At 48.8% G+C, this 139,657-nt stretch overlaps 10 protein-coding genes, 1 long non-coding RNA gene and 1 pseudogene across 23 annotated transcripts; 8 read left to right on the forward strand and 4 right to left on the reverse strand.

Moving 5' to 3' along the window:
- The first annotated feature begins 29,190 nt into the window (after positions 1-29,190).
- Positions 29,191-35,863, forward strand: LOC120671835 (disease resistance protein PIK6-NP-like). Of its 5 annotated transcripts, none has more exons than XM_039952084.1 (8): positions 29,191-29,307; positions 29,669-29,829; positions 30,519-30,664; positions 30,795-31,318; positions 31,420-31,836; positions 32,988-35,120; positions 35,214-35,259; positions 35,391-35,863. In XM_039952084.1, the coding sequence occupies exons 4-8, from the start codon at positions 30,903-30,905 to the stop codon at positions 35,415-35,417; spliced, it is 3,039 nt and encodes a 1,012-aa protein (XP_039808018.1). In that variant the 5' UTR covers positions 29,191-29,307; positions 29,669-29,829; positions 30,519-30,664; positions 30,795-30,902; the 3' UTR covers positions 35,418-35,863. The 5 variants fall into 5 exon arrangements, with proteins under 5 accessions (XP_039808018.1, XP_039808022.1, XP_039808021.1 ...); XM_039952088.1 differs by having other exon boundaries at positions 35,394-35,863; XM_039952087.1 differs by having other exon boundaries at positions 35,217-35,259.
- A 1,479-nt stretch (positions 35,864-37,342) lies between these two features.
- On the reverse strand, positions 37,343-39,747 carry LOC120675939 (annotated as a pseudogene).
- A 719-nt stretch (positions 39,748-40,466) lies between these two features.
- LOC120674842 lies at positions 40,467-42,310 on the reverse strand. The gene is made up of 3 exons (XM_039955950.1): positions 42,243-42,310; positions 41,540-42,196; positions 40,467-41,082 (listed from the first exon to the last, which is right to left on the reverse strand). Exons 1-3 carry the CDS (start codon positions 42,308-42,310, stop codon positions 40,758-40,760), a joined length of 1,050 nt encoding a protein of 349 aa, XP_039811884.1. The 3' UTR covers positions 40,467-40,757.
- Positions 42,311-44,014: 1,704 nt separating this feature from the next.
- Positions 44,015-45,889, forward strand: LOC120674157 (chaperone protein dnaJ 6-like). The gene is made up of 5 exons (XM_039955290.1): positions 44,015-44,436; positions 44,594-44,696; positions 44,846-44,925; positions 45,063-45,119; positions 45,236-45,889. Exons 1-5 carry the CDS (start codon positions 44,314-44,316, stop codon positions 45,434-45,436), a joined length of 564 nt encoding a protein of 187 aa, XP_039811224.1. The 5' UTR covers positions 44,015-44,313; the 3' UTR covers positions 45,437-45,889.
- Positions 45,890-54,202: 8,313 nt separating this feature from the next.
- Positions 54,203-55,098, forward strand: LOC120676032 (leucine-rich repeat extensin-like protein 6). Its single transcript, XM_039957248.1, has one exon. It carries the CDS (start codon positions 54,279-54,281, stop codon positions 54,861-54,863), a length of 585 nt encoding a protein of 194 aa, XP_039813182.1. The 5' UTR covers positions 54,203-54,278; the 3' UTR covers positions 54,864-55,098.
- A 2,057-nt stretch (positions 55,099-57,155) lies between these two features.
- LOC120676094 lies at positions 57,156-58,890 on the reverse strand. Of its 8 annotated transcripts, none has more exons than XR_005675665.1 (3): positions 58,484-58,883; positions 58,164-58,398; positions 57,156-57,536 (listed from the first exon to the last, which is right to left on the reverse strand). XR_005675665.1 is itself a non-coding variant. In XM_039957318.1 (3 exons), the coding sequence occupies exons 1-3, from the start codon at positions 58,584-58,586 to the stop codon at positions 57,380-57,382; spliced, it is 393 nt and encodes a 130-aa protein (XP_039813252.1). In that variant the 5' UTR covers positions 58,587-58,875; the 3' UTR covers positions 57,156-57,379. The 8 variants fall into 8 exon arrangements, 4 of the variants coding, with proteins under 4 accessions (XP_039813252.1, XP_039813253.1, XP_039813254.1 ...); XR_005675662.1 differs by having other exon boundaries at positions 58,268-58,398; positions 58,484-58,864; XM_039957318.1 differs by having other exon boundaries at positions 58,261-58,393; positions 58,484-58,875.
- A 193-nt stretch (positions 58,891-59,083) lies between these two features.
- On the forward strand, positions 59,084-63,480 carry LOC120675649. Its single transcript, XM_039956852.1, has 7 exons — positions 59,084-59,390; positions 60,458-60,550; positions 61,141-61,260; positions 61,366-61,444; positions 62,076-62,162; positions 62,844-62,906; positions 62,985-63,480. The coding sequence occupies exons 2-7, from the start codon at positions 60,498-60,500 to the stop codon at positions 63,060-63,062; spliced, it is 480 nt and encodes a 159-aa protein (XP_039812786.1). The 5' UTR covers positions 59,084-59,390; positions 60,458-60,497; the 3' UTR covers positions 63,063-63,480.
- A 9,357-nt stretch (positions 63,481-72,837) lies between these two features.
- Positions 72,838-97,732, forward strand: LOC120675178 (amino-acid permease BAT1 homolog). 2 transcript variants are annotated; one of them, XM_039956283.1, is made up of 7 exons: positions 72,838-73,132; positions 74,417-74,680; positions 95,695-95,713; positions 95,810-96,211; positions 96,319-96,608; positions 96,717-96,846; positions 96,976-97,732. In XM_039956283.1, the coding sequence occupies exons 1-7, from the start codon at positions 72,999-73,001 to the stop codon at positions 97,321-97,323; spliced, it is 1,587 nt and encodes a 528-aa protein (XP_039812217.1). In that variant the 5' UTR covers positions 72,838-72,998; the 3' UTR covers positions 97,324-97,732. The 2 variants fall into 2 exon arrangements, with proteins under 2 accessions (XP_039812217.1, XP_039812218.1); XM_039956284.1 differs by lacking the exons at positions 72,838-73,132; positions 74,417-74,680 and adding exons at positions 93,557-94,308; positions 94,432-94,692.
- Positions 97,733-101,143: 3,411 nt separating this feature from the next.
- On the forward strand, positions 101,144-103,344 carry LOC120674843 (protein FAR1-RELATED SEQUENCE 3-like). The gene is made up of 5 exons (XM_039955952.1): positions 101,144-101,285; positions 101,794-102,033; positions 102,164-102,243; positions 102,382-103,086; positions 103,312-103,344. Exons 1-5 carry the CDS (start codon positions 101,144-101,146, stop codon positions 103,342-103,344), a joined length of 1,200 nt encoding a protein of 399 aa, XP_039811886.1.
- Positions 103,345-105,052: 1,708 nt separating this feature from the next.
- On the forward strand, positions 105,053-105,691 carry LOC120674844. The gene has a single exon (XM_039955953.1). The coding sequence runs from the start codon at positions 105,053-105,055 to the stop codon at positions 105,689-105,691; it is 639 nt and encodes a 212-aa protein (XP_039811887.1).
- A 21,971-nt stretch (positions 105,692-127,662) lies between these two features.
- Positions 127,663-129,091, reverse strand: LOC120675781. Its single transcript, XR_005675480.1, has 3 exons — positions 128,817-129,091; positions 128,621-128,682; positions 127,663-127,924 (listed from the first exon to the last, which is right to left on the reverse strand). It is a non-coding gene; the product is annotated as an uncharacterized LOC120675781 (long non-coding RNA).
- Positions 129,092-130,347: 1,256 nt separating this feature from the next.
- On the forward strand, positions 130,348-133,057 carry LOC120676702. Its single transcript, XM_039958031.1, has 6 exons — positions 130,348-130,598; positions 130,733-130,823; positions 130,906-130,970; positions 131,049-131,185; positions 132,047-132,260; positions 132,699-133,057. The coding sequence occupies exons 1-6, from the start codon at positions 130,590-130,592 to the stop codon at positions 132,972-132,974; spliced, it is 792 nt and encodes a 263-aa protein (XP_039813965.1). The 5' UTR covers positions 130,348-130,589; the 3' UTR covers positions 132,975-133,057.
- Positions 133,058-139,657: the final 6,600 nt, after the last annotated feature.

The following is a 139,657-nucleotide window of genomic DNA, read 5'->3' on the forward strand; positions in this document are numbered from 1 at the left end:
AACTAGGGCTCATGTAGCTCTCCCAATCGCTATCCCCCGCATAATTCTTCGGCTCTGGGGTGTGCTCGACGTAGTTTTTCCTTTTAACTCTGAGAAGGCGCAAGGAACGCCTAGGTGCGGGTGGCTTTTTGTCTTGTCGCTTCTCGCCTACGTCTTCATTGCTGCTGATGATGATGACCACCCTTTGGGCTTGAGCTAACTTCTCATTGCACCATGGAAGGCCCTTCCCTCCGACGCTCATCCGTGTTTTGGTATTGAATTTCTTCGGAGGGGCCTTCGCTTCACATCGCTTTGCTTCGACAAGGAGAGGTGTCGCACCAGTTGCCAAGATGGGGCTAGGCGTCTTTGGCGTGGGGGTGTCGGGCGCCATGCCCCTCTCCTTGATCTCCATCACTGCAATCATGGCTCTTGCGCTCGCTGGAACGGCCATTGTCGACATCTCTCACGAGGTGGTGGTGTAGATTGAAAAGTATGAGAATAGATCTAACCCGCTCCTCTATTTAAGTCCCGAAAAGACTTGGACGAGAAGTCCAATATCTCTTCAGTTTGGCATGCGAAATCTATAAGGCACAGGTTTGAAATTTCCTTATCTCGTACCTACCAAAAATCGAGACCGAGACACGCACGAGGAGGCTCAGTGTAACACCCGGTTTATAAAAGAACATAAACCGAGCAATCATATACGTGCCAGGATCAAGTCACACGTATATACAACAGAATGAACAGTATATCATAGCACATATCACGTAAAAAGACATAATAAAGCAAATACGAATGTTATTTATTACAATAATGACAAAAATGTCTGATACAGCGGAAGCGAAGTACAAAATACGAATAAAGCTCTCTGAAGCTGAAGCGGGGGGCCACAGGGACGTCGACTGGGAGACGAACGCCTAGAAGTCCTCGTAGTCCTGGTAGCACTGAGCGAACTCCCTCGCGTCGGCAGGAACTGAGCAGCAGTAGTGTAGCCAAGAGGGAAAAGTAGAGAAGAGGCAAGAGTGAGTACACAACTTGTACTCAACAAGTATAACACAAACTATGAGGCTCTAGGCTGGCTGACTCAACTGCATTAGCTTTTAAGTGTTGGCAAAATTTTATTAAAGCTATTTACTATGAGTTGATGAATTACCATTGACCCAGTTACATAGTAATTAATCAGAATTAATTATACTAGTACTGAGAACCATACCAAAACCAAGCCACCAAGGTAAACCCCGAGAAGCACCTCCCTCGTCGGAAGGAGATAACTTCACTAATCAAAAGGAGGATCTGGGCCGCTCATAACCGTGAGCACGGCTAGTATACCAGTTTTACACTCTGCAGAGGTTGCACATCTTTACCCACAAGTCGTGAGCTACGCCAGTTGTTCATCACACTTCCTTAGGTGAGATGGCCAGCGACTCACTACGAGGCCTTTAAAAAGAATCTCGTTGGTAAGGCGTAACCGCGAGAGTTAGGTCAGCGACGATGGGGCCCACCTCCGGGGGTACCAGTACCAGAGCGCAATCCTAGCACGGACCAAGCCGGAGGAGCAGGGACCATTGAAGCTTACTACTCTTGCCCCACAGGTAAGTTACTCCAAACCAAAAAGATCTAGTTATTACGCCAAGTCTATCCCATTCTAGCCTTGTGGTAGCGCTGTTGTCCCAGGTTGTCGCTCTATGAACCGGTCCTTATGGAGAGTGGCCAACCAGGCAGTAAGCACCGTGCTGGCCCCCTAAACCATGTTTCTACAAAAACCATCTTTTAACGAGACGTGAGCCACTCATCCACACAGAGGGCCACTCTCAGAATTAAGTTCAAGTAAACCATTAATCAATTTAATTAAAAAGGACCATTAAGTGTTATAGCGCGGCACCTAGCACAACTAACCAAAATGCAACCCAAAGATATATATAAAGGATATAAAGTGGCTAGGAATGTCCTTATAGGCACACAGTATTAAAATGCAGTATGAAATTGTAATTAAAGGTGATAGGTTGTTCATGTTATACTTGCCTTCCTCGTACTGCTCTGGCTGCTGCTCAAACTGCTCGGAAAACGGATCTTGGCACTGGTACTGATGCTCCTCCGGTAGCTCAACGTCTACTCACGAACACATGGCCAAAACAATGCACAAAAATAAGCATACAAGCAAACTCTAACAAAAAGCTAAAGAACAGTACAACAATACATAAAAACAGCGCACAAAACTACTCTAGAACTATTCTACGCGTTACAACGATCGCGTGGATATAAAGAACGCTAAAAACGGAGCTAAAACGCATTTTCTAGGCTAAAAACAAGGTTCAGGGGCTTATCTGCGAGAAAAACTAAGTTCCAGGGGCTTTTCTACAAAAACCAGGGACTGAAACGTAAATAAAGCGTAGCTATAGGGGCTAACATGCAAAAACACAAGGACAGGGACGGCGGGTTCAATTTCTGGGAAGGTCAGGGGCCTAAACATTAAAAACAGGACCTATACGTAAATATTTTTGAAAAAGACTGGACCGCGGGTTGATTACAAGGAAGGTGGAGGTCTCTTTAACAAAATCGCCAGGGCGAACCGTTACGCGTGGTTTTCGGCCGCTGGATCGCGATCCGGTGGTCCAGATCCGATCGGATCGGATTCTAATCGTGGGCGTTGATTCAGGATCTAGCGGTCCAGGGCAAAGGGGGCGACGGCGGCGGCGCTGGTCGCCGGGGAAACCAAATCCCGCGGCGGCGCTTCACCGGAGATGCCCAATCCGGCACTCCGGGGGCTATTTGGGATGGGGTTTGGCCGTGGAGCTCCCTTGCGGCATGGGTAATCCACCTAGGGGGTGAGTTGGGTTTGGGGAGGTCCCGAGCATGAAGTTCGGCGACCATGGCGGCTCGGGGCGGCGAAGTTCGCCGGCGGGTGAGGTGCTGACCTCAGGAGCGGGTTAAAGGCCAAGACAACTAGCGCAAATGAAAGGGCAGGATGTTGTGAGGCTCACCGAGCTTGGAATTGGACGGGGGAGTGGTGCAGCGGCGTCGGCGTCGTGCTCCGGCAGCGGTCGCGGGCGGCGCTTCGCGGTCCGGGTTGCTGCGGTGGTCCTCCGGGCTCGCTGAGTAGCTGAAGAGGTCCGCGCAGTCCCTGAGTAGGCAGTCCAGGGGTCAGAGGGGTGCGGAGGTCGCCGGCGGCGGCAATTGCTTGGGAACCCGCTTACCTGCGGTGGCGCGGAGCTATGGCACGGCGGAGCGAAGGGAGGCGGCGGCTAGGGTTTGTGCTGCGGAATGGGAGGGCGCAGGGGCTCCGAGGGGTCAATTTAAGGGCCGGGCGGGGATCTTGGGGAGGCGTGCCCCCGATGGAAACTCGCCGGGGATCTCGGCGTGACGGTTGCGGGCGCTGCGGAGGAGGAAGGAGGAGCTGACTAGCGGGCCCGGGCTGGCAGCGAGAGGAGAGGGACGCGGGCGACGCGGGGCTAGCGGCTGTAGGCGCTGACGTGCGGGCCCGGGAGCGCAGCGGCTGAGGCACGTGATGCGTTCTGTGGCGCGAGGCGAGCGGGCGGGGCAGGCCGCAGCGTGGGCCCTTGCGAGTGGGCCGCGCGCAGGGTGACTGGGCCGCCAGAAAAGGAAAGGAGATGGGGCCACGGGGAAGAAAAGGGAAACGGGTTGGGCTGGGCTGGGTTCGGGCTGGTTTCGGGTTTCTATTTTCTGGTTTTCTTTTCTATTCTTCTCTTTTCTAAATCTAATTCAACCAAAGTTTGAATTCAAAAATGAATTTGAATTCAAACCACACTCAAATAAAATTGTGCACCAGCATGAATGCAACAAAAATTTAAACCTATGATAAATTTTAATTATTTAGGAACAAAAAAATTAGATTAAATGCCATCTAAACACAATAAACCTTAGAAAATTTAACTAAAGCCAATTTAATTTATAATAAATACTGAAATTTAAATTAGGGTGTTACAAATCCTACCCCCTTACAGGAATCTCGTCCCGAGATTCTGGGCTGGGTAGCAAAGAGATCAGGATAGGTCTTCATCAACTCCTCTTCCTTCTTTTGACAAGTGAACTGTCCGCTGAGCATAATCAATTCTGACTCCCCACTTGGCAAGAGTATCCATTCCCAGAATTACATCGATACCCTTGGTGTCTAGCACCCTCAGAGCAGCACTGAACGTTGCCCCCCTTATGGCTACTCTGACTCGGGGGCAAACAATATGGGATCTCAACTCCCCTCCCGGTGAAGAGACTAGCAGACACTTCCTTAATGCAGTGGTAAAGAAACTATGCTCCTCAACATATAACTTGGTGATGAAAGAATGAGTAGCACTAGTATCGAAAAGCACTGTAGCTGGATGGGAGTTGACCATGAAGGTACCCATAACCACGTTAGGAGCCTTGGCCGCTGACTCGGCCGTCACATGGTTCACTCTGCCCTGTGCTGGCGTCCTGGGCTGAGCTAGGCAACCCTGTTGTCCTGCCTGCCGTGGAGCCGGCGAAAGGCGCTTCTGTGGACAACCTTTGGCATAATGACCTTTTTGTCCACATTTGTAGCACTTGCGGTTGAGTTGAATGGCGCTACTTGGTTGACCTCCCTGTGAACTTAACATTCCCTCTTGCATTATTTCTACTGCTTGCTTTTTGGACTCCTTGCGGCCACGGGGCTGAATCACATTCATAGTGATAGTCAACCCATCCACATAATCATGGAGAGCTTGATTCTTGACCTGTGTATCTCTAGAGCATTCAGGATCCTTTCTCTTCTGGATGGTTTGTAGCTCTTTGACCGATGGACTGTCGAGGAAAAGGGAATCCTCTGTCAGCTGCTCTTGATGAGACCTCTTTCTCTTTGTACCGGAGAACAACCTCTGGTTCCTCCTAGTTGTGGCTTCATCTTCAGTCGCACGAGCTTGACGACAAGGAACGCCATAGAATTGGCAACACGGGCAAGTTTTCTCACCATCACCCATTGCACTGTCTCCAAGATCTTTTTGTTCTGCTGACATCTGAGCTGGGGTAAAAGAAAACACAGATTGGTAAGGTCAAGGAAGAGAGAAAAACTCTAGATAGGTGTTACATAAATCCGGGAAAAAGGAACTATAGCATAACTATTCTGTTTCATCTGAGAGATTTTCAAATTCTTCTGTACTATCTGCAGGCCGGGGTGTCACATCCCTACCCCCTTACAGAAACCGACGTCCTCGTCGGTGAATCTTTGGATATCACCTCCTCTTCACGCTATCCTTCTTCTCGACGAGCAAGACATGAGAAACCCCAAGGCTCTGATACCACTCTGTAACACCCGGTTTATAAAAGAACATAAACCGAGCAATCATATACGTGCCAGGATCAAGTCACACGTATATACAACAGAATGAACAGTATATCATAGCACATATCACGTAAAAAGACATAATAAAGCAAATACGAATGTTATTTATTACAATAATGACAAAAATGTCTGATACAGCGGAAGCGAAGTACAAAATACGAATAAAGCTCTCTGAAGCTGAAGCGGGGCGCCACAGGGACGTCGACTGGGAGACGAACGCCTAGAAGTCCTCGTAGTCCTGGTAGCACTGAGCGAACTCCCTCGCGTCGGCAGGAACTGAGCAGCAGTAGTGTAGCCAAGAGGGAAAAGTAGAGAAGAGGCAAGAGTGAGTACACAACTTGTACTCAACAAGTATAACACAAACTATGAGGCTCTAGGTTGGCTGACTGACTGCATTAGCTTTTAAGTCTTGGCAAAATTTTATTAAAGCTGTTTACTACGAGTTGATGAATTACCATTGACCCAGTTACATAGTAATTAATCAAGATTAATCATACTACTACTGAGAACCATACCAAAACCAAGCCACCAAGGTAAACCCCGAGAAGCACCTCCCTCGTCGGAAGGAGATAACTTCACTAATCAAAAGGAGGATCTGGGCCGCTCATAACCGTGAGCACGGCTAGTATACCAGTTTTACACTCTGCAGAGGTTGCACATCTTTACCCACAAGTCGTGAGCTACGCCAGTTGTTCATCACACTTCCTTAGGTGAGATGGCCAGCGACTCACTACGAGGCCTTTAAAAAGAATCTCGTTGGTAAGGCGTAACCGCGAGAGTTAGGTCAGCGACGATGGGGCCCACCTCCGGGGGTACCAGTACCAGAGCGCAATCCTAGCACGGACCAAGCCGGAGGAGCAGGGACCATTGAAGCTTACTACTCTTGCCCCGCAGGTAAGTTACTCCAAACCAAAAAGATCTAGTTATTACGCCAAGTCTATCCCATTCTAGCCTTGTGGTAGCGCTGTTGTCCCAGGTTGTCGCTCTATGAACCGGTCCTTATGGAGAGTGGCCAACCAGGCAGTAAGCACCGTGCTGGCCCCCTAAACCATGTTTCTACAAAAACCATCTTTTAACGAGACGTGAGCCACTCATCCACACAGAGGGCCACTCTCAGAATTAAGTTCAAGTAAACCATTAATCAATTTAATTAAAAAGGACCATTAAGTGTTATAGCGCGGCACCTAGCACAACTAACCAAAATGCAACCCAAAGATATATATAAAGGATATAAAGTGGCTAGGAATGTCCTTATAGGCACACAGTATTAAAATGCAGTATGAAATTGTAATTAAAGGTGATAGGTTGTTCATGTTATACTTGCCTTCCTCGTACTGCTCTGGCTGCTGCTCAAACTGCTCGGAAAACGGATCTTGGCACTGGTACTGATGCTCCTCCGGTAGCTCAACGTCTACTCACGAACACATGGCCAAAACAATGCACAAAAATAAGCATACAAGCAAACTCTAACAAAAAGCTAAAGAACAGTACAACAATACATAAAAACAGCGCACAAAACTACTCTAGAACTATTCTACGCGTTACAACGATCGCGTGGATATAAAGAACGCTAAAAACGGAGCTAAAACGCATTTTCTAGGCTAAAAACAAGGTTCAGGGGCTTATCTGCGAGAAAAACTAAGTTCCAGGGGCTTTTCTACAAAAACCAGGGACTGAAACGTAAATAAAGCGTAGCTATAGGGGCTAACATGCAAAAACACAAGGACAGGGACGGCGGGTTCAATTTCTGGGAAGGTCAGGGGCCTAAACATTAAAAACAGGACCTATACGTAAATATTTTTGAAAAAGACTGGACCGCGGGTTGATTACAAGGAAGGTGGAGGTCTCTTTAACAAAATCGCCAGGGCGAACCGTTACGCGTGGTTTTCGGCCGCTGGATCGCGATCCGGTGGTCCAGATCCGATCGGATCGGATTCTAATCGTGGGCGTTGATTCAGGATCTAGCGGTCCAGGGCAAAGGGGGCGACGGCGGCGGCGCTGGTCGCCGGGGAAACCAAATCCCGCGGCGGCGCTTCACCGGAGATGCCCAATCCGGCACTCCGGGGGCTATTTGGGATGGGGTTTGGCCGTGGAGCTCCCTTGCGGCATGGGTAATCCACCTAGGGGGTGAGTTGGGTTTGGGGAGGTCCCGAGCATGAAGTTCGGCGACCATGGCGGCTCGGGGCGGCGAAGTTCGCCGGCGGGTGAGGTGCTGACCTCAGGAGCGGGTTAAAGGCCAAGACAACTAGCGCAAATGAAAGGGCAGGATGTTGTGAGGCTCACCGAGCTTGGAATTGGACGGGGGAGTGGTGCAGCGGCGTCGGCGTCGTGCTCCGGCAGCGGTCGCGGGCGGCGCTTCGCGGTCCGGGTTGCTGCGGTGGTCCTCCGGGCTCGCTGAGTAGCTGAAGAGGTCCGCGCAGTCCCTGAGTAGGCAGTCCAGGGGTCAGAGGGGTGCGGAGGTCGCCGGCGGCGGCAATTGCTTGGGAACCCGCTTACCTGCGGTGGCGCGGAGCTATGGCACGGCGGAGCGAAGGGAGGCGGCGGCTAGGGTTTGTGCTGCGGAATGGGAGGGCGCAGGGGCTCCGAGGGGTCAATTTAAGGGCCGGGCGGGGATCTTGGGGAGGCGTGCCCCCGATGGAAACTCGCCGGGGATCTCGGCGTGACGGTTGCGGGCGCTGCGGAGGAGGAAGGAGGAGCTGACGTGCGGGCCCGGGAGCGCAGCGGCTGAGGCGCGTGATGCGTTCTGTGGCGCGAGGCGAGCGGGCGGGGCAGGCCGCAGCGTGGGCCCTTGCGAGTGGGCCGCGCGCAGGGTGACTGGGCCGCCAGAAAAGGAAAGGAGATGGGGCCACGGGGAAGAAAAGGGAAACGGGTTGGGCTGGGCTGGGTTCGGGCTGGTTTCGGGTTTCTATTTTCTGGTTTTCTTTTCTATTCTTCTCTTTTCTAAATCTAATTCAACCAAAGTTTGAATTCAAAAATGAATTTGAATTCAAACCACACTCAAATAAAATTGTGCACCAGCATGAATGCAACAAAAATTTAAACCTATGATAAATTTTAATTATTTAGGAACAAAAAAATTAGATTAAATGCCATCTAAACACAATAAACCTTAGAAAATTTAACTAAAGCCAATTTAATTTATAATAAATACTGAAATTTAAATTAGGGTGTTACACTCAGGCCGGCCGGCCTAGGGGCGTTGGGCCGGCCGGCCCGGGGGGTTTTTCGGCCCCCTGGACTCCAACTTTTTCCGAGGTGCCCACCAACAAATTATGAGCCTATGTTTTACTCGAAGTTCGTCCAGAATAAAAATAAAACTGCGAAAATAAAATCTAAAAGAGAATATTTACAAACTTACCTTGCTTAACGTCGTTAGGCTTGACGTTCTGGTTCCTCATCCATGGTATATATATGTCGATGTAATGAAGTGGCATGACGTCGGGCTCCAAGAATACCTTTAGTCGCTGTCCGTTCACCACATATTGGTCGCCTTTCACATCCATGATTGTCACCGCTCCCGTGGGTGAAACCGAGTGTACGACGTATGGTCCATCCCATTTGCTTTGTAATTTTCCTTTGCCAAAAAGTTTGAATCTTGAATTGTAAAGTAGGACCTTGTCTCCTTCTTTGAATTCCTTGTTTTGTAATAGCTTGTCGTACCATCTCTTCATCCTTTCTTTGTAAATTGCTGCACTATTGTACGCTTTCAATCTTAACTCCTCCAATTCGCTTATTTGGATTCTCCTTTTAATTCCAGCGGCTTCCGCATCAAAGTTCATTTCCTTCATCGCCTAATACGCCTTATGTTTTAGCTCAACCGGCAAGTGGCATGTTTTTCCATAAACAAATTGATAAGGAGTCATACCAATCAGGGTTTTGTGTGCCGTACGATATGCCCATAGTGCATCATCTAGTCTCTTCGACCAATCTTTTCCTCCTTTTACCACGGTCTTCTTTAAAATGTCCTTCAATTGCTTGTTCGAAGTTTCCGCTTGTCTGTTTGTTTGGGGGTGATAAGCCGTGGACACTCTATGTTCAATTCCCAATTTCTTCAAGCATTTACCAAAGTCTTTGCCCGTGAAGTGTGTTCCTCCGTCGCTTATCAAGATTATCGGGACGCCATATCGAGGGAAGATAACCGATTTAATCATGTGTATGGATTCCTCCGTTGATGCCTTCCGACATGGCATAGCTTCAACCCACTTTGAAATATAGTCCACCATCACCAATATATGCTCAAACCCATGTGAGTTCACGAATGGTCCCATGAAATCGATTCCCCAGACATCAAATATATCTATTTGCAAGTTGTAGTTCAACGGCATGGCATTTCTTTGCGAGATATTCCCCACCCTTTGGCATTCCGGACAAGTCGAAACAAATCTTTTCGCGTCTTCATGCATCTCGGGTCAATAGAATCCACTAGCCCATACCTTAGCTTGAGTTCTAAAGTGCCCATAATGTCCTCCATATCCCGACGAGTGACACTTTCTTAGAACTTCTTCACGTTCCTCCCTCGGTATGCATCTTCTTAGGACTCCATCTTCTCCATATCTATATAAGTATGGTGGATCCCAATAGTATTTTCTTCTTTCCGCGATCACTCTTTTCTTTGCATTCTTGTCCAAGTGATCCAAGGGCATCCCTTTTATTGCCCTTATTATTTCATTCATCCAACTATCTTTGTCGAGAATTCTATATAGGTGATCATCTCTCATTCGATCCTCGATAGGTTCTTTTCCATCATCACCATGGTTCATCCTTGATAGGTGGTCGGCCACAACATTTTCTGCCCCTTTCTTGTCCCTTATCTCCACACCGAATTCTTGTAGCAATAGGATCCATCGAATCAAGCGTGGTTTAGCATCTTTCTTGGACAAGAGATACTTGATTGCCGCATGGTCGGTATAAACTATCACCTTTGAATTTACTATGTATGATCTGAATTTTTCGAAGGCGAATACCACGGCAAGCAATTCTTTCTCCGTTGTTGCATAATTAAATTGGGCTTCATTGAGAGTCTTGCTTGCGTAGTAGATAGCATTTACCTTCCCCTCTTTTCTTTGTCCAAAAACGGCTCCTACGGCGTAGTCGCTTGCATCACACATGATTTCAAAAGGTATATTCCAATCCGGAGGTTGCATGATAGGAGCACTTATGAGGGATTGCTTGAGTGTTCGAAATGCGTGAAGACAATCACTATCGAAGATGTATTCCACATCTTTTTGGAGAAGTTGTGTCAATGGCTTGGCGATTTTTGAAAAATCCTTTATGAACCTCCTATAGAATCCGGCATGACCGAGGAAGCTCTTCAAAGATTTGATATCCGTATGTGGTGGCAATTTTTCCACGGTTTCTATCTTTGCTTTGTCCACCTCTATCCCTCTCTCGGAGATAACATGACCGAGAAGAATTCCTTCTTTCACCATGAAATGACACTTCTCCCAGTTGAGCACAAGATCAACCTCTCCACATCTTTTAAGAACTTTCTCCAAATTTGCCAAGCAATTATCAAAGCTAGTACCATGCACCGAGAAATCATCCATGAATACCTCCATAATCTCTTCTATGAAATCTAAAAATATAGCCATCATGCACCTTTGAAAAGAAGCGGGCGCATTGCACAATCCAAAAGGCATCCTCCGATATGCAAAAGTTCTATACGGGCAAGTAAATGTGGTCTTATGTTGATCATCCGGATGAATAGGTATTTGGAAGAATCCCGAGTATCCATCAAGGTAACAAAAGTGTGAATGCTTTGCCAACCTTTCTAGCATCTCGTCAACGAATGGTAGTGGAAAATGATCCTTCCTCGTTGCCTTATTCCATTTTCTATAATCGATGCACATCCTCCATCCCGTGATGGTTCTTTGCGGTATCAATTGCTCCTTCTCATTTTTCACAACCGTGAGTCCTCCTTTCTTCGGAACGCAATGCACGGGGCTTACCCATTCACTATGTGGCACGGGGTATATTATTCCGGAATTCAACAATTTGATAACCTCCTTCTTCATCACATCACGCATAGCATGGCTCAACCTTCTTTGATGCTCTACGACCGGCTTGTATTGCTCCTCGAGTTGTATACGATGTGTGCAAAAAGCGGGGCTAATACCTTTCAATTCGTTAATCGAGTAGCCGATCACCTTTTTGTGCATCTTCAATAAATTCAGCAACTTCTCCGTCTCTTCCCGGCTCAATTCATCGCTAATAATCACCGGAAAAGTCTTGCCATCTCCCAAAAATTCATATTTCAATCCCTTGGGGAGTGGCTTCATCTCAACATCGGGCGCACCATCCTCTTCTTGATCTAACTCTCCAATGTCTTCAAATTTTTCTTCCTCCAAATTCCCGTGTTGCGGCTTCAACTCTTCCATTGTTTCCACTAGTTCTCCGTCTTGATCATCTTGAGCGTCTCCATTCTCCAAAGCGCATTGGAGAGGATCCCTGAAAGAATCAATGGAACGAATGCTCTCTACCTCTTCGTTATCAAGAGGTAGAGGTGAAGCAAAAGAAGGTTTCGAATGAAATTCGAATGTGCGCTTTTCTCCATCTAGATCAAAAGTGACAATCCCTTTTCCAACATCTAGAACAACATTTACTAATTTGAGAAAGGGTTTTCCAAGGATTATGCCTTCATGCTCATCATCACTAGCATTAATCACAAAAAAGTCGGTAGGAATTTTTTTACCCGCTATAGCAACATTTAGATTTCTAAACACTCCTAGCGGTTTGATTAATCTACCATCTCCCATGATCAATTTAATGATTGTAGCATCTAGGTTTGGTGTTTCGTTAAAAAGCTCAACATAAACCTTGGAACTCATCACACTAACATGGGTGCCAACGTCACATAGAACATTGCAACATTTTGTTCCGTCTATCATGCAATCAACACGAGGTGTGGGTGATGGATTACCTTCGCCTTGATCACTTCCAATCGCATATACTTGGGCTATGTGCGCGTAGGGTGATGATTCCGATTTTACTCCCATGATCCTTTTGACCTCCAGCACTTCGTCCAAGTCAATCTCTTCCTCTTTTTCTTCAAAAAGTTTCCGAATAATAACACCGGCCGATTCCTTGCCAAATGTATATCCCGTGTGATTATCCGGTGGGAAGTCTTCCGCTATCACCTTCGCCATTCCTCGCTGATTTGGATGCGGTCTTGCTTTGTCGAACAATCTTCCGAAGTCAATCGGTATCCAATCCATTTGCTCGAATTCCCATAGCGATTTGGCGGTGCCCAAGGTTCTTCCTTTCTTTTCCAGGTCGTCTTTCGTTGCACTCTGGATCGATGCTCCTTCATCGTGGTTTGCCTCTATGACTTTCCCATGCTTCGATTGTTCTTCCCGCACTTCCGATGTCTCTTTTCTGAAAATTCCAGTAAGCACCCGCACTTGAGATTCTTCCTCGAAGCTTGCCGAACATCGTTTTTCCCAATCTCTTCGCATGGCCGCACCCTTGCTGATTTTTTGTAGGAGTTGGGCGGCTTCCGTGAGTGTTTTCTCCATGAGATCTCCTCCTGCACACATTTGAACAAACTGCATGCACTCGGGGGTTAGGGAAAAGTAAAAGGTATGCAAGAGTACTTCACCGGAAAATCCGAGCTTCGGTCCTTGTTCAATCAATCCATTGAATCGATCCCATGCTTGATCTATCCCTTCTTCTTCTCCTTGCGTGAAGTTGATCACTTGCTTCCGAATATGTTGAACCTTTCTTAACGGAAAGAACCGCTCGCAAAATTTCTTCATCAAGTCATCCCAATTTCCTTTTACCTCAAAGGGTGCAAGTGCAAACCATCTTCTCGCTTCTTCCGCAAGTGAGTATGGGAAAAGATTCCATCTAAACCAAGCTAGCGGAACTCCGTCTTGTTGTACCGTGTTGCATAGCATTGTGAACCACTTGATATGTCTATATGGGTTGTCCGTCTCATCTCCTCTAAAGGGGTTTGCTGCCTCCATCTTGATAATTTGAGGCTTGATCTCGTACTCGGTGGCTCGCAACACCGAATCTGATTTTTGCATGTCGAAGTCCTCCGATCGCGGGCTTGCATAATCCCCTAGTGATTTTTCTCCTTCCTCCACGTGTTGAATGAGATGGACCATCTAGACAATCAAAACAAAAACAAGAAAACAAAAATTTCTAGGGAAAAGGTTAGGTGTTAGTAACCAACAAAATTAATACAAAGTTAAACGTAGCAAAATCGCTTGTTCCCCGGCAACGGCGCCAGAAAAGCATGTTGACGCTCCTTAGAGCGCCAATTTACGTACCGCAAGCGCACGGATCGTGTAGCTTTTCCCTTAGAGTATTCCCCCAAGGTTTATCAATCCACGGAACAAGTGTATTACTATGCTTAACTAAGCACTAATGATGTTGGTAAAATATCTATATTGAGTGATTGAGTGTGAAATAGATCTAATCTAACCAATCTAATCCAATCTAGACTAGTGAGCAATGATAGGTGTGTGCACAAGATATGAAGAGCATTTGTCTGTGGGTGTGCCACGGCTGACCAATCCACGCGTATGTGGTAGTTGTCGCAGAACGCCAAGAACTTCTTGCCCGTGAACTGGGTGCCGTTGTCGGTGATAATCGAATTCGGGACCCCGAACCTGAAGACAATGTCAGTGAAAAACAGAACGGCTTGCTCGGATTTGATCTTGCTGATGGGTCGAGCCTCGATCCACTTGGAGAACTTGTCGACTGCTACCAACAAGTGGGTGAAGCCCCCGGGCACCTTCTGCAGCGGACCGACAAGGTCCAGTCCCCACACGGCAAATGGCCACGTGATGGGGAAGGTCTGCAGAGCGTGAGCCGGGAGATGTGTCTTCCAGGCGTAGAAATGGCAACCCTCGCAGGTCCACATGACGTCAGTGGCATCGGCGATTGCGGTGGGCCAGTAAAAGCCTTGTCGGAATGCGTTGCCCACGAGGGTACGCGGTGCGGCATGGTGACTGTAGATGCCAGCGTGAATGTCGCGGATTAGCTCCTTGCCCTCGGGTATGGGGAAGCATCGCTGCAGAACGCCCGAGGGACTGCGCTTGTACAGTTCATCATCGATCAAGACAAAGGACTTGGCCCGCCTAGTGATGCGCCGTGCCTGAGCACGGTCCGAGGGTAGGACCCCTCGAATCATCCAGTCAAGGTACTGGGTGCGCCAATCGCGTGGAGGTGGGGCCTCGTCGATCTCCATTGCTTCAGCCTCGTCCACCGAGGAGGTCTCGATGTCAGTGTCCATGGCCTCGGGCTCCTCTGTGGAGGGGGTCTTTGGCCTTTGGCTCGACGGCCGCAGCCTCCGAGGGTCCGAGTGCTGCTCCGATGGCTTCCGCAAGATTCCTGAAGTCTACGAATGGCTTGGAGAGGTCGCGAGCGAAGACATTCGGGGGAACAGCGGTCCGCCCGGACATGATCTTGGCTAGCTCGTCTGCTGCCTCGTTGTACTTGCGCGTGATGTGGTTAAGCTTGAGCCCATCGAACTTGTCCTTAAGGTGACACACTGCATTACAGTACGCCTCCATGTTCTCGTTGTGGCAGCTTGCCTCCTTCATCACTTGGTCGATGATGAGCTGGGAGTCTCCCCGGATCTCAAGGCACTTGATGCCGTGCTCGATGGTGATGTGGAGACCGCTGAGGAGGGCCTCGTATTCTGCCATGTTGTTGGACGCCAGGAAGTGCAAACGTAAAACATAACGCATGTGCTCTCCGAGGGGTGAGACGAAAAGTAGGCCCACGCCCGCACCGGTCTTCATCACCGACCCATCAAAGTACATGAGCCAGCATTCCGCTTGAATCTGGGGTGAGGGTAGTTGAGTGTCGGTCCACTCGGCTATGAAATCTGCCAAGATCTGGGATTTGACCGCCTTGCGAGGTGCATAGGTGAGAGTCTCTCCCATCAGCTCCACCGACCATTTGGCTATCCTACCCGTGACCTCCCGGTTGTGGACTATCTCCCCGAGAGGGAAGAACGAGACCACGGTGACGGGATGGGCCTCGAAGTAGTGGCGCAGCTTGCGCCGAGCCAAGATCACTGCGTAGAGCAGCTTCTGGATCTGTGGATACCGCATCTTGGTTTCTGACAACACTTCACTGATGAAGTACACCGGCCTCTGGACGGGCAGAGCGTGTCCCTCCTCTTGTCATTCCACAACGATGGCGGTGCTGACGACCTGAGTCATGGCTGCCATGTGTAGGTAGAGGGGTTCGCCATCCATCGGCGGTGTCAGGATTGGAGCGCTCGTGAGTGATGCCTTCAGTTTGTCGAGGGCCTCCTGGGCCTCGGGGGTCCACGAACAGCGTTCGGACTTTCTCAGGAGCCGATACAGAGGCAAGCCTTTCTCACCGAGGCATGAGATGAATCGACTGAGGGCCGCTAGGTAGCCCATAACCTTCTGCACCCCCTTTAGGTCTCGAATTGGTCCCATCCAACTGATGGCCGAGACTTTCTCAGAGTTGGGTTCGATGCCCTGCTGGGAGACGATGAAACCCAAGAGCATGACTCGAGGGACTCCGAACACGCACTTCTCGGGGTTAAGTTTCACCCCCATAGCCCTAAGGCAATCGAAAGCGATCCTGAGATCGGCTACCAGATCGTCTGCCTTCCTAAATTTCACAACGATATCGTCGACATATGCCTCTACGGTGCACCCTATATGATCCCTAAACACGTGGAGCAAACATCGCTGGTACGTAGCTCCAGCATTTCTAAGGCCAAAGGGTATCGTGACGTAGCAGTACATGCCGAAGGGGTGATAAAAGAAGTCGCGAGTTGGTCGGACTCTTTCATCTTGATTTGGTGGTAACCAGAGTATGCAAGTTGAAAGGATAAAAGTTCACACCCCGCAAGTTGAATCAACGATTTGATCGATTCATGGCAAAGGAAAGGGAACCTTAGGACATGTCTTATTTAAACTAGTATAGTCTACACACATCCTCCATTTCCCACTCTTCTTCTTAACTAGTATAGGATTAGCAAGCCACTCGGGATGGAATACCTCCTTGATGAATCCGGCCTCCAAAAGCTTGTGCACTGCCTCGCCGATCGCGCGCCGCTTGAGCTCGTCGAAGCACCGCAGGCGTTGCTTGACTGGCTTAGAGTTTGGCAGGATATCAAGGGAGTGCTCGGCGACCTCCCTCGGGATGCCAAGCATGTCCGATGGGCTCCACGCGAAGATGTCGGCGTTGGCACGGAGAAAGTCGACGAGCACCACTTCCTATTTGCTGTAGAGGGTGGCACTGATCTTCAGCATCTTGCCGTCGGGGGTCTTTGGGTCGCGGGGGGACGTCCTTGGTACCCTCGGTAGGCTCGAAGGTGCCCGCGTGCCGTTGCTTGGAGTCCATGGCCTCCTCGGCCATTCCTTGCAGCTGCGCAGCGAGGGCCTCATCGAGCGCTAGAGCTTCGGCGTGTTCGACGCACTCGACGTCGCACTCGTAGGCATGCTCGAACGAGGAGCCGATGGTGATGACACCCTTCGGGCCTGGCAACTTCAGCTTGAGGTAGGTGTAGTTGGGGATGACCATGAACTTGGCATAGCAGGGACGCCCAAGGATGGTGTGGTAGGCTCCCCGGAACCCCACCACCTCGAAGGTGAGCACCTACTTGCGGAAGATGGCCGCCGTGCCGAAGCAGACGGGTAGGTCGATCTGGCCGAGGGGTTGGACTCGCTTCCCCGGTGCAACGCCATGGAATAGCGACTTGCTGGGGCAGAGCTTGTCCAAGCCGATCCCCATGAGCTCCAAGGTGTGGGCGTACATGATGTTGAGGCTGTTGCCTCCGTCCATGAGCACCTTGGAGAAGCGGGTGTTGCCGATGATGGGATTCACAATGAGTGGGTATTGTCCTGGGTTCAGAACATAGTCGGGGTGGTCCTCGCGGCCGAAGGAGATGGTGTCCTCCGACCAGTCGAGGTAGGATGGCGTGGCCTTGGTGACGGAGAAAACTTCCCGGCGCTCGCGCTTGCGCTGGTGGGAGGTCATGTTCGCCGTCGGCCCTCCAAAGATGAAGAAGGCATTCTCCACCGAGGGGAACTCGTTGTCTTCGCCCTTGTCACGGTTGTAGTACTTGCGAAGCATCTCACACTGCTCGAGGGTGTGGTTGATCGAGCCCTTGTGGTAAGGGCACGGCTTCTTGAGCATGTCGTCGAACAGGCCGTCACCGTCTCGAGGGGGGCCTCGAGGACCTTTGCGGTCCGGGGCCGCGACGAAGGCCTTGTCGGAGTCCTCCGCCTGCCCTTGTCCACGCTGGTTTGGTGTGGCTGGCTTCTTTCCTTTCTTTCCCCGCTTTTGTCTCTTGGCGGGGGTCTTGGTCTTGCTGCTGCTGCCCTGCGGGCGCATCTTCCTTGCGCTTTCTTGCCTTGTTGTCGAAGATAGCACCAACTGCCTCCTCGCTGGCAGCATAGTTGGTGGCGGCATCGAACAACTCGTTGGTGCTGACGGGACGGCTTCGCGCAAGCTCATGCACCAGGTTCCTACACATCTTACCTTCGAGGAAGGCATTGATGACCTCGACGTGGGTGACGCTGGGGAGCTCGGTGCATTGCTTAGAGAAGCATCGCACGTAGTTGCGTAGGGACTCGTTGGGCTTCTGTCGACATCCCTTGAGATCCGACGAATTCCCGGGGCGCACGTAAGTGCCCTGGAAGTTGCCCACGAAGATCTTGACCAGGTCGGCCCAGTCATGGATCTGATCCGCGGGCAGGTGCTCGAGCCACGTTCGTGTGGCGTTGGCGAGGTGAAGAGGGAGGTTGTGGATGATCATGACATCATCCGTCGCGCCGCCCAACTGGCACGCTAGGCGGTAGTCGTTGAGCCAGATCGCGGGGTCCGTCTCTCCTGAGTACTTGACGAGGGTGGTGGGCTGTCGAAAGCATGCAGGGAAGGGAGCGGTGCGAAAATGTGACGAGGGTGGTGGGCTGTCGAAAGCGTGCAGGGAAGGGAGCGGTGCGAAAATGGCCTCTCATGCCATATTTCAATATAATGTTTTGGCGATTGATGACACACACAACACTTGGACTAATATGATTGTTAAGATGAACATTCCCAGGCTTTTAGGTTCAACTGATGACAAAGAGAAGATAGGCGTAGCTAGGCCCGAAGGGCCGCCCCTACGGGGGTTCCGCTACTCGGTTAGCGCACGGGGGTCGAGGGGGAGCCGCCCCTCGCGGGTCTCAGGGCAGCGCCCTGAAAGCTCTTCGGTTCAGGAGCACCGGAACAACCGACGCCAGGGCATCGGAGCATCCGGTGGTAGTCGGAAGAACCGACGCCATGACACTTTGGTGCAGAAGGGAATCGAAGCCAAGTCAGCCTATAGGCACCGGTAGAACCGACGGTCCAAAATAGGGCATCGGTGCATTGGGTGTCCTTTGTACCAGAGACGATGTCAAGTGCCCAGGAGAAGTTTCTTCAGCACCGGTTCAACCAACGGTGCATCGGAGCATACCATCGGTGCAATGACGTCAGCGCCCAAGAGAAGATTCTTAAGCACCGGATGAACCGGTGATGCATCGGTACAAAGCATCGGTTCAACCGGTGGTCACTGTAGCAGCAGTCAAAAGTTCAACGGCTACTTCGTGGCTTAGAGTGACCGGATGAACCGACGCTGCCCCGCCAAGAGGCATCGGTTCTTCCGGTGGTACGCAGATTTTTAGCTGACCGTTGGAGCAACGGCTACAAGACTTGGTGGCCTATATATACGCCTCACCCCGGCCATTTGAAGATTGCTGGAGTTGCTGGACATCCCACACACACCCAAGAACATCTCCAACCACCATAGAGCTTCATTGTACATCATATAGGCTTAAGCACACTTGTGAGAGTGCTTAGTGCTTGTAATAGGGATTAGTTCTTGCGAGAGCTCCCTTGAGAGAAGTCTTGCTGCGGCAAGCAACTTGTGATCCGTCGTGTGACCCTCCGTCTTGGTGTGGAGTGGCAACGACACTTTGTGCGGGGGAAGAGGAGGCCCCCTCCTTGGTGGAGAAGCTCCGTAGTGGATTACGGCCGGGTGACCGAGAGAGACGGTGGCGGTGCACGAGACTCGGTGTCTTAGGGGCACTTGCCTTTGCTTGCCGGCATCGCCTTGGTGGCGAAGTGCAAGACGGTGATCGGAAGAGCCTCGGTGTCCCGTGGACGTAGGCGTTTGTGCCGAACCACGTTACATGACCGTGTCTACTCGGGAGTTTGCATCCCTCTTGCACTTACCTCTTTACTTACCGCTTTACGTTTCCGCATTTACTCTATCTTGCGTACCTTTACTTTCCTAGTTAGTTTGATTAGGATTGGCTAGGTTGCAAGTCTTTCAAGGGTAAGTAGAGAGTAGCATAGATAAACCTTAGTCATAACTAGCATGTATAGGACGTGTTAGGTTTATCTTATGCAAGTAGTTTGAGCCCTAGGTTAAAAAGCGATTAGCGACCCTATTCACCCCCTCCCCCTCTAGGGTCGGACACCCCGGTGATCCTTACAATTGGTATCAGAGCCTGGTCTCACACCTCTTACGAGGATTAGCCAATTCTATTGGTAAAATTGTGAGAAAGCTCGTAGGAGAACCGTCGACTTAACCGTCGAGTGAGTATATGTCCGGGGAAGGGATGAGTACCGATAGGACTCCGTTTTTCGATGGCACGGGTTTTCCACGTTGGAAAGTGCTTATGCAAGCACATCTTCAAGCCCGGGGGCCTGATGTTTGGCGTGTCACCGAAGAGGGCAAGAAAAATGAGAATAAGGCCGAGAGACAATATGATGCCATTGCAAAATCAATTCTATTGTCTTCTCTATGTGATAGTGTATTTAATCGTGTATTTGCTAATGAAAATGCTCATAAGCTATGGAAGCAAATTGTCGAGAATCATGAGGGCACAAAGGATGTTGCAAATCAAAAATATCATATTCTCGGCGAGGAGCTTAGTAGCATTAAGTAACTTCCTAATGAAAATGCTCATGACATGTACTCACGATTAAACACTCTTGTCAATGAAATTAATGCCTTAGGTCTCAATCAAGTTAAAGATGAGGACATTAACCGCAAGATCCTCCGAAGCCTTCGCAAGCCCGATTATGACATTATCAACACACTCTTGCAAAAGGAAGACTTGATCAAGCTTACACCCAACCAAGTCATCAATCAAATCATTGCCCATGAATATAGTATGGGGATGACAAAGAAGAAAGAGCAAGAGTCCACCTCTTCTTCAAGCAAAAAGAGTCTCGCCGCCAAGCACTCATGCAAGCATCAACCAAGGCGACAAGACTCATCAAGCTCAAGTGAAAGTGAACAATAAGAAGAGGATGAGGATGAGAGTGATGATGAATCAAGCTCAAGCGATGAAGAATATCCAAGGGCCGTGCTATACCATCACCGCAAGATTGCCGAGCATGTACAAGAGCTCTATGAGCTTGGGTACAAAACACTCATTAGAGGGAGTGCGGTTGGGATGGAGAAGATGGCAAAGAAAAAGAACAAGTCAAGAGCCCAAGCTCTCTCCGCCATCCACAAGCCCAAGAAAAGTGGTGAAAGCTCAAGTCACAAGAGAAATTCCAAGAGCTCCACCACTCATCGCCCTCGGAGATTATCACCACCACCCATGTGTCTTATGGCACTAGGTAATAACGATGTAAGTGATGACTCCTCCTCCAATGATGAATCCGATGTTGAAACCGATGAAATTAGTGAGATGATGACACTTCTCCATAATCAACAAGAATATCTCACTAAACAAAATAAAGAAATTAAAACTCTCAAGGCTAAAGAAAAACTTCATGCTTCATTCGTCTCAAGATATGAGAACTTGCTAAACAAATTCAATTTGTTAGACAATGAGCATAAAGAACTTAAAATAAAATATGAGAGTCTTGAATCTAAAAGTGAATCAACATCGGATAAATCTTTTCCTTGCAATATTCCTTGTGCTATTCCCATTGACAAGGTAGATGCGTCTACCTCTTGTGATCTAACCCCTTGCAATGAGAATGTGATTGTAGAAACATGTGATGATCTCATTGCTAAGGAAAATGATGAGCTTAAACAAGAGGTAGAAAGGCTAATGGCGGACTTGAGGCGGCTCAAAGGAAAGTACACTCAAGAGCAAGTCCAACCTTCTCAAGATAACACCTCCATGGGCGTGAAGAAGCTTGAGAAGGGAGAAACCGTGACTTGCTTCAAATGTCACAAAGAAGGCCACAAGTCCTACCAATACAAGAAAAAAGAGGGCCAAACAAAGGGCAAAGAAAACGGCAAGCCCAAGAACTTGAGCAAGAAGGGCCACAAGAAGGCTAAGGAGATCAAGAAAAACACATCTACATACTTGAAGGCGTCTTACATGTACACCAAGCCCACCCACAAGAACAAGCAAAAGAGCAACCACTACATACTTGAAAAGAAGAAGAATGGCAAGGTGGTGGCTCATGTCATGGGGTGGAGAACATATGGATGGAACCGACCTATTTGGGTACCCAAGGATATTATTCATACCATGGATGACTCTCAAAAGGTTTGGGTTCCTAAGACTTAGGCACCAAACAAGTGCAACGGGGGATTTGGATGCTTAGCTTACAAGTTAAAGTGAAGGTTCAAGCCAAAACAAGCTAAGCTCATAACTTGGACATTTGTTGCCCAAGTCCCCCATAAGGTAATGGTAGCTAGATTTCAATTTAAGCATCATATAGCTCCATTACTCTTGCTAGGTTGCTTGCATTGCATCACCTAGTGTTATATATGGTGGGTTGCTTGTGTCATGACTCTAACCCATGAGCAACCTACATGGTTTGATAAGTGTGTAGAAAGCTACACATGGTTACCCTTCATGGTACATGGACTTCATGAGGTATGTATTTCATATGTGTACCATGAACACAAGCTATAGGGTAAACTTCCTAATTGTGTCAAAATTAATGTGCATATATTTGCTTGGTGATTCAAACACTAAATGCACACATTTAGGGGGAGTTCACTTTATAGCTTGTGATTTTGAGACTAACATGTTTTGTAGCTTATCTTTTGTAGTCTCACGTGGAGTTAACACTCTAAGAGAATGTTTCTCACGATCAATGTGAACAAACAACTCTATAAGAGTGATTAGATAATTTGTGCTTTCATGCATATTGAGCCATGCTCTATTGAACTTAAATGCTCATATCTAAGTTCATAGGCTATGTGCTCATACATTTGCTCAACCTTGGTGTACCAAGTGCTTTTTCTTCAAAAAAAAAAGACTTACAAGTATCATATGCAAGTCACTTCCAATTGGTACATGCAAGGTAAACAAAAACCCCCGGAGGTATGCAAGGTTCTAAACTCATTCAATTGGTAAATTGTCAATTCCTTACTTTTTTTTAGAGCTACCTCCGTGCATAATATGATCTAAGCTTTCTAGTTATAACTTCTAGTTGTGCACCTGATTTTCACATTATCTTTTGTGCACATACTTGTGGAAAGCTTAGCTCATGTCATGCTAGTTTCATGATTTTGTGATCCACCATAGTAAATTCTCAATTGGTATCTTCATTGATATCATACAATTGGATCATGAGTCATGGAACTAACTCCCTAGGATACTAATCTTGTTTTGAGCTATATTGTTTTGCAAGACCTTTTTAGGAGCAAGACCTTTTAAGAGATTTGATTCCAAAGGGAGAGAAATGTGGATCAAAGAAAGATATTTTCTCAAGGAGAAATACCCAAGTGAATCAAGTCATGAGGGAGAATCAAAGGGGGAATCATGGTTTTAGAGGGAGGTCAAGCCATCATTGGATGGTAGTAAGCTTTCAAGCCACGGGGACTTTGGAGGCTTGACAAAGTTTGGGATGCATAAGTAGGGATGCATCATGAAAATATGAAGTAAAGTCAAGTTGTGGATAAAAGATTAGTGACCCAAATTCCCCTCCCCTACATATGAGGTAATGAGCAAGGTAAAAGGATGATCTCAATTCATTTGATATCCTTCATGCATCATTGTAGCTCAATGCCTCTCTAGGATTGCATGATCTCATCCTTACAATTGGTATTTACAATTGGTATCTTTCTTTTGATATGCTTTCCTAGAAATATCATATGGTAGGTTGTTTTGGTACTAACTTCTTATCTAGTGCAACCAACATGGGCGAAAACCGTTGCTTCACCATGACACATGTTTTCGAAAGGAAATACCAAAGTCTACAATCGGTATCAATTCTTTTTTTTTTGTATTCATTTGGTGTCATGTTTTCAAGTTATAGAGTTTGATCCCCATTATGTGAATCACAAGTGCATACATTTGTTTAAGTGATTCAAACACTATTGCACACATTTAAGGGGAGCTAACTCTATAGCTTGTGTTTTTGTGACTAACATACTTTCAAAGTGATATTTGTTGTAGTCACACTCCTTTTTGTCCATATGGAAATACACTCAATCCTTCGATACCAAGATAATGCACATTGCAATTAACCCTACATTTGGTATCAATTGATCAAGAAAATTTGGACAAGGGAAGAAAAAGATCAGGCCATAACTCCCAAAGGTTAAAGAGATAAATGATATAGGGAGGCATGGCTAGGTAAAACACTCTATCGCTAGTAAATTTCTTTTGCTACTAATGCTCTTTGTTGCTAGTGGTTAGAGGAAGCTTTTAGGTGTTTGATGACAAAGGGGGAGAAATGTACCCTAAAAGCAAGCAAATGATGCCATTAGCAAGGGGGAGAAATGGAATATGCAATGCAAAAGGATGCATGGTGATAGGGGGAGGTACTTAGTCAATATGGGGGAGAAGTGCAATTTGATGATCCCATGGACTAAGGTACAAATTTTTCATTGCTCATATGGTTCAAACCACACTCAAGCCTTTGTTCTACAATTCTTTCTACAATGGGTATCAAGGGCTTTTTAAAATGAGCATTGAAATGTCATCCAAGCAAGTTAAGTAGTTTCTAACTTTTCAAATTAGTATCAATTTCATATCCTTGCAATTCATCTTGCTTGTTTTGGTTGTGTTGTCATCAATCACCAAAAAGGGGGAGATTGTAGCGAAAATGGCCTCTCATGCCATATTTCAATATAATGTTTTGGCGATTGATGACACACACAACACTTGGACTAATATGATTGTTAAGATGAACATTCCCAGGCTTTTAGGTTCAAGTGATGACAAAGAGAAGATAGGTGTAGCTAGGCCCGAAGGGCCGCCCCTACGGGGGTTCCGCTACCCGGTTAGCGCACGGGGGTCGAGGGGGAGCCGCCCCTCGCGGGTCTCAGGGCAGCGCCCTGAAAGCTCTTAGGTTCAGGAGCACCGGAAGAACCGATGCCAGGGCATCGGAGCATCCGGTGGTAGTCGGAAGAACCGACGCCATGACACTTTGGTGCAGAAGGGAATCGAAGCCAAGTCAGCCTATAGGCACCGGTTGAACCGACGGTCCAAAATAGGGCATCGGTGCATTGGGTGTCCTTTGTACCAGAGACGATGTCAAGCGCCCAGGAGAAGTTTCTTCAGCACCGGTTCAACCGACGGTGCATCGGAGCATACCATCAGTGCAATGACGTCAGCGCCCAGGAGAAGATTCTTAAGCACCGGATGAACCGGTGATGCATCGGTACAAAGCATCGGTTCAACCGGTGGTCACTGTAGCAGCAGTCAGAAGTTCAACGGCTACTTCGTGGCTTAGAGTGACCGGATGAACCGACGCTACCCCCGCCAAGAGGCATCGGTTCTTCCGGTGGTACGCAGATTTTCAGCTGACCGTTGGAGCAACGGCTACAAGACTTGGTGGCCTATATATACGCCTCACCCCGGCCATTTGAAGATTGCTGGAGTTGCTGGACATCCCACACACACCCAAGAATATCTCCAACCACCATAGAGCTTCATTGTACATCATATAGGCTTAAGCACACTTGTGAGAGTGCTTAGTGCTTGTAATAGGGATTAGTTCTTGCGAGAGCTCCCTTGAGAGAAGTCTTGCTGCGGCAAGCAACTTGTGATCCGTCGTGTGACCCTCCGTCTTGGTGTGGAGTGGCAACGACACTTTGTGCGGGGGAAGAGGAGGCCCCCTCCTTGGTGGAGAAGCTCCGTAGTGGATTACGGCCGGGTGACCGAGAGAGACGGTGGCGGTGCACGAGACTCGGTGTCTTAGGGGCACTTGCCTTTGCTTGCCGGCATCGCCTTGGTGGCGAAGTGCAAGACGGTGATCGGAAGAGCCTCGGTGTCCCGTGGACGTAGGCGTTTGTGCCGAACCACGTTACATGACCGTGTCTACTCGGGAGTTTGCATCCCTCTTGCACTTACCTCTTTACTTACCGCTTTACGTTTCCGCATTTACTCTATCTTGCGTACCTTTACTTTCCTAGTTAGTTTGATTAGGATTGGCTAGGTTGCAAGTCTTTCAGGGGTAAGTAGAGAGTAGCATAGATAAACCTTAGTCATAACTAGCATGTATAGGACGTGTTAGGTTTATCTTATGCAAGTAGTTTGAGCCCTAGGTTAAAAAGCGATTAGCGACCCTATTCACCCCCTCCCCCTCTAGGGTCGGACACCCCGGTGATCCTTACAGTAGGTCGCAGCATTGGAGCGCATCCCGAAGGGAAAGGGCGACGGCGCAGTCGCGCCCTCCTTGGGAGGCTCTGGGGCTGCACTCGATGGTGGTGATGAAGTGGCGACATTGCCGGCCGCGACGCTGAGCTGTGACATGCCAACCTCGACCCACGTGGGGGAGCTCAGGCGTGCCGCCCAGCGCCGCTCCATGCGCGCTCGTCGCGAGCGCTGGCCCGAGCGCCTCCTGCGCTGAGGCGGTGGAGCTGGAGTGTCGGGGGTGGCCTCGGCCGAGAGAAGCTCCATGTCATAACCATTGCTGGTCGCAACGAAGTCTAGGCTCCCGAACCGAAGCACCGTGCCCGCCGGGAGTGGGAGTGGCTCGTCTGCCATCCAGAAAACAAGAGAGAACGAAAGACAAAAGTCACGCAGCGGGATCCCCTACCTGGCGCGCCAACTGTCGGTGTCCTGACCCGGTGGTCCGGCACCAACTAGTGAAGTGCTGCGTGATCTCTCTTCCTCGATGGTTGATGCAAGAGGCATCACAGGAATGCACAGTTTATTCTGGTTCCGACCGCGGGGCCGTACGTCCAGCAAGGGGTGTGCGAGGGCACTATATTATCTTGCACCGGGGGTGCCTGTAGTAGGGGGTACAAGCGAGTCGAGAGAGGGAGGGAAGCTCCCAAGTCTCTGCAAGAGGAGAGGTTGATTGAGGCGAGTGCCAATATCGGGGCTCAAGAGAGCAGGTGTGTTCTACGAGTCGTGCGGAGTTGGTCTTAGCCGGCCTCCGAACGAAGGTGTTCACCTCCTCCTTTTAAAGACACAAGGAGGGGTGAGGTACATGTACGGAGGAGATTAGAAGTCGTCGTCTTCCCCGAATCGGGAGTGTGCAGTGGCGGGCTACTGTAGGAAGTACAATGTGCCGTACTGGAGAGTGAGGCGCCGGGCGTGGCGGTCGTCCTGGGTGTTGGCCTTGGTCTTACGGAGATCGTGCCGGTGTCCTGGCAGCTCCAGCGGGCGGCATGGCGGTTGCTGTGGAGGGTACGTCCACCAGGCGTGGCGTGGCAGCGTTCCGAGGGTCCTGCAGGTTGGGGTCTTGATCTGGTCAAGGCTCAGGCCGCGCCCGAGGGTCGTGCCCATGCCGTTCGAGGGGCCTGCATCGAGGAAAGTAAGAGGGAAGGACAGGGAGTTGGCAGCATAGTGGAAGGAGCAGCGCCGCGCACGTTCGCACAGTGCATCGCAGGTTCCCACAGTGGTGCCACAGCGCCTGGGGTGGCTGTGCAGTGACCGGAGTTGGTGGATAAGGCCCCGGTCACAGCCACTGTGCGGAGTGGTGGCTTGACGCCGTCCGACCCGGGTGCTGCGGCGGAGTGGTTGCCATTAAATGCCTCCGCACGGCGGGCGGGTGAACGGTTGGCCGTTTTGTCCTTTCCGTCGAGGGGTGGCCTCAAACGAGGCGGTGTCTCGAGCGAGGCGGTGTTTGCCCCGCAGGTTCGAGGGGTTCGGATGGGCCACACTGTGTACTTGGGCCGTGGATTGGGATTATTTGAATCCTTTCCTTTACTTTGGATCGGAGGGAGGCTGTAGGCCTTCGTGGGCCTGATCGCCTGATATATATTTTGCGTTCTAAAGGTGATTTAGTCCCCTGGTTATGGTGCCCCTAATCATGGTACCCGAGAGCGGTGTCTATATCCAAAATTCCAAAATTCCAAAAATTTGTAAATCGTCTGTATGGTGTATTAAATATAGTCAAAAAATAAATCTCATTACACAAATGGACTGTAAATCGCGAGACGAATCTAATGAGCCTAATTAGATCGTGATTAGATACTAAATTGCTATAATAAATCTAGCATACGCTAATGATAGATTATTGCGAGTGCTCGGAATGTTATAAGCCAAACGAAGAGAGCATTTTATTGGAATAGTTACATCCCAGCGGCCGGGTAGGACGACAAAGTAAAGGTACCAATGCATTATTGCATGCATAGATCAGAGGGCCGAATAATGCTCAAAGGACTAGAGGGCATAGTCGCGTAGTACAGGCATCGATCAGTCAGTCCATCGGACAGCCATAGTCGTCAGTGATATCGAAAAAGCTTGCATAATGCTAGCTGCTGCGTGTCGATCGACCAACCGACAACGGTACTGTGGAGCGAGGTTCATTTTTAATAATGCTGCTGTGCGTGCGTACATGGCGACGCAAGTGCTGCATGTCACATTAATTATTGGCTGCTCCAAACAAATCCTATAGACCTACGGATCGGAGATTCGTTGACACTGTTCCAAGTGTACATACATGTACAAACATGGATGGTCCATCTCTCTATCTCTCCTCAAGATTCGAACTTGAATTTGCGCTAACTTTGACCAAATTAATATTTTTCCAAACATACAAAGCATATATTAGATCAGCTTGTTGGACCACCATGAACCTTGCTCGTCGTGAAATTCTCTACAATTCATAGTTCAACTTTGTCAATAATATATATTCCAAAATTATTGCACGAATCGCAACGCGTAAATGAACTACGGTCGTGTTTGGTTTTTTACCGGCACGTTTCCCGAGAAAAGAATCTCGCATGCATGGAGTACTAAATGAAATCTATTTGCAAAACCTTTTCAGGGATGAGTGTAATTTTCCGAGACGAATCTAATAATGGTAATTAATCGATGATTTGCTACAGTGATGCTACAGTAACCATTCTCTAATCACGCGGTCAAAGGCCTCATTAGATTCGTCTCGCGATTTACAGGGGTTGTGGAGGTGGTTTTATAATTAAACTTCATTTACTACTCTAAATTAATGGTCAAATGTGCTACAGTATTTTCATGTTTTTTAACCAAACACGGCCTATATATATGAGATAGGGTGAGGTGCACCAAATGATTTTTGGGAACCAAACGGGGCCGCATAGGTTTGGCGTGGATGATTTGATGGGACGTGGCACGAGATATGATGAATTGCCAAGAACCGTACCATCATGATTGCTAGCTATCTCGGGTCGGCGCCGCAGAGACTGAATAAGGCACATGGCCGGCCAACCATGGGCCATTGTCTTCCCCTTGCTGGGATAGCTTGAGCATAACACGTGGCTCATGGACTTGATTTGACATTTCTGCCAACAGAGGAAAACGGAAAAAAAATATTAAGGACACTCCAAATGAGAGACTGTAATTCATAAGAATTTCTACCTAGTACAAAAATATTAAGGACACTCCAAATGAGAGACTGTAATTCATAAGAATTTCTACCTAGTACAATTTTGTATGCTGGTGTATATGCGTGCGATTAATATTAAATGCACTGCCGTATGTATCTTCTCCGTGGGGTCCAGACGAACCAAGTGTCGGCCTCCCATTGGTAGCAGTACCACTATAAATAAACCCCAGTCCTCTTCTCATTTCACCACAAGCTAGCTGCTGCGCTTCATCTAGAGCTCAACCAAAGCCCATCCATCATCCTTCCTTCTCTCTAGCTACATCCGAAAGCACATTCGCGGAGCTGAATCATCAGCAAGATAGGTTCGTGTCTTCAATTTGGCTCGCTAGTGTGGCTAGCTCTACCTGTCAATTATTGATTGCTTAATGTCCTCAATAATCTAGCTTTCCCTTTTATATATTAACGCAATCGATCTTCTTAATTTTTGTTAATTTCTGTGTATTGCTCTGCTTTCTACGCTCTCTCTTAGAGGTCTTAATTTGTTCCTCTTGATAGCATTTTAAAATAAATTCATGTGAATTTTCGGTATAAGTCAAGCCCCTAAAAGTTCCCATGCATTTTTTAATCACCTTGCCTACCGACTGATGACAGTTGACTAGCTGATGAACCTGCGTGCAGAATTTCGGATGCAATTAACATGTGATGAATTACTTGTATATGTAGGACGGATGACGAGGCATGGTAGCAATCCTGGAAGCCCTTGCACCCTATATATACGTCCGAAGCTGATCTGATGATATCTAACATGCCCATAATTCCTTCACATTCTCTCTAGCCGACCACACCGTACCAGAATCATAAACGAAGAGCAGAGAATCAGCAAGGTGCGTGCCTTTAATTAATTTGGCTCCCTAGAGATCTATCTACCAATCTTGATTAATGTTCTTTATCTAGTTTAGTTTTCCTTTCTTTTTTTGCTTCCAATCTCCATGCTTCTGGATTGTTCTTGAAATACTAGCCAGCAGGGCCTCAGAATTTTGCGACCCTGTGCAAATTTATCAGTGTTGCTCTATTTTCTTTGATCTCTCTTGGATCGGGGAGCATATTGTTAGTAGGTTAGGTCCTTCTCAGAAAAAAAAAACATCAAGTAATATATTGCTGGAGCTCTGTACAGTGAAGTCCATGCGGATGCAAAAGAAGATCGCTGAAAACTTGAGGAATGGCTTCTCAGTTAAGGCACACAAAAAAGTGTATGAGATTGAGAGAATTGATTGAAATCAACATCAACACAAACACAAACATTCAAAGGCCGAGTTAAAATTATTCTTCTCCAAATTTCAAAGGGATACCAGAAAAGTTTTCATGGTACTTGGGGGTAGTACCGCTCTTTGTTCCTGCGGAGGTCTTTTGTTCCATGCCATTTTCATACTGTTTTCTACATCCTCTAGAGGTTACAATTCTTTCAATTTTTATTACTGTGTACAATTCTTTCTTCCAGGGGCTTTGAATTAATGTGTGATTTTTTTTCTATTTACTTTTAGTTACTCTCTAATTTGTTCTCCGTGGGGTCCAGATGTCACAGAGACCGTGCTAGCTGATATTTTCAACACCACCGACTGCTAGCAGTAGCACTATATACACAAAACCGCAGTCCTCCGCGCCCTTGATCCATTCTTCACTCTCCTGATCGAAGCGCAATCGAGGAGCTGAACCAGCAAGGTGCGTGTATTTGATTTGTCTCCCTAGGTCTATCTATTAGTCTTGCCTATTGTCCTCTCGATCTAGCTTTCTCTCTCTTTATACTGTTTTTCCTCTAGAGGTTACAATTTCTTTACTCCTTCCCATACAGATCGAGCATACTTTACTGATAAAGACGAGGGCTGTATTCACTACTTGCCCGCCGCCGCTTGCTGCGCACAATCTCAATTATCAAGAACAACCAGTTCGACAAAGCCATATGGAGTACGCGACGGGAGCACTGGGCACTCTGCTTCCCAAGCTCGGCCAGCTGCTCCGAGATGAGTACAGGCTGCAGAAGGGCGCCAAGAAAAACATCGAGGACCTCACAAAAGAGCTCGAGTGCATTCAAGCTGCCCTCCGCGACGTCGGCGAGGTGCCGCTGGACGAGCGTAGCGAGCTGCTCAGGATCTGGGCCCGTGATGCCCGGGAGATGTCCTACGACATGGAGGATATGGTGGACACCTTCCTTGTGCGTGTCCAGGGCCCTGATGAACGCCCCAGCAAAAGGAAGGTAAAAAGGTTTTTCAAGAAGTTGTGGGATGATGTCACCAAGGCAAAAATCCGGCGCGACATCGGCCAAGAGATCAATGACATCAAGGAGCGTGTCAAGGAGGTGGCAGAGCGACGCGCAAGGTCAGGATCATATCGATTTCAGATATAAACGCATTTGATTTTTTTCCTAAACATCCTCTTACAGTATATTGGTTTGGAATATGCATTGTTTCCTTGGACAGGTACAAGTTTGATGATATTACTCCTGCCAAAACTTTTAGTGTTGACCCTCGCATAGCATTTCTGAACACTAAGGCAACTGATCTTATCGGTATCGATAAGGCAAGGGAAGAAGTAATCACGAAGTTGACAAAGGGAGATAATAATGTCCTGTCGGCACAACAAAGGATAATCTCTATTGTTGGATTTGGAGGGCTAGGCAAGACAACACTTGCCAAAGCAGTGTATGACAAGCTCAAAGGGCCATTTGATTGCACAGCGTTTGTCTCGGTTGGGAGGAATCCGGACAACATAAAGAACATTTTCAGGAACATATTAATCCAACTTGACAAGGGACGATACGAGAAATTTAATTTTTCAATATTCGACGATGAGATGCAACTCATCAATGAACTTCGAGATTTCCTTGGAAATAAGAGGTGCGTGTCATCAGCCACCAAATAATTCTTCGACATCTATGAAATTAGTACTTACCTTGCACTTGTTATACTACGCTGAGTTTTAGTACCTTTGAAATAATTATTTCTTGGTGCCTCATCTGTACACTTTAATTTACTTTTGGCTATAGATTTTGTTTTGCATGTTGATTTTCTATTTGTGAAATGAGAGATTTTATTTCCTAGTTTCTTATATGACTGAATTAAGTACGATTGATTGCATTTTGCTAAAATTTATGTTACAATTTTTAAAATCTTTAATATATTCATTATGAGATTTATTATGGAATCAAATTTAGAGATAGCTTATCTGTATCATTCTTACTATTATTTTTCAAAAAGAATAATCTTGCAATATTTTCCATCTGTCCAAAAGCTGAAGCTGCTACCTACACTATCTAATAATAATGCACTAATTAACAAATAAAATAGGAAAGAAACAGAAACTAACCAGATTTTTTTTAATTCTGTCAACACTACTTTACGGTTCCTTATACTAGTGTTAAAAAGGACCAGTATAAAATAAAGAATCCTACGGCTAATATTAACTGTATACCACTCTGCATGTGGTATAGGTAGTATACTGAGTGGTATATGATGGTATAAGGGTATTATTGAAAAATAACACAAATAATATCACTATAATATATTTTTTACACTAGAAGTTTTAGTAGTATAGTAGACCCATTTCATATGAAATGTCAAATAATAACTAGGTGATAATTACTAAATCACTCTAAACAATGAACGGTTAGATCTTGTCTATACTATATATACCACCAAGTAGTAGTATAAGCCACCGTAAAATAGCTGATGAAGAATGACATTTTAACCGGCACATGAACCAGTACTGATGTATGTATTTCAAAGCGATACATAGGGAGAGAATCTAGAGCTGTTCATGTCACTTTTTTTTTGCCTTTTGGAATCAGGAACACTCCTGGTTCCAGATTGGGACAAGCTACCCCCTTTACTTCCATATGTGTATTCCTAGTTCAATACCTGGGTATGAATGAGGGTTATGATCGTGTGAGAAGCCCACTTCTCTGGTGCTTGGCACACTTTTCTTGCTTTTACAAATCTCCTCTGGACAGTTTTGCTTGCTCATAACTTCTGCTCTATGATGGTGGTAGGTACTTCATTGTTATTGACGACATATGGGACACAAAAGCTTGGAAGATAATCCAATTAGCTCTTGTTGACAATAATAGTGGAAGTATAATAATCATAACTACTCGTAAATATGAAGTTGCACAACAAGCTGGTGGGATTTATCGGCTAGAACCGCTGTCAGATGATAACTCGAGAAAGTTATTCTTTGCAAGGATGTATGATGGTGAAAGTAAAGCATCTAATCATCAACCAGATGATGAGGTTTCAGATAAAATTCTAAAGAAGTGTGGTGACATTCCACTGGCTATCATCACAATGGCTAGTCTGTTGGAGGGTAAACATATGGAGGAATGGTCAGAGATACTAAACTCTATTGATTTTGGCAGTAAAGAGAATCAGCAAGTAGAGGACACAATGAAGATAATATCGTTTAGCTACTATGATCTACCTCCTCATCTAAGAATATGCCTATTGTATCTAAGTGTGTTCCCAGAAGATTATTTCATTGAGAAAGATGCTCTTATATGGATGTGGATAGCCGAAGATTTTATTGTTCACAAGAAACAAGGAATAATGTCCTCATTTGAGATTGGGGAGAGATGGTTTAGTGAGCTGGTAAACAGAAGTATGATTCAGCTGGTAGAGAAATGGGACGAAGGGAGTCGCATCTTAGTACATGGCTGTCAGGTTCATGATATGGTATTGGATCTTATCTGTTCCATTTCATCCGAAGAGAACTTTGTCACTATATTAGATAACAAGGAAGGGGCATCATCATCATCATCATCATCACCAGGCAAAGTTTACAGGTTAGCCCTCCATAATAATAGAATTGTGGAGTCCCATATGGTGGGCATGGGAAGAGTGAGGTCATTCATTTCATGTGACTGTGATATTGACAAGGGGATCCCACTGTCAAGCTTTACACTTATACGAGTGCTAGCCATATATAATGGTGTTTTCGGACGTAAACACCGCCATTTGAAGCATATCCAGAATTTACTTCACTTGAGGTATCTCCAGCTAAGCGGTGGAGAAGCTGAGCTCCCTGAAGAAATAGGAAATTTAAAGTTTTTGGAGACACTACATGTGTACCGACTTTTGAATGCAAAAGTGGTGAGCCTTCTAACACAGTTGCGGTGCCTGCGATTAGATCTTGGTAATAGCGTCTCGGCTACAATATTTACAGATGGTATAAAGCTGACATCTTTGGAGGAGCTCGAGGTATGTTTTGGTTATCATGCATTTAAGAGTCAAGAGCCATGGAGGCGATTTGTGAAGGAGCTGGGCAGCCTGAAGGAACTCAAGGTGCTCCGCCTTGGTTCTTGTAACGCATTTTCGATGGAAGTACAGATAGATTTGGTCGAGTCTCTGCGCAGTCTCGGAAAGATGGAGCACCTGTCTCTGCATGCGTACTGGTCTTCATCTGCGGATACCGCGACGTGGGAAGCAGCGGGCTTTCGTCTCCCACGACACATTCGGTATTTGCTACTAAATGGGATAAATTTCTCTGGGTTCCCATCCTTCTGCATCAACCGCTTGTGTCTTCCGAATCTCTCCCACCTATCCCTCAGCGTTGATGCTATCGAAGAGCAGGAGCTGCAAATCTTGGGCCAGTTGCCGGAGCTCCGTTTCCTCGATCTGAAGGTGGAGTCCACTGCGGAAATAATGGTATGCAGTGCTGCTACTACTGATCCCGCCGGCGATGGTGGCCGCTTTTTCAAGAAGTTGAGGCACTGCACGTTGAATCCTTGGGAAGTCTTGTTGCTGCCAAGCAAGGACGGTGTTTCCTTTCGTATGCGGCGTGTGCATGCCACCGTGCTCCTGGGCTCTGAATGGAACGGCGTCAGCAGCGGCAAAGGTCTTGCGGCGGCTCTGATGCCACGCGTCCATAAGCTTAGTTTTAAAGTATTCAGCGTGCGGGAATTCAAGGATGAAAACCATGGGGATGGCCTCTGCTTGGAGTACTTTGCCTCGCTTCAGAATATCAATGTAAAGATCTACATCGATGACGCCTCTGATGCGGAGGTGGAGGTGAAGGAGGTGGAGGCATCACTGCAGCGTGCAGCTCGCGTCCATCCCAACCATCCCCTAGTTGAGACGGTCAGGTACAACGCGCCCATGTTCCCGGAGTGGAAGGCATGGGCGGCGAGGTATGACGAACTATACGTTTAATTTTCTTTCGTTTCAAATTGTGCACACACACACACACGCATAATTATTTCCTTCTAATTTCCCTGTTCCAGCAGGCAGGCACATGAGGCAGAGGTTGAGCAGCAACAAGACGACGAGGTATGACGAAACGTATTTTTCTTCGTTTCTTTTTTTTTCATTTGATTGATGGAATTGTAGGTAGATAGATAGGGCGGATCCGAACGAAACGGTAAATAATATAATCTCTCCTAATTCATTTCCTGGTGCAGCAGGCAGGCTCATCAGCGAGAGATTGAACAACAACGCAACAGGACTTTGGAGATAGGATATCCCGTTTCATCAGTCTATCTATAAAATAAAAAGGAGACTAGCAGCAGCCGGCCGGGACTCCTCGTCTTCTCCCTGAGATCGATCTCTGTCCCCTGCTTGCTTTCTTCCAGAGCAGTGAAGTCGCATTAGTGCCAGCCAGCCCTGCAGGCTGCACCGCTGCTCGAGTACGCTCTGCTTTGGCTGCGTGCCGTGTAAACTGAACAAGGCCGTTTTAATTGTTGATAATTTAGTTGGGACACAAGAGATCTTGGGGCCCCTCGTAGTTTGATTTCTGAGCCGTAATGATTCTTAAATTGTACTATATAATCTCTAGGACGGAAAATTATTTCAAGAAGGATGTTTGTTGCAATAGTATTTTGATATTTGCATTTGTGTTGAGCAGAAATAAATCGTATGTATTTATCCCCTGAAATTTCCATTTATAAGTTTATCTTGTTTATTGTTACTTTGTAATTTTGCTAATTAAAAAAATTCAATGTAAATTATGGCTAAAAGCCTAAAATTGACAAAGTCTTCTTTGGTTGGTAACTTGGTACTATTTATCTATGTGAAAATATTTTTTATGTTGCTTGAGTGGTGCACATTATAGTATTATTACTTGTCTTATATCTATTATGATATATAGGCTAAAGCTATTGGAAATTTTAGCCTTACACTACTTAGAAGTTAGTCCCTCCTTTGCTTCAATCTTGGATCCACCACTGGGCACCTGCTCAGGTACATGAGCGCCGGCATCTGCCGCTCGTCGGCGTCGTGTAGCTCCTGCGCGCGTGCGCTGCTAGAACGGTATTGGTGGAAGGAAGGGTCGACCCACCCGAATATGAGGCTCTCATCCTGTCATCCATCACCCCCTTCGTGGTTTATTGGCTCAAATAAGGACCCATTAGGTTTGTTTCTCTGGTTAGGTTGGTTAGGTTCGATGACCCTATGGGTCAAACCGCTCCACGTCCATCTATATTCATTGTGTTCGTTTGGCTGTGGTTGGTAGCTGATGCTGATTTGTTATGAGAGAACAGTACTGCTGACTGGCTGGTAGCTGTTGGCTGGTGCTGGTTGGCTGACAAACCAAGCGAACATAGCGATTGTATATACTTGTGCGAATAAATATAACTTATCCATTTATTGGAATATATACTCCATATTTTCTCCGTAAATGCTGTTGGATATAGGTAAATGATTGTTTTTTTCTATTTTATTTTATTTTATTATTTTAATAAAAGATAGCTCAACCATGCCCTCTCTACTTCTGAGAGGAGGTCAGGCCTTTGTTGGGAGCATGTGCTTACACGGCAGCGATGTGGGCCGCTTGAGCGAGGCAATCCAGAGAAAGAGTATGTAAGTTAGTCATGGGCTGTTAGGCTTCGTGACCAGCCCAACAAGTCCATATTCCGAACCAAGAAACTGAATATGCATAATTTCTATATTAACAGAAATATAAGCGAAATGGTTTGCAAAAAACAAATAACATAAATGGTTCAGCATTATGTGCCTGAGGGGCAGATCATTATGGCTTTGCGTAATCAGTAGTTAGTATGTTCATAGAAATTATTAAGTCTATCATTACCACGTCATGCAACAAATTGCCTCCTTTTGTTTTTCAAATCACCTTTGTTTTGCTCAGTCTCGGACCATGTTAGTTCCAAAAAATTTTCTATAATACCTATCATATCGAATCTTCAAGCACATGTATGAAACATTAAATGCAGTTAAAAAATAACTAATTATACAATTTAACTGTAAACGACGAGACGAATTTTTTAAATTTAATTAGTTTATAATTATACATTAATTGCCAAATAACAACGAAAGTGCTATAATACCAAAATCCAAAAAGTTTCGCGAACTAAACAAGACCTCACTCTGAAATCTACAACCCAATCCTAAACACAAAAAGCCGTCACACTATCATGCCGTCTTCAGGCTTAGGCACTGGTACAACCATGGACCTTGCCCCATATGATCCATCCTCCTCCCCTCGCCTGGAAACCTCGCCACCAACGCCATCACGTCGGCCTCCCTGAACTGTGCCAGCTCCGAGTCCGTCGACGTCGATGACACTGCCATCGTCCCGGAGTCCGAGTTGGACAACGACTTGAGACGCTTGCCCTGCTGCCTGTCGCCCCTGCCGCTGCAGCTAGGTCCTGTTGCTAGAGTCAGCTCAAGGTTGCATTCCTCGTGAGTGGCAGGGGCAGCGGAAGGAGCAGGATGAGCATGGCCCTTGTAGCTCGAGAAGCTGATGAATAGCTGAGGTTTTGTAGCCTTTCCGTCGTGTCAAATCTCCGGTTGCGGTTTCAGCTTGGCGTCGATGATCGCCAGAGCCCGGTTCCACAAGGCGGTGGTTGGCATCTGCTCCATCAGCTGCTTCTGAACATGGTACAACCGGTGCAACTCATACCTGATTCAGAAGTACAAAGAGAGATGAGGAACACAAAGCTTTGATATAATTCAGATTTCAGAGAGTAACAGAGCATTTAACGGCCTAGTAGTGCTAGTATTGCCATTTGCGTTGTTACCTGTTGTCTGAAGATTTGCTCTTGCTTCAGGATGGCCATCCTCATCTGCTCCCCCTCCATGTCTTGGTGAAGGTTCATGCTCATCTCCTTTTCTTAATTCTGTGCCTGTGTCGTGTCTGTTTCATGCGAATTAGAGAAGAGTGATTCAGTTGGTGCTGCAAATGGAATTTGGATCTGGCCATTTCAATTTCAATTTTTTTATGAACCCGAACCTTTAAGAAAATCTGCAAGAACTGTGTCTCATTTATTCTTTTTAAAAATAAATCCTGTTTCCAGAAAAGGCTACTGCTTACAAAAAGAGTTCTAAGGGAATCAACTCATATCAGTCTCAAACTAGGTAAATTTAACAACACACCACAAATTCTTTCAGGTTCTGGTCTGTCATACGAAACATCTCATTGTAGGAGTACCTTTTTTTCCATGTGGGGGAACTACACAGGCAAATGTTTGCTTTAGCAAAACAATGAGGGGAGAAAATAAGAGCAAAAGGAGGGTGAAATGAAAAAAAGGCAGTATAGGCATGAGGAATGTATCGATAGGGATGGCAGAGAAAATGAACTTACCCAGCACATAGGAACTAGGAGTATAATTTGCAAAGAAATCAGACCGTGCTTTATTGGTTTGTTTGATCAAAATGGAAGTCCACAGTTTAATCTAATCTATTGTTGAAAGTGAATTTATATAAATGTTATATGCTTCATTGGATCCCTTAAATATTTTACAACTCTAAAATCACACATGAAGTGGCTAAGTAAAAGCACAACCAACACTCCAACAGATTAGTGTAACTGAATAAGAGCAGAGTGGCAGATCCCATTCATTGCAGACATTATTCTCACTACTGGGAAACATACCCTGAATCCAGATTCAATGTGTAATTGTCAACCTGCATTACCCATCTAACAAATTAGCTACCTGCATTTACTTTAGGCACAACTGACAATACAAATCGGAGCGACCAATTCTGTAAAAAATAATGAGGGAAAATGCAAGCAAGAAACATTTGGATCTCTCCTCTTGATATTAACAGAAACCTATACACCAAAGGTCCATGTCTCTGGACAAAGGAGCAAGCACAGTGAGCGATGTCTGTGAATATTAAAAAGGAAGTACTACTTGGCTTGATTTGTGGAGATGCAGTTTACCTGTAATTAAGCACCTGGTTGATGAGAACGTGTTGCTGTAGCAGGGAAACGCAGATGGTCAGATGCTGACTGAATAGACAAAGCATCACCAATCTCAGCTGCCGTCCGCGTAGATCAGCTCCACTGCACAGCGTGGCAAAAGCAGTAGATGCGAGAGGGAGAAGCAAGGGCCATGGGATTGAGGAAACACCGAAACAGAGTATTAAACTATCGGTACAGGTGGAACCGGAAAGGGCTTCAACGGCACAACAGAGGAATCTGAAGAAACATGCAAGTTTTATGATAGAATTGTAAAATAGATCACTTAACAACCGGGCAGCAACAATTTGATTCAAATATGGTAGTGTCCAATCAACTGGTATATAGAAGCAAGATTGAGCACTGGGACCTGAGACCAATAAGTTGGAAACATAAGAGTAATTTCTGAAACCTGACACTTCTAGAGACAGAGTAATTTGAAAGCACATATGACATATCTATACATATGTAGAGTAGGCTATGGAACTAAGCATAATAACCTATTTCGTGGACGACCTGAAGGATTTTTTTTTGTTTTTTTGTTTTTTTGCCATAGGGGAGCAAGTGGTAGTGCTTGCCGCCTGTGAACCAGAGGTCACAGGTTCGAGCAGTGGCCTCTACACATTGCACGGTGTGTGGGAAAGACCTCCCACTAATAACCTCCCCCAGACCCCGCACAGTGCGGGAGAACCTCCCCCAGACCCCGCACAGTGCGGGAGCCTACGGCACTAGGTACGTCCTTTTTATAGGGGAGCGGGACTGGATGGGCCACGGACATGGTAGAAGCTTTGCTGGAGGCGGCGAGCTGCAGACCATGGATGTGGAATCGAAGGGTCAGGGAAAACCGGCGACATGGCCTCCTGCAGGAAGAGATTTGGTATACAGAAATAGAGAATATGGTAGATTTTCAATGTACTAAAGTGGAAATTTCAAAAATGTGCTGCAACGCCATAGTGATCTTGTGCCAAATTGCCAGCTGGTGCATGGGAGACTGAATGCCTGAATGGCTGAATGTATGCCCTAAACCACAGCTAAACATAGCAGAATCGATTAACCAATTGTAGTTTTGATATAATCTGTAGAAGCCTGAACCCTCTATCTTTAAAGCGGACTAATTTGTATACCTATAAGACATAAATAGGTCTGGTAAAAAGCTGGAGATACATTCTGAGCTTAAAAATGCTTCAGGTATGTCAATTGTCAATAGCTGCCAGTTTTCTACAAATAACGAATTTCTAATTTCTAACCTAATGCATAGACCATAATAATTCTTCTAAGGCTGGCTATCATGCAAAATTGCAAATCTGAAAGTGCATATATATTTGAACAAACGCACAAATTATCAAACCAATATCAGTTTATTGCATTAAGTTACTTTCACCATCATAACAAAACTGTGGTGCGACCTTTTCTATTACAATGCTCAGATTTGTAAGTACAATTCGCATTTGTGCTCCTGAATTTTGTCTCAACACCAAGAACTAACCAAGAAAGATCACAGATTCACAGATAAGTGAAGTGCCTAATTCACAAGTATCTACCTACACCGATCTACCAACTACTGCATAACAAAAGCAAATGATTACAGATTCTTCAAAAACAAAGCAAGGAAGGAGGCTTTGCATTGCTACTATCTGATCTTCTTGTTCATGTTGCTGGCGAGCTGGCGCATCTGGAACCTCCAGAACATGAAGATGGCTAGGGCGACACCCACGAAGACGAGCACCACCACCATCTCCCCTTCCGACTCCGATTTCCACGCCGCCTCCTTGATCCGCCACTCCTTCCCCCTGTCCGTGGTCCCCGCCTCCACCAGCGCGTACACCCGCCGCCGCTCCCGCACGGCCACCGCGGCCACGGGGCCGTCGGGAGCGGGCACCGCCTCGTCCCGCACCCCGCACGACGCCCACCCGTCATTGCTCACGATGAGGCGCAGCCCCGCGGCCCCGCCCACCAGTGGCGAATTTAGCCTGTAGAGGGGATCAGGTCCACTTTCTTCTTCTTTCTCCTCTTTTATTCTTCTTCCCCTCTTCCTCTTCATTGTTTCATCCAAATAATAAAGGGGGGCTTAGGCTTTCTCCAACCATTCCCCCATCCAACTCCCCCCAAACATACTATTTACTATATTTTACTACCTCCCTCCAAAAAATTCCTCCCCCTATAACTCCTTCTATCCAACCATTCTCCCCATATCTATTCTCTCTATATACTATCACTCATTAACTAACTATTTATTTATCATTTTTGAATTTAAAAAAAACCATACATTATTTGTACTGTCATAATACACATTATCATCATGTTACGAGACTCAAACGAGATTAGCTCGCCTTAGGGGTATCCATGGGTATTAGGGAGGTAGGGAGCTTAATCCCCCCTAGCCCCCATGTAGATCCGCCCTTGCCGCTCACCGCTACCGCCCCGTCGGTCCGGACCGCAACGGCGACCGGCGTGGGGGGCGTGAGGAAGCCCGACATGGTCCTCATGGCGCCGTCCTCCATGTCGACGCGGAGGAGGCTGCCCGTGCTGGGCTGACACACGAGCAGGAACCCGCGGCTCACGTGCGCGGCGAGCGAGGCCAGGGGCTCGGACCCGAGCGCCGGCGCCGAGGAGAGCGGGGCGAGGTCGCCCTCGAGGGACAGCTTGTAGATTCGGGCGCCCACGGTGAGGAAGGCGCTACCCGTGTGCGGGTCCACGGCGATGCCGCCGACGGGGGCGGTGTCCGGTACCGGAGTGGAGAGGATGAGGCGGTGCGGGCGCGGGGAGCGGAGGTCGAAGGCGGAGACGGTCCCCGGGGACGCCACGAGTAGGCAGCGGCGGCGGTCGTCGACGGCGACGGCTGAGGCACCGGAGGAGATGATCGACTCGGTGACCCCGGCGTTGGAGACGGAGAGGATGGCGTCGCCGCCGCCGGCGACGACAAAGTGCTGCGCCGTGGGGTCCCAAGCGAGGGACGCGGGGCCGACGCCGCGGGCCTGTTCTGCTCCAGCACCCGCGCAACAGTGTTTTCCTCTCACGCCACTCCATCTCCGGCCACCGGCCAGCCAGCAGTATTTTTCTCTCACACCACTCCAATAGCAGTCTCCAGCACAGCATAGTGAACAGGGTGACGCGCGTTGGACGGTAATGCGCGACGGCGGCGAGGACGAGGAGGAGCAGCTTGGGTAGGTGGGAGGCGGTCATGGTGGCGAGATTCGGCGGAACCGGAGATTTGGGAGAAGAAAATTTCGGGGGCTACGTCTTTGACCGATGGGAGGGTAAAGAGGGAAATAAAAAAGATGTGTTAGAGTCAGAATTGGACATTTGCCCATTTGGATTTGGCAGTCAGGCTCAGCGTCATCGCGCCGTCCGCTACGTCTGTACCTCACCAGACGTGCTCCGCTCGCAGCAGAGAAGCGCCCAGACGATTCGCCAAAAGTGGTTAGCTGCTGGTCTTCCAGCCGGTCGGTGCGCCCCGGTCGATCCCGAATCCGATCTCGGAAACGGCAGGGGTGGCGTCGTGTCTGCCGGGGGGATCCCCGCGCGGGTGGAGACCGCGCGCGCCCGACACGCGTCGCCGCGGTTGGAACGGCCGCCGCCGCCTCCATGATTACGCACGCGCGCTCGCCACCGGCGGCCGTCCCGCGGCCAGAGCGGCCTGGAACGCGAGGATGGATGGCGCGAGAAGGAGGCGCGGCCGCCTCATCGTTTCGGTTCCGATCTTCCGAAGAAAACTGTCCCCAGCTGTCATGGAGGATTCGAGCAGCGCTGTAAGGCTACGTCCAACGGTTCCCTTATATGGCCCCCCACCCACGTAGGGGGAGCTTTGGGGAAATCCGATCCAACGGTTTCCCTCAAAGCTCCCCCTATATACGGGGGAGTTTCAACTTCCCCTATATATAGGGTGAGTTTCAACTCCCCCTATATATAGGGTGAGTTTCAACTCCCCCTATATTTCTAATCACACTGTTTCTTCATGATATTAATCTCGTTTGAGCCCCGTAACATGATGAATACTGTATGATTTTTTTAAATTCAAAAACGATAAATAAATAGTTAGTTAATGAGTGATAGTATATAGAGGGAATAGATATGGGGGAATGGTTGGAGAGAAAGGGTTATAGGGAGAGGAATCTTTTGGAGGAAGGTAGTAAAATATAGTAAATAGTACGTTTAGGGGGAGTTGAATGGGGGAATTGTTGGAGATAGGCTAACTGCGCGTGCGTAAGCCACGACGCGAACGCCAGTTCGAACTGCGCAACAGGGATCGGCTTTGCGTGCCGTGCGTGAAACGCATCCAAACTTGGGTGCTGTTTAGTTCCCAAAAAATTTGCACAATATTTGTCACATTGAATTTTTTAACACATGTATGAAGTATTAAATACAGTTTAAAAAATAATTAATTACACAGTCTAACTGATTAGTACGAGCTGAATCTATTAAGTCTAATTAGTCCATGATTGAATATTATTTGTCAAGTAACAATAAAATACGCTACAGTACCAAAATTCAAACTTTTTCATCAATTAAACACATCCTTACAGCAACAGAACTAGGGATACTCCTACTCAATGATAGAATAATAATATCCTAAATAAAAAATAGATAGAATGGATAGAATCACGTGGTGGACTGGAATGCTGGATGGACTATCCGAACGAAGAAGATCCCAACCGCAAGGCCAGGCGAGCCGACGCAAGCGCGCCCACAGGCCGGCGGCGCAGGAGCCACACAACCAACCGTGGACCGCCCCAAAATATCTCGCCCCGCCCGCGGAAAAGAGACACCTCTCGGACAACGCGGCAGGCCGGGCTTTTCCGGCCGCTCCAGAACGTTCAGGATGCAGATATTTTTCATAGCAACACAAACAGCTACCCTCCTCTTCCCGCGCTTCGCAAGGCTTCGTCTATCCTCTCGTCCTCTCTCCCTCCCCTCCCCTCCCCTCCGTCTCCCATCAATCTCACCCTCGCCCCGAGATATTTTCCCCTGCCACCGGCCCCCGTTATATATACAGCCTGGCCGCCCCCGCCGCTTTCCCTTCTTCGTCGCCATCGCCATCAGCTCCGCCACCATTCATTCCCGGTAGAACCTGCCGTGCAGCAGATGCTCTAGCACCAGCTCGCGAGGACACGAGGGGGAGGAGGAAAGAGGCCGAAGCGCCCAGAGTCGTGTGATTTGGCAAGGATAAGCTTAGGTTTGGGCGGGCGATGAGCGAGGCGCAGGGGAGCAGGATGCAGCCGCCGGCGAGGTCCTCGTACTACGCCGTGCTCGGCGTCCGCCCTGGCGCCTCCGCCGCCGAGATACGCGCCGCCTACCACCGCCTGGCCATGGTGAGTACCACCTGCTCCTCTCCCGAATCCCGGTCGATGATTTCCTTCCGCTTCCGGGTCGCTTCGGTTTTGGTTCGCCCCCCCCCCCCCCCCCCCCCCCCGGGGAGGACATGGAACAGAGCATGACGCGCTTGGTTTCTGCCTGCCGGCGATGCAGAGGTGGCACCCGGACAAGATCGCCAGCGGCCGCGCGGCGGCGGACCCGGCGCGCGCGGAGGAGGCCAAGACCAGGTTCCAGCAGATACACGAGGCCTACCAAGGTGAGCCATCCGAAATTCAGAATCCAATCTCTCCCTCTCCCCTGCCTCTGGCTCTGCCATTCCGCCGCCTCGGGTGCCTGCCGATGAGCATTTCGATTCGACGCTGTCGCTAACACGAATTCCGCTTTGCCCGTGTCGCGCGCGTGCAGTGCTGTCGGACGAGAAGAGGAGGGCGCTCTACGACTCCGGGATGTACGACCCGCTCGACGACGACCAGGAGGACGTGGAGGTGAGCTGCACCCACCACCCACCCAATCCCCATGGCTCTTCGCCGTGAATCGCTCCATTTTTCAGGCTCCCCTGCTGCTGCACCTGCGCCTGCACCGCAGGACGAGGATCTAACCATGTGCTTTTCTGTGTTTCCAGGGATTCCACGACTTTCTCCAAGAGATGATCTCGCTCATGGCCACCGTTGGCAGAGAGGTAACCACCTCGTGTTCATGCCATTGCCACCTCACATTCGCGGGCAAAGGTGCCGAATTTCCTGCAGCATCGATCGATAGCTGACGGATCGTTTCTTCTTCTTCCCGGTCGTGCAGGAGCCCGTGTACAGCCTGGGCGAGCTCCAGTCCATGCTGGACGGGATGATCCAGGACTTTGCCGCCCCCCAGCCGGAGCCCAGCGGCTTCTTCGCCGGAGGCCAGCCGGGCGGCGCGGAGCCGAGCGGCGCTTCCGCGCGCTTGCATCCCCAGGGGATCGGCGACTCGGCGTGCTTCAGCCGGACGGCGTTCTCCCGGTGACGGCCGCTCTAGAGTCAGGTTCAGAGATCCGCAGAAGAGCAGCAGCTTCTGCACCCGTGGACATCCAGATCGATCAACGGAGGAGGGAATGTACATGGCAGCTCTTGAAATGGACGGTGCAGAAGGTCAACGAGCCTGTGGCGTCGTCCGCTCGACCAACTCATTTTGGGGAAGGTGGAAATTGTTCTAGGAGAGAAAGGGGTAGAATCTCGCGCCACAAATGAGGCAGCTAATAAAAGGATTTTTGTTTTGTGTTTCTTGTTAAGCATCAACGCTGTACATATGGCGAGAGATGAAGAACTGATGTTGCCCTTGTAATAGCTTGGATTGCGTGTGCTTGGTGAGGCAATAGGTACATTTGAAAGGCGTGACGACGTGTGTGTATTGGAGCTCTGGATCAATGATTGGCATGCGACACTTGGAAGATATTCTGAGGCCCTGATTGCCCCCCAATCTGTTTCAGTCGACTCCCTGGAATCTGAGCCGTGGAACTTTTGAAGCCTAAGAACAAATTCAGTAAAATGAAAACTATATGCAATTAGATTGTCTAAAAAGTGGCTTCATCGTGATTGTTTGGCATTGAAATTGCATGGGTCTGTTGAGCATGACGGTGCTGATCAAAATGTTCTATTTGTACTGGCTAAATTTTTCATTAAATAGTTTGACTACCAACCTAGTATCTTCTAAAACATACCACCACCTCCGTCTCAAAATGAATATATATTTTTTTTAGATTGGTCAAAGGCAAATATTTTCATCTTTAGTGATTAATACCTTCAAAGATAATAAATAGATATTTTACGATAGTTTGTTTCATTGTAACTGATACTTGGTCAAAGGCAAATATTTAGGGCATGTTTAGTTCCCAAAATTTTTCCTACGCTACAGTAGGAAAATGTTTGACCACTAATTATGAGTATTAAATGTAGATAACTGACAAAACTCATTCCATAACCCCGGGTGAAATCGCGAGATGGATGTAATGAATCTAATTATGAAATGATTAGATAATGTTGTGCTACAATAAACAACCTCTAATGACAAGTTAATTAGGCTTAATAGATTTATCTCGCGATTTTCCATACATCCGTGTAATTAGTTTTATAACTAGTGTATGTTTAATACTCCTAATTAGTGTTGTAAAAGTTCCCAAAATTTTTTGCCCAAATTTTTTTAGAACTAAACGCCCTAATACTACGGCTTGGACTCACTTTCGTAGTTATCAGAATCGACCCGACAACTCCAGCCCCAGCTGACTCGATCCGGTCCTGTCTTTTTTTCTTCTTCTTTTTTGATCCGGTCCTGTGGAGACTGGAGAGGCCCCTCCTACATTGACAACCATGACAGTTAATGCAGACACGGTACTATCCTAACTGCTAGTTCATTCTTGGTTTCAACTATTATGGGTATCGTTCAAAAAAAGCACAGTCCCTTCTTTATTAATAGAAATAAGCACAGTCTGTGCTCGTTCGTTCAAAAAAAAACTATTATGGGTATCTACGGATGAGTATTTGCTTTGCAGCTCGAGGGTCTGTCACGGGGTGATCTACTGTTGCTTGAATCAAAAGCCGGAAACACTATATGTTACGCAACGAGGCAGGAGTGCGAGAACATATGTCCCGTTCCGTTTGTAACCCCAAGTGCCCACCACAGCCATTCCTCCGGTTGGCAGAAAAAAAAAGCCTGGCTTGAACGGTTGAACCCAGCCTCATGGAAATAAGAGGCCGCCCATGTTAAGCCAGTTAGTACTAATCCAAATAATTTCCTGATGCCTAACAATCTAAATTAACGATCTTTGATCCATTGTTTCTTTTTCTTGACTCGGGTCTTCACCAGGGCGTGACCAAATAGGAATGAGTTGGGACGGACCCGCATGGAGAAGAAGAGAAAGGCGCGAGGCAAAAAAAAAGATTCGTGAGGGTGGGGTGAGGGGACAAGAATGGCGTGTTTGGAAAGGTGGTCGTGGCTAGCCCAGCCCAGCATCTAGCTCTAAGGATCACCGGGGTGTCCGACCCTAGAGGGGGAGAGGGTGAATAGGGTCGCTAATCGCTTTTTAACCTAGGGCTCAAACTACTTGCATAAGATAAACCTAACACGTCCTATACATGCTAGTTATGACTAAGATTTATCTATGCTACTCTCTACTTACCCTTAAAAGACTTGCAACCTAGCCAATCCTAATCATACTAACTAGGAAAGTAAAGGTACGCAAGATAGAGTAAATGCGGAAACGTAATGCGGTAAGTAAAGAGGTAAGTGCAAGAGGGATGCAAACTCTCGAGTAGACACGGTCATGTAACGTGGTTCGGCACAAACACCTACGTCCACGGGACACCGAGGCTCTTCCGATCACCGTCTTGCACTACGCCACCAAGGCGATCCCGGCAAGCAAAGGCAAGTGCCCCTAAGACACCGAGTCTCGTGCACCGCCACCGTCTCTCTCGGTCACCAGGCCGTAATCCACTACGGAGCTTCTCCACCAAGGAGGGGGCCTCCTCTTCCCCCGCACAAAGTGTCGTTGCCACTCCACACCAAGACGGAGGGTCACACGACGGATCACAAGTTGCTTGCCGCAGCAAGACTTCTCTCAAGGGAGCTCTCGCAAGAACTAATCCATATTACAAGCACTAAGCACTCTCACAAGTGTGCTTAAACCTATTTGATGTATAATGAAGCTCTATGGTGGTTGGAGATATTCTTTGGTGTGTGTGGGATGTCCAGCAACTCCAGCAAACTTCAAATGGCCGGGGTGAGGCGTATATATAGGCCACCAAGTCTTGTAGCCGTTGCTCCAACGGTTAGCTGAAAACCTGCGTATCACCGGAAGAACCGATGCCTCTGGCAAGGGTAGCGTCGGTTCTTCCGGTCTCTCATAAACCGAAGTAGCCGTTGAAGTCCTGACAGCAGATGCAGTGACCACCGGTTGAACCGATGCTTTGTTCCGATGCATCACCGGTTCATCCGGTGCTTAAGAATCTTCTTCTGGGCGCTGACGTCATTACACCGATGGTATGCACCGATGCTTCACCGGTTCAACCGGTGCTGAAGAATCTTCTCCTGGGGTCTTGACATTGTCTCTGGAACATAGGACGCCCAATGCACCGATGCCCCCTTTTTGACCATCGGTTCAACCGGTGCCTAAAGGCTGACTTGGCTTCAATTCCTTTCTGTCGTGGCGTCGGTTCTTCCGACAACCATCAGATGCACCGATGCCTTATGCATCGGTTCTTCCGGTGCATCTGACCGAAGAGCTTTCAGGGCGCTGCCCTGAGACCCGCGAGGGGCGGCTCCCCCTCGACCCCCGTCCGCTAACCGGGTAGCGGAATCCCCGTAGGGGTGGCCCTTCGGGCCTTGCTACGCCTATCTTCTCTTTCTCTTTGTCATCACTTGAACCTAAAAGCCTGAGAATGAACATCTTAACAATTATATTAGTCCAAGTGTTGTGTTGTCATTTGATCACCAAAATCACTCGAAATGGCATAAATGGTGCCATGTTCGTTTCACTAGCTCGTGGCCAGCCAGAGCCTGGAGGAAACGGGTCACCTCTCCTTGTTTGGTGCACTGACCCAACACAGTCTGGGCTGCTTCAGATCATGTTTGGGGCGCACCTGGGAGCCCGGCCAGCAGCCCAACCGCCACCAACTGCCCAGACGGGGTGCTATTTGGTGGCCGACCAGGCTGGACAACCAGCATCATCATACACATATCACACATAGATGAACAAATGAATTATCACAATTGAATAATAATCACAAAGGAACAAATGAATTATCACAACTGAATAATTATCATACATGATCACAAATAAATTACCAGAACTGAATAATAATCCTTCATCAATTTACATCTTTTACATTGTTCTCAGCTTTCCCAAGTGACATGTGTAGCAAGTAGACATGAAAAAAGAACAAAAAAGTAGCTAATTATGTGGCCTCAGCTTAGTATATGGTGGAGATATTTGTAAAATTCATTCATTGGTGACTGCTAGCAACAAGAAAACCAAACAACAACAAAAAAAACAAAGAAGCAAAACAGAAATCATGGCTGTCCTGGAACCATTGTGAGACTCCATTCAATGCCATCATTCAGTGACATCATCCGAAGCAAAGCTTGGTGTTGACAACCAAATGAAGTCTCACAACGGCTTGATGGCAGTCATTAAAAAAACATATAACAGAATCCAAATAAGCAGCCACCTCATGTGTATTTTTGTTTTTGCATCATAGGCCACTTGAAATATCTCTTGATCCACCAAGACAATGACAGCAATCAAACATAACCAAAATCACACACATATCACACACAGATGAACAAGGCTAGATGAAGATCTCATACACGATCACAAATGAATTATCACAATTGTATAATAATCCTCTATCAATTAACATCTGTTACATGGATCTCAGGTTCCCCAACATGAAAAAAGAACAAAGAACTAACTAATCATGTGGCATCAGCTTAGAATAGAAAAACCAAACATCAACAAAGAACCAAGAAGTAGAACAAAAATCATGACTGTCATGGAACTCCTGCAAACATCATTCAGTGCCATCATCTCAAGCAATAGCTTGGTGTTGCAACTGAGTGATGCCTCACTAGGGCTTGATGGTAGTCATAAGAGAAGCTTGGTGTTATATTAAGTTTGGTGGCCTCAACTTTGTAAAGTAGGATCGACTTGTAATGTAGCATTTACTCATTAGTGGCTGCAAGCAACTCAGCAAAGAAGAACCAAAACAGAAATCATGGCTGTCATGGAACCACTGTAAGACTCCGTTCAATGCCATCATTCAGTGTCATCATCCGAAGCAAAGCTTGGTGTTGACAACTAAATGGAATCTCACAAGGGCTTGATGGCAGTTATAAAAAAACATATAACAGAACTCAAATAAGCAGCCACCTCATGTGTATTTTTTTTTGCATCATAGGCCATTTGAAATCCATCTTGGTCCACCAAGACAATGACAGCAATCAAACATAACCAAAATCACATATAATGAAGCATGATTGCAATAAAGTCTGAAGGTAGCCAACAAAGGCTACAAATAGTCTTACAATACCAAGTTGTCCTCAAATGGTTGCATCCAACTAACTAGATCAAATAGTTAGCCACCCTCTTAGCAAAATAAAACCCCAAAAGGACAGCAGCAAGGTAGCCAAACTACCTGTACAAGATCCTACCAGGCACCACAATCACTTACACCCGGTGCACATAGATAGTCCCAACCCCATAGCAAGTACCACAACTATGAGAGTGGCAATCGCATACTTCATGTGACTAACAACCACATGTGCATGGGGTTTAGCTAACTATAGGCACCGAAATGACTAACAACAAGGTCATAGTCAGTGTACTTCCTGTGAACTACCCCTTCAACCCCAACAACATACTTACTGCACTCAGCCCAACTGGTATAGATCCCAGGTTTGGTTCCATTGAAAACAACGTACCATTGACCCATGTTGCTGTTCAAAAGAATAGTAAGAAAGGAAAACTGCCTCAGATATAAATTCCACTTCAATTGATCTTTCAACAAAAATATCATAGGCATGGTAAAAAAATGGTGGTGGCCTCAGTCAGCTTAAATACATGAAACTAGCCATGGTAAGGAACTTAAAGATCTATGGTTAGTCGTCAAACAAATCGTTGATCTTCAATCCCTTACTGATGACAAGCCTCAAAAGCTACAACAATACAACAATATTGACATCACAGGCAAAAGTGCAAGACAAGTAAGGTGGCCTCAGCTTAGTTGATATAGATTTAGTTTCGAATACATAATTACTTGCTGTTCATCAAATTCTATCATTGGTGGCTGCCTTTACTTACAAAAATTAGTCACATAGGCCATGAAATCCATGGATACATCCATACTCATACAGCAATACAAGAAAAAAAAGGAATGTCGCTTGAGTATGGATGTTTCACATGGACACAATGAACTACATGAAGAAAGCAAGGACCAAGTACTGTGTAGCCAAAATAAGCAGCCACCTCAACTCAATCAATGTGTGCATCATAGGCCAAAATGTAGTAAACCATAGACCGAAACATGTCAGGGCGTGTTTGATAGGGTGGCAGCATGGTTGCACCCATGTGCACGTCTGTTTGAACAAGCCTCCCAGTGCAATGGAGGACACCATAGATCAGGGTACAAACAACATAGATTAGGGCACCAACAGCATAGATCAGGGCACCAACAGCATAAATCAGGGCATCGACAGCATAGATCAGGGCACCAACAGCATAGATCGAACAAAAACAGTGCGGGAAATCGAAAACAGTAAACCCTAGCACCATGGAAAATTGGAAAAGGAGGAGGATTTGGGAGGCGATTTCACCTTCGAGGGCTCAGAGGAAGCACACACAACCGTAGCTCAGATCCGATCGGCACGAAACCCTAACTCAACACCAGCTCGGAGGAAGAAAAAGGGCGCCCCCCCGGAGTTATAGCGATGGGGGAAGGAGGTGCGTCGCCAACAGCTTGCAGATCCGCGACGGGGGGGGGGGCGGAGAGGAAGCCCGCTGCCGACGCAGCCGGCCTCACCACACAAGACCACCTCCAAACCCTAGCTAGTATCTCACAGGAGTGGAGCAATGGAGAGGAAATGGGGAAGGTGACAACGGGAAGTGGAGGAGAAGAAGGGCGCGGGGAGGTTTCACCACTCCCGCGAGAGCCCGCGAGAGCCACCCGCCGCCGGCCGAAATCGCCCTCGTTGCACCGCGCACGGCCGAGCTCTTTGGCTACGCTGATTTCTGGCGTACGAGTAGAACCAGACAGAGGGGGCGGTTTTGGGCCCCCGCAGGTCGGACTGAGGGAGGGTGAAGTGGAGCCAAATGCGTGGATGGGCTCCCGGAAGCGCAGTCGAGCCCACGGGCCACCCTATCAAACATGCCCGAAGTGAACAAGAAGAGTATGGCTTTCTCTTGGTGATGGCTTCAGAGTTTAACCTCGATCGATCCGGCTGCTATGTACATATCCAGAGATGTGGGTCGAAAGATTTTAGGACAAAAGGGGTAGAATCTCGCGCCACTCCCCAGCACCTAATAAAAGGATTTTTATTTGTGTTTCCTGTCTATTGACTGTTGAGGTAGGCGTTGCCTCTAATAAGCATCAACATGTGCCTCTAATATAGCTTGTGCGTGTGCTTTGTGAGGCAACTTGTACATTTGAGAGGCGTGAAGATTTGCATGTATTGGAACTCTGGATCAATTAATGATTGGCGTGGTGCACTTAGAGTAGGTACAACATGAGTTTATTAGCTCGTCTATGTCAGCAACAGTCCTACGTGGATGGGAGAAAATGAGGTGAGGGAGTGTTAGGGCACCCGCATTAGTTGCAGAGAGCAAGCTCTCTATAACTCATCCAACTCAGTTATAGAAAGTGCCTATAGATTACCCACCCAACAAATTGACTACATCCCATCTTAGTGGATCCCATGAATTATGATTTTTTAATCTACATACCAGATAGGTAAGCAGTGAGGAAGGATGCAAAGGGGGAGAGAGACGTGGAGAATTGCTCATGGTGGGACCCACTGTATTTGAAAACTGTGCTATCGGCTCTCGCTTGATGTAGCGACATGATTTTCTCTCTCTTTGATTTTTTATGTGGAAATGCTGACATGTACTTGCTATAGAGAGCCCTAAACTGCCCGTTGCGGCTGCCCTCAGAGCAGGTACAATAAAGATTTATTAGCATGTCCATATCAGCAATAGTCCTACGTGGATGAGAGAGAAATGAGGTGAGAGATTGCCATGGGCTTTTACTTAAGAGACGCCTCCAACACGAGAAACAAAACACAAGAGTCAATTTTGGAGCCCAACCTGTCTCTTGCACACGCATTTCATGAGTTTTCATTTATTTTTATATGTAAAAATTTAATGTTTCTATACCTCATAAAAGACAATCTAAGAGAGAGATTTTGTAGCATATATCTCTGAGAGGTGTCTCTAGATTACATGGAAGAGGCTTAAAGCCCCTCTTATTGCCCTTGCTCTCATGAGCGAGCATAAAAGACGCCTCTAGCACAAAAAACAAAGCACACGACTCGATTTTGGAGCCCAACTCATCTCTTGTGCACGCATTTCATGAGTTTTCATTTATTTTTGTATGCAAAAATTTAATATTCCTATACTCCATATAAGACAATCTCAAAGACAGATTATTATAATATATGTCTCCAAATAGTGTCTTTAGAAGTCATGAAAGAGGCTCAAAACCCTCCTTAATGTCCTTGCTCTTAGACGACACTACTATTACCACTATTTCCCTATTGTAGTTCACTTCCACTCCATGTTTTTTTTGGCGAGGACACTCCATGTAATCTTAGCCGTCAAACAATATTAAGCTAGCTACTTTTTAACGTTTATATTTTAAAAGTATTTTCGATGACATTTGTTTTTATAAACTAGTATCGATCACGAACATGCTATTACTATTTTTGAAGTCATCTTTGCTACTAACGACATTCGCTGTGTTCGCTTGGCTTGTCAGCCAGCAGTACTATTCTCTCAGACTAAATCAGCACCAACCACCAGCCAGTCAGCAGTACTGTTCTCTTATAACAAATCAGCACCAACTACCGGCCACAGCCAAGCGAACACAGCGATTATGCTCTGCTTTAATAGAAGTAGCTCTCTCTATCTCTGTCAGTTGGTCAGTAACCCATCGAGAGGAAAAGGTGAATCAACTGAAGTGATTAAACTAAGCACCATCTCAAAGTGAACACATACTACTCGGTGTTTATTTGGTTGGGTCGCGGAAGCACAGCACGCAACCAGCAAAACCCCCAAGAAACGAGCGGTCGCTCCACCAGCAACGCGAAAAACTAGGCGGTGCAGATGCACCAGCACTCCGGCTTCCCGGCTATATACGGCCATGGATTTCACGGCGCAGCGATCGATCACGTCCATCCTCCATCTCCGCCAGCTGATCCGATACTTCGAGAAGAGAGGAACATGAGCCGGATGCTGCCGCTCCGCCGGATCATCACGCTGCTCGCCGTGGCCGCCGCATCGTCGTCCCCGGCGGCGCTGGGCATTCGGACCTACGAGGACTGCAAGTGCTTCATGTGCGTTTGCGACCTGGACCCGCACCCGCTCCCGCCGGAGGCGCCGTCCCGCCACCAGCCGCCGCCGGAGCCGGTCCCCTCGCCGCCGCCTCCTCCCCCGCCGTCGCCGCCGCCGCCGGCGCTCCCCGCGTACTACCCGCCGGCGGAGCACGAGCCGACGCCCGGGTACTACTACTACCCGCCGATGCCGTACGGGTACCCGTGGCAGGGCGGCTACGGCACGCCGGCGGGGGAGGTGTACCCGCGGGAGGACAGGCGCGCGTCCAAGTCCGGCGCGGCCCGGGGCGCCCGCCCGCTCCTCGCCGCCGCGCTCGCGTCCGCGGCGCTGTCGCTGCTGCTCGTGCGCGCTGCTTGATAGTACTTACTTCTAGTCATCGGCGTGTCGTGCGACACGGATTGTTTCTACGTGTACTCGTGTCCCTGAATCCCTCCCCGATCGGCCGTGCTTTGCCGCTGATGGAGCGTGGCAGCTGGCAAAACCTGCTGGAAAGCCTGTAGCTCCTCATCCTCTCCCGGGTGTTGTGTTGTCTCGTGTGCAGTAAATGTGCTCAAGCTTTGGTCATCAATAAGGTTTTTGAACATTTTATTTATGCGAAAGCGAGCGTGGTCACCCTGCACGGTTCTAGCGCGAGCAAGAAGCAGACAGGGCCCAACACGGGTACTCCTACAGTCCTACCTGCTGAACTCACTAGTAACCGAGTCTGCATCAGCTTTGCCACTCTGGCCACGGCGCGTGATTGAAAACCCGGTCATCTCAACGCTAGTACAGTGTCAATGTGCCGTCAGGGTTAGGGGCCCTGGCCTTGGTCTTGCCCACCTGCTCCGGCAGGCAAACGGCAACCGGGTCCGGCCAATCTAGAGTGCACTCGACAGTCGACACACAGAATTCCGTTTCTAGACGGTCAAATGCGCCACGCACGTCACACACCCACACTACAAAAATGGCCCCCAAGACAAGAACTGGCTCGGCATCCAGACAAGCCAGATGCCACCATCTTCTTGGTAAAGCAGACAAAAAAAATCGAAGTTCTTGTGCTCACCGGCTTCGTGGCCAGTGAATTTCGCTGCGAACATGGAGGGATCGATCGGTTCCCGGGTGTGCAGGGGCGTCCGGTCCTGCTGGATGGGCCGACGGAGCTACTACCAGCGGCTGCCGGCGTCGCGGCGGCCGGCCCGGCGAAGGGTCAGGCTCAGCCGCCTGGCGGCGGTCCTTGCCTCGACGCCGGCGCGGGGGTTCGGGCGGCTGCGGCGCGCCAAGACGCGGTGGCCGTCGACGCTGCGGCTGCTGCGCCGGATCGTCGACGCCTACGTCGGCTCCCTCCTCTCGCGGCCGCTGAGGATCTTGAGAGCGGGCGTGCCACCGGGAGCGGAGGAGAAGGAATCCGTGGCGACGACGCCGCCAACGTCGTCGTCGTCGTCGCCACCGACCAAGCCGCGCCTCGAGGCGTCACCGGCGGGGTCGAGGCGCCGCAGCGTCGCCGGCGGCGGGAGGGGCGTGATGCTCAACATCTGCGTGGCGGAGGCGCTCCTGCTGCGGCGGAGCACGTCGGAGGTGAGGCGGTCGCCGCTGCAGCGGCCGCGGGAGGCCGGGCGGCGCTCCGGCGTCGGCGTCCGCGCGCAGAGCTCGTTCCAGTGACGACGTCTGTGCTACACTTGACGGCATGCGCGCCGTGTGGACGGGTGGAAAAGTTTTTGCTCTGGAATTGCCAAGATCGCCTGGCCGTTGAAGTTCTCTGCGCATTTCTTTTGTTGTACTACTTGTTTTTTTTTAGGGAATGCCTTCATGGTTGATTTTATTGACTATGGAATATGATTACATCATTTGCTAAAGTAACAATGAGAAAGCTAGGCGGCTCATCGGGAAGTACAAGAAGTTCTATTGATGAAAGAGTTTTGTTGTACTACTTTTTTTTATTGCCTCAACCTTCCGTACAAGATGTAGTATATCTGAACTCACACCACACGCACACCTTTAGTGAGCAAGCTAGAACTATAACTTATACCTAGGCTATACACCACGGTTGACTACAACCTATACCTAGGCTATACACCACGGTTGAATCTAACCCACTCACATCTCTAGTGAGAGAGCTAGAACTACAACTTATATCTAGAAATATAATTTATACCTAGGCTATACACCACGGTTGACTACAATCTATACCTAGGCTATACACCACGATTGACTACAACCTATACCTAGGTTATAGGCCACGGTTGAAAGATATGACAGTTGTGGCACATTCGTGTGAGGCAACGAAATTTATTCAGGGGACACAGCCCCGGTGAGGGACACCAAGACCGATCCAGGATCGAACCCGGGCGGGTAGGAAGCCACGCACCAGCTTCTGCCACCCGCTAGGGATGCAAGCGGGGCGGGATGCGGATGGCCGCCCCGCGTCCGCACTCCGCACACGCCGCAATCTGTTTTGCGGGCCGATGCGGCAGCCCGCATGTCGCCGCATTATTTAGGTGGGACTTTGCGGCAGCCCGCATGGTGCCGCATGTAGCTGAAGAGACATGCGGGATAATTGTACTAGTGTATTACACATGCAGGCTGTAAGCTTTTGCATGACTTTTGAGCTTGTCTCAGTATTCAGTACCGATAATGAACAAGTTAAATGAAATATCTATGGAATCAAAGACAAAGAATAAAAGCATACTTTTTTGTTTAAAAACAACTTTATCCTTATTACATATCAATGGATAAATGAAACACAACTGTTTCTGAAATATGGCTAAATCGACAACACTCAGCAATGCTAATGGGAAAGTAGTTCTCATGCTTCATTTTCCTATCCGTCTGCAGAACAACCAGCAAAATGTCACCCATCTATAATTTAGTGAACTAGTACAAAAGAGCAGAAATCACTATTGCGCAGTCAAAAGTTCAGGCTTCAACAATCTGAAACACCATTGCGCAGTCATATCTTTTTTCCTGACAAAGCAAATACTAATGTGCCCCCAAATAAAACATGCCCCAATAAAGAGATGATAAGGTTCTTGAACTGTGACAACGATCGCCTTGCTGCAATCCCAAAATGAAAAAGTCATTCAGATATATTGCAACTATAATCCAAGGAATTAGCAAATGGCTCAATGACTAAAGTGCAGTAAAGTTAACTTTAGAATATGGGAGGAAACGATTCTTCGAAAAAATAATATGGAAGGAAATGCTAACATAACTTATGGACATTAACTTTTTTACTACAATAGTAAGCACTGACACTAATCGCGTTGAGCTTGGCATCTTCTCCTGTGTGCACATATAACCAAATCAATTGGAGCATCAATGGATGTGAAGTCAGAGCCACAATTTTTTCTTTTTGAAATTTCAGTTATTGCAAACTGGTGTTCATCTCACATGTAGAATTCATTAAGCTCTTACAGAAACTGCATGAGTTGTCCAACTAGTCACAAGAATCTGCTGATTGTAGTATTGAAACTGGATATATAGACTGAATGTTGATAGAGATATCATAAAACATGAACTTCTAAATTCAGATTCATATTGCATATTACCTTCACCTCACAGGAAACAAATGAACAATGTGATAACCATTGAACAAGTGGTCGAATGCAGCAATCAACAAACAGATAGCCTCTAATTTGACACATATACATTAATAAGCAAATTACACAGCAGGCAACCAACCTGTTATTTGCAAGAGCTATCTGAAAACAGAGAATTGCCAAGCATCCAGTATCCAGTGCAGGCTAATACTATCATGGCTAATTGAAGGTAGGCTAACCATTGACCTGGTTTCTTGGGGAGGAGTCCGATCTTGTTGTTCTTGCCGCCGCTGCTTTCGCTTATGCAGCTGGCGCCCTTGTTCCAGCCTTCCTTCCCTAGCTTTTCCCAACGTGCATCCAAAATCCAATAAACTCCTCTTAGGGAACAACAGAGAGAAATAAGAGGAATTGAAAATTCAGCAGGAGAATCATCTAGATAGGGAGGAGGAAGCGAGATCTTACACTTGGGGCACACCATCGCCGCAGACACTTGCACTGATTTCTCATTGTTCTCGTGGAGAGGGGAGAAGAGGCGAGAACGGATCGCGGGTAGCTGTGGATCCATCGGCAGTTGGTGGCAGCAGCACGCAAGCGGGCGGCGGCGCGCAAGACGACGACGCCATGGACGCACGCACGTGAGGCCGGCGGGGGGCGGCGCACCGGCGCCCTCGCTTCTGGATCTCAGGTCGACGCCCTCTCTCCCCTTCGCCTCCCTGTCCCGTGATGTCCTTTCTTTTTGCGGGCTCACGGCGCCGCTGGGCCTTGCGGGCACGCCGCAAAGAGCCGCTTCAGCTATGCGGGCTGAACTGCGGCGCTTAACGGGCTTGCGCCGCGGGTTTGCCCAGCGGGCTTGCGACAAAACCCGCCCCGCTTGCATCCCTACCACCCGCGCTAGACGCGGTTCTCAGTTTTGTTGTACTACTTGTTCTTGTCTGCCGTTGCAAATGTTCAGTTACTATTCTGAATTTGGCCAAAAAGAAATTAATAATATAGCCCAAACTCAAGAAATAAGCAAATAGCCCACCAGTGGCCCAAAATACATCTGCTTCCCTGACCTGACTGCGAGGCGCATCACGAGTTCGCGACCGGCCCACCCCGCGCCTCCTCTTCCCAGTTCCCAGGCGTTGAAGCGCCGCCGCCCCGCGCCCGCCCTCCGGCCTTCCGCACCTCCGCGGTCGCTTCCTGCTATCCTGCTGCACCTCCTCCACCCGCGCCGGTCGCTGCTGCCCTGCTCCCTGCTCTCCCTCCCGGCCTCGCGTTGGAGTGCCAAGCAGCCGCCGGACGGCCGGAGCTAGGGTTTCGGCCGAAAGTCGCTGCGGCCAGGGCGCCGGTCGGTTCGCCGTCTTCGTCTCTCTCATCTCATTCAGTGGTGAGCTCTAATTTCTCCTCTCTTTTCAATTTTTGTCCAATCCAATTTTTTGCATTTTTGCCTGATATGTAAATTGGATGTTGCTACTGCTAGTGTTGGGACTCATTGTAATATATGCAAGTTTCTAAAAATATGTGTGCTATGTTTTTTTTATTAAGGAAAATCCTGGCCTTCAACATTCACATGTGAATATCCACAGCCAAACAACAAGAGCTATTAGGCTCTAAACCTCAAAATGAGGGATTAAAAGACACAAGAAAGAAAGCTCTAAAACAAAGAAAGAAAGCTCTAAAACAAAGAAAGGAAGCTAGAAATATTCTTCTTCGTTCACATTTCAAGCCTGCAATAGCTTTGCGCAGCACCAATCCAACATATCTCTCGTCTACTTAGAAACTTTATGTTTGAATCTTCGGTTGCTCGTGAAATCCTTCCACGTAGAAACCACGTACATAAACTCCGCTTAGGCAATGAGTTTAGGTACACAGAACTCCAAGGCGACGCCTCCAAGGAGAACACATGTTGAAAACGCCGTCGTCGCTCATCCGACAAGCCGTGTACCCAATGTTTAGCAAAAAGTCGGTATACACGGCCGTTTAAACGGTCAAAATTGTTTTTCATGGCTTTATACGGTTAATCGGCCTACACGGCTACTCATTGAGTAGCATTTACACGGCGTGTAAACGGTTGTGTAGGCGAACAGTGTGTGCACTGTGGTTTTAGTTAATTTATGTTTGTATGCATATTTTGTACTTGTATACCGTATTGTTTATTGGATTATACCGAATTGCATGTTCAAAAATTTGGTCAGGACTACCCCAGGTTTGAATGCTGGTTCCGCCACTGCTTATGGACTTATGTTTGTGTGTGAGAAAAGGCCATTTTACCACATTAGATAAGCCTATGACCAAGTGTTTGTTTCACGTCACGGTTCTCCCCCTCCCTCTAGTATGTTAGTGATGGACTCCATTTCCTCTTATTTGTGCAATAGGCAATGAAATTGCCATTCAAGATTCTGTCATTTTGTTCTTATTTTGCTAATTATTGATGTAATTCGTTCATTACCATAGGACAAAGTTGCATCTGAACTGCATTTGATCCTCGGAGAAGATGATCGAGTCTTTTCTTGATAGGATGGTTTCCCAGCTTCGGTCAACATGCAAGTACGAGTACCATGCAGCTCACCCTGGTTTACGATTTACCATACTGCTATTATGTCAATTGATTAGGTATAATAGACCATACATGGAGTGTAGAAGAATACATGACTAATAGTCGATTTTCTAGTTAATATTCTCTGCTATATTTTTAATTATTTCAGTGAAATTTGATGCCCTTTTTTTCAGTTAGATAAGTAGATTGATTCTGAACTCATTCATAGCCTACATATGCTCTTGGCTTATCATATTTGTTAGTGATAAGAGTGGTTGGTATCTGTTCTACTAAGATATAGAAAGGATGTATTATCTTACTATTTGTAATGTGAACCTGTCATCTTGTCTCCGGATCTTATCATTTGTTGATCAGTTGTGCACTATGCAAGAACATAAAATAGATCGTCAAGTATGCAAAACAGTTCCCCAGCACTTGAAGTCATTGCTAGATATAAATCTATAGTAAAATGTCTAGACAATACTCCCAATGCATGAGCGGCTTGTATATATAGTGTTCTTGGAACTAAACATACTAAAATATACTTATTTTATCATGTAATGCTATGTCTTAATGTTATCCTAAACTTGAAAAATTACAGGTACTACACTGGATATCCCAAGGACCTAGGGCCATCAAGAATTATACCATTTACATCTGAGCGTCAGTTTGTGCAGCTATTGCATGAAGGAAGGCCTGTAGTAGTTGCCTTTACTATTAAGTATACAAACTCTGCTGTAATGTCGTTCTGAAACACTAAGTAGAATAGTAAATCCTCGCATAGGACAGTATTCACTCACTTCAATCCTAAAAATTACCTTTTTAGGTGCACTTATACACAGCATCTTGATAAAGTACTGGAAGAGGCTGCTGCCAAATTTTATCCACATATCAAGTTTGTCAGAGTAAGCTACTATTGATTTATGTTTACACGAAAATTTCCATTTGCATTCTTGGCAGATCACTTCTAGTTGCTGAACTATCTGAAAAAGGCTGTAAACTTGTGATGCTTCAATAACTACATAATGCCTGTATTAACACTGTATTTTTTTAGCTTATTATGCCTAACTTGCAATATTTTTATTGGTGAATTAAAACCATGATTTATCTGATGATAAACTCTCAGATTTTTTCCTGATTGTCTTCCATACTGTGTAACTGATTCGATGCCTCTATCATTTATTAATGATTGCACTTGTTCTTTTCAGCTTCATTTGTGGAAATTCATCATTGTCTATGTTTGCATATTTCTCTTCATATGTTCTTCTCTGCTTTACTTAGACAAGCAGCTTGATGGAAAGCTTGGGCATGCAGATAGCATAGTTCATTTTGGTACTTCTGTATTAGGATTGACAAAAACATGCTCGATTAAGGTAGAAATGAGTGATTACTTATATTTTCATAAGGCTTCATTGCTTATCAAACCAGTCTATCAACTTTTGGTTTCCTCCAAATATATGTTGGATCTTGTGGTCACAATACAAATTATGCTTGCCTCCAAAATAGGCAGTGAACATTCTTCTTCTCTGCTGTCAGGTCGAGTGCCCAAAGTATCCAGGGTTTTGCCTCACAAGGCAAAGGAATGAATATCCATTTGTTGAAGTATTTTACAATCCAGAACAGGTTATACTTGTTTACTTCATGTACATAAGTTCAAATGTTTCAGTTTCTTAGTTTTGGTTCTTCATTGCCATTTCCATTCCGACTCAGGTTACCATTTCACACCTTCTTTTATTTGATTTGTGTCCACTGGGATTTTGGATAATACCGTAGTGGATCAAGATGCAATTTGGCTCTTTTGTGAGCATTTTTGTTGTTGGTCTAGATGTTATGTTCTTTATAATTTTATTAGTTTTCATGGCTAGACAATAATAAGTTGCAAGCTATAATTAATGTATTTGTTGGATGATCCCAGAGGAAGAAGTGCATGAGATGTTCAGCAAGCTGGAGGTCTTGTGCCACTGTGCTCTTGTTTGGTAAAAAGTTCAAGAAAAAATTGTTCAATATTGTAAATATAAACCAAGTTCCTGTAGATATATGTCCTCTATGATTCAAACCCCTTCATGAATTTCAGAACTCTAGAACCAAACTCGGGCATAGGGTTTTCTCTTTGAGAAAGAACCCCTATAGTAAGCCTAAATAGTTACTTGCTCATCTGTTTTACATGAAAATGTGTTACATTCTCAGGTATTCTATATTAATTGGTTGTAGAGCTGATGATTGTTTTGTTTTGCAACCATAATTTAGGTGGCATATGGTTTCCTTTATTGCAGCTTGGTAATGACTTTTTCTGTACTTTCACAGGCTGCAAGCCAAGGAAAGAGTGTGGATCCTAACATCACCAAGTATTCTGTAAAAGTGCTACCTGTAAGTAATTCTTAACCTTGTGCCATAGTTGAATCCAAATATTTTCGGTGAGCTGACGATGGATTATGTCTCCTGCAGTTCAACTATGATCAGAGCGTGTATGGATTTCGGGAATATTTCAAGAAGCATGATTTCAAGTATTCTGAAACAAACTAATTCTGTCATAAGAAATCTGTGATGAGAGAAGTCCTAGGGAGTTGAACCGTGGGGCTTTACCGGTCTCTTTCCTAGTTCAATTAAGGAATGCCTGTCATGTACTCATGTTAGGGTATAGTCCATGCCTTTAGATAGCGCAGCAATACCAAATGCGTGTTGAGCTGTCGACCTTCAATCCGGTAAATTAAACATTTCCGCAACCACAAGGAATGAGTATATTGCACGTCTTTTTTTTCTTTTCAAATGCGAGTGGTTTGCTATGGTGTCATTAGTTGGAGGTGGCAGTTTTTAGAGCGCAAACTGTCAAAGCCCCTGGACAATTTGATCTCGCTATATTGTAAAAGAAATATCTGGGTGACTAGTTGCTGCATTTGGATCCGATTGAGATTTGTTCCTAGAAATACTCTATTTAATCATATCCTGATTACTTTATTTTAGAAAGTAAAGTCTATTGTAAGCCTGAAAGGAAGCCGGGAACTGGGGTAGCAATGTGATGGCCTGTTTGGATGGTGGCTACAGTTTGTCATGCCCCTAGATGTGCCACTGAGTTCTTTCTTGGCTAGTGTTTGGCTTCTTGCTACAAGCCTACAGCTGTGCTCGCCGCACTTTACCCTGCAGTCGCTGCCTATGTGGACGGGACCACTGAAGATCTCTACGTATTTCTTTGATTTTTGCATATGTAACGAAAGCTCGATGCCTTCGGAATAGGGTTTAACGCTTACACCCGTTTACACCCAAGTCACTCCTCGGGGCGGCTCGAGCGGACCCCCAACGCCTGGCGCCGCTCCTCACCCCTCGTTGTCGTAGTGTCCGCCGGAAGTCCGCGCAGCCGCAAGGAAGGTGACGGCGGAGCTCCGACCCTTCCTTCCTCCTTCATCCCCCTCGCGCACTACTAAGTGGTGGTCCCGTAAATAGTGACGGCAGCGCCTGCCAATAGTCCGCGCGCGGATCCACCTTGTGTGGGTCCGAATCCACCCACACGGCTGCCTGATATGCTCCCCCACGGCTTCCGCATGGCGGGGCCCGGCAGCAGTGGCGCGGCCAGCGCAGTGGGACTCGGCACGGCTTGGGCCTCCGTGCATTGGGAAACGGCGGTGACGGCGGCCCTGGCTGCGGCAGCACGGCCCCGCGGAGTGGCTCGGCTCCGAGGCACTCACGACCGGTTGGATCGGTGGCATTCGCGGCCAGTGTGCGGCATGAACGACGCGGCGCGACGATGAGTATGGTGGGTGGCGCATGTGGCCCAGCAGCAACAGCACTCGCCGCGTGCGACGCCTGTGTTGCGCACGGCGGCACCAGGTCGTTAGGGATGCCTACACCACTCTTGCCTAGCTGCGGTCAGGACTGCTGCGATTCCTCCGTGGATTGCCTGGGGTGCTGGCAAAAGCTTCCCCGGGGTGCTGGCGAAAGTTTAGACGGCGCCATCTGCAGATGCTGCTCCCTCCTTTGAGGCTTCCTTTTGCACCTCTTGGCCTCACCGTCCCGGATGTTGCGGGTGAAAACCCAACCCATCTTGGGCTGGTGTTGGCAACGCTTTCAGTGACGCGACCTTCTTAGAGGCAACGTTAGGCTAATACGGATGGTGATGACGGCCATGGACAAGGTGTGCTACCTCTTCTCTTCCTTTCTTCCTCCTATAAATAAAAATGTTGTTTGTGTTGGTGCGGCTTGCGTTGAGGATCCGACCGGGCAAGGTGTGCAAACCACAGAGGCTCTGGTCAAGCCTAATCCGACCGGACATAGAGAGTTGAGGGATTGGTCGATGTCTCAATCCAACTTGGGCAACGGGGTTGAGCCGTGCCTTTAGAGGCTTTCTGTTCGCGCAGGTGGTGCAACAGAGATTTCAGCGGCAGCACGACGAATGTGAAATTTTGGACTGGCTCGGTGGTACTAGGTCACCCTCGGCGGCGGAGCAAGCCCGGATCCTTGGAGAGTCCAGCGTCGGTAGTGGCGAGACTCCATACGCTTTAATGTGGTGTCCGAGGAGTGGTGTGCAGCGGTGGATGTGGCGAGGTCCCCACGCGTTTAGTTGAGGTCTGGGCCGATGTCCCAATCCAACCTAGGCAAGGAGGTGTCTCGGAGTTCCAGGATCGGGTGCATTTTTCAGTGTTTGGGGTGCATGGTGCCGCAGCGGTACTTCGGTGAGGGGTCCCGCACGGTGGTGGCTCTTTCGGTGTGGTGCGATGGGCTCCTCCGCTAACTTCTACCAACGTATGGTCGGAGTCGGGAAATCACCGGTCATGTCTGCGTGATGTGAAGACGCCGACGGCATGGTGGAGAAATCGTGGTGGCTACTTGGCTTGCAGTGGACTACGGTGGTCAGTTCTGCATGGCAGTGGTTGGTTGGTGTGGGACTCATCGGGGATGACGGCGCTTACGAGGTGGGCTGCTTGTCGGCTTTTCTTGGGTAGTGGTGGCACGGCGCGGTGGTTTGGTATGGAGTCGAGTTTGAGTTGCGCAATCCTGTTGACGTCCCAATTCATCCTGTTGTTGTTTGAGTCGAGTATGAGAAAAGTTGTGTGGTCATGTTGGCTGGTGGTAGTGTCATTATTAGTTGTTGCGGTGCAGTCTTAAAATATTGGAAGAATGACAAGGATAATCACCTCACAATCAAAAGAAAAGAAATGGAGAGATTTTAGGATGTCAAACAAATTTTACTAAAAAATAATTGTCGTTTTTCAAAAGAAAATGACTAGCCTCGTTTTTGAGATCCTAAAACCCTTAGAAAAACCACTCATAGAGCAATCCCAAATCTATAGGGTATGTTTTTCATTCAAAAAAAAATCTAACTCTTGTTTCTCTCTAGTTTTTTTTGAAACCACCTTAGATAGAATTTTTATACCCAACACTCTCTCTTCAAAATTTTTGTTTTAAGACCAAAATATAGGAAACCCATAAACCTACTTCTAAAACCTTGTTAGCTTGGTTGCTTGACCCTTTTTCGATAAATAACCTTTTTCATTGGCAAAAGCCTCACTTCTTATGAAGTGCCGCGAAGGCTTTTTGTCACTCTTAGCAATTATTTTTGAATAAGCTAGTTGCGGAACAACATCGACAGGTCCTTTCAACCTTGCTAACACTTATTTTTACTAACTTTGCATTTGCACTTTGCGTCCATTCCATTGTTCATGCACTCATTTTGCTAGCTTGGTCTCAACTTTATTGATGAAAGCTTTCATATCCATGTGTAATGCTTCACGTGAGCATTTTCCTTTTTGCAATCTTGTGTAAACATGGTGTTTAGACATGATTGAAAACCATCATCATTTAGTTACCAAGCTATGAGGTTGTATTTGGTTGGTTTATAAGCTTTGCAATGCGCTTTATTTTTTCTTGTGCTATGAAGGCCTTCTGATCTTGGGATAGACATGGTGTTTTGACCTTGGTTAAATAAGTCTTTGTGGCTATAGAGAAGTTCGGCAATCTAGTTGTAAACATGGTGTTTAGAACTAGGTGTAAACATTGTCTTTGTTTATATACCTTCCTCTCATTTGCATTTACACTAGCACACACGTACACTCACTAGTTTCGCTAAGCTAACTTTGCCACAAATTGAGATCTTAGGAATGGTAGGTTTGTTGGCATTTGTTTCTACTCCCGACCGTCACCTCGGGCGTAGTGTGTGTTTAAAATATTTTGCAGGTATGAAGAAGCGCTCCCATGAGTTCAAGGCCAAAAGAATTTCAATCAAGATCGTCAACATCGTCGAAACCCGAGAAGGACGCAGCTGTTTTCATCAATTTGAGAACATGTATAGAGATGTACAAGGAAGAAAAAGTTGATATTCAGAAGCTCCATGAAATTCCCGTTCCAACGCATCCAAGATCAATGAATTTGAAGACCCGTACAAGGAGATATGGCAAGAACATTGGACGTTGCGCGTTCTGAAATTCGTCGGGACAGATTGCAGCGCTGGGATAAAATGGACACAACTCTCTTGTTCGGAATCAATTTTGGGTGAATAAGGACTCGTTGGAAAGAAAAAATTGTGCACTTCGCAATGGAGCAATGTTTTAGTACAGGTTCTGTTCTGGAAATTGAAAGAAAAATTCGTGAAGATGCGGCAGCAATGAGACAACAAGTTATTGAAGGTGGCGACGACGACGTGAAGCAATGATTGGGACCATGACTTAGTACAAGAAGAAGTTGAAGGAAATTGAGGCAACAAATGTGAAGACACATTGAAGATGATATTCATACACATGAGGGAAGGACTTCAAGAATTTCAAGATGGTCCATCTTCTCCTTCCACGCCTAGCATCATGCTAAGCATGGGGGAGGATTTCGTGGACAAGGAAGAAAGATCTCATGAAGTAAGATAATCACAGTTGCCACAAGATGCTCATGATTCTTCTTCCATGCTTAGCACAATGCTTAAGTATGGGGGAGGCCGCGCTACACTTCATTACGAGCATCGAGAAGGACGGTAATTCTTCCTCAACTTTCTCTTTTTCTAAATGCTTGTACATATATGCCTTCAACCATAGATGCAACCTTTGTATATATCTCTCAACCTATCACATGGCTTCTAGGAGGACAACCTAGTTTCGTTTTTGTTTTCAATAAGTGTAGGATCGCCATCACTTTGAGCTCACTACAATGATACATTTTGGCAATGCCTTATGCTTATGGAAAAATGATGAAAGTTGCTGCTTTGTTTTACCTACGCTATGTTGTATATGACTTGACCATTTGCTCTCAATTAAATGGAATTAAAATGATTAAATACTGGCTCTTTTATTTGTGGAGGTTAAATGACTAAATTCTAAACCCACATATTTTATGTTGCTCTTTGATTTAAGTCTACCGATGACCTTACACCTTGTGTTGTTTAATTTGAAAACTTAATTCCTATGCTATCTACATTTGTGAATCTCTTGCAAAGTTCTACCTACCAAAGCCTATAGAAGCATATTCTTTCATGATGAAACCTTTAGATTGCAAACTTATATTTTGATGAGTTGGATTAAGATTGATTTCTTTGGTATGAGACTAAGAAGCTGGTCATTCCGTTTTTTTGTAACCTTCTTTTTGCTAGCCTATTTATCCATGCATTGTGAGTTTCTACTTCGGGAATTTTACAAACCTCGCTGGATATCCACCCTAAACCAAAAATATCTTTTTGTGATTACCTCCTTGACCATAACCCAATTTGAGTATGGATTATCATTTCGACGGAATCAAAAGAATCAAGGGCATCATATAAAGAAAAGTTTTGGGAGACAAGGCTCCCCGGAGATACTTTGATGCCTAATAGAATCGCGACTTGGCTTTGGGTTTGCTTTGCTCTTGCATGGTTTACCTAGAGTACATCAACTATCGTGTTCTTGTTGTTCGTTACCGATTATCCTCGTGTAGTGACAGTATGCGGGAGGGAAAGGTTTTGATCCTGGAACACACCTTCAAGCGGTTTTACGAAGAAGAAGGTGAATTTGAGATACTTACCCTAGCTAGTTGGTTCTCCCACTATTCATACTCGAGGACGAGCATTCGTTCAAGCATGGGGGGATGGCTGGGTAAGTATTCTATGTTATCAAAAGTTCTAAGGAGCAAAAAGAAAGAAAAAAAAGAAAAATGAAAAAAGGGAGAAAAGAAAAGAAAAAAAAGAGAAGAATAAAATGCTCCTTAGTTCTTTTTGGTTTCATTAATTTTCCAAGTTACTTTGAAGAATTATTCCATACTCAAATCTTTCAACCATGTGCAGTCCGATAACGAGAACTTCATTTGTGTCTCGGGATCATCCATTTGCCACTTGCACATGTCCACCTATCTAAATGTGTGTGTTTCATCTTTCCCCATCTCCAACATTATTTTCCAATGGCCTTTTTGACCAGTCTCGGTAATCCCATTAGATCTCTCTCTTAGTTTGACAATATTTCAGATATAATGTTTTGCTAGGATTGTTTTTACCTACCAAGCTCCACATAAGCCTTCCACTTTTATATATGAGTAGAATAGGTTGAAAACAATCTAATGTAGGCTTGAGCGACTTGATGAGATGAGTATTTCCATGATCTTTTGAAGAGAACCTCACTTATGTTTGATATGCATTATTTTGAAAACTCTTCACGATGAAACAAGGTAAAGGTTTGAAGTTCGCTTAAGTTTGAGAGCATTGCATTTATTTATTATTGTGGCTTGTTCTTTAATTGCTAGTCTATCTTCCATAATGAAAAAGTAGCCGGTCACAACATGAACTTAAATGCTAAATACTTGAGAGAGCAATATGTCTTGTTATATATGACTAAGTGCAGAGAAGACATTAAGGGGCAACGCTGATTTCTTTATAAGCAAAGCTCCTGGACTTACTCGAGGACGAGCAAGGTTTAAGCATGGGGGGGGAATGTTGGCGCTCCTTAAGTACCCATTTTATCCCTTGCTTATCCTTGATAATGGCATGAATTCAATATCAAAATCACTAACCGTCCTAACCCCGGCCTAATTATTGGTCATTTTCACAGATGCACATATATTTTGGAGGAACTTCGTTTTTGCAGGTTTTTGGCCTATTTTGGAGCATGAAATGACGAGGCCCGTGATCGAGCGCTAACACGAAGAAAGACGAAGGCCAAAGCCCAAAGGAAGGACCAAAGCCCATGTTGATTCGAAGCACATTCATGCACATCCATCCTCCAAGAGAGCCCAAAGGACCGAGCAAGATACTTCGGGATTAAGCAAAGCAAATGAAGATTTAAGGAAGGATTCCCTATCCTATCCTTTCCTCGAAGATATCTCCAAGATAACAACGTCCAAAGGGGTGCAATCGTGAAGGACAGAAACTCTAGAAGATGCGAGGAGTCTACACGCCAAAGATGAGACCGAAGCGAGCCCGAAAAGGGGTAGGCCGGCCAGCCTAGGCCCATGGGGCCGGCCGACCCAGCCCTTTTCTGAGGCGGTTTGCCTTCCCCTTCGACCGGTGGCTTCCTCGGCTTATAAATAGCTCGCACCTTATTCAACTCGGGGCATCCATCCAACCAGAACTCGACGAAAACCTAGGGCCAAGACCGGAGGGAGACGACGGCCGCCATAAGTCTTCGAAGTTGTTTAGGAGATGGCTTAGGCCATCCCTAGCCGCCATGGCCTCCCTGCGTGGTTGTGTCATGGTGGAGTTCATGAGCTAGTTGGAGTCGTCAATGGTGTATACGCGGTGGTGGCGATCCAAACGAATCTATTATGTGAGTAATGTCTTCATGTCATCCGATCTATTTAGCGATCATGTCTCTCCTCTTTCGATTTCGTTCTTGCTTTGGGTGCGCTTATTCCTAGATCTATTCTCGAGATAGATTGCATGGGGTGTTCTTGTAGCTATGGTGGCTAGGAGTTCATACCGGATCTACCCAAAGGGGGTTCGACTTGCTTCAGGGTATCCCGTTGAAAAGGGGGGCGTCGTGATAGGCCGTCTCCATAGAGTAGGTTGGGTATCGAGGGATCGGATTGGAGGTTTTGATTTAAAGAGGCTTTGGATGAGATGCATGTTGATCTTACTCGTTTAGCTAGAACTACAACTAGAATGCGTGTGATAGGTTTAGTCATGCCTTCGGTCATGCTTTATCCTTACCGATGTTCATGGATGAGATCAACCTTCGTACATCACCCATATTTGTCAAAGGTTCACCTTTTATATGCAATTAATGCTTCATGTTAGGATAGATCCATTAGATTAGATAGAAAACCCTAGTAAGTTCATTGTCGATCCACGGATTGATAAACCTTGGGGGAATACTCTAAGGGGAAAGCTACCACGAACCGTGCGCTTGCGGTATACAAATCAGGGGCGTTAGTGAACATCAACAACTGTACTATTCCACACTAGAGGTGCATGTAGTAGGGGATACAAGTGAGGCGAGAGAGAGGGAAGCTCCCAAGTCTCTGCTAGATGATTGAGGCAAGTGCCAATATCGGGGCTCAAGAGAGCGCGTGTGTGTGCTGCGAGTTGCGTTAAGTGCTAGAGATGAGATCCTGAAGATAGAGCCCGCCTCCTCCTTTTATAGACACAAGGAGGGGCGGAGTACATGTACGGGGAGATCTAAAGTCGTCGTCTTCTCCCCAAATCAGGGGCGCACAGCGAATGTCCACTGTAGGAAGTACACTGTGGGGTACTGGAGATCATGGCGCCGGGCGTGCGGCTGTCCTGGGCAGCGTCCTGGCCTGGCGGAGATCGCACCGGCGTCCTGGCAGCTCCAGCGGTCGTTGTGGTGGCTCCTGTAGAGGGTACCGTCCTCTGTGCGCGACGTGGCAGTGTCTCGAGGGTCCTGCAGGCGGGGGTCTTGCTCCAGTCAAGGCCCGGGCCGCGTTCGAGGGTTCCCCGGTGGGGAAAGTACGAGGGAAGTACGGGGAGTGCGCAGTACAGTGGCGAGAGCAGTGCCAGGTACGTCTTGCACAGGGCGCCGCAGGTTCCCATAGTGTCGTCACAGTGTCAGGGATGGCGGAGCAGTGATCGGAGTTGGCGGATGGGATCCCGGTCACAGCCGTTGTGCAGCGTGGAGGCCTGACGCCGCCTGACTCCCCACTCCGCGGTGGCGTGGTTGGCATTTATTGTCTTTGTCGGGCGAGTAGGTGAGCCGGTAGATTGATAACTCCCTCAGCCGAGGGGTAGCCTCGAGTGAGGCGGAGTCGGTCCGCTCTCCCGAGGGTAGGTTCGCTACCCTCGAGGGAGGCGGAGTTGGTTTGCTACCCCGAGGGTAGGTTCGCTACCCTCGAGCGAGACGGAGGTGCGGCGTGTTGTCGAGGGCCTTGGCAGGGAGACCTCGAGCGAGGCGGAGGTTGCTCCGCGGGTTCAAGGGGGTTCGGACGGGCCGCACTGTTTGAGCTGGGCCGTGGGCCGAGTGCGAAGTGGGCCTCTTTGAGTCCTTTCCTTTCCTTCGGGTTGGAAGGAGATTGTTGGCCTTCTTGGGTCCGATTGCCTGACATGCATTTTTGTGTTTTAAGAGTGATTTAGTCCTCCGATTAGAGTGCCCCTAATCGTGGTACCCGACACACATGGGCTCTCCTGATTTTATCGTAACATGGAGCAGCAAGGGGGCGACCACAGAGCAGTTGCTCGGTTGGTAGATGGCTCCAAAGAAATAAAGAAAGAATCACCTTTTTTCTTTTTTGTAAAAATAAAAAAGAAAAAACTATAATGAGAAAGGGCATTCTGTTGCAGTTGTGCTGCCACGTGCCGGAAGTTACGGACGTAAGGTTGCACACCTACTAAGACTGTAAACTAGATAATTGAGTTGGAAGAGTATCATGGTGACGACACTCCTCTCACATTTCATGACATTTTTTTTTTCTTTTGTCACGTCAGCAAATTTAATACTCATAATATTTTTATTATATTTCCATTAAAATTGGCCTTATACCATGCCGTTTTAGTTTGAGGGCTTCTCCTCATAATTTTCTTCCCGCGCAAGTGCAACCGGCCCTACCCATCTCCTGTCCTGGATCGTTGTACTCCCGTATCACCAGTGTCCAATGGACTAGTGTCCTCAGCGTCGAACCCGATAGAATCTTGGCTACACTCTTTCCCGTCTGTTTTGGTTAGAGTGATTGAGTCCGATTGTAATCCTGCTACTCTTGATTAATGAAGCTCTAGGATTACCTAAAAAAAAAGTGTCCAATGGACTGGTGATGGAAGCAGCTGGGGATGCTGCTTGCAGATGATGACCTGACCTGACGGATCGTTAGGTGGGACCCGATAACTACACGATATTCGTGTCGGGGCCCTCGTAGCAGAGGACGGGCCCCGCCCGCATCGTCCTGGTCCTGGATCATCGAGGCTCTCTTCTCTGTCCTCAGGAAGGCAAGGAGGGTGCTGCTACAAATTGGAGCGCGGTGGCTCGGGCGGCCACAGCAGCTGCGCGCGGACCACGGAGACAAATATCTCGCTGCCAGGTTCCAGATCAGGGGGAACAGCGAAGCGGACGCGGAGCGGAGAAGCGCGGGGGAGGGAGGATGGAAGAAGCGGGGCACGGTTACAGCCCGCTCGCCGGCGACGACGAGGCGGCGATCCGTGGCGCCACCGGCGATGTCGACGACGTCAAGCTGAGGCTGCTCGGCTACAAGCCGCAGCTCAAGCGCGACCTCTCGTGAGTAATCAAATCTCTGCTGTGGCTGCTGCTCCGTGCATCGCTTCTGAGTATTTTATGTACCGCGAACGGCGTACCTTAATAATTTATGATTTATGATGAGCTCTCCAAACTCTCTCCAAACAGGCACAAGCTTATCGCCAAATGTCCCTTCTATCTTCTATTAAGAAGACCCTCCGGCCGCGAAGCTTATCCAGGGGATGTTTTTTATTTGCATTCACGCCTTTTAGAAAGAGCCGCTAAATTAAATTCTCTTTTAGGCGAAGGGAGTATGACCGCTTTACCAATAGTGGAGACTCAATCTGGAGACGTTTCCGCCTATATTCCTACGAATGTAATCTCAATTACAGATGGACAAATATTCTTATCCGCGGATCTATTCAATGCCGGAATTCGACCTGCTATTAATGTGGGTATTTCCGTTTGTAGCCATGTTCCCGTTTCCGTTCCCGGAACCGGAACATTCCCGAAACGAGAAACAACGCTTATGAAGATTTTTTACACTAAATTGTTCCCGGAACGTTCTCATTCCCATTCCGGAACGAGGAACATGGAACGTGGCACGTTCCCGGCTTCTATGGTCGCCTCTTGCCGATCGATCCTTCTCAATTTCTTTCTACCTTTACCTGCTGACCAGGAATCTCTTGCTTGCGGGTTTAGTAAACTTGCTGGTTTGTCCAATACTCCTCAGAGTACGCAAAAATACAGGTCAACATACTCCTTTTCAATTTCCGATCAGAGATTGTTTGGTTTGGTAGCTCAGGCCTCATGGGTTCCCTGATCTTTGTGTCTCCGTTTCACTGGATCCAAGATACAGTTCCATTTCTTCAAAAGAAGAAAAAGATATTAGTACTATGTAGAAGGACGGCTCGTCAAGATACCACGTGCGTACTTGTACTAACAGGGACAACAGTACACTTCCTTCTGTTTCCTTTTTTTTTTGAGGGGTCCTTCTGTTTCCTTTCTTCTTGTTGTTTTTTTAAGAAACGCTGCTTATTGCTTTTGAGCCCACGGTCGGTCCACTGTTTGTTTGGTACGGCGAAAGGCCCAGAACTCCAGAATCTCAAATAAATGGGCTAATAGTGAACTGGGCCTAAAATAATAATGAAAAAGGCCGTGACCATTTCGGCCCAGAGACCCTGTTCGGCGGATCTGATCTACCAGCCGGCTTGGTTTATTTCGACTTATTTCTTCTCACATAATACTATTCATTCTACCAACCGAGTACTATTCATTTTACCAGTCGAACAGCCTCTTACCTGGCACTTGTTTGAACTGGTGCAGGGTGGTGTCCAACTTCGCGGTGTCGTTCTCGATCGTGTCGGTGGTGACGGGCGTGACGACGCTGTTCGGGACGGGCCTCCAGTTCGGCGGGCCGGCGACGATGGTGTACGGGTGGCCCGTGGCCGGCGCCTTCACCCTGGCCGTGGGGCTGGCCATGGCCGAGATCTGCTCCGCCTACCCCACCTCCGGCGGCCTCTACTTCTGGAGCGCCAGGCTCTGCGCCCACCGCCGCTGGGGGCCCTTCGCCGCTTGGCTCACCGGCTGGTAAGCCGCCCACCACTGCTACTACTAATCCTACTGCTGCTAGGCGTCTTCTTCTACTACTGCTACCACGAGCACACCTAGTACAGGCAGCTGCTGCAGCCGTGTCATGGCTTGACAAATCGGTAGCACTGCACTGCACGGCCTAGAGAAGTCTCCCCCAAATTGTATCACCAATCATGCACGGGGAGATCAGATTTTGAATTTTTCTGATGCGCGATCAGCTGCGCGACCTTTTGGCAAAGCTAGCTCCTCGAGGAAGGAAAAGGGAAAGCGTCAGCGTCAGCGGTAGCAAAGATGAGGCTGTTCGGCTGTTCTAGACTTATTTGTCTCGGTTTGTCTCAATTTATTTCCTCTCACACAATATTATTTATTCTACTAACCGAGCACTATTCATACAATCACCCGAACAACCTCTATCACGTCGCTGCTAAGCTACTTGACGTACTAGTAAGATGGGAGTATGCTTGTTGCAGCCTGGCTTTGACAAGATTCGCCGTCGTGGCGCATCGCGGACCCTTCTTGTCTGAATAATAATAACAATATAGTATTAGTATTATAATATATATAATCCCAGCATGATAATCCCGCTGTAGCTGCTGCGGCTCAAGCTTTTGACCATCCCTCGCTTAGTCGCTTTCCCACGCTGATGGTGACTGGTGGCATATCTTTCCCCACGTGCAGAACGCAGAAGCCCCACACACATGTTCTTTCTTAAGAGCCATTTGTAAAGGTTTTCGCAAAACGGTATGATCAAAATCGGTGTAACGACCCGATTCGGGATAACGGTTAAAATCTAGCCTACACTTTGAGTAAACCACACCTGCTAAATAACTCTCTTGCGCTTTCGTCCTCGCTTCGCGCAAAAGGTTTGTCGGTGTCCTGACCCGGCGGTCCGGACCCAACCAGTGATGATGTTGCGTGTTCCTCGTCCCAGATGTTGATGCAAGAGGCAATACAGTAACGCACGAGTTTATCCTGGTTCCGGCCGTGGAGCCGTACGTCCAGTAAAGGGGTGTGCGAGAGCACTGTACTATCTTGCACCGGGGGTGCTTATAGTAGGGGTACAAGCGAGGCGAGAGATGGAGGGAAGCTCCCAAGTCTCCGCTATAGGAGGAGTTGATTGAGACGAGTGCCAATATCGGAGTTCAGAGGAGCATATATGCTCTGCTAGTAGTGCGAAGCGTTGTGTTCTACCGAAAGGTGGGCCTACCCCCTTAAGGGAAAGCCCGCCTCCTCCTTTTATAGACACAAGGAGGGACGGTGTACATGCACAGGGGATCGTGGAAGTCGTCGTCTTCTCCCCGAATCGCGGGGGTGCAGTGGTCGAGCACTGTGGGAAGTACACTGTGGGGTATGGCGCCGGGCGTGGCAGTCGTCCTGGGCATCGTCCTTGGTCTTGCGGAGATCGCGCCGGCGTCCTGGCGGCTCTAGCGGGCGGCGTGGTCGTTGCTGTGGGGGGTACAGCCCTCCAGGCATGGCGTGGCAGCGTTCCGAGGGTCCTACAGGCCATGATCTTGTCTTGGTCAAGGCCGGAGCCGCTTCCGAGGGTCGTGCCCATGCCGTTCGAGGGCTCCTCGGAAGGGAAAGTACGGAGGAGATATGGGGAGTTGACAGTATAGTAGCTGGAGCAGTGCCGAGCACGTCTTGCACTGCGTCGCAGGTTCTCACAGTGTCGCCACAGCGCCAGGGAGCAGTGACCGGAGTTGGCGGACGGGACTCCGGTCATAGCCACTGTGGGGAATGGCGGCCTGACGTCGTCTGACCCGGGCGCTGTGGAGGAGTGGTTGGCATTTAATGTCTTCGTATGGCGGGCGGGTGCGCGGAAGGGCCGTTTGTCCTTTCTGTCGAGGGGTGGCCCTGTCCAGCGGCAGAAGAGCACGCCTCAACCACTCGCACTTAATACGGGTGGGTGAGGGAGCTTCCAGCGGAAGGCTTGTGCCCACGCCCGCGTCCGCGTGACACGTGGCGGTTCCGGACCCCTCCCGAGCAGCTAGCTGAGCCGAGAGCTCACGGGGGTCCGGATAGGCACGTGGAGGTCCCAGACCCGTCTGCGGGAGTCCGGATGGCATGTGGCGGTCCCGGACCCATCTGTGGGATTTCGGATGGCATGTGGAGGTCCCGGACCCATCTGCGGGGGTCCGGGTCCGTGACCATAGGTGCTGAGCATTTCCACCTCTGGGACCCGTGGTGACACCGGACCCGTCCCCGAGTGGGAAGCGGGTCCGGGACCGTTGGTCTGGTGAGATGGAGTCGGACCCCAGGGGTCCGGCTACTCAGCTCCTTAGGGAATAGACGATCCGCTTTTTCAAGGGCAGGCTCGCTACCCTCGAGCGAGGCGGAGGCGCAGGGCGCGGTCGAGGGCTTCGGCAGGGGAGCCCTCGAGCGAGGCGGAGATCACCCCGCGGGTTCGATGGGGGTGCGGACAGGCCGCACTGAGTACGTGGGCCGCGTGTTGGCTTCTTTGAGTCCTTTCCTTTCTTCCAGCTTGGAAGGAGGCTGTAGGGCTTCGTGGGCCCGGTTGCCCAACATGTGTTTACGTTTTTAGGGCGATTTTAGTCCCCTGATTAGGGTGCCCCTAATCATGGTACCCGACAGTAGCCCCCAAGCCTTTGGTCGAGTCAGGGGATTCGGCCAGAGGGTATTTCGGCAAATTTACCCCTTGATGTGATCGATCGGTGTTGCGCTCCCGCCAGACGCATCCGGATGCTGGCCTGGTGGATGCGACAACTCGTCGGTCGTGGTAGTGCGCTTGGAAAAAGCGCTCCGAGGCGCGCGTGCCTTCTTGTCTTATTCGGGTGGCGAGTCGCGTCAGCGCGCTGAGCAGGCCAGGGCCATGATGGCTCCTGTTGCTCTACAGCTGGTGCTATTGCTACGCTGTCCCGCGTTCAGGGTCTCAGCCCTGCTTTCCCTGGTCGCCTTACAATGCACCGTTCGTGGGCAGTCGGCCAGCGCCGATACTGGGCTGCTCAGCGTCCAGGGGCTCGGCTTTGTGTTGTTTGGCCACGTCTCGGCACGGTAACCGAGGGCATCTTTTGCTCGTGGGGTGCCGCACCGTCACGGGCGGTCCAAGCCTTCCCCTTGCGACAGGCTTAAAGCTTGGCGCCCGATGCGGCTATAAATAGGGATCGTGGAACTCCCTTTACTCTCCAACTTCCCTGCTCTTACTTCTAGCATCGCCTAAGTCTAGTAATATTTCCCTTTGCCTTTTACGGTCGTCCCCCGGACGGGGTGGCCTGGCTACTTTAGGCTTGGATGCTAGAAGAATGTTTGCGAGCGGCGAGGGAAAGCTGGAGAGGGCCTGCTCACCATCCATCGGCCCGAGGGGTCCTGCCTCTACGATGTCCCTCAGCCTGAAGGGGCGTTGAGATGCCTGACCATGGCGTCGGCGCCAGGTTTGGTGGCCGTTCTTCGCATCGTCCCTTCAGGCAGCTAGAAGAAAGCTTGCGATGTCCCTCGGGGAGATGGGGCAGATGGTGCTGTCCGCCAGCTTGACCCCCCGCAAGGTCTTCGGTGGAGGAGACGCTAGAAGAAAGCTTGCGAGGAGGGCATCCCGCTGGACCCGTGCGGTCTGGGGGTTGCTCCTCGCAATCCCGAGCAGCCTGGTCGCGATGTCGGCCAAGGACTCGGTGCTCTTCATCGGCGCTCGCTCCTCCCCAAGACAGGGGAAATTGCCACGCAGGTGGCAACGCGTTTGTACTTTTCGACGGCTTCGAGCCGGTAACCCTTTGTAATATTTGTTTGTAAAGAGCAATGAAGTCTCCTTCTCCTTCGCGGAGAGGATGATCGAGGGTGTAAGGGTGAGCGTCACCCCTGCAGAGGATTTTGATCCTCGAATGTGTGAAGTTTCCTCCGGGGGGCGCGTCAGCGCACCCGCGGGTGTAGCCCCCGAGGCCTTGGACGAGTGTTTGTACTCGTCCAAGGGCTATAAACGTCGCCCTGCTTGGTTGCTTTACTGAGGTGGTCGTCCAGCGTCTTTTTCAGCCGGCATCGGCACTCCTTTCAGCCGGCCTCGGCGTTTTTCGTGCTGGTACAGCGACCCAGAGTCCTGCTGAACCATCTGGCAGGCGCGCGTTAAGAGTGGGAGTTTTGGTTAAACACATGGAACTTCATAATCGACGGTCGTCGATCCATTCGAGGGTGCTGCCTGAGCCGCGGTGTGCGAGGAGCCCCCGAGCCCTGGCCTGCGTGAAAGCGTTCAGGGGACCCTTGACTTTTATTATGACCCTCGTCGCCCTTCAGCAGGGAGGAGGCTTGAAGCGCACCATGCTACCCATGCCCGGGCCGCGAGCTATGGCTGCTTCAGTGAGCTGTTATCGGGTGATTCAAGTGGACGTCCGTGCCCCGTTCGATAAGGGTCGGCTCGTGGTCCGTGGACACGTCACATAAAGCGCTCACAAAGGTTTGCTAGGCGGGGCTCGGACCCGTTCGATAGGGTCCGAGGGTTCGATGCTCTCCCTCGATGGGATCCCTCTGCTAGGCACCCTCGACTGGCCTTGAACACTGCGTAGGATGTCTCGAACTCCGCATTCGAAGGTAGCTTGTATGGCACATCCATGCAATCCCTGACTCTGGTGATCTGGGGCGCCTGTCGAACCCTCGACGGGCCAGGCTTCGAACCCCTGATCAGTAAGACCTCGGAATGAGGTTCCTTCGAGGGTGAAGAGCCCCCAAAAGGAATATTCCATCACGGTTCGCAAACGGCGCGGAGTCGCAGGTCGTGCACGCGGGTCTTCCGTTGGTCGTGGGCGACGTGGCCCGGTATGTGTGATGCAGTGCGGGCGCGCCTTTTCAGGCGGCTGCCTTAGGTAGGCGAAAAGGCGTGGGAGGCGGCTCACGGATAGAACAGTGCTACAGTTGCGCTGCGCCTGTAAGTTACTGCGTCGTAATTATTGCCAAGTGCGCGCGTGGGAGACTGCGCGGTCGTGGGGCCTAGCCGTCAGCGACAGCAAAATGTACCGCATTAAATGCGGCAGATTTGGGCCACGGCAGTGAATACGCCCGTTTTGATGGATAAAAACGGGGAAGGGGGATTGTTTGGGCTCACCTGGCCATTTTGCCTTCGTCTCCCCTGCCTTTTCCGCCTCCCCTGTATCCTGAGCCCAGAGCCGAGAGCGAGAGGAGGAAGAAGGAAAGAGCGAGAGCGAGAGCGAGAGCGCACCTTAGCCACCGTAAAGCTTGTCTTCCCGCAACCCCCAGCGGATTCGAAGCGATGTCGGATGTCTAGGAGTTGTTATCGTGGGGGAAGTCCACCGCCACCGAGGCGGTTTTGGAGCAGCTGGTCGACGACAGGCTGCTGCCGGTGAACATCAACTCGGAGCGGCCGGCGTGGATCCCCTCGCGGCCAGAGGAGACCGAACCGAGTCCCCCCGAGGGCTACGTCGTGAGTCTCGTGCGACTCCACGAGCTGGGATTCAGCGTCCCCGTCGGCAGATTCATGCGGGCACTGTGCGAGTACTATGGGGTGGAGCTGCACAACTTCAGCCCCAACTCCATCTCGCAGGCGGCGGTCTTCGTTGCTATCTGCGAGGGGTATCTGGGGATCGAGGCGCACTGGGATCTGTGGGTCCATTTGTTCCATGGAGAGCTCTTCATCGAGATAGTGCGGGGCCAGCCGAAGAGGTTCGCCCGCGCCGGCGGTCTGATGCTCCACTTGCGTCCAACCCGGAGGAGTTGTAAGGATCACCGGGGTGTCCGACCCTAGAGGGAGAGGGGGTGAATAGGGTCGCTAATTCGCTTTCTAACCTAGGGCTCAATCTACTTGCATAAGATAAACCTAACACATCCTACACATGCTAGTTATGACTAAAGTTTATCTATGCTACTCTCTGCTTACCCCAAAAGACTTGCAACCTATAGCCAATCCTAATCAAACTAACTAGGAAAGTAAAGGCACACAAGATAGAGTAAGTGCGGAAACGTAATGCGGTAAGTAAAGAGGTAAGTGCAAGAGGGGTGCAAACTCCCGAGTAGACACGGTCATGTATCGTGGTTCGGCTCAAATGCCTACGTCCACGGGACACCTAGGCTCTTCCGATCACCGTCATGCACTAGGCCACCAAGGCGCACCGGCAAGCAAAGGCAAGTGCCCACAAGACACCGAGTCTCGTGCACCGCCACCATCTCTCTCGGTCACCCGGTCGAAATCCACTACGGAGCTTCTCCACCAAGGAGGGGGTCTCCTCTTCCCCGTACAAAGTGTCGGCACCGCTCCACACCAAGTCGGAGGGTCGTCGACGGGAATGCTTTGCTTGCCTCGGCAAGACTTCTCTTAAGCTAGCTCTCTCAAGAACTAAGCCTATACAAGTGCACAAAGCACTCTCTCAAAGCTTCTCACAATCTAGATATGACACTAAGCACTTCTAGGATGGTTGGTGATGGATCTTTGCTTGGGCAGCACTTTCTTCAGCTCTTGAGGCTTCCAACCATATGTGACAACCGGCCATGGGGGTATATATAGGCAGCACAAGCAAATATAGCTGTTGGAGAAAAGCTGCCTGAAAAGTACCTAACGCCGGTTAATCCGACGCTCCCCCAATAGCCATCGTCGGTTCAACCGGCGAATGTGATATGCCCGACTGAAAAAACTAGTCGTTACTTGTATGGGCAATTAACCGATGTAGAGTCGGTTCAACCGGTGAACGTAGTTGTCCTCTGATCAACTAAAAAAATAACTCTCTGGATAACTACACCGACGTAATTGACCAGTGCATCATCGGTTCAACCGATGTATGCATTTTCCTTGGTCTTCTTCTTCGTTGCACCGACATATTCAGTATCTTGATCGTCGGTTCAACCGGTGAGTGTATTTCCAGTTTCCAGCCTTCTGGACAACTGCACCGACGTATATCTTCAGGCATCGTCGGTTCAACCGACGCAAAACCCTAGCCTCAGCTTCTGGGTTTATTGCACTGATGCCTTCACTCTGCTCCTTGTCGGTTCATCCGGTGCACTCTGCTAGCTGAGTCTTCTCTGAGCCCATTGCACCGGTGAGTGTAATTTGCCTCACGCCGGTTTAACCAATGAGTGCAAATTACCTCTGTCTTGGTCCTTTCGACTTGATTTCTTCGAGATTTTGTATCTTTTCATCCCTTGGACCTATAAGCCTGATAATGATCATCTTAACACATATATTAGTCCAAGTGTTGTGTGTGTCATCAATCGCCAAAACATTATATTGAAACATGGCATGAAAGGCTATTTTCGCTACAATCTCCCCCTTTTTGTTGATAGATGACAACACAACCAAAGCAAGCAAGACGAATTGTAAGAATAAGAAATTTGTACCAAATTGAAAAGTTAGAAACTACTTAGCTTGCTATCTTTGCAGGGACTGTTGATAACGCGCAAAGTGTAGGAGCGCCACGTCTCGAGCCTCGTCCACTTGATCCAGCGAGTCCTCGTGGGCTTACTGGTTCTGCTGCTCTTGATAGGCCTTGAGCCTCGGTGACCCATACTCCAGGTCCGTGGGGAGCATGGCCTCGGCGCCATAGACGAGGAAGAATGGGGTAAAGCCCGTGGCTCTGCTTGGGGTCGTCCTCAGGCTCCAAATAACCGAGGGTAGCTCTGTGAGCCACCTTCGGCCAAACTTGTTCAGCTTGTTGAAGATCCTTGGCTTTAGTCCTTGGAGGATCATGCCATTGGTACGCTCCACTTGCCCATTCGTCTGTGGGTGCGCCACAGCTGACCAGTCCATGCGTATGTGGTAGCTGTCGCAGAATGCCAAGAATTTCTTGCCTGTGAACTGGGTACCATTGTCGGTGATTATCGAGTTCGGGACCTCGAACCTGAAGACAATGTCAGTAAAGAACATAACAGCTTGATCGGATCTAATCTTGCCGATGGGTCAAGCCTTGATCCACTTGGAGAATTTATCGATTGCCACCAACAAGTGGGTGTTGCCCCTGGGTGCCTTCTGCAGCGGGCCAACGAGGTCCAATCCCCACACGGCGAACTGCCACGTGATGGGGATGGTCTATAGAGCATGGGCCGGGAGGTGCGTCTTTCGAGTGTAGAACTGGCAACCTTCGCAGGTCCACATGACGCCGGTGGCATCGGCGACCGCGGTGGGCCAGTAAAAGCCTTGCCCAAACGCATTACCCACGAGGGTGCGCGGCGCGGCGTGGTGACCGCAGATGCTAGCGTGGATGTCAAGGATCAGCTCCTTGCCCTCGGGGATGGAGATGCATCGCTGCAAAACACCCGAGGGACTGCGTTTGTACAGCTCGTCGTCAATTAGGACAAAGGACTTGGCCCGCCTAGCGAGGCGCCGCGCCTGAGCGCGGTCCGAGGGCAGGATCCCTCGAATCATCCAGTCGAGGTACTGGGTGCGCCAATCTTGCGAAGTTGGGGCCTCGTCGATCTTCATTGCTTTGGCCTCGTCCATGAAGGAGGTCTCGAAGTCAATGTCCATGGGCTCGGCCTCGTCCGCCGAGGGTTCCCGCCGGAGGGCCCGGCGTTCGAGGGGCCTGGTTCGACGGAAGGCTTGGCGATATCGCGAGCAAAGATGTTCGGGGGGACGGTGGTCCGCCCTGACGCGATCTTGGCTAGTTCATCGGCATCCTCGTTGTACTTGCGCGGGACATGATTGAGTTCTAGGCCGTCGAACTTGTCTTCGAGGCGGCGTACTGCATTGCAGTATGCCTCTATCTTCGGGTCGTGACAGCTAGACTCCTTCATCACTTGGTCGATGACGAGCTGAGAGTCACCGCGTACGTCGAGGCGCTTGACACCAAGCTCGATGGCGATGCGGAGGCCACTGAGGAGGGCCTCGTACTCCGCCATGTTGTTAGACTCAGGGAAGTGCAGGCGTATTATGTATCACATGTGATCTCCGAGGGGTGAGATGAAGAGGAGGCCAGCGCCGGCGCCAGTTTTCATCACTGACCCGTCGAAGTACATGGTCCAGCATTCAGATTGGATTTGTGGTGGGGGTAGCTGAGTGTCCATCCACTCAGTGATGAAGTCGGCCAAGACTTGGGACTTGATTGCCTTGCGAGGGCCGTAGGTGAGAGTTTCTCCCATCAGTTCCACGGACCACTTGGCAATTCTACCCTAGGCTTCCCTGTTGCGGACTATCTCTCCCAGAGGGAAAGACGAGACCACGGTGACAGGATGGGCCTCGAAGTAGTGGCGCAGCTTGCGCTGAGCCAAAACCACTGCATATAGTAGCTTCTGAATCAGCGGATAGCGTGTCTTGGTTTCAGACAACACCTCGCTGATGTAATACACCGGCCGTTGGATAGGCAGAGCATGGCCCTCCTCTTGTCTTTCGACAACGACCACCGCGCTGACCACTTGGGTCGTCGCAGCTACGTACAGATAGTGGGGCTCGCCATCTATGGGTGGTGTGAGAATGGAGGCGTGAGTGAGCGATGCCTTTAGCCTGTCGAGGGCTTCTTGAGCCTCGGGGGTCCACGTAAGCGCTCGGTTTTCCTCTGGAGTCGATACAGGGGGCAAGCCTTTCTCGCCGAGACATGAGATGAATCGGCTGAGGGACGCTAGGCATCCCATGACCCTCTGTACCCCCTTTAGGTCTCGGATCAGACCCATCCGAGTGATGGCCAAGACTTCCTTAGGGTTGGGTTTGATGCCCCGCTGGGAGACAATGAAGCCCAAGAGCATGCCTCGAGAGACTCCGAACACGCACTTCTCGGGGTTGACTTTTTCCCCTTTGGCCCTTAGGCAATCGAATGTGATCCTGAGATCGGCTACCAGGTCATCCGCCTTCCTGGATTTTACAATGATGTCGTCGACATATGCTTCTACGTTCCGCCCGAGATGGTCCCCGAATACGTGGAGCATACACCGCTGATATGTAGCTCCGGCGTTTCTGAGGCCAAAGGGCATCATGACGTAGCAGTACATGCCGAAAGGTGTGATAAAAGAGGTCGCGAGCTGGTCGGACTCTTTCATCTTGATTTGGTGGTAACCGGAATAAGCATCAAGAAAGGATAAAAGTTCACATCCCGCAGTTGAATCTATGATTTGATCAATACGCAGCAAAGGAAAGAGAACCTTCGGACATGCTTTATTTAAACTAGTGTAGTCTACGCACATCCTCCAACTCCCATTCTTTTTCTTCACTAATACAGGATTAGCTAGCCACTCGGGATGGAATACCCCCTTAATGAATCCGGCCGCCAGAAGTTTCTGCAGCTCCTCGCCGATCGCCCGGCGCTTGAGCTTGTCAAAGCATCGCAGGTGCTGCTTCACCGGCTTGGAGTTGGGTCGGATATCAAGGGAGTGCTCGGCGACCTCCCTCGGTATACCAGGCAGGTCCGAGGGGCTCCACGCAAAGATGTCTGCGTTGGCGCGGAGAAAGTCGACGAGCACCACTTCCTATTTGCTGTCGAGGGTGGCGCAGACCTGCAAAGCCTTGTGGTCGGGGTGATTCGGGTCGAGGGGCACCTTCTTGATACCTTCGGCGGGTTCGAAGCTGCCCGCGTGCCGGTGCGTGGAGTCCAAGGCCTTGCTTGCCATCTTGTCGAGAGTGGTTGCGAGGGCCTCGTTCTCCGCTTGAGCATCTGCGTGCTCGACGTACTCGACGTCGCACTCGTAGGTGTGCTCGAACGAGGGGCCGACAGTGATGACACCCTTTGGACCCGGCATCTTTAGCTTGAGGTAGGTGTAGTTGGGGATGGCCATGAACTTGGCGTAGCAGGGACGGCCAAGGATGGCGTGGTAGGCTCCCCGAAACCCCACCACCTCGAAGGTGAGCACTTCCTTGCGGAAGTTGGCTGCCGTGCCGAAACAGATGGGTAGGTCGATCTGGCCGAGGTGTTGGACTCGCCTCCCCGGCGCAACACCATGGAATGGTGACTTGCTGGGGCGGAGCTTGTTCAATCCGATCCCCATGAGCTCCAAGGTGTGGACGTACATGATGTTGAGGCTGCTGCCTCCGTCTATGAGCACCTTAGAGAAGCCAGTGTTGCCGATGATGGGGTCGAAACGAGCGGGTACCGTCCCGGGTGTGGGACGTAGTCGGGGTGGTCCTCGCGGCCGAAGGAAATGGTGTCCTTTGACCAGTCGAGGTAGGATGGCGTGCCCTTGGTGACGGAGAAGACTTCCCGGCGCTCACGCTTGCGCTGCCGAGAGGTCATGTTCGTCGTCGGTCCTCCGAAGATGAAGAAGGCGTTCTCCACCGGGGGGGAACTCGTCGTCTCCACCTTTATCGCCAGCCTCCTTCTTCTTGTCCTCGTCGCGATGCGCGACGCGGTTGTAGTACTTCCGGAGCATCTCGCACTGCTCGAGGGTGTGGTTGACCGAGCCCTTGTGGTAAGGACACGGCTTCATGAACATGTCGTCGAACAGGCCGCCACAGCCTCGAGGGGGGCCTCGAGGTCCTTTGCGGTCCGGGGCAGCGACGAAGGCCCCGTCGGAGTCTTCCGCCTGCCCCGGTCCACGCTGGTTTGGTGGGGCCGGCTTCTTCCCTTTCTTCCCCCACTTTTGTTTCTTGGTGGGGGCGTTGGTCTTGGCGTTGCTGTCCTCTGTGGGCGCATCTTCCTTGCGCTTGTTCGGCTTGTCATCTAAAATGGCACCAACGGCCTCTTCGCCGGCTGCGTAGTTGGTGGCAGCGTCGAACAACTCGTTGGTGTTGGCGGGACAGCTTCGCGCAAGCTCGTGCACCAGGTTCTTGCACGTTGTGCCCTCGAGGAAGCCGTTGATGACCTCGACGTGGGTGACGCTGGGGAGCTCAGTGCATTGCTTGGATAAGCACCGGACGTAGTCGCGCAGGGACTCATTGGGCTTCTGCCAACACCCTTTGAGGTCCCAGGAGTTCCCAGGGCGCACGTACATGCCCTGGAAGTTGCCCACGAAGATCTGGACTAAGTCGGCCCAGTTATGGATCTGGTCCGCGAGCAAGTGCTCGAGCCATGTTCGTGTGGCGTCAGCAAGGTGAAGGGGAAGGTTGCGGATGATGACCGTATCGTCCGTCGCACCGCCCAGCTGACATGCTAGGCGGTAGTCGTTGAGCCAGACTGCGGGATCAGTCTCGCCTGAGTACTTGACGAGGGTGGTAGGCTATCGAAAGCGCGGGGGAAAAGGAGCGATATGAATCTCCCGGCTGAACACACGGGTGCCCGGAGGCTCCGGTGACTCGCCCCTGTCGTGCTCGGGTTCGAAGCGTCCACACCGTCGAGGGGTGTACTTCCTGCTGTTGATGATGTTGCGGGCGTCGCCGTCATCGGCATGTCCGTGTGTGTCGCGGAGTCGCTCCCATACGGGAGTCTTTCCGATGCGGTCGTGCACCGAGGGTGCCTTTGCACCGGGCACTATGGCTGCTTTTCCCTTCCCTCCTGGTGGAGTGTGCACCGAAACTCGTGGTCCTGCCGTGCAGCCCCACAGGGATGCTTCGGGACTATCGAGCGCATGCGAGACGCAGAGCTCTCGGCCTGCTGCACAGCGGCTTGCTCGATGAGCGCCTGCGCCTCGCGGCGCAGGTTGCCACTCGAAGTCGTTGACGGCTCGGGCATCGCTTGGAGTAGGTAGGCCGCAGCGACGAGTTTTTTGCCGGCCGTTTTCAGCTCCGGAGGTTTGTCGACGTTGTCATCGGCTAGGATCCGCTCCCGGGCAATGCGCGCCGCCGCCTGGGCATGTGCGCCACGTGCGGTGCGCTGCTGCTCGAGTGCGTTGCGCAGCTCCTGTGTCTGCCGACGCTGCTCGTCGAGCTTAGCTTGAAGCTCCTTGAGCTTCGCTTGCCGCGCCACCGAGCTTGACGAAGAAGAAGGGGTCACTGGTTGGTTTGCCTGCGCGTCTGCCCCGTCGTTCCCATCATTGCCCGGAGCGTTGTCCTCTTGCCCGTCCTCGAGTTGGACCATGAAGCACTCCCAAGTGGGATCGTAATCCCCCTCGCTGGAGTCCTCGGAGCAGGTGAGGCAGTAAGCCGCCGCGAGCTGGAACGAGCGGAAAGCGTCGGGGTCGCGGACCTCGGAGTAGTCCTCGGCCTCCTCGGCCGTGAAGTTGTCCATGAAGAAGCTGATATCATCGGCGATCGAGCTCGCCGTCTCGGGGTAGGAGTCGTCAGGAGATGATGCGACAAGGTTGCGGATCGACAGGAGGTGATGACCCGGTAGATCCTCGTACTCGGCGAAGTTAGTGCTGGTCGAAGAGGCGTAGGTGGCAGAATTGCGCATCCCGAAGGGAAAGGGCGACGGCGCAGTCGCGCCCCCCTTGGAGGCACTGGGGATGCAGTCGATGATGGTTCCGGCGTAGACGACGCTGAGGCACGTGATGACGAAGCGGTGGCCCCGTCGGCCGCGACGCTGCGCTGCGACATGGCAACCTCAACTCACGTGGGGGAGCTGAGGCGTGCCGCCCTGCGCCGCTCCACGCGCGCTTGTCGCGAGTGCTGGCCCGAGCGCCTGTTGCGCCGGGCTGGTGAAGTCAGAGTGTCAGGGTTGCATCTGGGCGAGAGGAGCTCCATGAGATAACCGTTGCCGGTTGCTCTGAACTCAAGAATCCCGAACCAGATCACGTATCCCGCTGGGAGCGGATCCGAGACGCCCATGGGGAATGGGTTGGATCTGCTCGCCATGCCTGGAGATCAATGGGAACAAAAGAGAAAATGTCACGCAGCGCGTCCCCTACCTGGCGCGCCAACTATTGGTGTCCTGACCCGGCGGTCCGGACCCAACCAGTGATGATGTTGCGTGTTCCTCGTCCCAGATGTTGATGCAAGAGGCAATACAGTAATGCACGAGTTTATCCTGGTTCCGGCCGTGGGGCCGTACGTCCAGCAAAGGGGTGTGCGAGAGCACTGTACTATCTTGCACCAGATGTGCTTGTAGTAGGGGGTACAAGCAAGGCGAGAGAGGGAGGGAAGCTCCCAAGTCTCCGCTAGAGGAGGAGTTGATTGAGGCGAGTGCCAATATCGGGGTTCAGAGGAGCATATATGCTCTGCTAGTAGTGCGAATCGTTGTGTTCTACCAAAAGGTGGGCCGACCCCCTTAAGGGAAAGCCCGCCTCCTCCTTTTATAGACACAAGGAGGGACGGTGTACATGCATAGGGGATCGTGGAAGTCGTCGTCTTCTCCCTGAATCGCGGGGGTGCAGTGGTCGAGCACTGTGGGAAGTACACTGTGGGGTATGACGCCGGGCATGGCAGTCATCCTGGGCATCGTCCTTGGTCTTGTGGAGATCGCGCCGGCGTCCTGGCGGCTCCAGCGGGCGGCGTGGTCGTTGCTGTGGGGGGTACAGCCCTCCAGGCGTGGCGTGGCAGCGTTCCGAGGGTCCTACAGGCCAGGATCTTGTCCTAGTCAAGGCCGGAGCCTCTTCCGAGGGTCATGCCCATGCCGTTCGAGGGATCCGCGGAAGGGAAAGTACGAAGGAGGTATGGGGAGTTGGCAGTATAGTAGCTGGAGCAGTGCCGAGCACGTCTTGCACTGCGTCGCAGGTTCCCATTGTGTCGCCACAGCGCCGGGGAGCAGTGACCGGAGTTGGCGGACGGGACTCCGGTCACAACCACTGTGGGGAATGGCGGCCTGACGTCGTCTGACCCGTGCGGTGTGGAGTGGTTGGCATTTAATGCCTTCGCACGGCGGGCGGGTGAGCGGAAGGGCCGTTTGTCCTTTCGATCGAGGGGTGGCCCTGCCCAGCAGCAGAAGAGCACGCCTCAACCACTCGCACTTAATATGGGTGGGTGAGGGAGCTTCTAGCGGAAGGTTTGTGCCCACGCCTGCGTTCGCGTGACACGTGGCGGTTCCGGAGCCCTCCAGAGCAGCTAGCTGTGCCGAGAGGTCACGGGGGTCCGGATAGGCACGTGGAGGTCCCGGACCCGCCTGCGGGAGTCCGGATGGCATGTGGAGGTCCCGAACCCATCTGCGGGGGTCCAGGTCCGTGGCCATAGGTGCTGAGCATTTCCAGCTCTGGGACCCGTGGTGACACCGGACCCGTCCCCGAGCGGGAAGCGGGTCCGGGACCGTTGGTCCGGTGAGATGGAGTCGGACCCCAGGGGTCCGGCTGCTCAGCTCCTTAAGGCGTAGACGATCCACTTTCTCGAGGGCAGGCTCGCTACCCTCGAGCGAGATGGAGGCACAGGGCGCGGTCGAGGGCTTCGGCAGGGGAGCCCTCGAGCGAGGCGGAGATCACCCCGCGGGTTCGAGGGGGGTGAGGACGGGCCGCACTGAGTACGTGGGCTGCGTGTTGGGCTTCTTTGAGTCCTTTCCTTTCTTCCAGCTTGGAAGGAGGCTGTAGGGCTCCGTGGGCCCGGTTGCCCAGCATGTGTTTACGTTTTAAGGCGATTTTAGTCCCCTGATTAGGGTGCCCCTAATCACAGTACCCGACAAGGTTCGAACCGGAGTAACTAGCTTCCCAGGAACCGGCTATTTAAGCTGGTTCAATTCTCTCTCCGTTTCCAGTTTGGGAGTAATGAGCTGAGCCCCGCGATGCTACACCGCGCGGCCCAGTCGGCCCGTGGGCCGTGACAATCTCCACCCGTTAGGATTCGACGTCCCCGTCGAGCCAGCTTACCCATACGGAACAAAGGAGCAGGATCTGCTCTCTTGGCCACGTCCCATACGTCTAGTGCTAACGATCTCATGTGCCACGTTCGTCGATTTACTGCCAGCAGCCCATGTGTGTGTCCGTCCACACATGCCGGTGGCATCCGTGTTCCCACGCGCACAACGTACTCATGTACGCGCACTTCTACCTGTACGTGGCGTGATACCGCGAGAGTTTGGCTCTGATACCCCTGTAACGACCCAGTCCGGGATAATGACTAAGATCTACTTTATATTTTGAGTAAACCACACCTGCTAAATAACTCTCTTGCGCTTTCGTCCTCGCTTCGTGCAAAAGGTTCGAACCGGAGTTACTAGCTTCCCAGGGACCGGCTATTTAAGCTGGTTCGATTTCCTCTCCGTTTCCAATTTGGGAGCAACGAGCTGAGCCCCGCGGCGCTATAGTAGCTCGTGCTACAGCAACCCGTGCGGCCTAGTCAGCCCGTGGGCCGTGACAACCGGTGAAGAAAAGAAAATTAGTTTCACCTATTTTAGTTCATTTAGCTTAAGGTTGCAGAATATTTCCACACTCGACTTGCATAGAATAGGTGAAGGCCAAACCGGAATAAAACATTCAAAGCAGATCATCCATTCATCCTTAATTAGTTTATTATTACTTGCTTGCCCACCGTGCCGCACGCCTGCAGCCTCCTGGACCGCCGCCCTGTGGCGGTGGGTGACACTGACACGGTTACACGAAACACCTCAAAAGGCGGATCATGTATTTCTGCGCGTGCACCATGCTGAGGCCTGCGCCGGCCGACCGGGATTTGCTCCATGGCGGCCGGACGCGCGCGCCGACCGGCCGACGTGCTCCTTTCCCCCGTCTCCTCCGTGTCGCGGTCAGCCATCCGCTCTCGCTACCTTTCACAAACGGTATCGCTTCCAGCTTCCTGTTCCGATCGGACGGTCTAGCCCCGACGGCGACGCACGGTGGTGGCGGCGACCTTGCCGGCCGGCTCGCTCGTCGTGCGTGCCGCCCGCCGGACCACAAATCCAAATCCAATGGCTTCTTGTTCCGATCGGCATTTTTGTTTGACCTGCAGCTACGCAAGATGCGTTACAAGCTAGTACTTGCTGCTGGTACCAATACGATTGAACCGTCCCTTTTAATCTGCCGCAGTCGGCGATACGTACGTTACGTAGGCGCCCGGATGGCCACACGATCGGGATTTCTTGCTATTTAGGAGTGTTAAATAAACATTTTTAAAATCTTTTAGTAAAATTTTTTGAAAGCGAATCTTGCTATTTAGGAATGCTAAATTAAAACAATTTACAAAAAAATTTGTACGAATAAGTTGTAAATCATGAGATGAATCTAACAAGCCTAATTAATTCATAATTAGTAAATAATTACTGTAGCATCACTGTTATAAATCATGAATTAAGTGGACTCATTAGATTCATCTCGCGATTTACAATTTATTCATGCAGAAAATTTTATAAATAGATTTTTATTTAATACTCCATGTGTATATCCAAACATTCGATGTGATGTTTTTTCGTATAATTTTTTTTGATCTAAACATACCCATTCGTGAGCGCGCGCCACGAAGCACGCTTGCGATCCCGAGCAGCTCCAAACTTTTCTTTTTTGGAAAGTTTTATTTTCCACGATTTTCCTCTTTTAGAAAGTTACAAAGTTGTATATATAATTTGTATGTATAATATTTTTATCCAAACTTTTATATAATATATTTTCAATGGAATTGTTGTTAGAAAAGTTTAGGATAAATTTTGTCCTTATAATTTTTTGAGAATAACTTGGATAACCTTTAATCACAAGTTTCACATAAGAATTGTGCCAATGGAAATTTACAAGTAAAATTATAATTAAAATTTCTCCGCATAATTTTTCTAACACGACGGCTTTTGTAAATAATTTGTACAATAATCACGTCATTGTAAATGTATACGTAAACTTATTCCGCACAACTTTTTGCCTAACTCTTTCTAGATAAACTTTTTAAACATATGAATTTGATTAGATATACGGTTAAAGGTTGTAGCTATCCAAATGTTAAATAAGGAAGATACAGGGAAATGAAAAGGAAAGAAAATATGTACTAATGATCTGCCCATTGTAATGATTGTAGATATTCTTATGTTAACAAGAAAAACTAAAATAAAATGAATGCTACGCACCGCGCACGGATGCGTGGTGGAAGGCGTGGCCCCGCGCGGAGTGGAGCGCGTCAGGTGCATCGCCCACCTGCATTAGCTCTAGCTAGAGATGGATGAATTGGATTCCGACAGCTTTGTCTCTCGTTAGAGCTTAAAATAAATTCAGTTATCTGGATTAACTCTCGCACTGTCACACACTTACCTCATCTAAACCTAATTGAGCATCTCGATCAAATAGGGCGCGTGCTGACACAACGAATCCCCAACCATGTAAGAGCCGGGATTAAACAATCCTGTATAACCCTGAACTTTATAACAGTCTACTTGACGTCCTAACTTTCCAAAACTGGTGCACTTTCACACCCTTTTCTCTCTAAATAATCCATGATAAGCGCAGTGGATCTTTTGATTTATTTAGAACAAAAGATGCAAAGTGCATCAGTTTTAAAAAGTTAGGAGGTTAAACAAACAGTTTTAAAGTTTATGGAGTTACCGAGACTCTGGTCATGTTTAGGGGAGTAAAATAGACTTCTTTTCTAGTTTTGTTTTGTGTATTGAAAACCGTTCAATTTTTTACATTAGGAAACCTTTATTCGCTTAGGGAAAATTATAAATATTCTTAATGAGAAACGTGCACGCATGGTCTCCAAAAAGATAAATTCCAAACGGAAAGAACCAAAACTTCTTTCGAGCGCTCGCAAACGACACCCCCGGGGAATCAATGCTAATTAGAGACCTTACTCTACAAAATGCTACACAACGAATTGACTATTATGTATCCTCTGCACGAAGAAGAAAAACCTAAGAGGACAGCGACACGTACGGTGCCAGTTTGTTTGTATGCGTGTAAGAGCAAACCATTCTACTCGATCGAGGATGTCCATAGGCCCCTGGCTGGCTGGCTCTAAACATGACGACAAGGCCCGTTTGTCTTTCTGGCTCGCCATGTCGTTTATGTATCTTGGACATGTCCCTTGTGTGCCACCTGGTATAGACGTAGGAGTACACAGGGGCGGAGCGGGGGGGGGGGGGGGGGGGGGGGGCGGACAGGGCTTGGCCCCCATGAGCCTCAAATTTCCATTACAAATTTAAATTTTGATTAAATTTTTATAGAAATTTGTATGGTTGACCCCCTAACAATGAAAAAAAACGACATCCTGGCTCCGCCCCTGGGAGTACACGTACTTCCTTGCATATTGTACTCAAGGATATCCACCATTCATGCGTGTGCCTTGCATATCCAAGTAAGTCGAGAATTTTGTTCCCCTTCACAAACAAAAAACAATATTTTTTTAAAAAAATAATAGGAAAAAAATTGTTGACTAGGAATGGACCGACCTCAGCAGATGCGAGATGGCCCATATGCATTGGTCCAATTTTTAATTTGGCCTCGAAATATGTTTATCTTACGGGGAGGGAATCTCGTTAACTGCTACTAGTAGTACGAAGCAGCACTGTCGCAGATCCATCGTCCACTTAGGCAGAATCTTGTGTCGCCCCCAACTCCCGACTTCCCGAGCCCGGAGTAACAAACCATTCCCAGGTATCCACATCTGGTGCCCCTTTTCTCGGGCCCCATCGCACTCTCCTCGAGTTGACTGCATCCGCCGCGCGCGCCCAAAGCCGCGGCCGCCATACTTGTTCCTCCTCCCCTTCGTGGACTCCTCCCTCCCTCCCCATTCTTCTCCAACGATTCCACCCCTACCCCGTCCATTCCGTTCCTTCCTTCAAGTACCGGCTCCTCCTCCCGGGCGCCCTCAGCCCCCCTGACTCGCCTCCTGAGCTCGCCGCACGTCTCCCTCCCCGTGCGAGCCACCTGCCTGCTGCGGCACACAGCGCGGCGGCAGCGGTGTCACAGCTAGCAAGACCGGCCGGCCTCCCGCGCGCGCGCGCCATGACGTGGAATAAGCCCCCGGCCGCCGGCGCTGCCGCCGACGTCGACGACACCGGCCTCGCGCGCCTCCGGGAGCTCGGGTACAAGCAGGAGCTCAAGCGCGACCTCTCGTACGTCCCTGGCCTCCGCCCCGCTCGGTTGTCCCGTTCGTTCAATACTTCAACCTCCAATCGGCAGGCTCATTCCTGACGCCGGCGATCGCGCATCGCCGCCGCTGCTGCTGCGTGCTCCAGGGTGCTGTCCAACTTCGCCTTCTCCTTCTCCATCATCTCGGTGCTGACGGGGATCACCACGCTCTACAACACGGGCCTCACCTTCGGCGGGCCCGCCACCATCACCTTCGGCTGGTTCGTCGCCGGCGCCTTCACCATGGCCGTCGGCCTCTCCATGGCCGAGATCTGCTCCTCCTTCCCCACCTCCGGCGGCCTCTACTACTGGAGCGCCCGCCTCTCCGGCAAGCGCTGGGCGCCCTTCGCCTCCTGGATCACCGGATGGTACGCGCGCCGCTCCTCCACTCTAGCCGCCGTTCTTGCAACGGCCGCCGGGTTCCTTGCCCCGCCGGGAAACCGGTGGGGTGATAATGATCGGAGGAACCGGCGGCGAGCGAGGATCATGTGAAATGTGAACTGGCTGCGATTAGAATACTCTTGCGTTTGCGTCCCCATGGTTCTTCCTGCTGCCACACCGCATTGGCGTGAGCGACAGCTTGGCGTTCCTCTGTTTCTTTATTCTGTTTGTTCTCTGATGGAGCAAGCGATTCGTTTATCGAGTCCACTGTCCACCAGATGGGAACGGAGAGGAAGAGTCTGTTAGGATTGCTAACCTGTTGTGCTTTTACTTTTACTCAGGCTGGTTTTTATTACCGGTAGGATGCAAGTTAGATAATTTTAGATCACTGGATCGACTCAAAAAGTTAATAAAATAAATTAGGATGACATTATATGTAAATAATTTAGGAGGAGAAATGAACTAGTAGAATGATATGCTATTATAACTAATTAGCTGATCAAAAAATACTATTGGATACCCACTTGCATCCTTAATTACTGGTGTAAACTAGGGTTAAAAATGCATGGAATCTTTTGCTTTTTTGTTTAAATTTCGGATCATGTTGCCTATCTGGTGTTTGGTCAACGCGCCTGCTTTGACCTTTCACTGGAACATGAAGAACAGCGTGGCAAAAATTTTACAGTTCTGTAAAAAAAATAGAGGGTGTGGTAAAGTTCTTGTCCTTCAGTATACGGTCAACTGAGGCTTAGAATATCATACAGCAGTGCCTTTCAGTATTATTAAACGGCTGCTTTAGCTACAACTATATTGAGACAAGGACTTTTAGCGACGAACACAACGACAACTCTACAGCATTAGATATGGCCATATGGGGTAGTTCATGAAAGGCGACCATTCTTGCCACGACATTGATGTATTTGATTGCAGTACATTGATTTTTTGGGCTCTGATTTTTGCCTCCTCTTTTTTTTTGGTCTGACTTTCAGGTTCAACATCGTTGGACAGGTGAGCAGCAGTCGCTTCCTTGAACCTCGCTTTCCTTCGATCTCATTCTCCTCATCAGCTTCTGTCTGAAACTCTGAACCCTGTATGCCTGTGCAGTGGGCGGTGACCACCAGCGTGGACTACTCCCTGGCGCAGCTGATCCAGGTGATCATCCTGCTGGGCACCGGCGGCAAGAACGGCGGCGGGTACCTGGCGTCCAAGTACGTGGTGATCGCCTTCCACGCCGCGATCCTGCTCAGCCACGCCGTCATCAACAGCCTCCCCATCACCGTGCTCTCCTTCTTCGGGCAGTTCGCCGCGGCCTGGAACATGTTGGGCGTCTTCGTGCTCATGATCGCCGTGCCCGCCGTCGCCACCGAGCGGGCCAGCGCCAAGTTCATCTTCACCCATTTCAACACCGACAACGGCGCCGGGATCCGCAGCAACCTCTACATCTTCGTCCTCGGCCTGCTCATGAGCCAGTACACGCTCACCGGATACGACGCCTCCGCGCACATGGTTGGTGTGCACGCAAGAAGAACCTGAAGCAATGGAACATCACTTGTTCAGAGTAGATAGCAGCTCTCCTGAATTCCTGATGCTGGTTGGGTTGATTGCTGATGCAGACTGAGGAGACCAAGAACGCGGACAAGAACGGCCCGATCGGCATCATCAGCGCCATCGGCATTTCGATCGTGGTGGGCTGGGGCTACATCCTCGGCATCACGTTCGCGGTGAAGGACATATCCTACCTGCTGAGCCCCGACAACGACGCTGGAGGGTACGCCATCGCCGAGGTGTTCTACCTCGCCTTCAAGAGCCGGTACGGGAGCGGCGCCGGCGGGATCGCCTGCCTGGGGATCGTCGCCGTCGCCATCTACTTCTGCGGCATGAGCTCGGTCACAAGCAACTCCAGGTGATGGTGTGACCCACTCTGCTGCCTTCTGAATTCTGATTGGAATCCTCTGCAGCAGCCGGTAGAGAGATCGCCCCACTGACTCTTGGCATTGTTCTCTTCCGTCAGGATGGCGTACGCGTTCTCGAGAGACGGCGCCATGCCCTTCTCCTCCGTGTGGCACAAGGTGAACAAGCAGGAGGTGCCCATCAACGCCGTCTGGCTCTCGGTTTCCGTCGCCCTCTGCATGGCGCTGCCGGTAATCTGCTTGCATTGCCCTTTCAATCAGATTTCTTCGCCTCTTGATTGATCGAGCTCGATCGATCGCGCGCCATGGTCGATCGACCGGCCGGCATGCTGACCTGCTTGCTCCGTTCGTGATGGGCAGTCGCTGGGCAGCCTGGTGGCGTTCCAGGCGATGGTGTCGATCGCGACGATCGGGCTGTACATCTCGTACGCGCTACCGATCCTGTTCCGGGTGACGCTGGCGCGGAAGCACTTCTCGCCGGGGCCCTTCAACCTGGGCCGCTGCGGCGTGCTCGTCGGCTGGGTCGCCGTGCTCTGGGTGGCCACCATCACCGTTCTCTTTTCGCTGCCCGTCACGTACCCGGTGACCAAGGACACGCTCAACTACACGCCCGTCGCCGTCGGGGGGCTCTTCTTCCTCGTGCTCTCGTCCTGGGTGCTCAGCGCCAGGCACTGGTTCAAGGGCCCCGTCACCAACCTCGACGGATGAGCTAGCTGAACGCGCGCGCGCGCTGGCCGGGGTGGTGCGCGACGCCATGGGATGGGATGGATGTGTTCAGGGGGTCACGGTGGAGGCTGCTCTGCTCGCATGCTAGTTGCTGCTGTTGTATGGTGGCTGGTTGTTTTAGCCAGGAAAATGTGTGCGAGTGGTGGCATTCCACGGGAGACAGGGAGGGAGGCAACGAGATGTTGTAGTACGAAAGAAAGACCGGCAAGGCAACCGATAGAGTAAATTCTGTCGCTAGGTAAAATGCATCAGAATTAATAGGATGCAGCATTTCATTGCGTCAGACAAAGATATCCGTCCCAACAGAAAAAAAAAACTGGTGTTCTAAACATCAAAGCCCATCAAGTAGTTGGTAAATGTGTCTCCACATCAATCGACTGAGATTTTGATATCTGTCAATCGATCATCCATCCATCACCAAGGGCTCTGCTGCTACCTGACTGTTATCGAGCCTGTAGTTCACGATTGCGCACCTGTTTTTATACAAGCACATCATATCGGGCGTCACTTTGGTTTGGAAACCCATTAGTGTTGTGGGCCTGTTTTGCGTCAGTTTTTGGAGGCCTGTTAAGAGTGTTCCTGCTGTTATTATTGGCGTAGGTCCTGTTCTTTTCTTTTGGCCAACTAGAATACAAACAAAAATCACAAGAAACCAAAATTTTACATGTACAATTTTTGGCTGACAATTAAATTAAATGTATAATTTATCCTAGTTGTAGAACTGGGGCCTTTACTGAATAGACCCTAGTTGTAAAACTGAGCAACAGGCCCACATACAAGCTGTGTGTTGTAGCTACTAGTTTGTTTCTTCGACCATTTTCCATATACAACCATTATAAACATCACATTACAACACATGAAAATTCTACATACAGAAGTATAATATGCTCATATCATAAAATGGGATGCTAAAAAGTCACACCTCCAAAAAGATAACAAATTATATCCAACCAGATATACACCCAACACCCCAATGGGCCAAACTCCAAAGCAAAAATTAGGTAATAAACCATCACCACCACAAGTGGAAGAAAATGTGGAAAAGGCAATAAACATGCCTCTTTCCTGAAACCTGAAAAAAATACTAACTGTAACTTGAATTTTTAGAAACTACAAAAAATTACAGATTAATCTCTAGTCGGGAAAAAAAAGCTGAATTTCTGTATATTTGAACAGAGTACCAAGCAGCAGAAGTATATGCACACATACAAGTTCAAATCCACACAATACATCAAGTTAGAATTTAGGTGTTGCAACCATTATGAATGCTATATGTACAGATACTTTGATTTTCAAAAATTTAAGAGATATGTATAGTACAGAAGATAAGTTATGAGTTCAGACGCTTCCCCATTAGATCAGATTTGATAGACTAAAACCTCCACCAAATATAAATTGGCGCACAATATTATGTTTATTATAAAAGGTAAGCATAAGTAAAAGGTAAATGTAAAAAATTTACATAGAAACAATATTGCAATTAACAATATCCTCTAGCTGTAAATTTAGTATAATGACCATGCAAGTTTTTCATGACACAAGTGACTAGCTGATTGCTACCAATATTATAGATCCGTTGGTTAGAATACTCCTAGCTGTTCAGAAAAAGAGGAATCTTCCAATGATAAAAAGACTCTTGACCCCATTGCTACCAATATTAGAGACTTGGCAATTATAGGCCTTCACACTCTTGACCCCATTGGTCGTGCAAATTGGTTTCCCACTAGCTTTCACAACTGAACTGTGTAAAAGGATGAGATAATTTCCTGGCTATCTCATGGTCTGTATTAGATTATTTTGTATCATGTAGATAATTAAAGGGGCAACAACATATGTCACATCTCAAGTAGGATCAGTTCATGAGCCTAAACCTAATGGAACTTTCCATCTAACATACACTACACTACAAGTTGTAGTTCAATAATACCACAATTAATGACTAATTCATAACATACACAAAATCTCGTACATTTTTCAAATTTACATTAACCTATAGAAACAAAACTTAAAAATTTGCATGTCAACTAAAGGAAAGTTACAGATTTTATTATGGATGTTTAACAATGGTACTATATGACTTAGCACAATAGTGTTATACATTCCTCCAATAATATATTACTATAAATTATTTTAATTACAAAACTCCTTAAAAATGATATGCCATCTCATACCTATAATTGCATAGTAAAGTGATATTATTAAATATATATAATATGAGCAAAAAATGTTATAGTAGTAAAAAATTATTAACTGCATAAAAGTACACTTAGATATCAGTCTAAGAACTTTTGTTAGAAAAAAAACACAATGCAATGTATTAAATTAATACAATTTCACAAAAGCAGTTCTAAGGCCAAAAATGGAGATTACCTTGTTAAATGGTGGTAGTAGAAAAAAGCAGGTTAAAATAGATTTATATAAAATAAATGTAAACATTTTAGGTGATACTTTTACCTAAAATTATGGTTAAGGATATCAAAATAAAATTTAGATATTCCCATTCTAGGGTGCACTAACAATTTATATATCCCCATAAACACTTAAAGCACCAATGAAATGATAAGATCAGTTAAGGGCTTAATTCCCAATTGACTAAAAAATTAAAGAAACACTACGTATAAATCTAATAGAGCTCTTTTACAATGGTTGGTGGTGCCTCTTGGTGCCTCCCCAAAAATAATTAATTTAATTAATTTGAGGAGCGGAAGGGTACTGTGGTAATTCGCCATCCCCCATCCCCCATCCCCCAAACCCCACGCCCCCTCCTCCTCGCACCAAACCCACGCCTCGGGCAACTGTCCTCCCTCACCCGGTCTCCCCTGGCGGATCGCCGCCGATGTCGCCACCGCCGCCGCACCCTTCCCTCGGCCCCGCCTTCGCTCTTTGCGTCAACCGCCCTTCCCTCACCCCCGCTGCTAATGGTCGTCGCCCTACTCCGCGCGGGTAGGGTTTGGACGCCGTCGGTTGTGTTCCCTACTACATTGCCGCCTGTGCCTGCTTCGTCAGCCGACAATTGCCCTGTGTTTGATCATCTAGCCGAAGGTACTTGGACGCCGCCTCCTCTTGTTGTGTGCCTTGTTTCATGATCAGATGATATCTTGCTCAAGATGGTATTCGATGATTGTAGCGAAATTTTTTGTTTGTATTCTGCATTCTCGAGTGACAGTAATTATACCTCCTGCATGTGTAAGATTTGTAACCCTTCATCTGTTTGTTCCATTAATGTATATGCCTCAATCTGATTGGTTTTTTTATTACAATCGAAACCCTTCTTCAGATTAGTGTCCTACATATTTGTGCATCACAACAACATAATGTCATTAGCACATTTTATATACAGTGGTCTACAATATATATTTTGTCTGTCATCATCCTCTCTGCAGTCTAACTTGTATAACTTCACAGTGCTAACATGGCTGTAATAATATTGTTCACTTCATGTAATTGGTCTGCATTGTACATACATCTCAAAGTTTACTGGTTTTACTTTTTACTAGTTCTGGTTGATATTACAGTTCAAACAAGTGGCTATTGATATGTTGCCTTTGGCTCTGCTGCATCTAGTTCCCTTGGCTCTGCTGTATCTAGTTGCTTATGCTTTTTTTGAGTTTTCCCTATTTCCCTTCATCTAAATCACCCTGAAATTTGTATTAGGCTAACTATATGTGAATTATATACATCTCATTGATCTTTGTGTTTTATACTACAATCTTTGATTTCAATTTTTATGCAGTATAACTGGAATTAATCAGTATATTGCAATCATTAATTTGTTTAATGTTGTTGATGGATGCAGGAGGAAATGGCGGATCTTGAGTCTTTGCTGGAGTACATTGAAATTCTTAGGAAGATATTCGCAAACGAAGATGAAGGATTTCAGTTTTATAACACATACGCACTTGGTAAAAGATTTAGTGTGAGGAAAAGCTATGTTGAGTGGAATAGTGAGCACACTTAGCTGACCCTTCGAAGATTAAGAAGCGGAGGCCACGGGATATAACTCATGTTGGATTCCCTGCAAAATTGGTAATTGCACTGGACCGGAACACCAGGCAGTGGTACGTGAAGAATTTCATCGATGAGCACAACCATCCGCTGGCTCCAGCCGACCTTAGTTGCCTGCTGCATTCACTTCAAAAAATCAGGGATGCGCAGAAAGGTGAAATTGTGGAGCTGGGGTTGATGGGATCCGCAAACACCAGATTTTTGAAATTATGGAAATGCAGTATGGTGGGTATGACAAGGTTGTCTATACATCAAGGGACTTGTAAAATTTCTGCCATTTCTATAAGCATGATATAATTGCTGATGGTGGTGCTCAAATAGTCATCAATCACATGAAGGAACGTCAAAATAGAGATTCTGAGTTCTTCTTCAAATACATGACTGATGGGAAAGGACACGTGCAGGGAATGTTCTGGTGTGATACTCAATGTATGCTTGATTATGCAGCATTTGGTGATGTCGATGTATTTGATAGCACCTACAAAACAAATCGGTACAACCTGCCCCTTGTGCCTTTCGTTGGGGTGAATCACGATTACTGCACAGTTCTTTTCAGATGTGGAATGATTTCTCATGAGAATACTGATTCATATGTGTGGCTGCTGAAAACATTTACCGAAGCTAATGCTCAGAAGCATCCTGTTTCTGTGATCACTGATGGAGACCTTGCTATGCAGAGAGCAATCAGTGTGGTGTGGCCGAATTCACCGTATAGGCTATGCGGATAGCATATTGAGTTGAACCTAGTGCGCAATGTCCACAATGATACACTAAAGGGTGCATTCAGGGTTTTTTTTGTATGACCTTTGCTCCATAGAAGAGATTGAGAGGAAATGGCAGGTGTTCCTGGCTGACAATAAGGTCAAAGAGGACACGTGGCTTTATCAGATGTATGAGGTAAGGCAAACCTGGTGTGCTGCGTATCATGTAGGTCATTGCTTTTTAGGATTGAGGAGCAACCAACGGAGTGAGAGCATGAACTCTAGGCTTCAGATGAAACTGGATGGTAAAATGACCCTGTTAGAAATGGTACAGCACTATGAGACCTGCCTTACAAAGGTGTGCATAAATGAGACGGATGACGACGCTAAAGCACTGCAATCTGCGCCATTCATAGAACCTGATGCTTCAGTTCTTGAGATAAACGCAAAGGAAAGGTTCACACCAAATATTTTTAAGGCGAAGGTCCAGTTCAGCGTGGAAGCAGCCAAGAAGTGTTCTCTGATTGAGATTCTAGACGGTGATGATACAACTGAGTATATTGTTGGAAGGAGAGATAGAGACATCATGTACTATGTGAAATGTGAATTAATTGAAGAGGCCAATATGAAGAGAATTTTCTGTTCTTGTCGTAAGTTGCAATCCCTTGGAACCCCCTGCTCACACATCTTCTTTGTATTGGGCCTCCGGGACGAGAGCAAGCTTCCAGACTGCTGTGTTTTGGAAAGGTGGACTATGGGGGCGAAGCGTGCATTTCCGACGACAAGGAAGAGCTCCATGTATGACTATTCCCCTACCCTACTAAGGTTCTGTGAGCTACGCAATCTCAGTCTTGCTGCAGCCTTCGTAGCATCTCATTCACCGGAAGCATATGAGCAAATCAAACGTGTCCTTAAACAAGAAGCTGCTGTGATCATGCCAAATGCAGGAGCGAACGAAGGCAAGATGTATGGACCGGTGCTGCCACAAGCGCCGGAGGTTGATTGTGAAGAGTTCAGAGATGTCCTAGATCCCATGACTGTGCCTGGCAAAGGGGCCCCGAAGAAAAAGTTGAAATCAAGTTCAGATAAGACTAAATCTACCACGAAATCTTCCTTGAAATGTAGCCTATGTAGGGGCTCGGGTCACAATCGGCGAACATGCTTCTTGAGACCAGAGATAGTTTTGAGTAATGCTCATCAAAGCTGACAACTACCCATGTGTGAGGCATGTGTACTTATGACTGATGTTCATCTTTATTTGTAGGAAACAAAGCTCCCTGAAGATGTGCTAGATTAACGATTTGTCAAGGATCTGATTGCAGCTACCGAATGGATATAGGTAAGGTGACAATTTTCATCTTCATTTGCTGGTAAACTCTACGTTACGAAGACTAAATTATTGTTCCATTTTGCTTCTTGTACAGAACCTTGTCTATTAGCAGGATCTATTTTGTTCGTGCGCTACGTTGTCGTCTAATCAAGAGTGACAGCAGTGGGCATCAGTGGAACTTGTTAGCATAGTTATTAGGCTTAGTTTTGCATGGGTGTATCTCCAAACACCTTCCTTGGTAGAATTGTAACAAAGTATTACCCTGATATGAAGCACCTATTTGCGTTTGTGAAATCTTTGTGTTCCATTTGTTGCAATGAAATGTGCGGCAGCATCATGTCTTACTGCACTACAGGTCAGACCGGTGTGCGCACCGTACAACATCACCGCAGCGTTGTCGCTGTACTTCGAGAGACAGTTGGAACTGTGGTTCCCACGCAATGACAATCACCGGACAATGTTTCTAGATTTTGACTATCTCAAGGTCCTGACATTGACCGGATAATGTTTCTAGACTTTTTACTGTCTCAAGATCTTGACATTCGCCGGACAATATTTCAAGGTCTTGACAGACGCCGGACTTTTTTTGTCAATGCAATTCAGTACGAACTCAGAGGACTTTAATTTTGACGAGTTCCTCATCTGATGCACTCATCATTCAGACCGGTCGCTGCACTCGTCAGATTTGTTGTTGAACTGTTATATCCACGAACTTGTGAAAGATTTTTAGTAGGAACTCAAAGGACTTGAATTTGAACGTGTCGCGCACCAGTCGGACTAGGTGACTCACGGGACATTTTAGATGGACTCGGCAGATATCTTGATGGATCTATTCTTCCCATGCACTATTCGACCGATTCTCAGTTCTGATCATCAGAGCATTTTTCAGTAAAGTGCGAGGCTACCCATTCAAAAGTGCCCCTCCTACTCTTCGCGAGTGCAACATCATGTCTTACTGCGCTAACATCATCACCGTAGTGTTTTCCCTGTACTTCAAGACTCAATTGGAACTGTGGTTCCCACGCACTTATAGTCACCGGACATGTTTTTAGGTTTCGACTGTCTCAAGGTCCTGACATTGACCGGACAATGTTTCTAGATTTTTTTACTGTCTCGAGTTCTTTACATTTTTACCTTACAATATTTCAAGGTACGGGCCCTGGGAGAGGTACCACAGCCCATGGTCCAGAGAGAGGTACGGCAGCCCATTGTTGTTCCGTGTGGATCCGTCAGGGATGTGTCTGGTTATTTTGCACGACTTTCCCCACCAATACACCGGACAATCTACACCGCAGTGTCTATCCGCAATGGTCTCACCGGTGCTGTCCGCAACCGGCCAACATCAGGTGAACGTCTCTATCCTATTTTAACAACGGTCCCACCTGCCCCTCCCCGGGGCTTTGGAATCCCAACCGATGCCGCAGGAAACGAACCGCGCGTCCTCGCGGCCACCCCCAAGAATTAATCCAAACTGTCGCCGCCGCCACACACGCGCATGCAAGAAACCCTAGCCAAGAAACCATCCCATGCTATACGATGCCACATGATTATGGAGCCATGGCGCCCGCCGCCGGTGAACATCGTCATGCCAACGGGGTGGGATGAGTCGCCGCAAGCATCGAACACAAAGCCGAAGCGCCATCGCCCAACAATGCCGACCAGTCCACCGACAACTATGCGTCAATGGGTTGCATTTGATACAACCATGCTTGACATGTGGATAACCTGTGACGCGGAGGTGGTGGTGAGCTTTCTCGAAGACATCCGCCGTGGCAACTCAGCGCAACGCCGCCGCAAGCTCGTTGGATTGGACACCGAGTGGAAAAGGCTCCCTGGCGGCGACGTCACGACTGCCATCTTGCAGTTGTGCGTCGGCACTAGTGTCCTTGTGTTCCAGGTCCTCTATGGCAATGGTGGTGACCTTCCCAAAGTATTGAAGAGGTTCCTGACAGAGGAGGACAACATCTTCACCGGCGCACACATCAAGAACGACGTGAAGCGGCTGCAGGACGACTTCAGCATCACAATAACCAATCCGATCGACCTCCAATTGGTAGTCCCCGAAGCCGCTGCAGAATACAAGCACCTTGGCGGACCCCATCCCCAGTACGAAGTTCATCATTCGTCGCTAGAGAAGATCGCATCAGAGGTTCTGTGCCCACCTCACCTCCGCAAGCCGGTGGGCGCTGACCATGATCACTGGCATGAGAGGTATTTGGACAGCTTCCAGGTGCGCTACGCCGCCATAGACGCGTACTTGTCGTACGAGATAGCGAATCAATTGGAGCTCAAGCATGGCTATAGATTTGCTTAAGTGACATGTGTGTGTGAGAGAGAGAGAGAGAGATTAAAGTGAGGATTGTAAAGGTCTCCATGACTTGTAATGTAAGAGAGATCTAGCTTCTGAACCATCAGTGATGCTTGTAACCCATCTGGCAATGTAATGCAATCAGCCTATTCTTCGTATCATGTTGGTGATTTATTACATTGACCGTTCAGACGGTGCGATTACGTTCCTACCGGAGCATTCACCGGACGTTTCTTTTTTTTTCTCTGTAGATTTCGTGATGGTACTGATCTTTCCGGTGACTGTGGGTGGTGTTCAGTAATGCTGTCCAGCGTTAGTTGTACCAAAGTTCATTTGAAAAGACGAATCATTTGTTTCATGTCGATGAACCGGCTTGAATTGAGTACCTAAAATCACTAAAAGTACCTCCATCTCAAATTGTCAATCATTTAGGCTTTTCAGACTAATTTTGCCATTACAAGTTCATGCCATTCTGTTATAAGAACTGTACACACATCTAACGCCATTCAGTCATTGAAGTTATAATGTCACAAACTAACAGTGAAAAATGACAAATGATACTTGCCACATCATTGTCACTAAGACACTAACATTGAAAACACAACACCTACAGATACAGCAAGTGACACTGGAGATCTGGCCTTTTTCATTGTAACACCCTAATTTTAAATTCCAGCATTTATCAATAAATTTAATTGGCTTTACTTAAATTTCTAAGGTTTATTGTGTTTACCCTTGCATTTAATTTAATTTCGTTTTACAAGTAATTAAAAATTTATCATAGGTTTAATTTTTTGTGTTGCATTCATGCTGGAGCATCTTTTCTATTGTTGTGTGGTTAGGTTTTGAATTCAAATTAGTTTGAATTCAATTAGTGTATTTGGTTAGAATTTAGAAAGGAAAAGGAAAAACAAACCCACAACCAAACCCAACCGGACCCAAACTCAACTCAGGCCCAGCCCAAACTTCCCTGGAAACCCAACTCAAATCCCGCGCTAGGCCCGACCTGCCTGGCCCAGCTAAACCCGACGTGGGCCCAGCTTCCCTCCTCACTCGCGCGGCCCATCTCACCCGCGGCCTCAGCCGCGCGGCCCGCTCACCCCCGCTCGGCCTGCAGCCGCGCGCGTCCCGCGCCCACTTTTCCCCCCTCCGCGCCAGCACGGCCCAAGCACGCGGCCCACTCCTCTCCTCCGCCCGCGCGTCAGCGCTCCCTCTCCAGCCCAGCTCGCAGCGACCCGTCTCGGCGCCCCGCTCCCGCACCCCGGCCCACCTGCCAGCGCCCGCTGCTTTCGCTGACCGCCCGGGCCCACTCGCCAGTTTCTTCTCCCCCGCAGAGCAACCACCCCGCGCCCGTCCAGCCGAGATTCCCGGCGGGCCTTCCATCCGGGGCACGCCTCCCCAGGATCGCCTGAGCCGCCCTATATAGCGCCCCGCGCCTCTGGGACCCCAAACCCCACCTCGCAACGCCGCCTCAAACCCTAGCGCCGCCACCTTGCCAGAGCAGAGCGCCCACCACCGGTAAGCAGCTCCGCCGAGGCAGTTCCATCGCCGCCAGTGGCTTTCAGCCCTTCCTGACCTCGTGACACCACCGCAGGTGCCCCACGAGCCGACCCGCGGAGTCCAGGCGCCCGGAGAACGGCCGCCGAACCCCGCCCGCGATCACCGTCCCCGCTCCGCCGCCGGTCAGCATCGCCATCGTCTTCGCTCGGCCCTCTCCTTCGAATCCGAGCTCGGTGAGCACTCCAGATCCCTTGCCTCCGTTTTGCGCTAAGCTAATTAGGCCGTAGACCACTGCGTTGGCCGGGCACCGCACGCCGGCAAGCGCCCCCTCCAGCGCCGCCCCTCGCCGTGGCAGGCTCTGTCCGAGCCCCGAAAACCCCTTCCTAGGTGCACGGGTGGATTAGCCACGTCGTGCTGATCGTCCCCGGCCAAACCTCGGCCCAAACCGACACCTAGGACACCGGTTTGACCTTCTCCGGCGGGTTCCCCTGCGCGCCGCCGCGGGATTCCTCGCCGGCGGTAGCGCGCCGCCGCTTCCCCACGCGGATTGAACCCCAGCCGCCCGATCCACAAAGGACGCACTAGATTAGATCCAGATCCCATTAAATCCAAACCGCCAGATCTGAATCCTACGGTTGAGATCTGTAGATACCGGTTCGGCCCGTTCTTTTTGCATAAGAGTCCCTGGACTCTCTGCTATTCAACCCGCAGTCCACTGCCCTTGAAAAATAATTACAGTTTGGCCCAAATTTTTGCGCAGACCCCCCTGAGCTTGTTAAATATCAAACCCGCCGTCCAGCACTCATTCTTTTACGCGTTAGACCCTAGGTTTATCCCTTAATTACGTTTTAGCCCTCAGTTTTAGCAGAAAAGCCCCTAAAACTTAGTTTTTCTCGCAAATAAGCCCCTGAACCTTGTTTTAGGCCTAGTTTATGCGTTTTAGCTCTGTTTTAGGCGTTCTTTATATCCACGCGATCGTTGTAACGCGTAGAATAGTTCTAGAGTAGTTTTGTGTGCTGTTTTCATGTATTGTTGTACAGTTTCTTAGTTTTTGTTAGTGTTTGCTTGTATGCTTATTATTGTGCATTGTTTTGGCCATGTGTTCGTGAGTAGACGTTGATCCATCTGAGGAGCCCCAGTACCAGTACCAGGAGCAGCCGTCTTCCGAGCACTTTGAGCAGCAGCCAGAGCAGTACGAGGAAGGCAAGTATAACATGAACAACCTATCACTTTTAAATACAATTTCATACTGCATTTTAATACTGTATGCCTATAAGGATTTCCTAGCCACTTTATATCCTTTAAATATACCTTTGGGTTGCATTTTGGTTAGTTGTGCTAGGTTGCTGCGCTATAACATACTCTGGTCTTTTTAAATTAATTTGATTAATGGTTTACTTGAACTTAATTCTGAGAGTGGCCCTCTGTGCTTCGTGCTTGAGTGGCTCACGTCTCGTTAAAAGATGGTTTTTATAGAAACATGGTTTAGGGGGCCAGCACGGTGCTTAGTGCTTGGTTGGCCACTCTCCATAAGGACCGGTTCATAGAGCGACAACCTGGGACAACAGCGCTACCACAAGGCTAGAATGGGATAGACTTGGCGTAATAATTAGATCTTTTTGGTTTGGAGTAACTTACCTGCGGGGCAGGGGCGGTAAGCTTCTATGGCCCTCGTGCTGAGTGGCCTCGTCTGTGCTTCGTGTCTTGACGCCCACTAGACTTGCTCCATAGTCGCTGATCCACCCTCGCGGTTACTCCCTACCAACGAGATTCTTTGTAAAGGCCTCGTAGTGAGTCGCTAGTCATCTCACCTAAGGAAGTGTGATGAACCTCTAGCGTAGCTCACGACTTGTGGGTAAAGATGTGCAACCTCTGCAGAGTGTAAAACTGGTATACTAGCCGTGCTCACGGTTATGAGCGGCCCAGATCCTCCTTTTGATTAGTGGAGTTATCTCCTTCCGACGAGGGAGGTGCTTCTCGGGGTTACCTTGGTGGCTTGGTTTTGGTATGGTTCTCAGTAGTATCATGATTAAATTTGACTAATTACTATGTAACTGGGTTAATGGTAATTCATCAACTCGTAGTAAATAGCTTTAATAATACTTTGCCAACATTTAAAAGCTAATGCAGTTGAGTCAGCCAACCTTAGAGCCTCATAGTTTGTGTTATACTTGTTGAGTACAAGTTGTGTACTCACTCTTGCCTCTTCTCTACTTTTTCCTCTTGGCTACGCTACTGCTGCTCAGTTCCTGCCGACACGAGGGAGTTCGTCCAGCGCTACCAGGACTACGAGGACTTCTAGGTGTTCGTCTCCCAGTCGACGTCCCTGTGGCGCCCTGCTTCAGCTTCGGAGAGCTTTTATCGTATTTTGTACTTCGCTTCCGCTGTATCAGACATTTATGTCATTATTGTAATAAATAACATTCGTATTCGCTTTATTATATCTTTTTACGTGATATGTGCTATGATATACTGTTCATTCTGTTGTATATACGTGTGACTTGATCCTGGCACGTATATGATTGCTCGGTTTATGTTCTTTTATAAACCGGGTGTTACATTCATTCACCGGACGACTGTGACCATCCGGTGAGGAAGCACTGACAAATATATTTGAATATTTCAATGAAGCTGATTCCTTGCACTGACAAAGTTTTGGATCCAAACCGGAGGTGCATCTAACAATTTTTGTTGAAACTATCTAGAATTTTGGATCAACCAAACACAAATCGTCTAAAATTCTAGGCTGGCATCCAAAGTTTTGGAACCCAGTAACAAAACAGGGCCTTGGTTCTAGACTCCATGTTCGTGTAGCATTTGACTGTGATTGATGGTAGTGGCGTGGCATAAGTTGCGATAGAGCAGGTCAAACTGCGCCTGCTGAGACGTCACATCAGTCTCTGTCAACCTGCTGGCCAGGGGTGATGCCATGAGATCCATATTGACCATGAACGCTGCATGCATTCAGAGTCTTGTATAACTTGTCATGATTACATGTCATGTCATGCTTCGTTTAGTGGTAAACTATTGTTTACACTTGTGCCAGTGCACCAGGCAGAAGCAACGTGGCTTCACCCCTGCTGCTGGCTACTGTAGTAGTTTGTGTACGCTACTAACTCACACCGCATGCGAACTGAGACGACTCTATGGCAGTACCATTGAGTTTTCTGCACTCACCGATAACACCAGAATACACCAGAGGATGGACCTGTCGATCTATCCGGTGAAGTTAACGGTCTTACCCCTCTAAATCTACCGGATTGCCCCTGTAAATCTTCATGGGCTGTGACCACCACCGGCCCCATCTGGCCCATCCACCTCGCCGGCTGCTTGGGCTGTTTCACGTGTTCAGGCCCATCTGCCTTGCGGCCTGGTTGGCTTGCTAGCATTTTCCTCTATTATTCCACTCACAAGTCAGACTGTTGCTATGACCGGCCATTTTGTTCATGTACTCGACAGATTTTCTCATAGTTTTCAATGACCATTTGGACCAGTGTTCACGGTTCCATAGACCGATGATCTTTAGGATGAGCCCCACTAGCATATTCTTGATCCTTTGCGAGACGGGTGCGGTGAGGCCGGTGCGCCACCTGTACCAATCATCGGATTGATTTTGTGAAATTCGACGCTCCGGAGCCAGACAATGGTAACACAAATGTTTGACCCGTGTTCAGTGTTTATTGTCACCGTAATATTATTTACTCGCTTGACACATTCGCTGATTGACCACCTCTTTCGACGCATGTTTTGGACTGGTGGCCATTGGTCAGAATCACTGAGCGAGTGAGCGAGATGACTAGTGGTCGATTGCACCAATTCGACCGTTGCTCGACGGACAAGTTCACCGTACAATCAATAACTTGGAAGGGAGATGGACGATGTGCTATTGCCTAGAGTCATTAAGGATCTCCATATTATAAGCAACAACATCCATGTTCTAAAGGACACTAGAACTTGTAACGTCAGAGACATCCGGTGAAATGTTCTACAATCTCCCCAATAACCTCCATGAGTAAGGCTTCGCGCCAACTTGTGAAAGAATGAGTACATACTTCTTGGACGTGTTCCTCTTTTAGTGCACTCACCGATCGGACCCGTGGACTCACGGGACATTTTCTAAAGGACTCGGCAGATTACCTGATGGCACTGTTCTTTCCTTGCACTATTTGGACCGGTCTTCACCATTCTTGACGACCGGTCAGTATGTTAGGAAACTACGAGCACAAAATGCATTGATGCAAAAGGCAATTGCTGTAGAGAGGCCTGGAAGTCAGTCTGGAACTCTGGATTTATCTTCTCTGAAGGTGCGTGCCCAAAACAGAGGGTACATGTACATTGCACCAGCATTATATGTCGATGATGATGTCGGTGTTTACCGTCAAGCCTGCTCAGGGATACCCTTAGCAGTTGGGTTTGTAGATAGGGATCGACTGCTCTAGAACTCGATGGTACAAGGAACACAAAGATTTAGACAGGTTCGGGCCGCGAGTTTGCGTAATACCCTACGTCCTGTGTGGTTTGTATTGTCTTAGGTGTTGATGATTGTTTGGAGGGGGTCCCTGCCCGCCCTTATATATCCGGGGGGACATGGTTACATGGAAAGTCCTAGCCGAGTACAGTTGGAGTCCTACTACAACACAATCGGGTAGTTGCCTTTGTACTGCAGCTAGTTCTATGCCTATTCGGGTAGTTACAAAAGAGGTAAGGTACATCCATGAGCTATCCTTTACTCTAGAACATTCTATGTCTATAAGCCGTCCCACTGTTCCGGGTCAGACAAGCCCCCGAGCTCTTCGTAGCCGAGTCCTGCAGGCGTCGAGTACTTGGCTGGGCGTCTTCGAGTACTTCAAGTAGTCAAAATATCCTTTTGGTTGCTTCTGGTCCTTCCTTCAAATACGTCGAGTAGTCCTTCAAGTACTTCCGTTTGCTTCGAGGCTGTGAGGTGCTCAAGCCCTGAAATCTTGATCATATATGGTGCGCGAAGTACTCGCGCTCCATATGGAGTAGCCCCCGAGCCTTAGGTTGAATCGCAGAATCAGGCTGAGGGTCACTTCAGACCATTTTCCAAAAAATTTGAAAAATAAATCTCTGATGCCTATATCCAGCAGCCCTCGAGCCTTAAATCAAAATCCCTTTTGCTGCGAGTAGCCCCCGAGCGTAGATTTGGAATTAAGAATTTAAGTCGTGGTATCAGATTTTATCCTTCAGATTATTTGCAGGATTCATCAGATCCGGAATCCGAAAAGACCTCTTTTTCGGGTAAAATCCCAGAAAAATGATACAATTGGATCCGCCACACTGATTGGACCCAAAATAATTTCAGGAATAAAACCGGGATGTACGGCTCTTTATTCAGTGCTCACATGAGACGTTACTGTTTGGAGAATCTGCATTATTGCAGCTTTGACTGCGTCCGTGAATGCTGCCATGAATGCGTCCGTGAAACGTGCACTGTTGATTCACGGGTTCTCCTTTAGCAAGTCTCCTTGTAGCTATAAAAGGCAGGGGAGTGGCTTTTGCCAGAAGCACCAAAGTGTAGCAACCATGGCTTTTCCTTGGTGTTCTTGTTCTCGCCCTCCTGAATTTTACGTAGTTCCTTCCAACAAAAGATGCTAGAAGAGAACTTGTGAGTGACAAGAGAAGTCTCTGCTGCCTCCTCCTGCATCCCTAGAGCTCTCATCAGATCCATGCTGGACATCATGTCCTTGCATCTTCCAATGAGGCAGATTTGGGGTCGTTGGGTTGGGTCTTGTTGTGTCACATCCTTGGGGTTGCCTATTTCTGGGTGCTCAAGAACTGACATCTCTGGCGGGGAAGCTTGATCTTGCCACAAAGTGTTCAAGGAGAAGGAGAAATTTCTCTACAAGATGCTACAAGAGGACTTGCGAGGTGATTACTGTAATCTGCCTCCATACTCTTGTAGCTTATCTCCCTGAATACAAATATCTTTATTCCCGAAATGGGAATAACAAGTTTGTACTTTGTCATGGCCTCGGGCCGATCTAGCTGCAGCATGCTTCTCAGGAAGCCAAGAAGTGTGCGCGCAGACCCGAGTCGTTTGTAAAGTTATGTAAAAAGTGCTCGAGTTGTAATGTCGAGTAGTTGTACTGTGTCGAGTACTTATCCTTGTTTTGGAATGTAATCCCAGTTAAGGAAAAGAGTGTCAAGTAGTCGACTAGGGATGTGAGTGTTTTCTTTTCCAGAATGTAATCTCAGAAAAAGGAATGTCTCTTTTAAATCCTGTTATTTCCGCGATTTGCAACGGACTATTGGCCTGTTGGGTGTTTTTATTATGTTGCCACCGCCATTATAAAATAAAGCGGTAACTTAGGTTTTACCCCACCGGCCGCCACTTGTTTTTACTGCTTCAGATCTGTCTTTTCACTCTAGAGCTCCCAGATCCAAAGTTCTTGTTTCCCTTTGCTCCACACTATCGCCCTAGGATTTCCTCAAGTGTATGCGTGTGAAACAATCCGTAGATTTCTGGATGGCCCCCAAGAAAGCGACCAAGGGGAAGGGTGTGCCTGCAGAGCCAACCCGTGATGAGGGTTGGAACACAAGTAAGTGTTCTCAATCTGACTTAGATTCTCTGGTGTCGCAGGGTCTTTTAGTTCCTAAATCTGTTATCCAATGGCGTCCTGCCTTGGGTTCAGATCATCCGTATGAAAATACGGGGGAAATCGTTGCATTCACCTCATACTTGGAACGAGGATTGGGGTTTCCTTGCTCTTCTTTCTTTTTTGGACTCCTGCGCTACTACAGGATCCAATTGCATCATCTGACCCCAAATTCCTTTGTTCATATTTCCATCTTTGTGCATTTATGTGAAGCTTTTCTGGGCATCGAGCCCCATTTTGAGTTCTTTCGCTTTCTTTTTCATTTGAAACTACAGCCCAACAGATTCGTCTTAGATGTAGTAGGGGGCGCGGGTCTCCAACTTAGGCAAAGGAAGGATAGAGTGCATATCCCTTGTGACCTTAGTAATAAAGTAATCGAATGGAAACCCAAGTGGTTCTATGTCGAGAACCAGTCGAGAAGTTTTCCATCCATTACTCCCGGCGGTCCAATCCAATGGCCCGAGTGGAATAAAAAAACCAGTCGACGAGAGTCAAATCTCTGAACTACTTGCGCGGATTGCCATTCTAAACCAAAATATGTTGACTGGGGAAACATATATCTTTGACTGGATGAAGCAAAGAATCCAGCCATTGCAGGCTCAGGAATCGCTTGGATTCCAGTATCAAGGAACAACTGATCCATCAAGATACTCGAAGGAAGAGATCTCGGATGATGTAGTTTTTAGTCGAATACAACGACTTCTAAAGAATGTAAATAGAATGCCAGTTGTTCCTGGTACATTTTCTGCTGCGAATCCACCGAAGCAGGTATTTGATAAGAGTAGTTGATTCATAGAAATCGAGTACTTTACCATCGTGTAAATCTGATAGGATTTGCTTTCTGTAGGAGGACGTGGATCGCTTTAAGAGTAGTCCTTCGCTACCAGGCATTTGTTCACCCTTTTGTTATTCTAATTTCCTCGACCTGTTAATCAAATCTTAGTATGCTCATATGAGATTTCATATAAACAGTACTGATATCCAGACTTGGTTGTGCAGATGAGGCAACGTCTGGGGAAAGGAGTGATGGGGAGCACAGCCCCACTCCAAGTGCTGATGCCCAGACCGAGCGCCCAAGGAGTACTCGGTCAGCGGCGAGGAAGCGTAGCAGCTCCTCCCATACCACTAGCGATAGGTAAGTAGCTAGTTATTTTGCAATCGAGTACTTTCTAGTTGTCGATTTGCAAGTTTTGATTTGTGTTTTTGCTTTTCCCAGTCCGGCGGCTAAGTTACCACGGACCTCACCATCTGGGGATGATACTGCGGTGGGACAAACTGTCCCCTCCACCACATTGGACCCAACAAGTGGGATCGGGGCTACTCATTCAGCGAGTAGTTCCGATATAAATAAGACCATCGATGCGGGTAAGCTGGCCATGATCGCAAATCCTGCCCGCAAATTTGGCATCAAAGGGTTTGCCGTAAAAAGAGCTCCTGCGTAAGTTCGTTAGAACTTGTATGTGTAGGATCTGTTTTGAATCTAGTAGTTTGTAACTACTTTGTCTTTACAGAGATGCAGTCCTGGGAGAGGACGTGGGGGCTGAGAGCCACTCGGATTCTCAGCCGGGGCTGGAGAAGCCCCCGAGTACTCCTGAGATGAGTGCTCGCGATGTGGAGGCGATGGCCAACGCTATGCTTCTGGATTCTCCATTGCCGAACTTGGAGAGGGCCAATGAGGAAATCCCAGAGGATGGCGGAAGCGGCAGGCTTCCAGGAGAAGGAGAAGGCGAGAAGCTTCCTGAGGGAGGCGATGATAAACAGCATGCGGAGACCCCTGCAGGTAAACTTGTAGTGCCTTGTAGAAAGGTATCCTTTTGGGTTGATGAAATCTTATTGGCCAACCACTCGTCTAGATGCTCTTGGACGAGGAGCCAAGGCTGATTGTACTGATGATCATTTCCGTCAGTATTTGGCGGAAACTTCTGTGGTGGCTGATCAGATTGTAGAAGCCTTGAGCAGAGCAGAGTCTCCTTAAGCTTTTCTTGTATTTGAGTTGGCGTGTGAGCCAGAAGTACTTTAAACAAATGCTGGATGTTTGTGTAAAGTCAAGTACTTGTTAGGATTGTGGAATCCCTTAATGTGTCGAGTAGTTGTACTCGTGGGTTCTGAGTGTAGGCAGCATTGGGCCCACTCAGTCATAATAGTAGATACGATGCATTGTATCCGTGGGTGCCTTAGGAGGCAACATATTCTCGAATCAAATCGAGTTTGTATGCTTCTAAATCATAACCATAGTGCTGACCGGTTAGGATTGAATCCCGTGGGATTAACCAAGTGGGAATAGAGCTTAAAGGTGTGAGAAGCCGTAGCTTAGTATGAATTTCCTTTTTGAAGGAAAAAATTTCAATTAGCACGTGGCTAATATGAACTTTGTTGTCCAATCGGGGGGAGAACTCTTATTGAGTATTTTAGGAGGTATAATAAGTTTCTTGATAGATAAGAAGACAAGCCGCTCTCGACAACTACTCAGAGTACTAAGGGAAAACAGGAGTTCTTTTTGTATCTCAAGCAAGCGAGTAGTACCCGTCAAGTACTCGAGGCAAAAAGATTCTGTAACGGAGATTCCCATAGTAAACCAAGCAAGCGGGAAACTTGTGTCAACTTATTTTAGAGTATCAAGGGCTTATCTATACTCTTTGAGGGGTTTTCGTAGTTGACTATTTAGGATAGACCTTGTTTGGTTACCCAGATAGTGTGGAGCTATTTACGAAAATGGCCCGAACTACTCGATCGTATCGAGTAGTATGTCCTATTAATGGACTGGATTGATTTCTAGAATAGGACTGTTAGGATTGAACTCCGTCGAGTTAACCAAGACGTGAATATTCTAGAAACATCCCAAACTTACTCGAGCAGAGCGAGTAAGGTGTCCTACCTGAGGACTGGAGTAACTCTAAGGCAAGTCTGTTAGGTACTAACCCCGTCGGGTTATCCAAGATGAAGGTGCCAAAAAAGTATCCAAGACCTACTCGAGCTAGCGAGTAGGGTGTCCTTTAACCAAGGACTAGAGTAATCCGTAAGACAGAACTGTTAAGTACGAACCCCGTCGGGTTGCCCAAGACGTAAATGTCAAAGGGATATCCAAAACTTACTCGAGCAAGGCGAGTAAGGTGTCCTTTAACCAAGGACTGGAGTAATCCTTAAGACAGAACTGTTAGGTACGAACCCCGTCGGGATGCCCAAGACATAAATGTCAGAAAGATATCCAAAACTTACTCGAGCAAGGCGAGTAAGGTGTCCTTTAACTAAGGACTGGAGTAATCCTTAAGACAGAACTGTTAGGTACGAACCCTGTCGGGTTGCCCAAGACATAAATGTCAGAAAGATATCCAAAACTTACTCGAGCAAGGTGAGTAAGGTGTCCTTTAACCAAGGACTGGAGTAATTCTTAAAACAGAACTGTTAGGTACGAATCCCGTCGGGTTGCCGAAGACATAAATGTCAGAAAGATATCCAAAACTTACTCGAGCAAGGCAAGTAAGGTTTCCTTTAACCAAGGACTGAAGTAACTCTTAGGGCAAGTCTGTTAGGTACTAACCCCGTCGGGTTGCCCAAGATAAAGGTGCCGAAAGAGAATCCAAGACCTACTCGAGCAGGGCGAGTAGGGTGTCCTACCGGAGGACTAGAGTGTCTTTTAGGACAGAACTGTTAGGGACGAACCCCGTCGGGTTGCCCAAGATGTAAATGTCAAAAAAGCACTCGAGTGAGAACCATAAAAACTACTCAATAGCTGCTCTAATGCTGAGCAAGACTTTCAAGGTGGGGTATTGGTCGTGTGAGCGAGAGCCAAGTAGTCGATATAGGAGAAATCAACTTTATTTGGATTTTTCGAAATTACAATAACTGTAAAGTGACAGACTCTGACTAATAAGACCTACCACTTGCTTGTTGGACGTGAGCAATGGTTTACATAACTGAATAAAACTTATTCGAAGATAGTACTAGTCGATATGGGGGTCGACTAGATTTGGGGTAGAGCTAGTCGATGCAGAGGTCGACTGGATTTATTGGTGGGGTCTCCTTCAGGAGAGGTGCCCCAAAGGGCTTGCGGAGTAAGTCACACTGGAAGATCGTGTGAGAACTCTTTGGGTGGATAAAGCACTTGCGTGGCAGTACTTTGTTGATCCTGTTTCTGTTCTGAGATGATTCAGCTTGATGCTGGGTGCGTGGTTTACCCTGAGGACGGGTACTGGTGGTTGCCGGCTTGTACTTCTTGAAAGATGTGGAAGCCTTTGGCGGAATGCGGTAGTTGGAAGAAGGACAGTATGCCTCGACTTCCTCCCATTCTTTTCTTCTTGAGATGATGACGTTGCGCGCATCACGCCCAACGTTGATCACACTGCGGAGGTCACAGTTGGAGTAGTCGTAGTTGTCGCCTTGTTGTTCCTGTAGGCTGTTAGCAAGGCGCTGACGCCTGAACGCCCTCTTCTGGTTGAGCTGGCGACAACGTTCGTAGAGATCTTCAGCTGGATGCTGCTTATCTAGTTGGATGTAGATGGTCACTGCTGGGGGAGGGGGAGGAGCGGGTAGATCCTCCTTGGTAGTGACTTGGGCTTCTGTGATTGTAGGAGGAGTAGTTTCCATGTTGTCGGAAAGGTACTCGTTGAAATCATTAGAATTGTAGTCGTCGAGGTTGAGACGCTCCGTGAGATCGCCCTCAGGTTCTTCGGCGATATGAACCATGAGGATTTCACGGCAGAGGTCTTGAATTTCTTGGTCTTGTTTGCTTGAGGACGGGTCTAAAGGAGTGCTCTATTGGTAAGGCAGATTCGATAGCTGTGAGGCAGGAGCGTTGGGATCTTGTGCCTTCCTGAGGTGCACCGTCCGTTCTTGCGGCGTTGCATATATAATCAGGTTAGGGAGGGAGTCCTGATCGGACTTGAGGTTCTTAGCCAAGTTGGACTCGACTTGTTTACTATACTGGATTAGGTCGTCCAGTTGTTCCTCCGGATCGGAGGAGTACTCGGATTCGGAGTCGGTTAGCCCACCGATTTTTTAGTATGTATGCTTTGGGTGAGCGAGAAGTGGTATGCCCATCTCTACACCAAGGGCGTTCTCGTTCATCCAGTGTAGCCATGATTGAGTAGGAGTTAGCCCCTCAGGCTCCTTAATCTAGGGTTTGTCACAGATTGAGTCGCTAGATTGTTCTGGGGCCTGGGTTTTTCCTTTTTTAAGCTTGTCCAGTTCCTAAAGAGCGTTGGCATGCTCGGTTGGTTTGGCCATAGCTTCCATGAACAGCTCGGCGTTGTCTGACCACTCTTCAAGATCGTCAAATGGTTCAAAGTTCTCGAGACCATTCATGAAGCGATCAAAGTCCTGATCGAACATGGACTCGACTGGTTTCAGAGTCCAAGTGTGAGCAGGTTTCGGTGAAGGGCTCTGAGGTATCCTGGAGATAGACGGTCCCATCCAAACAAGCCGGGTTTGTCTCACCAGCTCCCTCGCAGATTCCTCCTTCCGATTTCTGCTCTTTGTTTTGCATAATGCTTTCAGCCACCTTAATGCAGTTGGCAAGCTTCGGATTTACCCTTTCGACCCCTGAGAGCGTATCGCCCGACCTCTTCTGCGGTGGGTTTAGTGCTTTAGGGTTCTGCTGTGGCGCAGATGAGCTGAGAGCGGTTTCTGCAAGTTTGATGCAGCCCTCAATTGATCGTGAAACTTGATCTACTCCGACGAGTGGTTCTGAGTTTTTGATCTTAGGGCGTTTGATTGTCTTGAGATGAGCCAGGTATTTTCCAAGAGTTTTGGAAAAGTGAGGCTTTTCGGAATCAGAATTTATGTTGAACTCGACCAAACCAGGAGCTCGGTTTTGAGTTGACATGTTTTCCGGGTTGTCCGAGTCGAGTTCGAATGGAACTCTTTCCTCGTCGAGACCCGCGGACTCACGAATGTCGGCGAGTCGGGAGCGGGTTTTCGATTTAGGCGAGTTAGGTGTGACAAGGCGGCTGGAAAAGCCTCCCGTTCCGTCAGCCGTGCAAGCCAAGGAACCAAAAACCAAAGTCATGCCTTCTGGCACGCTGTTGGCGTTGCTTGATCCGGCCATCGAATTCGTTGGTGAACTCGCTGAATCCCCTACCTGGCGCGCCAGCTATCGGAGTTTACCGCCAAGCTTGCTCAGGGATACCCATAGCAGTAGGGTTTGTAGGTAGGGATCGACTGCTCTAGAACTCGATGGTACAAGGAACACAAAGATTTAGACAGGTTCGAGCTGCGAGTTTGCGTAATACCCTACGTCCTGTGTGGTTTGTATTGCCTTAGGTGTTGATGATTGTTTGGAGGGGGTCTCTGCCCGCCCTTATATATCCGGGGGGACAGGGTTACATGGAAAGTCCTAGCCGAGTACAGTTGGAGTCCTACTACAACACAATCGGGTAGTTTTCTTTGTACTGCAGCTAGTTCTATGCCTATTCGGGTAGTTACAAAAAGAGGTAAGGTACATCTAAGAGCTATCCCTTACTCTAGAACATTCTATGTCTATAAGCAGTCCCGCTGTCCCGGGTCTGACAGATGACGGTTTTGGTCGTGCCAAGACATTCCGGTGCAAAACGGTCGACCGGATGCCCAGATGCTTGTGGACGCACACGTGCTACACTCCTGATTGTCATGTTCTTGAAATTGGACGTGTTCCTCTTTTACTCATTGCCGAGCGACGCGGGCAATGGCCCTCTAGAACCGTCATCGCGCACCCCTCCACGGTCCTTGGGAATCCCAACCGTCGCTTACAGAATTCAAACGACTTCCAAACCATCTACACTCACCTATCGAACCGTTGGCTACAAAGCACATCACCACCGGACGAATTCAAAGGATGTGCCTGTTCTGAGTGTGGTTATAGTGCAATTAGTGGGGCGGCGCCAGACGACGGCAGTTTCCAAGGTCACCGTTCGGGCATCTCTTTGATTGCTACATAAGGGAACGACACCAAACCCAGTCCTCTCATCCCTTTGCCACTGCGCACTCGCCCTCTTTTCGGCCTCTTTCCATCTCCATTGTCGCCGACCACCCCGACTAGAACCTCCTTCGCCCTCCTCGTTGCCCGGTGGCCTATGGCGCCTGCGAGATCCCTCACCGACATTCTAGAGGAGATGCTCATCCACATCGCCACAAGCGTCACGGCCTCATCTGACTACCCCATGGCCGATCTCCGTAGCCTTAGGGGCGCTTGCTCTCTCATGAGAGACAAGGTGTGCGGCGCGGGGCTGGTCCGCCGTAGCCTCAATCTGAGCCTCGGGCTGCACCAGTCGGTCGACGAGGTGAGCAGCGAGCGAATGATCGTCAACACCCATGGCGCGGGCAAACCCAGAGGCGCTCTTCATCACTGGTATGAGGGCCGTCTTCTGACAGCACGGCGGGGCTCTTGATGTGCCGCTTGACGATCTCGATCGGGCTGCCCGGCGGGGCCACAAGCCGATGGCGTTCCTACTCGCTGTGCTCCTATGGCGAACAAATCGTGGCGCCGAGTACGACCTCCGGGCCAAGGAGCTCCTGGCGGAGGCAGCGGACGACGACCCGGCGCTCCCTGTCTTGAACAACCGCGGGCTTTCTCTTCCGCAAGAGCATGTCTTCCACACGCTGTGGAGGTACGTGTTGCCTTTCTGGCGCACGACCCCCCACGTGCCTCCGCCAGCGCCTCGCGCGGACGTTCACCATTGTGCGTACCCATACCGGCATGAAAGATGGGGCGTCGACGCCATCGAGGAGGGCTGGTGCGGCAAGCGCATCGGCGAGTACAGATGGCATCCGTGGTCGAACTTCTGCAGCGAGGATTGCAGGATCCGTTTCACGTGCGAGTGTAAGGATCACCGGGGTGTCCGACCCTAGAGGGGGAGGGGGTGAATAGGGTCGCTAATCGCTTTCTATCCTAGGGCTCAATCTATTTGCATGAGATAAACCTAACACGTCCTATACATGCTAGTTATAACTAAGGTTTATCTATGCTACTCTCTACTTACCCCTAAAAGACTTGCAACCTATAGCCAAACCTAATCAAACTAACTAGGAAAATAAAGGCACAAGATAAAGTAAATGAGAAAACGTAATACGGTAAGTAAAGAGGTAAGGGAGAGAATATGCAAACTCCCATGAAGACTCCAAGACACACTATTTAACGTGGTTCGGTTAGGACACTAAGTCCCTCCCTACGTCCACGGCCACTTGTCCAACAAGAACAAGTGTGATGCCAAGTCTCTTCGCTTGATCACCGTCTTGCGTTCGCCACCAAGGCTTCCGGCAAGCAAAGGCTAAGTGGCGCTACGTCACCAAGACAAGGCCACCGCCACCGTCTCTCTCAAAGCATCACCAACGGCACCGTCTTCACTATTGGAGCTTCTCACCAAGAAGGGTCTCCTTCCCCGCACAAAGTGTCATTGTCGCTCCACACCAAGTCGGAGGGTCACACGACGAGTACACAAGTTGCTTGCCACAGCAAGACTTTCACTCAAGCTAGTTCTCTCAAGAACTAAGCCTAATCAAGCACTAAGCACTCTCACAAGTGTGCTTAAGCCTATATGATGTACAACGAAGCTCTATGGTGGTTGGAGGTGTTCTTCAAGTGTAGTAAGCTTTCAGCAACTCCAGCACCCCCAAATGACCCGGCCTTGGGGTTATATATAGGCAGCACAATCAAATATAGCCGTTGGAGAAAAGCTGCTAGAAAAATACTTAACACCGGTTAATCCGACACACCTCCAATAGCCATCGTCGGTTCAACCGGTGATACTAAATTGCCCGCCTCAAAAACTAGCCGTTACGTGTACGGGCAATCAACCGATGCTGTGTCGGTTTAACCGGTGAGTGTAGTTGTCCTGTGAACTCTGAAAAACCAACTCTCTAGACAACTGCACCGACGTTCACCAAGACCCAATCGTCGGTTCATCCGGTGTATAGACCTTGCCTCAGCTTCTGGGTCCATTGCACCGACGTATTCAACTTCCCTAACGTCGGTTCAACTGGTGAGTGTAAAACACCCAACGCCGGTTAATCCGGTGGCAAACCCTAGCTCGCGGCTTCTTGGTTCATTGCACCGGTGAGTACAATTTGCTCATCATCGATTTAACCGGTGATAGCAAAATGTCTCTGTCTTGTTTGTTTTGACTTGATTTCTTCACGGTCTCTTCAATTCTTTGTCGTTTGGACCACGAACTGTGTCTTCTGAGACGTCACATCAGTCTCTGTCAACCTGCTGGCTAGGGACGAAGCCAGCAGATCCATATTGACCACGAACGCTGCATCCATTCAGAACCTTTATATAACTTCTCATGATTACATGTCATGTCATGCATCATTAGTGGTAAACTGTTGTTTACACTGGTGTCAGTGCACCAGGCAGAAGCAACGTGGCCTCACCCCTGCTGCTGGCTACTGCAGTAGTTTGCGTACGCTACTGACTCACATCGCACGCGAACCGAGGGGACGCTATGGTAGTACCGTTGAGTTTTCTGCACTCACCGGTCACACCGGTGGGGACCAGTCGGACAAATCAACTCGACCGGTGTTCACCGGACATGTTCACCGGACTAAACACCACAGGACGGACCTATCGATCTGTCCGGTGAAGATAACGGGCTTGCCGGTGAGAGCTGTCATGATCTACTTGATTGCCCTGTAAATCTTTGTGGGCTGTGACCGCCGCCCGCCTCCATCCGGCCCATCCACCTCGCCGTCTGCTTGGGTTGTTTCACATGTTCCGGCCCATCTGCCTCACGGCCTGCTTGGGTTACTTAGCGTTTTCCTCTATTATTGCACTCACAAGTCAAACTGTTGCTATGACAGGACATTTTGTTCATGTAGTCGTCAGATTTCCTCATAGTTTCCAATGACCATTTGGACTAGTGTTCTCGGTTCCATAATCCGATGATCTTTAGGATGAGCCCCACTAGTATTTTCTTGATCCTTTGCGAGATGGGTGCAGTGAGGCCGGTGCGCCACCCGTACCAATCATTGGATTGATTTTGTGAAACTCGACGCTCCGGAGCCAGACAATGGTAACACAAATTATTGACTCGTGTTCAGTGTTTACTGCCACCGGAGTATTATTCACTCGCTTGATACATTCGCCGACTGACCACCTCTTTCGACGCATGTTTTGGACTGGTGGCCACCGGTCAGAAGCACCAGCGAGATGACTGGCGATCGATTCATGCACCAAATTGACCGTTGATCGACGGACAAGTTCAGCGTACAATCAATAACTTGGAAGATCTGGCTGACTTACATTGTCTCTTGCCAAATCATTGTCACTAACATTACAAACTCAACATCTACAGTAACAGCAACTAGCACTGGAGATCTGGTCTTTGCGTTCACCGGACGCTATGGATCATCCCGTTGGTTTCATCTATCACTCGGGAGGTATGGAACTTCAAGACACGGGTCGAACGGACAGCTTCTCTTCCCGAGATGCATACATTTAGTCCACACCTGGAACAGAAATTGCACGCCATTTTCGTGGGCTCTAACATAAATTGTGGGCAACGCAATGTGTATTAATCTTTGACCATGACACACCTTCACTTCTGCAGGTGCAACTATTAGAACCGCATCCATGGGACTGTTTTTTCCATGCACCAATGTGACCGGTGTTCATCTGACATAACCACCTAACAATTTATCATCGGACGAACTACATCATTTCAATGCCTCACAGACATATATTGATTATGTACACAAGATCACAGAAAAGCACCAAGAGCTCGAGCTCCAGCTACTCAAGAAGAAGGACCGGGTCCTTCTCTACAGTCTACAACCATTAGCAGCTCCTGCTCAAGCAACAAGGATGCATCAACTTTTCAAGCATCTTTTCAAGGACCATTTCAACAAATCATTCCTAGAGCATCCCAAGGAGCAGTGGCCGCCTTTCTTACTTGTTGTTTGGTGTCAAGTACTGAAAATCTCTAGCTGGAAGATGATACCTTTTCTGAACTTATGTTACTACTTCTTATATTATTTGATGACATCAACCTGAAGATATCGTTTGTTGTAAATATTTTCTGCTATGAGATGATCTTTATGAACTCAGGTTCATGTTAGTGCTGTTACCTTAACTCTATGAACTCAGGTTCATGTTAGTAATCTATGAACTGATATTATTAACTGCCATCCACGTGCATTTATCAATTCATTTGCAAACCAGTTTATTTTGCATTGAAATATGCTGCAAGCTCAGTCAACATTTACATGAAAAGATCATGCACAAACAAAACTTGCCACAAAAGCTCAGGCTCTAACAGAGCAAGTCATAATGATGAGTACTTCAGTACAAACAACAACCCTAACAAAACAAAAACTACAATGCACCTACTGAAACAACTGAAGTTGCTCTTCTCCTTCAAGTCAATTTGCTCCTTTTCCTCCATCTTCTTATTGAATTCATCCTTCTCCTTTTCTAGTTGCACTATCATCTGCCTGAGCTCTCCATTTTCCTCCTGAATCCTCTGAATATGCTACTCCTCCTCTTCTTTCTCCCTCCTCAGCTGCCAAATAGCATCACGAAGGTCACACATCAAAATCCGCTCATACTATGTGGCCTCACGATCCATCCACACATAATAGCCGCAATCCCCGGGTTTCTACATTCAAATGAATTGCACAACAAATCAGAAAATCAATCGTAGAGCAGACCAATCTAAGGGGACAACCTAAAGAAATGATTACCAATCCTGAAGGGCATCTGTAGTACCTCCGGCCTGGGTTGTTGTCGCTCCATGATGTCCAGCAAGGCGCCTTCCTATTGCAGCGGCACTTCACTGCCGGGGAGTAGTCATACGGACCTACTCAGTACGGCACCGGTGCCCTAAACCTCTCCATCTCCCCGCCTCCTCTTCCTCTCGACGATGCGGACCACCCTGACGAGCATGACCTTGACGACGCCATGGCCGCGGGCCCGCAGCCTCCCTCCCTTCGTCGTCGGACCGCGCCCCCCTCGCTCGGAAAAACCCTAGGCCCGCCAAGAACCCTAGAACTGACGTGGGCTCAACCTTAGTGGGCTAAAACTATATTAGATCAACCATTCAATCAAACTTTACTACTCAAAACGTTATTCACACAATTAAGGATTTACCATTGTACCCTTGATCAAATAAAAAAATCATAAATACAATTTTCCCACCTCATCTCCACCGGTGGCGGGCCCACCACTTTGGTATGCACTGCTTAGGGCCCACCATTTAGTATGCACCGGGGGCATACCGGGTGCCTATCTTTTTGGTGCCTCTAGGTGCCTGTACCTTTCCAGCTGATGGATCGAGCGACGTGATGCATCCATTTTTCTCCAACCATTCTAAAAAAACTGAATCTAATAAAGTTGGCAAGATTAAGAAAAAATGATGTGCAGGAGAGTAGAAAGTTTAGGGCAAAAAGACACATGTAGAGAGTTTACATCTTACAAAAACTATTAGGGTGTAGGAGTGTGTGTATATATATATATATATATATATATATATATATATATATATATATATATATATATATATATATATATATATATACACACACACACACACACACACACAAAAGCGAGAGCATTAAAAAAAACTGCCATTGCACATTGCTTTGCATTAATTGTGCAGTTCCACAAGTAGGAATATGGGGTAGCAAAACAAAAATTTTCTACCACATAAATCAGGATTACTGCAGTTATAGATCACGGGATTACCACTAGACGCGCGGTTGTGGAATTTCTATAGCGCGTCGGTGTAGTGCAGATGGAAGCCGGCAGTGCAGTTGCGTGAACCACCTCACGAACGGCTCGTCCTTGTGCAGCAAGCGCAGCACCTTCATGAAGTCCACAACGTACGGAAAGAAGCGTCGCACTCCGGATTGCTAGATCTGCAAGAGCATCTAGAGCCTGATGCACGGGAGGAGGAGCAGGAAGGAGAAGGGGGCGCTAACTGCAGAAGGGGGCGGCCAGGGTTTTTCCAGATGGGGCGCCCCCTCCCCCCTCCTCCCCTCCTTATATAGCCCAGGTGGGCGCCCCTAGATGGGCTCTAGTGGGCCCCACCTTGGGCGGCCTAGGTGGGCTGCCCTTGCCCCCACCTTGGGCGCCCCCTTGGTGGGTTGCTATGGGCCCCACCAAGGGTCCAACCTTATGGGCCTCTCAAGGCCCATTAGTGCATCAAAGCGGTCTGGCCCTTAAGTGTGTGACCCTATGGGCTCACGCGTGAATAGACATGGCCCCGTACTCTTACTCACCAATAGTTGATAGCGGTCTCTAGCAAGACATGTAACTCCTGAGCATGCGCAAATCATATCTGTCGAGCCGTCACAATCTTATACATGTTGTTCCCTTTGCCTCGCGATATTTGGTCAAGCTTGAAGCCGACCACTCTTTCTCGATCCTGTGATTCGGAATCCTTGGTTAACTCTTAATCCTAGCATGGCCATGCATTTCTTGATTCGAATCACTCGAGGGGCCCAGAGAAATCTCTCTCTTGCAGAGAGGGGCAAATCCCATCTTGACCGACCATGTCTCACAGCATGCTTCTTGACAGACCCGAAAGTCACCTTTATAACTACCCAATTACGGTGCAGCGTTTGATGGCTCCTAAGTAAGTCGGTTCACATCTTGAGTACATACGACGATCTCAGATCTTAGGACACAGCGTACATATTGTGTAATGAGAAGTCATTATCTCGTGTTGGGTCAGTCCAGTGTCATGTCTCACATGAGCCCACATTATTAGTTTGACATTCCCATGTCCATGACTTGTGAAACGTAGTCAATCAACTAATACATGTGCTAGTCTAATATTCATGTGTGTCCTCACAGGAACTCCGACTAGAAACATTTTAGAATATACATACAAGTAAAGAATTTCACAAATACTTCACATAATGATTAATCAATACAAGTTGTCATCTATGGATATTTAAGGAACACTTTATTAATCATGAATAAAAAAAATATAATTGTCTCTAGGACATATTTCCAACACCACGATCCCAAGAAACATTTGATGAGGATGCTAGCAATTACAATTGCACATGCAGAAGCAGAGAGAGCATTAAAAAAAGCTGCAATTGCACATTGCTTTGCATCAATTGCGCAGTTCCACAATCCCAAGAAACATTTGATGAGGATGCTAGTGTTGACGGTCCTTAAGTGCAAAATATTTGCCGTCAACTCCTGCATAAAAACATAAAAAATGAACATCAACAATAGTGGTAGGAGTTATTACTAACAAATTCCACGAGTATTGGTGAATTGTTGATTGTAGGGATACAAGTCGGGAATAACATGAAAACATACAGAAGACACAACAAAAATACACAGAACATCGCTGCCTGCGTTACACATCCAAAAGAGGCCTAATTGACAAAGCAAACGGACCAACCAAGACCGGGCACCGTGAATCCTGCACAAGAGGCCCACAAGGAGTGCACCGGCCAAAGATGGACTCGAACCGCCATAAATGGGGTTCGGCCGAACCCATGGATGGGCTGAACCCCCACTGAGGCGGTTCAAGCTCAGTTTTGGAGAGAAGCTTGTGCTTATCCTCTAGAAGGCGGTTATCAACGTTCAAAAGCCACAATCCCAAGAAACATTTGATGAGGATGCTAGCAATTACAATTGCACATGCAGAAGCATAGAGAGCATTAAAAAAAGTTGTCATTGCACATTGCTTTGTATCAATTGTGCAGTTCAAAAGCCACAATCCCAAAAAAAACATTTGATGAAGATGCTAGCAATTACAATTGCACACATATGCATGACTGACAAAAACGAAATTCAAAACTGCATGCTACGAGAGAAATTCACACCCACACACCTAGGCTATACAGCAACACCACTGAAATATTTACAGATAAGCCATTCTCTCACCGATCGTTGTTGCTGGATCTGAAGGCTGCATCACCACGAAGCAGAAAGTGAAGATCTAACACCTGAGCAACAGCACATGGTTCAGGAGAGAGGAAGAGATCAATCAAAAAAAAGAAAGAAGTTTTGGAGCATGGAGGAAATGGGGAAAGAAATGGAAGTCATTGAACCAGTTCGTTGCAGAGGAAGCTGCACTCACTCATCGAGGAGCAGTGCCTCCACCCCCATCGAGAAGCCGCGCCACCCTGCGATTTTTCTTGCTGGGGCAACGGCGGATCCCACCGCCGACACCTATGATGGCGCATCATTGGGATTTCGCTCCCTCAAAGGCCCTGTGCTGTTGCGGTACAGAGCTGCGCATCGCTGGCTCCTCCTCCTCCTCCTCTTCCATCACTTTCGCTCATGCTAGTACACCAAAGGGAAGAAATGGGAATGGATGTGGCCATGTGGGAACTGGGAATGGAGGAAGTGAGGAATAGAGGAAGAGGAAGGGCCGCGGGGTGCCGCGTCAGTCAACAGCAGGGACCCCGGTAACGTACGGACAAAATCGATCTGTTATCGTCCGCCGCCGATCCGACGTTCGTGTGCATTGATTGACAGAAAAGCCAAATTGACAAGAAGCAAATCTATTTTTTAAAAAAGACACGCCGAGTGCTAGGGCATCTCCAGCACAACACTTCCTCAATACATCTCTTTTTTTTGTGAAAACACAATACATGTTCCTTTCTCCAATAATTTTTGATTTATCATAATATTTCACCCAACTCTACTCATATAAAGAAAGAGCTGCTCATCTGATACATTACTTATTGCTCTGTTTGGCTGGCTATGGCTAGTAGCTCTGATTTGTTGTCAGAGAAAAGTACTGCTAGCTGGCTGGTAGCTGGTGGCTGATACTGATTTGGTGTGAGAAAAACACTGTTGGCTGGCTGGCTGACCAGTCAGCTGAACAGAGCAAGACAAGATTATTGTGAGGGTTGTAAAAATATATCTCCCAATAATTATGAAAATGGTATTGGGATATCCAATTACATCTTATTGTAAATCATTCAACTAATTCTTGGTGCATATTTCAAAAAATTCATACCCGAAAACACCTGCACATCTGCCATGTTCTCAAAATTTTCCATGCACTATAGTAACTTCGAACGTTTGACCACTAATTAAAAGTATTAAATATGAATAACTAACAAAACACATTCCATAACCCCTGGTGAAATCGGAGAGGAATCTAATGAATCTAATTATACAATAATTAGATAATATTGTGCTACAATAAATAACCTCTAATGATGGATTAATTAGGCTTAATAGATTCATCTGACCATTTTCTATCCATCTGTGTAATTAGTTTTATAATTAGTCTATGTTTAATACTTCTAAGTAGTGTTGCAAACATTACCAAAAAAATTTTGCCTTTTTTTTTGCTAGTGGAGAGCACCTGTGTAAATGGGAAGAATTATCCATTTGACATTAAGAGGTTGTTTGGTTGCTAGCCACACTTTACCACACCTAATTTTAGTCAAGTTTGACCAAGTTGGTAGGTGTTTGGTTGGTAACTAAGTTTAGGCAAGATTTTTTTGGGCTCCACATGTCATAGACAAAAAATGTAACAAGATTCCATTAGACAAGAAAAATATGGTGGCCAAATTCTTTGCCACACTTCACAGTTGACACACTTAACTAAATGTGGCAAAATATAATTGGCAACCAAACAACTCCTAAAAACCCAAAGAGGCGCCCCCATGGCCGCCACATCTTCCGGACCTCTTTCCCAAGACGCTCCTGGCGCCTGGCGGAGCCGCGGAGAGATAGAAATTCAAATCCCATCCCGAAATTCCCAATCAGAAGCAACGAGCGCCCCTCCTCCCGCTCATCCGCCTTCCTCCATAAACTCAAATCAGACGTAGCGAGCCTTTCCCCCACACCAAATCCCCCCGAATCCGGAGGAATCCCCAGGTCGCCGGGCCCGATGACGACGGTACGTCGCCTCCCTCGGTCCCCATCTGCACCGCCCGAGTCCGCTTGCTGCTGGATTCGGCTCGGTTTTCTTCTCGGTTGGTGTTGGTTTTGTTGTTGATCGCTCGAGTCGATGGATGGCGCCGGTTGGTGCAGGCGGGGGAGGAGGCTGCGGCGGCCGGCGAGGAGCTGGAGCCGCTCTTCTGCTACAAGCGGGTGCAGCCCACCATCGACTTCCGCTTCGGCGGTACGCATCCGGTCCTCTCCTCCGTGGGCTAGGTTTTCGTCCCGGCGAGTCGCTTCAGGGCCTTGTGGGTTTCGGTGTGCAGACAGCGACCTGGAGAAGGCGGACATCTTCAAGCACTGCAACAAACGCCGCAGCCACGGTGAGTGCGCGCGACTTCGGTTTCGATCTGGGGGGCGTGTTTTGTTCTGGAGTGTTGATGTGTTGGTCCTGGTCCGTGTTCGTTAGGAGGAGGAGGGTAAGCCTGACGAGAAGGCCGCCACTGCCAAGGCGGTGGATGTTGACGTGGATTGGTTGCTGCCGCCGCCGCCCAAGGCCGCGTTCAAGCCCTCTGCAGAGGAGGATAACGCGTTGCGAGAACTGAGGTATAACTATTGGGTTTTTTGTTCAGAATCTGCATGAACGTCTCGCTTGTGTGCACTCGTGCTGATCAGAGACATCGTGTGCTGGCTTACAGTTACACTGTTACATGGGCTGGAATATATCGGTTAGAAGCTGGGTTATGTCCTTTGTGGGGCAATGTTTGATGTTGGGCAGGGGTGCAAATTGGTGACCCTTAGGTGCACCTCAAACCCTCTTTAGTTCAAAATTTTGTTCTAATCTTCCAAAATAAGATCTGATTTTGGAGAAGTAGTACAAAATTTTGAACTAAAGAGGGTTGGAGGTGCACCTAAAGATCACTAATTAACACCCCTACTGTTGGGTGTTGAGTTACTTATTACAGAAAGTGAGGCCTGCCAGTCTTCTAAATGACAATGCATTGGAAGGGGAAAATATTGTTGTCTTTGCCATCAGCATGCTTCATAATGGTGGAATGAATTGCACTAGTGGAATCATGCTCAGAATTGCTTTTGATTTACTTAGAAGAATGTTCAGAAAGAATTTTAGGGCATCTTTTATATGTGATACAGCAAGCAAGTTCATAGATAAGTCATTGCGGTCAGGTGTTCGGGAATTTTTCCTGGAGAATATGGCTGCAGCCTAATGTTTAAGGTGATTGTAACTTGCCAGCCTTTGGAGTCTTTCAGAGAACACTAGAATCTGGTCTGAGCATGAGTAGAAAACTTGTACATTATTTCATTACTGAGAGCAGTGAAGTTGAAATGAACTCCTGCATCTAATGTGACTGGCATTTTAATCATATGTGTTTCAAGGTCATAGATTTGGCATCAGAAAATATTGCTGTTGCTGCAGACTTACCATCACCTGAGTTGCACAATATGCAGGTTAAAGAGACAAGAGTTGGCAAAGTGGGCTGAATCAGTTCATGATATATTGCAAGACTTGGATGCAACTGCCAGGACGGAAGTTGTGTCCAAGGAACAACCTGAACAAATAATTATAGATGATGAACCTGAACCACAAGTGGAGAAAGTGAGGGAAAAGATAGTCATATCGATTCAGGACAAGAACGCCCGGCAGCAGTTTCGTGTTTTCAAGGTTATTATTATCTTTTTGCATAAACTAGTGTTGTTAAAAAAAACTCGGCCGGGGGGAGAGAACCGACCTGCGGGGTGCCGCTGGCTTGCTGTCACCACTCGGGCTAGCAACCTTAGGCACAATCTAGTGTTGTTGCTGTTCACAATTCATCCCATCTGATATATAGCTTTGAATACCAATTATAGGGTCATATGCTACTTTAGTTCAAGAGTTCAGGTTCTCCAACAAATAGTCACGCCAATTTGGTCTATTATAGGTCCTAACTATTGCACTTTCAATCTTATTCAAAAGATGATGTAGTTATGAACCTTTCTTCACCTTTGGTTGCTGAAACCTGATTCTGAGCATAGTTCTGATTTTTCACATTATAATGTTACGTTTGATTTCTAGTTGACATGGAGTCCTAAGCTAACCTTGTGCTGCATATACCTGTTCCAGGACGAGAAGTTTGACAAGCTTCTCAAGGTGTACGCCAAGAAGGCCAAGCTCAACCCATCCGATCTGGCCTTTGTGTTTGATGGTGAGAAAGTTAACCTATCATCAACACCTGAGGACCTTGATCTTGAGGATGATGACATGATTGAGGTGCGCCATAAGCGACATTGCGGGCTAGGAGCTCTGCAGGTTGCCCTTATATCTGCAGTTTTAGGCAAACTCAGATATCTTTTGCTTTCTAAAGTTCGTTGTCCATATCCATATACCAAAGACATGTGAGGTAATTGTATGTAGATCAGCTTTTGCCCAGTTCAAGGAACCATTGGTTCCCATTATCGCGTTTCAGATACGCTGCATCCACACATGTGCGTTTTTTCTTTTGTGACGACTGATGAGCCATATGCAGAACAGCAGAAGTGCCAGAGCACCCATGCACGCTTTCATTTGTGGAAAGTAGCGTAGGGGTGGCAAATTTGAGATGGTCAGCATGCTTGCTAATTTGAGCTGGAGATTTCTATCCAATTTCTTGATCCTGAAAAATTCCTCAACCAATCCCCTCCTAACCAGGCCATGGTAATGGTAGTGTCAACTGTTAAGCACAGTTAAATACAAGCATTTGGTGCGACCTGACAAAGGAGTTACTGGATTCAGGCAATTCCAAGGTTTTCTCTCGATCCAAATCCAATTGCCAGCCTCATATACTGAGAGGAATGCAGCAGAGGGGCTCGAATTGAATCACAAAAATGCCAAGCGGACGAAAGGTAAAATTCATTAGAACCAACCCACCACATAAAAACTAGACACGGACGGAAGAAATTTTGAAACAGGCGTTTGTTTGTATACATTACAAATCGAACAGCAAGGAATTACAAGCTTCAGAGCAAGTTCCACATCATACGACAATGATGACCTCGAAACAGAACACGGTTAATTTTTCAATCCAATTCTGTCAGGAAATCGTGATAGCTACCTTTTTTTCTTGTGAATCGCTTCTTTTGGCAGGAATATTTTATAATTAAAATATATGGACGGTCTTTGAACTTGTCTCGATGTGTCATCTAGGGCCATGTTTAGTTCTTAAAAAAATTTCTACAGTACTCATCACATTGAATTTTTGAACATATGTATGGAGCATTAAATGTATTTGAAAAAATAACTAATTACATAGTTTAACATTAAATGGCAAGATGAATCTTTTAAGTCTAATTAGTTCATGATTGGATATTAATTATCAAATAACAACAAAAGTGCTATAGTACCAAAATTCAAAAAATTGGGTCCACGCTTCGCCGGGCTGTACAAGATCCTGGAACACATCGGTGCAGTCGCGTACAAGCTCGAGCTCCCTGCTGGGGCTCGCATCCACGACGTGTTCCGCGTCGGCGTCCTGAAGCCATTCCACAGAACACCACCTGCAGAAACACCACATCTTCCTCCACTCCAGGATGGCCGCCTGCTTCCTCCGCCGGAACATGTTCTGCATGCTAGTCTTCGCCGTGGAACAAGGCATGTTCTGGTCTAGTGGGCTGGCATGAGCTCCGGCGAAGCGACTTGGGAAACGGTGGATTCATTCCGTTCTGAGTATCCTATATTCCAGCTCGAGGACGAGCTGTTTTTCGAGGAGGCGAGAGATGTTATGGTCGGTAAAGTGTATTAGCGGCGGCGCAGTGGCTAGGGAGCGTCTAGTCGAGTCTGTTTGGATCGGTTTGTATTGAGTCAGTTATCCTTAGTTCAAACTCTAGGAAGTTATCTTTTAGTGTGTTGAGTATATGTACTGATGTACCAGATGGAAATCAAATTAGCTGGAGATTGAATTAATCTCTTCAGCCCTTGGCACTGCTCTCTGTTCGTTCGTGCTATTGTGCTCGACGGCGGCCGCCAGGACGGCGTCGCGCTCTCACCGCCGCCGCTCGCCTTCACCCCGCCCACCCACTGCTCACGACTACAACCTGAGGAAGACAAGCCCTAACAAATCTGGTATTAGTATTGCCAGGCACCATGTCTTCGGGTGCGCCCACCGCCGCCATCTCCTCGTCCACCACCTCCGCGCTCGCCCCGCCCATCTCTTCCGCTCCGCCGCAAAACTCCACTCCACTGCCTACCCTATCCGTTCCCCTTGCCGCAATCGACTCCCTCACCACCGCCATATACGGCCTCCAGCGCCAGATGAGTCAACTCGCCACCCGCGTCGCCGACACTGAGGAGGCTGCCCCCATGATCACCGGCGGTCCATCTGTGCCCCCCTACGGCATGCCTAGATTCGGCAGCATTCCGGCTGTACCCTCCACCATGCCCTCCGTCGTTCATATGACAGGGGCCAACCGTCCAACCCCCATCACCCAGATCCCCTTTCCACATTCGCCCTCCCCGATTCCGCTCATCGGCGGCCCATCCCTGAGCGCCGCTCCTCCCCATGCTGACCACACCGACGGATTGGGCGTCCCCCGCTTCTACAAGCTTTCTTTTCCGACGTTTGACGGCAAAGAAGATCCAGGTTGCTGGCTCAACCGCTGCGACCATTTCTTCCGTGCGCAACACACCGGGGAGGCAGACAAGGTCTGGCTCGCCTCCTTCCACATGACCGGCGCCGCCCAGCACTGGTACTACATGCTGGAACGCGACGTCGGCGTCATATCCTGGCTGCAGTTCAAGGTACTCCACCAACAGCGCTTCGGGCCCGCGATTGGAGTCAACCATCTATCGAAGCTCACTCGGCTCCCGTTCGGTGGCTCCGTCGACGCATACCAGGAAGCCTTCTTGCCAAAGATGGCCCACGCCGGCGCTCTGACACCGGCGCAGCAAGTCCAGCTCTTCACCAGCGGCCTGTCCGACGCGATCCGCGTCGACATCGAACTTCAGGCGCTAGAGGACCTCCAGCGCGCCATGGTGCTGGCGCGTGCGTATGAACGCCGCGCTCTGCCAGTTACCTCTGCCGGCGCTCCACGACCATCACGTCTGCCGGTTCGTCCCACCCGCAGAGAGCGGTTCCACCTCTGCCCCAACCTCGACGTAGGCGCTGACGATTCCATCCACTGCGGCGATTCCACCTCGTCCATTCAAGCGTCTCACGCCAGCAGAGATGTCCGAACGGCGTCGACAAGGCCTCTGCTACAACTGCGATGAGTAGTATGTCCGCGGCCACAAGTGCCCCCGTCTCTTGTACCTCGAGGTCGCGGACTTCAACAACGATGCGCCGGCGGATGCCAACCCTTCGGCAGACGAGCAGCCTCCGCTCATTTCCCTGCACGCCATCACTGGAGTTCGCACCGAGAGCACCATGAAGCTACGCGTCTCCATTGGTGGCCGGGAGTTCACGGCGCTCCTAGACTCCAGCTCCACGCACAACTTCATCAGCAATGTCGCCGCACCCATAGCCGGACTCCACTTCAATTCTGGTGGTGGCGCGACAGTCGTGGTGGCCAACGGCGACCGCATCGCTTGCCGCGACCTCGCCCACGACGTGGCCATACGCATCGGCCAGGAGGACTTCGCCGTGGATTGCTACACCATCCCGCTGGATTGCTACGACATGGTGCTGGGTATGGCATTCCTGCGCACACTGGGCCCCATTCTCTGGGATTTTGATTATCTCTGTCTGGCGTTCTCGCGCCAGGGCTGGCGCGTCCTGTGGAAAGGCCTGGGTGCATCGCGCTCAGACATTTCTCCAACCGGCCACATTTACGCCATTCACCACAGTTAGCCAGCATTGCTCGAGCGTCTCCTCTAGTCCTTCGACGACGTCTTCGCCACACCGTCAGGCATTCCACCACCGCGGGTTTGCGATCATCGCATTCACCTAAAGCCCAACACGGCGCCCGGGCGGTGCGGCCATACCGCTACCCACAGATCCAGAAGGACGAACTTGAGGCCCAGTGCGCAACCATGCTAGAACAAGGGATCATCCGCCCGAGAACCTCACTGTTCTCTGCACCAGTGCTGTTGGTCAAGAAACAAGATGGCTCTTGGCGCTTTTGCGCGGACTACCGTGCTCTCAACGAGATGACAATCAAGGACAAGTTCCCTATTCCTGTGGTCAAAGAGCTGCTCGATGAACTGCACGACGTAAAGTTCTTCACCAAGCTGGATTTGCGCTCTGGCTACCATCAAGTGCGGGGTCATCCAGAGGATGTGGCCAAAATGGTGTTCCGCACCCATCACGGACACTTTGAGTTCCTGGTCATGCCCTTTGGTCTTTCCAATGCCCCGGCAACCTTCCAAGCTCTCATGAATTTGGTGCTCCATCCGTTCCTTCGCCGCTGCGTCCTCGTCTTCTTCGACGACATTCTCATCTATAGCAGAACCTTCACCGAGCATATGCAGCATGTCCGTGCTGTCTTGGACATTCTGCGCGCCAACCTTCATGTGAAGCGATCCAAGTGTTCGTTCGCCACGTCAACAGTTTCCTACTTGGGGCACGTCATATCTAAGGATGGTGTCGCCATGGATGGAGCCAAGGTGCAGTCCGTCGCTTCATGGCCGTAGCCACGCTCCGCCCGTGGTCTGCGCGGCTTTCTCGGGCTCGCTGGCTACTACCGGCGTTTCATCAAAGATTTTGGTGCTATTGCCGCTCCTCTCACGCGGCTGCTCAAGAAGGACGCTTTCCTTTGGTCCTTTGAGGCCGCTTCGGCGTTCACATCACTCAAGGAGGCTCTCACAGTGGCACCGGTGCTCCAACTCCCAGACTTTACTGCTGAATTTTTTGTTGATTGTTGTCGGTGTCCTGACCCGGGGGCCCGGATCCCAACTAGTAAATGCTGCGTGTTTCCTCATCCTAGATGATGATGCAAGAGGCAACACAGTAACACACAGTTTATCCTGGTTCCGGCCGTGGGGCTGTACGTCCAGCAAAGGAGGTGTGCGAGTGCACTGTATTATCTTACACCCAGAGTGCTTGTAGTAGGGGGTACAAGCGAGGCGAGAGAGGGAGGGAGGCTCCCAAGTCTCTGCTAGAAGTGGGGTTTGAGCGTGGCGAATGTCAATGTCGGAAGCTAGGAGCAGGTGCGTGTGCTCTGAGCGGTAGGTGTCTAGAGAGTCGACCGACCTCTTTAAGGGATGCCCGCCTCCTCCTTTTATAGACACAAGGAGGGCGGGATACATGAGTAGGGGGACACGGAAGTCGCCGTCTTCCCCCGAATCGTGGGGGTGCAGTGGTCAAACACTGTAGAAAGTACACTATGGGGCATGGCATTTGGCGTGGCGATCGTCCTGGCCATCGTCATTGGTCTCGCAGAGATCGCGCTGGCGTCCTGCCAACCCCTGTAGGCGGAGTGGTCGTTGCTGTAGGGCGTACAGCTCTCCAGATGTGGCGTTTTGTGGGCCCTGCGGGTCAGGATCTTGTGTACTCCAGTGGCAGCGAGGCACGCGGCGGTCCCGAACCCCCTGGACGCAATGCTGACGTGCATATTTAGGAGGTCTGGGAGACACATGGAGGTCCCGGACCCCTCGAGGGGGGAGGTCCGGGCTCCTGGCTGCGAGTGATGGGCGTCCCTCTCCGAGGGGCTCGTGGCGACACCGGACCTCCTCCCAAGTAGGAGGTGGGCCCGGGGTCTTATGTGTGATGATGTAGAGTCTAGACAGCCGGAGTTGGCAGAATAGTATGGGGAGCAGTGCCGGGCATGCTCCATCCCGCGTCGCAGGTCCCACAATATCGCCACAGTGCCCGGGATGGCGGAGCAGTGACCGGAGTTGGCGGATGGGACTCCGGTCACAACCATCGTGGGAAATGGTAGTCTGACACCGTCTGTCCTGAGCATTATGGACGAATGGTTGGCACTTAAAGCCTCCGTACGACGGGCGGGTGAGCTGCAGGGCTGTTTGTCCCTTGCGCCGAGGGGTGGCCTCGAGCGAAGCGGAGATGAGTTACTCCCTCGAGGGTAGGTTCTCTACCCTCGAGCGAGGCGGAGATGTGCCGCCCGCTCGAGGCTAGGTTCGCTACCCTCGAGCGAGGCGGAGATGTGGGGCGCCATCGAGGGGTCTCGACAGGAGCCCTCGAGCGAGGCGGAAACCACCCCGCAGTTTGAGGAGAGCGTGGATGGGCCGCACCGTGTCGGTGGGCCACGTGTTTGGGCTTCTTTGAGTCCTTTCCTTTCTTCCAGACCGGAGGGAGTCCGTGGGCCTTTGTGGGCCCAGTTGCCTTGGCATGTGTTTGCGTTTTAAAGCGATCTTAGTACCCCGATTTGGGTGTCCCTAATCGTGGTACTCGACAATTGTGATGCCTCCGGGTCTGGTTTTGGGGTCGTGCTTCACCAAGGTGATGGTCCCATCGCCTTCTTCAGCAGGCAATTCGCCCCAAGACACTTGAAGGTGGCGGCTTATGAACGTGAACTGATTGGTCTGGTTCAAGCAGTGCGACACTGGCGGCCATATCTCTGGGGATGACATTTTGTTGTTCGCACAGATGACTGTGCGCTCAAATATATGCTCGACCAATGTCTGTCAACCATTCCACAGCACCAATGGATTAGCAAACTGTTTGGGTTTGATTTTAGGGTTGAGTACAGACTGGGCCGCCTCAACAACGTCGCTGACGCGCTATCTCGCCGTGACAGCGAGGAGTTGGCGATGCATGCGATCTCCACGCCGACGTTCCTCCTCTATGATAACCTACGGCGTGAGATTGATGCTATTCTGGAGCTCGCTGCATTGCGCCAGGCGATCCTCAACGGGTGTTACGACGACACATGGCGCATCCAAAACGGACTGATTCTTCACCGAGGGAAGCTCCATGTCTCGCCATCTTCCCACCTGATCCCGGTGATCCTAGAGCTGGCTCACACCTCGGGCCATTTTAGGCATCCAGAAGACTCTGCGACGACTCCGAAACGACTTCAGCATCGACCGTGATCGCCACCTCGTCCACGACTACGTCCGCACATGCGCTGTTTGCCAGCGCAACAAGATCGAGGCGCTTCACCCGGCGGGCCTGCTTCAACCTCTCCCCGTTCCGTCTCATATTCTGGTGG

The sequence above is a fragment of the Panicum virgatum genome, chromosome 5N (assembly GCF_016808335.1).
Source record: "Panicum virgatum strain AP13 chromosome 5N, P.virgatum_v5, whole genome shotgun sequence".
Taxonomy (NCBI): Eukaryota; Viridiplantae; Streptophyta; class Magnoliopsida; order Poales; family Poaceae; genus Panicum; species Panicum virgatum.

Bases quoted from the DNA above. Each gene is read 5' to 3' on its own strand.
- LOC120674843 (XM_039955952.1), top strand. From the start codon at position 101,144: ATGGCGGATCTTGAGTCTTTGCTGGAGTACATTGAAATTCTTAGGAAG. The intron at 101,286-101,793 runs GTGAGCACACTT...TTGATTATGCAG, and splicing joins AAGCTATGTTGAGTGGAATA to CATTTGGTGATGTCGATGTA. The intron at 102,034-102,163 runs GTGTGGTGTGGC...TTTGCTCCATAG, and splicing joins TGCTATGCAGAGAGCAATCA to AAGAGATTGAGAGGAAATGG.
- LOC120675649 (XM_039956852.1), top strand. From the start codon at position 60,498: ATGATCGAGTCTTTTCTTGATAGGATGGTTTCCCAGCTTCGGTCAACA. The intron at 61,445-62,075 runs GTAAGCTACTAT...CTCTGCTGTCAG, and splicing joins CACATATCAAGTTTGTCAGA to GTCGAGTGCCCAAAGTATCC. The intron at 62,907-62,984 runs GTAAGTAATTCT...TGTCTCCTGCAG, and splicing joins ATTCTGTAAAAGTGCTACCT to TTCAACTATGATCAGAGCGT.
- LOC120675178 (XM_039956283.1), top strand. From the start codon at position 72,999: ATGGAAGAAGCGGGGCACGGTTACAGCCCGCTCGCCGGCGACGACGAG. The intron at 73,133-74,416 runs GTGAGTAATCAA...GAACTGGTGCAG, and splicing joins CAGCTCAAGCGCGACCTCTC to GGTGGTGTCCAACTTCGCGG. The intron at 96,609-96,716 runs GTGATGGTGTGA...CTCTTCCGTCAG, and splicing joins TCGGTCACAAGCAACTCCAG to GATGGCGTACGCGTTCTCGA.
- LOC120674842 (XM_039955950.1), bottom strand. From the start codon at position 42,310: ATGACCGCCTCCCACCTACCCAAGCTGCTCCTCCTCGTCCTCGCCGCC. The intron at 42,197-42,242 runs GCGCGTCACCCT...CTGCTATTGGAG, and splicing joins GTCGCGCATTACCGTCCAAC to TGGTGTGAGAGAAAAATACT. The intron at 41,083-41,539 runs GGTGAGCGGCAA...AAATTCGCCACT, and splicing joins CGGACCGACGGGGCGGTAGC to GGTGGGCGGGGCCGCGGGGC.
- LOC120676702 (XM_039958031.1), top strand. The intron at 131,186-132,046 runs GTATAACTATTG...CACAATATGCAG, and splicing joins AACGCGTTGCGAGAACTGAG to GTTAAAGAGACAAGAGTTGG. The intron at 132,261-132,698 runs GTTATTATTATC...TACCTGTTCCAG, and splicing joins AGCAGTTTCGTGTTTTCAAG to GACGAGAAGTTTGACAAGCT.
- LOC120674157 (XM_039955290.1), top strand. From the start codon at position 44,314: ATGAGCGAGGCGCAGGGGAGCAGGATGCAGCCGCCGGCGAGGTCCTCG. The intron at 44,437-44,593 runs GTGAGTACCACC...CCGGCGATGCAG, and splicing joins CCTACCACCGCCTGGCCATG to AGGTGGCACCCGGACAAGAT. The intron at 45,120-45,235 runs GTAACCACCTCG...CCGGTCGTGCAG, and splicing joins TGGCCACCGTTGGCAGAGAG to GAGCCCGTGTACAGCCTGGG.
- LOC120676032 (XM_039957248.1), top strand. From the start codon at position 54,279: ATGCACCAGCACTCCGGCTTCCCGGCTATATACGGCCATGGATTTCAC.
- LOC120676094 (XM_039957318.1), bottom strand. From the start codon at position 58,586: ATGGATCCACAGCTACCCGCGATCCGTTCTCGCCTCTTCTCCCCTCTC. The intron at 58,394-58,483 runs GTAAGATCTCGC...CCCTAAGAGGAG, and splicing joins GGCGATGGTGTGCCCCAAGT to TTTATTGGATTTTGGATGCA. The intron at 57,537-58,260 runs GTTAGCCTACCT...TTGGGATTGCAG, and splicing joins CCCAAGAAACCAGGTCAATG to CAAGGCGATCGTTGTCACAG.
- LOC120674844 (XM_039955953.1), top strand. From the start codon at position 105,053: ATGCGTCAATGGGTTGCATTTGATACAACCATGCTTGACATGTGGATA.
- LOC120671835 (XM_039952084.1), top strand. From the start codon at position 30,903: ATGGAGTACGCGACGGGAGCACTGGGCACTCTGCTTCCCAAGCTCGGC. The intron at 31,837-32,987 runs GTGCGTGTCATC...TGATGGTGGTAG, and splicing joins GATTTCCTTGGAAATAAGAG to GTACTTCATTGTTATTGACG. The intron at 35,121-35,213 runs GTATGACGAACT...TCCCTGTTCCAG, and splicing joins TGGAAGGCATGGGCGGCGAG to CAGGCAGGCACATGAGGCAG.